Source organism: Mauremys mutica, chromosome 14 (genome assembly GCF_020497125.1).
Source record: "Mauremys mutica isolate MM-2020 ecotype Southern chromosome 14, ASM2049712v1, whole genome shotgun sequence".
In the NCBI taxonomy this organism is placed as follows: Eukaryota; Metazoa; Chordata; order Testudines; family Geoemydidae; genus Mauremys; species Mauremys mutica.
The window spans coordinates 2963010-3084905 of record NC_059085.1 but is presented as its reverse complement, the minus strand read 5'-3'; the positions used below and the strand labels follow the sequence as shown (position 1 = coordinate 3084905).

General features: G+C 54.9%; 3 protein-coding genes across 5 annotated transcripts; 1 reads left to right on the top strand and 2 right to left on the bottom strand.

Annotated features, from left to right (window-relative positions):
• Positions 1–262: 262 nt before the first annotated feature.
• ZNRF1 (zinc and ring finger 1) lies at positions 263–86465 on the top strand. Of its 2 annotated transcripts, none has more exons than XM_044987110.1 (5): positions 263–1206; positions 70535–70630; positions 81621–81726; positions 83350–83440; positions 85361–86465. In XM_044987110.1, exons 1-4 carry the CDS (start codon positions 777–779, stop codon positions 83405–83407), a joined length of 690 nt encoding a protein of 229 aa, XP_044843045.1. In that variant the 5' UTR covers positions 263–776; the 3' UTR covers positions 83408–83440; positions 85361–86465. The 2 variants fall into 2 exon arrangements, with proteins under 2 accessions (XP_044843045.1, XP_044843044.1); XM_044987109.1 differs by having other exon boundaries at positions 267–1206; positions 85218–86465.
• A 6466-nt stretch (positions 86466–92931) lies between these two features.
• On the bottom strand, positions 92932–105030 carry LDHD (lactate dehydrogenase D). 2 transcript variants are annotated; one of them, XM_044987584.1, is made up of 11 exons: positions 104855–105030; positions 102443–102555; positions 101523–101664; positions 98404–98545; positions 97549–97708; positions 97262–97461; positions 97018–97146; positions 96431–96558; positions 95748–95838; positions 94623–94734; positions 92932–93777 (listed from the first exon to the last, which is right to left on the bottom strand). In XM_044987584.1, exons 1-11 carry the CDS (start codon positions 104918–104920, stop codon positions 93612–93614), a joined length of 1449 nt encoding a protein of 482 aa, XP_044843519.1. In that variant the 5' UTR covers positions 104921–105030; the 3' UTR covers positions 92932–93611. The 2 variants fall into 2 exon arrangements, with proteins under 2 accessions (XP_044843519.1, XP_044843518.1); XM_044987583.1 differs by having other exon boundaries at positions 97262–97708.
• Positions 105031–105419: 389 nt separating this feature from the next.
• Positions 105420–111743, bottom strand: LOC123349411 (chymotrypsinogen 2-like). The gene is made up of 7 exons (XM_044987453.1): positions 111686–111743; positions 111129–111232; positions 110159–110238; positions 108014–108092; positions 107522–107702; positions 106894–107027; positions 105420–105628 (listed from the first exon to the last, which is right to left on the bottom strand). Exons 1-7 carry the CDS (start codon positions 111735–111737, stop codon positions 105467–105469), a joined length of 792 nt encoding a protein of 263 aa, XP_044843388.1. The 5' UTR covers positions 111738–111743; the 3' UTR covers positions 105420–105466.
• Between the last annotated feature and the right edge of the window lie 10153 nt (positions 111744–121896).

Genomic DNA, 121896 nt, shown 5'->3' with positions numbered 1-121896 from the left:
TTCGAAGTGTGAGCCCTGGGGGGAGCTTTCAGGTAGGGTCTGGAAGCAGGGGCATTTCCCAGCTGCAGGGGAAGGTAGGGCCTCGCCTTCCTGAGAGCGCATCGCTAATCCCCACCTAACTCCTCGGTCCCCCGCCACCTCTCCTGCCCCCCTGCGCCGAGGGAGCCCAGCCGGCGGTGCGGGGGCTGACAGTGAAGGGGTTAATGCAGACTGCGGGGGCGGAGCAACCGTGGCGCATGCGTCCTGGCAGCCTCTATTGTCTCCGCTGGCCCCAGCAGCGAGGTGCTGCTGGAGAGAACGGCCCGGGGCGGAGGCGAGCGGCCGGGCTGCTAGGCTGAGCGGCGGGAGGCTCCGCTCCATGGACAAGGTCCCCTGCGGGCCTGAGCCGGCCGGAGGCTGAGCCAGCCTCGCCGCGGGCTCCGGCAGCGGCTGCCGCCTCGGCGTGGAGCAGCGGGCGCAGATCGTCTCTGCGGGCTGCTAGCCGAGTCCCGGCCCTGCCGCCAGCCGGGCGGGCGGGCGGCCCTTGCCTGCTGTTCCCCCCGGCCCGCAGCCAGGTGGGCGGACCCTCCCTCGCTCCCCCCGGCTGTGGCTGAGCGGCTGGGGGCCTCTCGGGACCTGGCGGGGGAACATGCCGGAGGCGCGGGTGAATTTTAATTCCTAGTTTGCCGTCCCCGCCTCCTCCCTTTCCGTCAGCCTCCCTTCCCCCGCCGCGGGGGTGTCTGTAGGGGCTCGGTGCTGAGCGCTCTCGTTCGGGCGGCGGCGGGCCGGGCCTGCCCATGGGCGGCAAGCAGAGCACCGCGGCCCGCTCGCGGGGGCCCTTCCCGGGGGTCTCCACCGACGACAGCGCCGTGCCCCCGCCCGGGGGGGCGCCCCACTTCGGTCACTACCGGGCCGGCGGCGGCGGCGCCATGGGGCTGCGCAGCCGCTCCGTCAGCTCGGTGGCTGGCATGGGCATGGACCCGAGCGCGGCCGGCGGGGTCCCCTTCGGCCTCTACGCCGCGGCGGCCCGGGCGGCGGGCGACCCCGAGCGGGCCCCGGGCGGCGGCGGCGGCTCGGGCGCAGACTCCACCTACGCCCATGGCAACGGTTACCAGGAGACGGGAGGCGGTCGCCATGGAGACGGGATGCTGTACCTGGGCCCGCGAGCCTCGCTAGCCGACGCGCTGCCCCTGCACATCGCGCCCCGCTGGTTCAGCGCGCACAGCGGTGAGTCCCGTGGCCGGCGGGGAGAGGCGGGGCGCGGCCGGGCTGGGTTCGGGGATCGGGCTTCCTACGGGCAGGCTCCCCAGTCTCCTCCTGCCTCGGCAATGGAAACCGGAGGGGGGGGGTGTTATCCAGTTGGCTTTCTGGCTTGTGTAAGGAAACGGGGGACCCGCTGGAACTCACTGGGCGTCCGAGGGGCACATGGGAGTTACCTGGAAAGGAGCAGATTGCAGCCACGCTTTTTAATTTGGAGAGATTGGGCCCCAGGGGCTCTCCCCAAGGTAGATGATCGGTGGCTGGGACCTGTCCCCACTGGTTTGCTGGGTTATAGAACTGCACATGGGCCACAACTGACTCAGGGCAATGCCTGCCCTTTACCTCCCTAGAGTGCCTGGTGTAAGAGTTGAGGCTGGCATTAATTCTTGTGGTCTGTCTCATGGAAGGAGAAAGTGGGAGGCTCCCTGGAGAAAGGATATTGATCTGCCTTTTAAAAGTGTCAAGTGGGGGTCTAGCAACTGACAAAAGTGGGCTGAGGCTGCTTTAAACTCACTACAGTTCAAGCCATTGACTTGGAAGGATTGAAACGGGTTTCGGTATTGTATGTGAAAGGGGGTTGGTTACAGTCCTTATTGTCCAGATGTCCTCAGAAAAGAGGAAGGAGAAGAGAGGGTCACAAGGACCTCAGTAAAGGAGAAGTAGGAATTTCTCATGTCTTCTGATAAAAGGCCAGGAAGAGGCCAAAGGGGGTTTCCCATCCAACTATCTGGTATGGTCATGATGCCCTGGAGCAAGTGGAGAGAAAGAGAAAATGGCTTCTTTGGCCTACTTGACTAGGCTAGGGAGCCAGTTGGGTGCTGCTACAGGAAATATGCTAGGCTGAGGGGAGGGAGGAAGCTCCCTTCCCCGTTCCTGACCTCCACTCTTGAACCATTCCGTTGGCTGGGCTGGGTGGAAAGAACCTGGCTCTCCCAGTGGGATTGTCTCTGACCTGGGACGGAGGAAGAGGTGGGAGTCCTCCCTGCTATGATGTCATTTCAGGGATGTTGTCTTGTTTCCTGGAATAGTCTGGGACTTCTCTCTCCCTCCGCCCCCTTCCTGAATATTGTAAATGTTCTTGTTATGTGACATGGTTCTGGAAATCTCTGTACATCTTGGGAAAATGCCTCATTTCAAGAGGGGCTTGAGACTAGGGAGCAAAACGTAGAGGGGAATTGAGTACAAAGCAAGACTCATAGGACTTGCTTCCCACTCCTCCCAATCCATACGGGTTGCTGCAGCCACTCAGATAGATGCTGTCTGGTGTCCTGAGTTAAATCCTAGATTGCAGAGTGCCACAAGCACAGTTACTGCTGTTTACTGCCTGCCTGATTATCTGGGTTAAGTCAAGTAGCTGGAGCACAGGATTGGGAGTTAGGACTCCTGGGGTCTGTTCCTAGCTGCCTTGCCGTGTGACATTGTGCAAGACACATCATCTGTGTCTGCCTCAGTTTCCATCTCTGTTTTTAAAAAGAAGATACTTCTGTAAGGCATTTTGTGATCTCCTGAAAGCTGCTACAGAAGTTCGAAGTATCATTGTTGCAGTAGAAACTCACTGATTTGCACCTCCCAGCAAAGATTTTTATTGCAGAGATGGTACTGTAGGCCTTGTATTCCTAAGGCTTCATTATACAGAATATTCTACAGTATTCTTGATAGCATTCTCTGTATGTGACGACACTAGTTCAGTTAGAGCTAAGTACCATTCTCAGAGTATCTTTCTGAGAGACAGAATCTGAGCTTTTGAAATGTTTTCTCGCTTACTAGCTAATTTGAAAAATGGATTTAAAAAAACCTCCTGGGTCTCCCAGTTGTTAGTGTGAATTAGTGAAAGTTTGTTCTCTTACTTAGACCTTAGTCCATCCTGTGCTTTGCTGCACACTGTGCTTACTCACATTTGCCATCCTTGCCTGTCAACTGCCCTTCTCTCCAAATCTTCGTATTTCATGTTGAGGTGCTTGATGTCATTCAGAACTGCTAGTTTTCATGTTACTTGCGGTCGTCTTCTCTTTCTTCTTGCGTTTTCTGGCTTTCATTCAAGGGCAGTATTTGGTAAGCATTCTTTTTCCATTCTCAGCACGTGTCCCAGCCACTGATGTCGTCATTTGTAGATTTGTGAGAGGGTACCTTTTCCAGTAATTTTTCTGACTTCTTCTCTCATCTTCCTATCTCTATATGTTATTCCCAATATTCTTATCAGACATTTGTGATGAAATGCATCCAGCTTTTGTGTGTCTCTCTTCGTAAGTTGCCATGTCTCACTGCTGTATGTTGTAATGGCAATAACAATTGCTTTGTACACATTCAGTTTTGTCTTGAGGGAGATGTTTTTCAGTCTTCCAAATGCAGCATTTGCCTCCTCACTTCTTCTTTCCTTGGAACTAGTATTGATCTTCGATTATTAGCAGGTAAATATGCCCAGTGGTCTGTGATAGGATGTTAGATGGGGTGGGATCTGAGTTACTACAGAGAATTCTTTCCTGGGTGCTGGTTGGTGAGTCTTGCTCACATGCTCAGGGTTTTACTGATCGCCATATTTGGGGTCGGGAAGGAATTTTTCTCCAGGGCAGTTTTTCGCCGCCTTCTGCAGCATGGGGCACGGGTCACTTGCTGGAGGATTCTCTGCACCTTGAGGTCTTTAAACCATGATTTGAGGACTTCAATAACTCAGACATAGGTTAGGGGTTTGTTACAGGAGTGGGTGGGTGAGATTCTGTGGCCTGCATTGTGCAGGAGGTCAGACTAGATGATCGTAATAGTCCCTTCTGACCTTAAAGTCTATATTACCATCTTGGCTGATAGAACTTCCAAGATATGTAAAATTGTCCACCTTCTCTTCTTCAGTTTTGATTTCAGTCCCTATCCCTATTAACATGACTTTACATTTCTTTGCGTTGTATCTCAAACGTATCTTCTCCATTACTTTTTACTTGGCTTGTATGTTTTTTGTAGTCCGTTGGCATCTTCACTGATAAGAGCGATGTCGTCAGCAAAGTCTAGATCAAATAGCCTTGAATTGTTCCATTTTAGGCCATATGTATCACTGTCGCATTGTTGTTACTATTGTGTTTACTACTGCCCTCTAAAAATTGCATATAAAATGCTTTGCTGTCTGTGTGAAACTCTAGGCACTTGGTTTCTCTGGTGTCTGCTTCAGGGTCCTGTAGGATGTTGTGGGTTTGCTCTAAGAAGTGCATTGCACTGTTTGGCCTAAGTCAATAACCCTTCATGTGGTGGTGCCCCCGTGCCACTGATAAGAGGAGAAAACAGAAGCACAAAAAACTAATAATTCTGGAAACTTGTCTGCTTTTTTTTTTCTTTTTTGGTATTCACCTCCCATGTCTTCCGTGTGCAGGCATGTCTGTGGGGAATTTTGTAGAGGAGCAGTTTGAGGGAGGGGGAAGCAAGCTATGTGTCTACAGTAGCCTTTTGTTGTCCATGGGTAGAATGGTGTGTGTGTGGGGGGGGGAATTCTATACACTACAATAGATCATCCTCTGCAGTCCCTCTTCCTCTGTAGTCCCACTGCTGTCGGGAGTTAAACCACTCCCTATTAGCCACAGTAAAATGCTGAAACAACAAAGCATTGGTAAATGAAGAGAAGCCGTGATATTGGCTTGGATGACTATACCATTCATTTGTTAGGGAAACTTGAGAATGAGAACAGGGAGAGTTGCAGATACATCCAGGGGCGGCTCCAGGCCCCAGCATGCCAAGCGCGTGCTTGGGGCAGCAAGTCGTGGGGGGAGCTCTGCCAGCGCCGCGAGGGTGGCAGGCAGGGTCCACTGGTCCCGCGGCTTTGGTGGACCTCCCGCAGGCAAACCGCCGGAGGCAGCCTGCCTGCCGTGCTTGGGGCGGCAAAATCCCTAGCGCTGCCCCGGATACATCGAACTGCATTCGGAGTCCATACGTTTCGGTCCTAAATGCATTTGGTCCTTTGTTAGAATAGATTTTAATCTCCTTCTGCAAGGAGGAACCTTTAGAGGATGTTCCCTGCTTGCAGAACGCAACTGATTGTCTGAGGATCTTATTTATATTGCAGCAGTGTCAAGAGGCATCAAATGAGATCAGAGTCTCCTTGTGCTAGGCACTCTGCATACTCCTCAGAAGAGACAAGCTATTTTTACTGAACAGCTGCCTCTCTTGTACTGCTATTTCTCGGGTACAGTGACACAGGAACAATACTACCTCTTAGCTTCTAGATCTTCTTAGGAGAGATGTGAAGAGACTGCAGACAGAATGATTCTATAAAACCGCCCTGGTTGGTTAGTGTTTCCTGTCAGACTGCGTGTCCTCTCCTTAGGGAAGGAGTCTCCATTGTTTACTTAAATGAATTTTGCTTACTGAGAGGGTTTCCTTGGGGGGGGGGGTCTAGCTCCCCAGTTAACTGTAGTTGTCCTTTTACTGGAGCTGTGATTGGAAAGTCATGGTCTTATTTGGTGGTCATGGCTTTTCTTATGCTTCATTTGTTGGAGGCCACAAAGTGTCTGATAATGTGTGGATTTGCTTTTAGGATGTTGTCTCTTCATAAGATAGAGAGTAGGGGGATGATTTGTTTGTTTTTTTTTTTGTGGGGGAGAACAAATGGCAGGGATTAACTCCTCTAGGCCTTTTCACAGAAGCCAGTGCTAATATATAATTATGAAGGGCCACAGTAAAATGAGGAACGCATGGCTGGCTGACATATCCCCAGCCTTGTTTAGGCATGCGTACCTCAATCCATGTCATGCTGACCCCACACACAGCTTCATCACAGGAGGTTGTGAAAATTGTACAAGATGTAAATACCCTAAATGTACCTGGAAAGTCCACCAGCAGCAGCCTCAGAGTTCCCAGTCCTTGAAGGTCTGAAGCTCTTTGAAAAGCCAGATCACTTTATATGATAGTCCTCTGCTGATCTCAGGAAATGCCCAGCCATTTGTGTTTTGGTTTGCTGTGTCTTGTAGGAGTATCATAAGTTTTCTGTGCATCAGCTCTGATGGGACACACATTATGTGTGGTTAAACTGTTGTCTTAAATGTTGTCTTAAAAGCAGTTGAGCGATTTAAACCCATTCTTGCTGTAACAGTCTCCATCCTGTATTTGCAAAGTGAACCAATGGGTTCTCTGCAGCTTCTCCCACCCCTGCACAGAGGGGCTACAGATGTGCACTATGCACATCTGAGAGTGGGCGTCTGGAGGCGACAAACCAAGATCAGGGTGGTGGCAGGTTTGGTAGAAAGCCCAACATCCAGGAAGCTGCTGATTCTAGTCGTCTTGCAAAGGAACATGTATATGTTTGTTTTTGGTTGGCTCTTCAGAAGGCAAGCTGAGAGTCCCAGCTTGTGTGTGTCTGTGTTGGAAGAGCATATCCTTCCTCTAGTCCTGCTCCCTCCAGCTAGAGAGGAGGCATAGGATGATGAGCTGTAGTAGTAGAACTTGGATGTGATGGGGCCTGAGGTCCCAGAGCTTTCTCATAGCTGCTGAGTGACCTTATTCCAAGATCATGGTCTGCATTTGAACCCTCTGACTCAAGACCTGAAACCAGCCCAGTCACAGAAAGAGAGCTTCCTTCTGACTTGCCGGTCAGCAAGTTGCTGACAAGCGCAGAATGCAGCTGTTTTGGTTGTCTTGTACAGATCTCCAGTACATAAATACAACCACTCGTCCTCTCCCTCTGCTGGCCCCCTCAGCCTCCACAGCCAAAGTTAGAGAAGAGTGTCTCCAAGTCGGGAGGCAGTCACCACCAGGAATTCATCTTGATTAGTGGAAATGTACGGTGGCCCAGATACAGTCCCCCAGACATTAGCACGGTGCCTGTTAATCTTGCTAGCTATCTGTTGGGGCTTACAGGTCTGATCTCCAACCTGGCCATGGGGACTGTACTTGGGGGTGGGTCAAGACCTTTGATTCTCCCTCTACAACAGCTCTGCCCCACCACAAAACCACGTCCTAGTGCATCCTTTCTCTCAGCTCAGCCCTGCTGGCTGGGCGGCACTGCTTTGTCACTCTCTTGTGTGTGGATCAGGGATGGCACGGTTGTTAGGGTGTCTAACTTGATGCTGACATGGTGTGTGTATTATCTGTGTTGGAGACCGGAATCTTCTCTTTCCAGACTAGCTTACAGCACTGGGAGTGGCAGGGCAGAGCTAGCTTCCTCTGTGTTGCTGGCCAGTAAGTCTTGCTGCTGCCCTGGAGATGGTCCCTTGGCCTTTTTGCTGAGCCCACTGAGGAGGAGGGCACTAACTTCACATGTTGCTGGATTTGATTTGGTTGGTTCATGTTTCTCTCCTAAATTCCATGTTTTCCCTACATACAGAGATTTTCATATTCATCCCACCCCACACACGCTCCAGTCATGCTTACCAGAGATCTGACCAACCCTCTTCCCTGTCCATGAAGTAGATTTATTCCAGGCTTGTTTTGTTTATGTTCCACTGCCTGGAAATGCTGTAAAGGCTTTTCACATATTGCTTATTTATTAATGTGCTGTTAGGGTTTGTGTGTCTCATTCATTGCTCTGTGAGTCAATCTCAAACAAGCATCTTCAGTGAGGAGATGAGACTAAATAATAGGAGGAAATACAGTTACACGGGGAACATGTATTTCAATACTTGAAGAACAGGAGTACTTGGGGCACCATAGAGATTAACAAATGTATTTGAGCATAAGCTTTCGTGGGCTATAGCCCACTTCATCGGATGCATGCAGTGCCCACGAAAGCTTATGCTCAAATAAATTTGTTAGTCTCTAAGGTGCCACAAGTACTCCTGTACTTTTTGTGGATACAGACTAACACGGCTGCTACTCTGAATACTGGAATAAAGTGCCTTTTCCCACAGATCTTGTTTCCTCTGTGCCAAACCAGACAGGCTGTAGAGAGCTCATTTAATGAATACCTCTGAGATGGGGAACAAATCTCTTGACACCATAGTAGCCAAGTGGGCTACCACAAGATAGGGCTAATTAACCCGCCATTAACTTGTGGTAGCCTCCAGATGTGTCCAATAAACAATGTGAGGTCTTTTTTTTCCCCTTTGCTAGAACAAATATGCACCAGTTTTTCTCACTGGATTTGAGCCAACATCTCTGATCAGAGGCTCATGAGTAATGCACAAGAGACTTCAAGCTTAACTCACCTGCTGAAAACCACATGAAAGAAAGGTTAGAGGATCATTGTAAAACAGACAGCCCAAGGACTGGCTTTCCTTAAAATACTGCAGGCAAGATGTCTGCCACTCCACTGGGGTCCATGGGTTTACTCTTGAGTTACCCGGATATAAGCGTTGTCAGAATTAGGCCCCAACTCCCTTTTCTTATTGCTCAGTGCCCTTGTGAGGTAGGTTAGCAGGATTTAACCCTGTCTAACAGATGCGGGAGCTGCAAAGGGAGAGGTGAAATAGGTTGCCCACAATAGCACAGGTAATGGCTGAGCTGAGAGTAGAACCCAGGAGCCCTGACTCAAGTTCCCTGCTCTAACTGCTAATATACTCCTCTTCTTTGAAAGTGACTCTTCAAAAGAGACGAATGCCAGTAAGTGTTGGTGGCAATAGAAGTTGCCCATTTGCTGCGGGGAGACTGGGTCTGGAAGAGTGCAGCACGGAACAGAAGCAGTGGGTCCCTTCTCTGTTGTCAGACTGGAGTGCAATGGGGAGCACAGGAAGCAATACTTTCTTGTACCTTTGCTGTCTTCTTGGGCTGATGTGGCTGCATCATCAAAGAGAAGCCCCAGAATGGGTTGCTGCCGGGTGCTTCTGGGGCTTGCACTAACTCCAGTTTTGTAGGGCCAAAGTAACCCTGGAAGCTTGCTCACTCCCTGGCATGCTGCTGCTGTGCCTGGGAGCCAGTCAGAGCGGTTTGTGTTTGTCAGACCTTGTGCCTGGGAATTTCCAGAGCATGAGTGACCAGGCCCAGTCTCTGGAATGTGCCTGGAGGAGTTTCATGGGCTGTCTGCTCCTTCCTCCTTTGGAGTCTGTGCTTGGGCTGCCTGGAGTGTGCAGTGCTGTGAACCCTGTCCCGTCCCTTGCCTGTAGCTAGTCTGCTCACACTGCCCCCCTCCAAACTCTGCTGACCAACTGGCTTTCTGAAAAGAGGAATGGCTTGAGGGCCAGGCAGGGCTATGGGGAGCAGCTGCAGGAAGTCAGTGGTCATGGTCGCCTGGCCGCTGTACAAACACACTACAGTTGCACACCACTTCCTTTGGGCAAAGCGAGAGAGAGCCTGCATGTTTCCTGTGCTGCTCTGAAGTGTGGGGTGGGAGGGGGCCTAGCAGGCTTCCTGTGGGGTGGAGTGTGGGGGAGTGACACTAAAAGGAAACACCAGTCCTCCCCTCCCCTCCCCTCCCTTGAAACTGGACAGCTTCCCAGTGCTGGTGCCTGCAGTGCAGAGGGCTTGTCCTGGGAGGGGTTGAGCACCCAGATCCTAGCTGTGGATAGCTTCCCAGTGCTGGTGCCTGCAGTGCAGAGGGCTTGTCCTGGGAGGGTTTGAGCACCCAGATCCTAGCTGTGGATAGCTTCCCAGTGCTGGTGCCTGCAGTGCAGAGGGCTTGTCCTGTGAGGGGTTGAGCACCCGGATCCTAGCCGAGAGAGAGGGAGTGCAAGATGCTCGGCATCGTCTGAGCCATAGCTTGTGTCCAAGGCACCAGTGGCAGTGGATGTTGTCAAGAGGAGACTGCTGGGACCTTTGCTTCTTCTGCACTATTTTGAGATAGTAACCATAATCCAAGAGCTCGGGTGACACCTGTGTAGCCAGCATCCACTGGGCACAGACTGGAAGATGCAGGAGTTCAGGTAGCAGCCACCAGGATCTCTGGATGATCCTGGTCAGGAGCCAGTGATTATCTGCTTGTGTTAGTGGCTGTGTAAAGTGCTGCTCACTTTCTCTGGGTACAGAAGCCTCCCAGCCGAGGTATAAATATACGGAGATAGGTACCTATCTCCTAGAACTGGAAGGACCCCCTGTCTTCACTAGCAGGGCCAAGTACTGATTTTGCCCCAGATCCCTAAGTGGCCCCCTCAAGGATTGAGCTCACAATCCTGGGTTTAGCAGGCCAATGCTGAAACCACAAAGCTATCTGTCCCCCCCTAACAGTTAACTAAATCATAGAGTATCAGAGTTGGAAGGGACCTCAGGAGGTCATCTAGTTTGACCCCCTGCTTAGAGCAAGAGCAATCCCCAGACAGATTTCTTTTTCCCCAGATCCCTAAATGGCCCCTTCAAGGATTGAACTCACAGGTACACAGACTCTTACTGACAGGGCTTGAGCTAGCACACTAAAAATAGCTGTGTGGATGTTGTGGCACCAGTGGCATCTTGGGCTAGTTGCCTGAGCATGGATCTACATGCCCAGCTGAGTCTGAGCTCCAGTGCACATGGCTGGCTATACTGCGAGGCTGTCTGCCCAAGCTGAGCAGCTCGAAGTACCCTGTGTGACTTGATTGTGCAGACACTCCTGTGTGACGTGCTTCTGAGGGGAGGCTGGCATATGGGGCTACTCTGAGCAGAGCGCGGTGACTTGTAGGGGATCTGAAAGGAGCTGCAGTGAAAGGGAGGGATTTCCATGTTCGTTAATTAATCCAAGAGGGACCCCAAAGCCTGTTGCAGCTTGCTAAAAACTCTTGTCTCACATAGCAGCCAACCCTTTAAATGCTTGCAGAGGTGCCAACACTCACCTGTGTGCTGGCAAGAGAGCTTGCAGTGATCTGTTGCCAGGCCCAATCCTAGACGCTACCTTGGTTCCTTCCAGCCGAGCACAGGCAGGCATTGCTGAGTGATTTGCATTGTCCCACCCCCAGCACGCTCTTTTGCATCCTGTGTTCAGAGGAGACATTTCGACAGGAGACCAGGCTTGTGAGCACTGAGCTCAGTATGGAACATGGAGGCCTGGTACAGAGGCTGATGCGGAGCTCTGAACTGGAGACTCTGAGTATCCCCTTGTTTCTGCACTTACCTGCTCCCAAGGTGTCTCCTGGGCCACCTCACTTTGGTTTGCTGCTAGTGACCCAGAAGAATGAGCTATGTTCTGCTCTGCTTCATACATCATCACAATTGCTAGGCAAGTTTGCATTCCAGACTCGGACAGCCCCGGTCTCTGCCTTATGATGACATTCTATAGCTACCAGCCTGAGTTAGCCGGGTTGGGAACTGTTTTGAGCATACAGAGAAAGGCTTGCTATGGAAGTTGCTGATAGGGAACAAATAGCAAACCCCACAGTGTGATGATTGGGGTTCCTTTTCTGTCTCTCTACTCTGGCAGATAGTCCCACAGCGCAGCGTGAATTTCGTTAAGCCAGGAGACTGGTTCATAAACAGTTTATCTGCCACCTCTAGAGATCATGACTTGTGGTGAGGCCACAATGACACGTCCTCTAAAAGCTCAGAATAATGATGGAAATCTTTACTCTGTTGCAAGGTTAGTACCAGTAGCAGAAAATGCCAAAGTCTGGATTCTGTATTTCCCCCACTCCAGTGACTCTCAATCTTTCCAGACTATTGTCCCCCTTTCAGGAGTCTGATTTCAGCCCCGGGCCAAAGTCTGAGCCCTGCTGCCTGTGGGGCTGAAGCATGTAATTTAGCTTTTGGGGGCCCCAGTCATTTGCTCTGCTTATAATACATGGAGATATACCTATCTCATAGAGCTGGAAGGGACCCCGAAAGGTCATCTAGTCCAGCCCTCTGCCTTCACTAGCAGGACCAAGTACTGATTTTTGCCCCAGATTCCTAAGTGGCCTCCTCAAGGATTGAACTCTCAACCCTGGGTTCAGCAGGCCAGTGCTCAAACCACTGAGCTATCCCTCCCCCACAAACACCACCCTCTAACACCTGCCCTGCATTTGTGACCCTCTCCAAACCCATCCCATGACCCTGTTGGGGGTTGCAGACTCCAAGTTGTGAAACACTGATATAGTGTATGTAGAGCAGTATGAACAAGTCATTGTCTTATGACATTTTAGTTTGTACTGACTTTGCTAGTGCTTTTTATGAAAGCCTGTTGTAAAACTAGGCAAATATCTAGATGAGTTGATGTACCTAGCTGGAAGACCCCATGTACCGCCCCTGGTTGAGAACCACTACCCCACTCAACACCCATAATTCTTCCTTGTCAGGACTGCTTTGAGTGTGTAATCATAGTTTCATAAGAATATCGGACTTATTTCAATGCTTGTTCTTGAATTTAGTAGGGAATGAAAGAACAGGTGTTGGCACAACCAGGAGAGTAGATGCACATGAAGAATATAATTAAATGCAACTTAACCAGTCTTACCTGGCTTCAGACAGACAGGGCAGGAGCGTGGTGAATGAATGGCCAGCTATTTTTAGAGGCTGTTTGTCTGTGGAGCATGGCAGAGGGAGAAGTGTGGAAAAGCTTTCGTAGCAGCCTGCTTTGTGTAGCCACTCTGTGCTGGCAATAGCCGCAGATGTGCATGCCCAGCTCTGGCTTGCATTCACTCCAGACTGCGGAAGCTGGGAGTACAGTGAAGCTACTGTGCGACACGTGGCATGTTACAAAGAGGTAATGTGGTCCCTTTGTTTCAGCCCTTACAAGTGAGTGGCCTCACGCTCCAGCTTTTTCATCGCTCTCTGGAAGCCCTCCAGGGTCTCTTGCTGCCCTGCCATTTGTTCCTGTATCTGGTAACTCTGCCCTCTCGAGAGGTGTGAAGCTTGAGCTGCCTGTGAATTTTTGTTGAGAGTCTCCAAACAAGGGTATTGACACCAGGTGACGGCTGGGGAGTGGAGAAGGGTACGGTGGGGTGAGGTGAGAGCAGCCTATGTCTGAAACTGGATAATTGTTGTTCAGGGCTAAGGGTGTTTAATGAGCTCTGCAGTGGCATTAAGGATCCGGCACCCCACTGTGGCTGCCTGCTGGTTCTCTCATTCTGTCAGCGGCCACTGACCTGAATGAAAACGAGCCTGCTGGCCTTGTTGGCTCCCTGGCTGGCTGGGGTAGATTAGACTTGGGGTTTCGTAGCGTGGAACAGTTTAACAAAGGAGTGTTCTGGAGGGCCTTCCTTGGGGACCATCCATTCTAAATACCCTTGGGTGCAGAAGGGGAGCAGGGACAGGGCTGGATTGCAGGATGGTGTCCGGTGAGGACTGCAGGATGTTGGTAGAGCTGTGAGGACTCTGTAGTCTGGGGTGCGATAGCAAAGTTCTTCCTGCCCCAGAGCTCTAAGGCTGTTACTTCGTCCCATTTTCTGCAGTACTAAAATACACTAAATGTTCAAACACAAATGCACTGGCCACACTGAATTGGAACAGGGCAGTGACTCCAGTGGGATCTCTTCTGGCTTGTGGACAGTCCAGATGGTGAACCAATGTCCAGGTTGAACAGCTGTTTGTTGGCACCTGTTGTGTTTTGCAGGCTTGTGCCCTTAAGCGTGGCTGCTCTGCAACCTGCTGTCTGATGCCCCCTGTTTCTGGCTACAGTCTCATTGATTCCCATATGCTGTTAATAAAGGAGCTAATCGTTGAATTTCCAGTTTGCCATTATATGTGCAAGAGCCGTGATCAGGGTCAGGGAGGGCTTGCTTTGTACTAGGAGCTTAGGAGGAGAATTTCAGAGACAGATGTAGATGCCTAACTCCCATGGACAGTCAGTGGGAATTAGGCACCTCATGACCATTTGTGCCTGTGAAATTCTCCCCACTTCCCATCAGCGTGGGGTGGGAATTGGTCCTGGTGTGAATGGACAGAAACATCAGCCACATCCCCTGCCTCTTGTGTATGGGACATGTGTACTGGGCTAGCAGTCACTGCCAACTGAGCATTGTTACAGCTTGATGCCAAGACTCTTGGATGTGTGGGGTGTTGCTGATATGTCTTTGGCTAGTGGCTCCCAGTGCTGTACCTATCCTTCTCACTCCAGTGGCACTCTGCTGGAGCCGTGTGGACTCGGTAATGAGAAGGTCACTTCTGCTTTGTGGGAGACTGTGCTGTCTGGAGTGCACTGTCAGTGTTGAAATGTCAAAGCATTTTATTTCCTGCTTTATTCTTGTGGCTCTTGGTATCAAAGACATTTCCATGCCTGTGTGTATCTTGGGCCCTTCTCCTGCACCATAAACAGTAGTAAAGACCTATAGTGAATTTCACTCTTGGCTTTTGCAATGTCTGGGTGTTTCCCTGTTCGTTGCTTGTGTTACTTGCCATCCCCAAAGCAAGACTGCTTTCAAATCTCTGCACTTCAAATTGAGGATTTGTTACTGTCAGCAGAGACCATGGGTCAGTCCTGATATAGCACAATCTCTTGGGTATGCCTCTGGGGAGAGAACAAAGGCAGTTGTTAAAGGCTGGAGGAGGGGCTGAGTCTGTGATTCATGCTGGAGTCTCTCTGTGGGAAGTGATGGAGCTTTTCCTAAGAAGTATGCTGCAGAGGAGCTAGCCCAACCTTTCAAACCATTCATCAAAGTGCCTGCATTTCCCTTAGCCAAGGATGGGAAAGAGGCACGAATACCAAACACACACAGGTGCTCTGGATGCAGAGCCCTTAAATAAATGCTCGCTGGTGGGGAGACAAAGTCGGTGCGAATCAGGACTGGCTTTTGGCCACTCTTTAATATTATAGTTGGCACTTGTGTGGGATCAGGTCAGGCTGAGCACTCTACCCTGCTCTGTAGCTCTTGCCAGTTGCTGGAGGCACTGTCCCCACTAGGAAAAACTGAGCTCCCTGCCACCTTCGTTTTTCATTTGACGGCTGTCCAGTGGCATAATCCCCTTGCTCCTTCGATGAGCATCAGTTCAGCCATGTGTGGTGCATCCTCCCAACCTGCTGCCCTGAAAAACAGGTAATATCCATATTGCTGTGCTATCTGGGCACAGTTTATTTTCTGACTCTAATCTCTCTGCCTCTAAGCTATTGTCCTTTGGTCAATTTGCAATGAGTTACAGCTTTTGTCTGTCTCGTTGTGAATAGTTACTGTTCACCATTTTTTTTTGTAGGTCACTTTTTTGACTAAATTGTATACTTCCTTCTGTGTTTTTTTTTTTTTTTTATATTTTCATACACAATGGTATTTGCTAACCTGGGCACCCAAAAAAAGGAGGGTGCAGATTACCCATAGATGGTACAGCACAATGGTATCCTAAGCCCAACGAAACAAGCTTGGAAGGGGATCTCTGATCCTTGTTCAGCTCCGGCTGCTTCAGCATGTGATTCCTGGCCCTTTGGTTTGGGCTCAGGTAGCACAGAGAAGATGGCCTAGGAGGAAGCCGTGATTGCTGTAGAGCAGGGTTTCTCAAACAGGGGTCGCCGCTTGTGTAGGGAAAGCCCCAGGCGGGTCGGGCTGGTGTGTTTACCTGCCCTGGCCACGGATTGCTGCTCCGGGTCAATGGGGGCTGCTGGAAGTGGTGGCCAGTACGTCCCTTGGCCCGCTCCGCTTCCAGCACCTCCCATTGGCCCGAAGCAGCAATCTGTGGCCAGCTGGACCTGCGGACGGGGCAGGTAAACACACCGGCCCGGCCCACCAGGGGCTTTCCCTACACAAGCGGCGACCCCTGTTTGAGAAACCCTGCTGTAGAGGCAAGATGGGAACAGCAGGGCAGGGCTGTATCTGGAGGATTGGTTCTAATAGTGATTCAGCAGGCAGCTAATAAGCCATCTGACCCAAGCAAGGCTTCTTGCTATCAGGTACTGTTTTGTGGTGAGATCTCTGCCCTCTGGAATAGCAGCATCTGTGATTGTGTTTATTTTGAGCATAGGCTGGTGCTCTGGCAGAAGCATTGCAGTGCACTGAGTTTTGGGGGAGAGACGGCAAGGGATTTCCATTACAGAGAAGGGCAAAGTGATCCTGGTGACAGATGTGCAAAGTGTTGGTTTAGCTGCTGCAAGTGTTGCTTGAACAATAACAGTAACTGTACCCTACAAGTAAGTATTGCGTTGGCTATGTAGCCAGCCAGCTGCTGCTTTTTAACCAAGGCAGCATCTCCCTGCCTTCAGACTGGTGGATCTGTCGCAGGCGGGACCCTGAACAGCTCCTCCACGCCTGCCTGGGAGGAGGAGAAGCGCTTCATACTCCTGAGGCTTCGGTGGCAGTACTGGAACCAGGCTTAGCTAAGCCACCTCCAGCAGCCTTACCCATGCTGAGAGAGCTGGCAGGAAATCAGCTGGCAGTGCTGCTCCAAAGCCAGAGTGTGAATCTGGCCAGTGTGGCTCCATTGGACTGAAGAGGTACAACCACAATACAAATGGTGGAGTGTAGTGGGCAGACTGGGGATTGACAACCCAGGAGAACAGCCATCTGAATGGGGCACCAGCAAGGTGACACGTCTGTGGGGAGTATGTATGTCCCTCATCCCGCCCCTCCATCGGGTGCTATCATATCGTATTGCGTTGCTGTTGCCTGGCGCATGTGGAACATATGCTTTCCCTGCATCCGGAAGAAGCAGGCTTGTATCTATAGTACTGTGGAAGCGCTGGCTGTAGATTGGCATCTCGCTGGTATGTCCAACATCACGTTCATCACTGATGGCCAGGGGACAAGATTTCCTACAAAGCACCTGTGCTGCTTTTTGAGTGGCCAGAGGCTCCATCTCCCATATATGTAAAACCTGCCTCTTTCCTGAAAGTGAGGCAGAAGGAGCTGGAGCCAGACCTAGCATGCAGGCCAGCTCTGTGCATGCTTCCTCCACTTAGCACTGTGCCCCCAGTCCTGATCTGCAGCGCACTTTGCTCCTCCAGTCCTGTGTCCAGCCTGCCCCCTGCCAGTGCACAGCACTCCCTGCTAGCCCAGTGCTGGGCTCCGTGCACAGGCCTGCCGGTGCACCTCAACCCTGACATGCTTCACTGCCCACTACCCTGGTGCTGGGGCTCGGAACTAACTGAAATATCATTGCAGCTGCATGATGTGGATGGACTTCTTGTTTGAACCCAGTTCCCTAGAAATGAAAAGTCACGCAGAAGAGCATGGTGCTACTTCAACCCCGTGACATCCCCTGTGTGGCAGGAGGTGGAGGGGGCTTTTCTGACTTATAAACGTAGTCTTGGAAGAGTGAGCACAACAGTGATAGTCTGGACTGTGCAGCTGGTGTGTGTAACACGTGTGCCTTACACACTTAGCTTCCCTGGGTGCTTCCCTTGCCCTGGCACCCGTAAGGGGGAACCAGCTGAAATGGTATCCACCTTGGGGGAGAAGCCCTCTGCTGCTTGTCATGAACAGCTGTGTAGCATTGTTGTGCTGTATTCCTCCCCGGATGGGGTAGGTGAAGCCGCTGCTGTATGCTGGTTGGTACAGCACTCTGGGGTGAAAGGTGCCATGGAAGCTGTCCCTCTCCCTGCTGTAAATGTAATGGGGGGAAATGCAATCTGAAAGCAACTGGCTGCTGGCCAATACTTTACTCAAACTGTCTGAGGGTGACCCCAGTTCTGTAGTGTCCTTGACCTCGCTGGGAGGGCTGAACCAAGCAACAGGTTTTGTCTTGCAATGTAGGAGGAGGATGGCCCAAGGCAAGGGATGGATAGAAGGATATGTACTTGGCGTGGGACTGGGGGAAGATGAGACTGGAAACTACCGCTGCAGTTTCTCCCACCTAAAGCTATTTTTTAAGATACCTTTCTGGGGAGACCTGCAGTGTCTGTCAGTTTGGACTTAGACACCCCAATGATCCCTAGAGACCATCCAGATTAAACCCAGCACAGTTTATATTCTTCTCTGTGAAATCTGGCTTTTTGTAAAGCCCCTTGTCATGGGGTGGCTGGCTTGTTCAGGGCAGATGGGCTCCTCACAGGTGGACTGGGCCTCAGGTGTGGAAAACAGGTCATGTGACCCAGTCAGGCCCTCTGGGATAAGTAAGGGGGAGGCCTGAGCAGGGGGGGTTTGCTTGCTGATCTCTTGACTTGGCTGGGGCTTGTGGCAGGACCCCGGATAGGAGAGGCCTAGGGGTGTCTGCTTGAGTTATTGCAGGACTTTGAGGGTGGTTTGAATTGTTTTGAACTGTTAATAGACTAGATCCCAAGAAGGCCTGTTGGATTTGTGTAGGTCTCTTGTGATCTGAGGGGAGACTGAGGCAGGACTCCATAGAGCCACCCCAGGCCATGAGGGGTGCTCAGGGGAAGCAGTCACTGACCTATGCCCCTCATCCTGAAGGATCCCAAGTGCAAAGCATGCTTACAACATACAGAAACTAGTTCATCCACCACTGAAGTGGGACCGCCTCCGTAGGGCAGCAGGGTAGCTCTTTGCACCAGCTCAGCCCAGAAAGCAAAGAAAAGTCAATCTCCCCTGCGCCACGGCTGTCGGTACACAGTAAGGACAATACCGATGTGGGGAGAGCTTTCAGGGCTTATACACCTCTACCCCGATATAATGCTGTCTTTGGGAGCCAAAAAATCTTACCGTGTTATATCGAACTTGCTTTGATTCGCTGGAGTGTGCAGCCCCACCCCCCCGGAGCGCTGCTTTACCGCGTTATATCCAAATTTGTGTTATATTGGGGTAGAGGTGTACTAAATATCCACAAATGCTGTCAGTCTATAGGATCTGTATTGTATTGGGTGGCAGTTCACAGGCTGGTGCTTGGGCCAAGGCACAGCAATTACAGAGAGACTCGTAAATAACCTGGCTGCAGAGGGTGCCTTTGGGGGGCGGGGGGGTGGGGTCTGTGGCACTAGAGCACTCCTTTGTGCTTCCTCTGCTTTTGTGAATGCCAGCCTGGCTGATTGGCTTGCTCTGAGTCCTTGCTGCTCTCTCTGCCCAGGGTTGGGTTTTTTAAAGGAGCACAAAACTGCCAGGGCCTCAAATTCGAATCTACTCTAAAAGTGCCCCAACTTTCCCACTTTCCTCCTGATCCTGAAACACCCACACAACCCCACTTGCTCCACCCCCTGAAATGCACGCATGGTATGCCTTCCCTCTGCTCTGTCTGTGGAAGTTCCCCCACCCAGCCTGGTGTGTCTGCCTGTGCCAGTTTAATTGTGGGCCCGGTCACCTTGCTGGTGTCTCCTTGAGTATTCCAGGCAGTTAGATGCTTCTCTCAAATGGTTGCACATTTTAAATGCTCAGGCCTGCAGTGCTGCAGGACTTGTGGGTGCAGGCTGCTGCTGGATGATGGTGTGGTCTGCTGTCTTTGAGTTCTCCTGGGACCCTTGAGATATTTACGTTACAACAGTGATCTGCGTGTTAAACACAACTGCTCAAGGCTGCTAAGAGGGGGAAGGACTGCTAGGGAGGGGCATCTGATTTTGGGCCTGACAGATGTGGCTGCACCCCTCTGGTCTACCGTCAGTCTCTCTGGAACTGTTCAGCAAATCCTAGTCCTCTGAGCATGCTCACGTGCTGTCTCATTGCTTTGGAGAAGCTTTGTGTTGGCTGACCCTTGAGACAATGGGTGGTGGGCCATTACCTTGCAGTTGGGAGCTGTTGATTCCTCGCTATTCCCATACCTGGCAGTAGCCGTGCCCACAGGATGTGCGCTCTGATAACCACGACTTGGTGCTGAAACAAGGAGTGTCTGGTTGGATGGGAACCAGCCCAGGAGGTGTCCAGCTCTCTGCTCTGTGCCTGCCATCGGATTGGTCTGGGAACAGCATTTCCTCCCTTGGGCACTTGTTTTGCATATTGCAGGCTTGATGCTGAGTGGTTCACAGCTGTCAGGAGTTGCCATGGCAACTCTAGCCATAGGCCTTTCACTGCCCACCTGCATGCAGCGTGTGTAGAAGGAGCAGCAGAAACACCTGTCCCAGCCAGCGTGCCCTGTCTGGGGGCGGTAATGTCCATCAATACACCTCCAGGGCAGGGAGGGAGGACGACTGGCTCATGTCTGTATGGCATTAGTCACTAGTCGTGTGTTGGGTAAAGTGTGACACGGCTGGCTAGCTTGCCTAGTGCTGGGACCGAAGAGCATCATCCAGGAGACAGACCCAGGTGGGCAGAAGCCAGTGATGGGGGTCTAGGAACCTGGGGGCATAGTTCCCTGGAATAGCCCAGGGTCGATGCCTGGTGGAGTGATGCTGGAACTGCAAGCTGGGCTTATTCCCTGCTCAAAGCAGAGGATTGGTGTAATCTGGAATGGCACTGGGCTGAATGGGTCGAGAGCCTGAGCCTAGTGTGCAAGTGGCTGCTTAGCATGTGTCTTAGGGTGCAGGTGGGATGGCCATCATTCACGTTTGGTTTGAGACTATACAGTTGCTGCTGCTGCTTTGAATTCTTCCAAACAACCTCCTCTCTCCTGGCCTACGGAGCAGATTTGCCAGACTGCTGCAGGGAGAGGGCACCTGTATCCAACAATTGCTGGCTAGAACCCTGAGCTCCGCTCCCTGTGGCCTGTCGTGTGTCTGGTGAACTGTCACCTTCGTCCTGAGGCACGTCTGCCAAATGGTCAGGGATTAAGGAACTGATCCTGCTCCCGTTGATATCAGTGGCAGATCTCTGTGGCTGAATCAACCGTAGCATTGGGCCCTGAATGAGCAGTGAGTGCCAGCAAAGTAGCAATATCCCATGTGTCACTGTGCAGGGTTCTAATAAATGCACAGCCTGAGACTTAGCTGAGCTTGGAGGCAAAAGTGCCCACTGGACCAGGGCAGGGGACTTCTGCATCTGAGGATTGAGGAGGCACCTTCCTTCGGAATGGGCTTTGTCTCAGCGGGCAGAGTTGCCCATGTGTCCTGGTGGTGGAGGATTCCTGACCCTGATCAAATCTTACCCATTGGAACATTCACACCGTCTGTCTTCTGGTCAGAGGGTTAACTGTTCACACTGGGTTACTGTAACAGGCTGTGAAATGGCTTGGCCTCTAAAACAGGAAGTGCGCACGTAGTCTTTAAAGGATGGCATAGTGAGAAAAGTGACTCATTTTATGGTTCCCTGTGCTGAGGTCTCATCTCAATCTCCTCTAGTCCCCTTCTGCCAAGTTTTCAAAGCCAAAATCTCTGTGTTGGTAGAGCACAGCCCTCCAGTACCTGCCAACCCAGTGTGTTCTTCCACTCTCTAGCAAGAATCCTGCCATCGGAGCTGAGCTGGCAGTTCTGAGCTAGAATAGGGCCCATTTTGCTCTCCCTTAGCCATGATGGGCTCTACCATAGCTTTTGAAGAAGCCAAGATTAAGTATATCACTCCTCCTGCTGAGCCCTGGCCGGCTTCTCCCCTAAGGGCTGGTAGTAAAAACCAAACTCTCTACTCCCTGGAAGTCCACTTAAGGTACTAATGGTGAATCTAGCAAATGATCAAAAGTAGTAGTCCAGGTGTCCGTGCAAATGCATTGGGTGCTGGGCTGAGACGCGGGGAGGCGAAAGTACAACAAAGCCAATTCAAACACACCTGCTTTGTGTGAAATCTCCCATGCGTGGAGTGTAGGTAAGGAAGGCTGTCCTGCTGGCACTGCAAAGTAAGCAGAGATGACCAGCAAGGTGAGAAGGTGCCAGGCTCCCTACAACTGCCCTGCAATATAGATACAGATGTAACCACCTGGCAGGCAGCTGGTCGCCCTGCTGCCGTTCAGCACACCTCTCCCTGTGAGCGCTCTGGGCCTCCTGCCTGCTGGCGGTTTTGACAGCTCTGCAGGGAGAGGGGGAGAATGTCAGGCCAGCATCTCTGGGTGCTGAGGGCCCAGGAAAGAGACGTTGGCTCTGCCCCCTGCACACTCTCATCCTCTTGTGCTCAGCAGGTGTGACTAAAAAAAAGAGTGAGTTCCAGTGACTTGGTTGTTAGGTGCTGCTCAGCCTCCCCCACTTACATGTCCACACCGCCCATCATGCCAGGGTTTCATGGCTCCAGCGAGTCCTGAAACTCAGCTGTGACTCAGAATAGGTGGTGAGACTATCTGGTGTCAATCCAGTCCCTTTCCCGTCACCGGCTGCCCCGCCGCTTAGCCTTGCTGCTCATTGGGATGGTCACATTAGCAGTTGGCTGCTGTGTGCTCCCAGTAACCGTTTGTTGTACAATGCCTGTTTTCCAAGAGCCTCTGGGGGCTTATTAAAGGAGAATCCTAAATGGGACTGAGTGGAAAACTGACACTACCCTCCCTGCAGGAAAGCATGCCCTGTTCCCTCAGTTCAAAGTGCTGCAACGTGCCTTGGAGGTTCTGAGCTGGGGCTGCATGGGACATGAATTCCAGGGCCAAATCCCACCCACTTGCCTGCCAGCTGCTCCCCAGAGTTCCTGTCTGGGAACTGCTAGCTTAGCTTCCTGACTGCACTGTCATCTCCTTGGTGCATGTGGATTAAAATCCCCAGGATCCAGGCTTTGGGGGAACTTGTAGGTGGCAGATTGCACCCATAAACCGGAGGAGGGGGGAGATGTTCAAAGGCAGAGAGGGCAGTTGGACACCTAGCCAACCTTTGAACAAAGCAGAGAGCCTGTGAGAAGGGAGTCTACAAGCAGCACATATTGTATTGCAGAGCTGATAGTTTGGCTCAATCTGCAATAAGGCAGCTGCCACAAAATATCTAAAGTATATCCAAGCTGTCCTAGAAATCTCTCTCCTGTGACGAGAGGAAGGGTGGCCTTGTGGTTAAGGCACAAGACTAGGAGGGGTTTGGTTCCTGGCTCTGCTACAGACTATCTGTGTAACCTTGGGCTAGTCACTTAATCCATCTATGCCTCAACTTCCCTTCCTGTAGCACATGACTAGCCCTTCCCTTTCTTGTGGGAGGAGTCCATTGTTATGCCATGGGGATCAGAAAGCCTCTGAAGAGAAGTTATTAAAGAGGAGTGGCTGCACAAAGAGCTTTACCATTCTGCCCTGCTACAGAACTAGCATGCCCATGTGTGCGCACGCGAGTACATATCGTGAGTCTCCCCTCCCCCAGCCTTCTTGATGTTTCTATTTTTCTCCCCTTAGGAGCAAGCAAAAAAAAAAATACTAAAATAAACTGTAAGCAATAAATAGCAGAGGCCCTTGTGCCTGTGGCGCATGTGATGTCCTGGGAGGGCTGGTTCCCTCTTCTGACACTTGCGTATCACTTGTTCAGTTTGAAGGTTAAAGCTTTAAGGGTGGGGTCCTTTTTGGGGAGAAGGGTTGGCCTGGAAATTGGTTTCAGGGACAGAACTGTCCTGGCCAAGCTCGGTGGAGAGGAGGGCATCCTGGCTGGCGGCATCTTCTCTCCACAGCCTGTGGGTGGTGGGGTGGCATCATGGCGTTAAATTTAAAGCAAATGACCGTAAAGCTGAGACTCCCCACCCCTTTTTCCACATGTTTGTTTGTGTATCCCCACACCACTGAAAGAGTCCTCTCGGTGATCATCTCACCACCTTGTACTCCAAGTGCAAGCCGCCTTTCATCTTCATGGGCCTTCTTGAATGTAAATATAGAGCAATGTATTGTTAACCCCCCAAACCCTACCAAACAAGACACTGCACTGCACATGCCTCTTCCTCTTGGGTGAGGAGGAGAGAACAAACATGGGACAGATGTTGGTCATGTTGCTTGATTCACTGCTGGATAGTGGATACTGTGGTGATGAGCGTGGGATAGTAGCAGGGGCTGGTCCCTGGGGCAGTGAGCGGTGCTCGTCTGGTGGAGTTCTTGGCACTCGACTAACTCTTGCCTGGTAACTCTGGCTCTTTGAGTAGGATACTAACAGTGCAATGCAAATTTCTTTCATGGGTGTCTGGCTGGTGAGTCCTGCCCACATGCTCAGGGTTTAGCTGATTGCCATATTTGGGGTCAAGAAGGAATTTTCCTCCAGGGCAGATTGGCAGAAGCCCGCCCTGGGGGGGTTTCGCTTTCCTCTGCAGTGTGGTCACTTGCTGGAAGGTTCTCTGCACCTTTAAACCATGATTTGAGAACTTCAATGGCTCAGACACAGGTTTGATACAGGAGTGGGTGGGTGAGATTCTGTGGCCTGCGCTGTGCAGGGGGTCAGACTAGATGATCATAGTGGGCCCTTCTGACCTTAAAGTCTATGAATCTGTGTACGGTGAGCCAAGGTGGCACTGGTGTCAGTGGAGTTGCAACTGTCATGGTCCAGAGCTAGCTCCACTTTTGACCCCTCAATCTCTTTTGAGCCCACCCTTCCAGGTGTTGGGCCCCTTGCCTTTCCCTGGCCTGGGGTTGAATCCCTTGATTCTCCCAGTCTCAGACCGGTCCCGTGATGCAGTGTCTGGGCACAAAGTGTTGGCTTAGCAGACCTGGCTGGGTTTGGCAACCTGTGTGTCTTCCCTATGAGAGCTCTGAGCAGCGCCGAGTTAGTGACCCAAACCAGCCTTCTCCAAACAAGGAACACCCAGCTCGTATTAACCCTTCTCATCCTTTGATATCTGAGTGCTGCGCAAAGAGGTCGTGACCATGGGAGCACAATTCTATCCGCACTGCTTCTGTCTGTGGCTTGCTTGGTACAGCCATGTTGTTAGGGTGGAAGATCAGCAAATGAAGAAGTGCATTCACCAAGGGATGTCGCTACCTGGCCGGTGATCACGTGGACACCAGAAGCCTCGCTTGTGCAGGAATATCGCCAATAACTGCCAGGCTGAACAGCCTGCCAGACTGTCATAAGGACCTACCGAGAGACTGGTCCACATGACACTTGATCTGCAAGTGGGTGACCACCCTGGGGTTTGCCTCGCTGAGCAGGAACATAACAGAACCAGAGAAAAGGGCTCTTTGCGTCCCAGTCTTCCCAAAGGCGTAGATAGGCCCAGCTTATCCCAGGCATCTCAGCTCTGGGGCGTGGGGTTCAGCCTGCTCCCCAGCAGTCTGCCTCTCACTCCCCTGTGTTTCAGGGGCTGTGGTTTTTTCCCACCCCAAGGTTTGTTGTTTCTGTCCTGGATTTCCCCTCTGGTGCTAGGACAGGTTGCTGAACTCAGCATGGTCAGAGACGAATGTCAGAGGGAATGAGCTCTGCATTACCCTGCATTACCCTTTAAGTATTGAGTAAATGAGGGGTGGACTGCTTTCCTGTTTGTGCTGGACTTACCCCTGTGCAATCCTGTGGCCAGCTACACACGAACAATCACCAGGCAGATGGAGCAGGTAATAGTCACAAAATGTTAGACTGCTTCTCTGTCCTTCATGGTGATCTCTTACAGGAGGCCTGGGTATGTGCTCATGCCTCTAGACTGACTGCTCCTTCTGCTCTTCCATGTGAAGATGGGATAAGCTGCAGGGCAAGGCTGCAACTTGAGACGGGGAGGTTTAGGTTGGATATTAGGAAAAACTTTTTCACTAGTAGGGTGGTGAAGAACTGGAATGGGTTACCTAGGGAGGTGGTGGAATCTCCTTCCTTAGAGGTTTTTAAGGTCAGGCTTGACAAAGCCCTGGCTGGGATGATTTAGTTGGGTTTGGTCCTGCTTTGAGCAGGGGGTTGGACTAGATGACGACCTGAGGTCCCTTCCAACCCTGAGATTCTATGGATCCTGCAAGGCGCTGAGCCCTCTGGCCCCAAACCAGCCAGGTGCTTAGGCACCTTGCAGGATAAACCTTCGTGCAGCTGCCTGCATCTCCTTACCGCCACAGCTCCAGATGTCTCGCTGCAAAGCAGATCTGGCCTCAGTAGCATGTTTCTAAAAGAATCTCACTTCTCCTCTAGCTAAACTCTCTTCCTCCCAAGTGCTGAGGCTTGCAGACGATTTGCCTGCAGGGTAGAGCACTTCTAATCACCTGTCTGGAGGATCCTGCCCACCCTTTGGCCACTGCTAGAGTGACAGTCCCTCTGCTTTGAAAGGCCAGATGCGACTTCTGTGGGACCATCAGCAGGGCTACTGAAATAGACAAAGGGTTGGGAAGGAAGGTGCTTTCCGCTCTTGCCCTTGCTTCCTTCAAGGGCTGCTTCACCCTGCTCCTCCAGCACTCGCCCTCAGCCAGTGCCTGAGTGACTGGCTTGAGTCTAATTTGGTGCTACTGCTTGCCCAGTCAGACCCCCAACTACCTGACTCTGCTTGTGCTCATGGGCTCCCATTGGGAGGTGAACTGGGGCCCACATGGTGGTATTTATGCACTTGGGCTTCAGCCAGGATAGGAGCCCCCTGTGCCAACTGCAGTACAGCCCATGTCCCAAAGAGCTCAGTCTGGACAGGCCAAGTGTGGGAGGGGAGCAGGGAGCAGAGGTGTGGTGAGAGGAAGTGACCCTCCCACTCGGAGCAGTCAGGACTGGAATGCGGGAGCCGTGTCCTAGGCACTAGACCCCACGTGGCCTCCGTCGTGGGTAGCACAGCTCTGGAGCCGGTTGCTGGGGCTGTAATGCTGGAAGCCACCTGTGTGTTTCTGCTAGTGTCTTTCTTGGTAACTCTCCCTCCGCCTGGCCTGCTTCCTATGCAAAGGCTCCAGCTTGGTTGTGGTGGTGTGAATGCACTGTCTCTCACTGGGAGCCTGCTCTTGGAGAGACTGGCACCTACTGGATCAGCAGAATGCTCCCTTTCCTTGCTGAATGTCCATGGATTCCCTGCACAGTCAAGGAGGCTGACACATGGCGAGTGCTGTTTGCTGCCTCTTTGTGCATGGCTGCCGGCCTTTCAGGTACAACTGGTGATACAGCAGAGGAAGGAGATGCAAAGTTAGGTTAGACTATAATTAAACGTAATTGGCTGAGCTCTCTCCCTCCCCCTTGTGGAATTAGGACTCTAGTGTGACCCGCTTCCCTGTTAGCTAGAGCCAGCTGTACATTGCTTTCTGCAGCCTGGCTGGCTGCGGTAGTGTGTACCTTGCTGCGTGAGGGCAAACTGCTACACCACCGCCCCCATTACATGAGCATTGGGTACACAGCATGGTGCTGAGAAGGTCGGTCTGGGTGGGGTGTATGTGTGCAGTGTGGCTCTGCTCTAACATCCCCCTTTTGTGTAGGTGACAGGGTGCCAGACAGATTTTTCTGCTGCTTTTTTCCCTTTCATTTGTGGCTTCATTACTTCCCCCCCCCCCCCTTCCCCAGTACACTTGGTGCTTTTTTCCCCCAAAAATCTCATAGTTGAAATAGACCAGAAGTTTTTCTGCTAAACAATCCAACTTTGATGGGGGGGGGGGGGGGTTGAGCATCCAGAATGTAGCTGTAAGTGTGAACTGGTGTGGTTTCTGGTATCTCTTAATCCTGTTGAGATGCTGTGCATTCAGGCTGGCTGGCCTCACTCATCTCGTGTAGCCACTTGGCTCATCTGAGAAAACAAGCCAGTTTGTCTGGCTCTGTCAGTATAAAAGCACCTGAGCTTCCCATCTGTGGTGGGACTGACTCTTAGGGCTTGTCTACACTACCAAGTTTTGTTGTCAAAACTTATGTCGACACCCAAAAGTCGACAAAACAAAAATCCAAAGGGTTTTCACACTTGCTCTCTCTGTCAACAGATCATGTTCACAATGGGGACACCATCATTGACAGGGTGAGCAATGCACTGTGGGTATGTATCCCACAGTGCAGTGTTGTGGGAAGGAAGAGCTGATTGCTGCACATCTGGGGATTCTCTCCGAGTTCTCCCACAGCCCCCTCCGCTGCCGAGAGCAGCATTACGAGTAGCTCTGTGAGCTCTCCATGTGGAGGAATGGCAAAGCAGCACAGGGTCTGTCCCCCTCCACCTTGCTGCTGTGTTCCTAGTGCCGGGCAGAACAGGAGCAGTCCAATGATTTGCCCTTTCTTTCCCAAAGGGAGCAGCACACAGATACTTCCCGGAGCTTTGAAAGGGGAGGGCGCATGCCTGCAGGGTAGCAGAGGTCAAAACACTGAGCAGAGCAATCAGGGCAGGTATTGGGGGTATAAAGACAGCTTTTGGCAACCAAACTTGGTAGTGTAGACAAGGCCTTAGATCATAAATCCATCATCTCTGGGCACTTGTGCAACACTAGCCCAGCAGCGTGTTTGTGTGTGCGCCTTAGGGTGAGGATGTGGAGGTGAATTTCAGGTCTCTTGCTCATTCCGAGATGAAGCGGCAGCTGAGTGTGCCTATTGCACGAGCAAAGACAGAGCCTGTCCCAAACACATTGCACTTGAGGTTCCCATCGCTGTCCAACAGAGCCTCGCTGGTTTGGCGCTACTGTGCCACTTCCCCAAATAGCTGGCTTCTACCGAGTGTCGTTTGGTATTTTCAGACCTAGCAATATGTTAGCTACTGGAAAACAAACCCCAGAAAGGAGGCTTACAAGGACGCTGAGTACATATTTTTGAAAATGTTTTTAATAAACCCCTCTTCCTTTTCTTCCTCTATCCACTCCCCAGACTCAAAACTGTCATCTTCCCTTACTGAATTCCCCTCTTCGTTTGCAAGCATATGCTGGTATCTGTTATCATAAGGCTGCCACATGACTATTGAATGTGCATATGATATCTTGGTTTTATTTAGAGCACTGTGAACCATTTAATTCTTCTGGAAATACCACACACAAAGAGTTGGCAGGGCCTCGTCAAACCAATATGTGAACAAAACGGCCACGCTGAGGCCTATACAGAAACTGACAGTAGGAATGGGGCCCTGAAACAGGCAATGAAAATGACTGGAAGTATTGAAAGACTTTCCACATAAAGCAAGATTAATATTAGGGAGGGAGAGGAATTATTTAAGCTTAGTACCAATGTGGACACAAGAACAAATGGGTATAAACTGGACACTAGGAAGTTTAGACTTGAAATTAGACGAAGGTTTCTAACCATTAGAGGAGTGAAGTTCTAGAACAGCCTTCCAAGGGGAGTAGTGGGGGCAAAAGACATATCTGGCTTCAAGACTAAGCTTGATAAGTTTATGGAGGGGATGGTATGATGGGATAGCCTAATTTTGGCAATTAATTTTAGCAATTGATCTTTGATTATCAGCAGGTAAGTATGCCCAGTGGTCTGTGATGGGATGTTAGATGGGTTGGGATCTGAGTTACTACAGGGAATTCTTTCCTGGGTGTCTGGCTGGTGAGTCTTGCCCACATGCTCAGGGTTTAACTGATCGCCATATTTGGGGTTGGGAAGGAATTTTCCTCTGGGGCAGATTGGCAGAGGCCCTGGAGGTTTTTCACCTTCCTCTGCAGCATGGGGCACAGGTCACTTGCTGGAGGATTCTCTGCAGCTTGAGGTCTTCAAACCACAATTTGAGGACTTAAATAACTCAGACATAGGTTAGGGGTTTGTTACAGGAGTGGATGGGTGAGATTCTGTGGCCTGCGTTGTGCAGGAGGTCAGACTAGATGATCATAATGGTCCCTTCTGACCTTAAAGTCTGAGTCTAAGATTTGGACTCTCTTGTTTAGAGAGGAGATGGGTAAGAGGGAAGGTGATTGTGTGCACAATAGCAAGTGATACAGAGGTGGCAAATCCCCTCCCATAATACGGAATAAGGGGATGCTGAAAGGAAACCATTTTAAAAACGAATAAAAGGAAATATCTTTATTTTTACACAGTATACAACTAGCTTGTGGAACTGCACTTTAGGCTTTGAACAAGTGTGAAATCCACAGCTATGTTAGCTAGGATGGATTGCTGTAAGGGATGGAAACCCAGCCGCTTCTGAGCATTACAGCAGACCTGGTACTGGCAGGGGTTAGCAATAGACTGCTTCTGAGTGCTGGAGCGGCCTGCCGGTCTCGGCAGCGGGTTTCTTGAACCTCCCAGTGAGAGATCTGCTGTCTGACAGTGGCCAGTACTAAATATCACCCTGGATGGGGTGCTGATTTGATCCTATCAGGCAGTTCCTATGTTCTGCCTATGCTATGTCACTCTCTTTAAACACTGAAAGGCATCTTGCCATAGGTCCTCAGCTGTGAGCTCCTCAGTATTTTAATCCTACCTTGCCAGACAGTCCCCTAAATGGACCAGCTCAGGCACAGTGTGCTCGCCTTCCCTCTCCCGTGCCCCGAGTGAGGACCACTTCCTTAACGAGGCTGCCTTCAGGCAGTAATGGACTGTTCATTTTCCATGCGCTATCAGGGTGGGATAGAAGATCTCTTCTCTGCAGACATCCTTCCCCCACCCTGCTTCTCCCTACTAGCCCCGCATGGACGCACTGAGCCTTTGGCCTTGTCAGCCAGCTCCCCGTTGCTGTGAATGCAGGTTCCATGTGTGCGGTGTAAATCCGCCATCTTCCTCCTTTCTCCCACCTGTACCCTGAGCTGCAGAAGTATCCGAATAAACCTCCATGCTGGGAGGTTCCCCAGAGGAGGGAAGCACGCTTCCTCTTTGGACATGTTTCCCACCTTCCCTGAAATCTTTAGAGGCAGGGAACTCTGGGTCTGGGATTAGATTCTTCTGGCTGAGTGCGCCCTGGAACGCACTGCTGTCCACGTGGGGCAGGGAATGGGAGGAGAGGCACATTCCCTGGAAATGCCTGGAGAGATGGCAGTGGGGAGGTGGGGTTTCACTCTTGGAGCTTTGCCAGTCTGGGGAATATGGGGAGTATCTGGGGAATATGGAGAGCCACCTTTGTGTGCAGAGCATGAGCAGTGTTGTGGGTCAGGGCTGTAGGACCCTGAGGCATTTGTGCTGGGGGGAGGGATGTGTGTGGCATGGCTTACAGTTGCAAGTGGCTATGAGAATCCTAGAAATGTGGGGCTGGGAGGGACCTCCAGCCAGGACCAACGTGCATAAGGCTGCGGAAATCCCCTCCCTTTTTCTAGTCTGCTGACCCTCGTCACTTCCCGCAGGGGTAAATGTGCTGTGTAGTACAAATCTCTGTATAACTTCTCATGAGTGATGTACCTGAGTATTTGGATTCTAATATCTAAACTGTATTAAATTTATTCACCTACGTTTGTTGTTGCTGATTATGCACTATATTGTATCTTATGACTTTTTTTAAAGCAAACTTTGTATTGTGGATAATCTAAGCACTGTACCGTATGTACAGACACTTTTGTCTTAACCTGTGTAATATATGTTTTTAACATTAATTTTAATAAAAATTTTAAATCTATTCCCTGGGGCAGGGGAAGAACTTGCTCCATCCCCCAGCCCATCCAACTTCTCTCCAGCAACAGCAGGATGTCTGAAAGGTGGCAAAGTCCAGGCCAGGCTTTTAATTAAATTAACACATCTTCCTCTCAGACTGATGGACTGGAGCCTGAATTAAAGATTTCCCCCCCATTTTAAAGCCAATCTGTCTTTCAGCATCCATCCTGCAGCCCCTATTCGTGTGGCAACAGTATAAGAGCTTAGTGAGCAAGATGAGTCTCGTGGTGGGAGGGTGGGAATTGTTACATTTTGACAATGACCTGGCAAACCAAACCACACTTCTGCAGCTGGCCGTCTCCTGCAGGAGGCAGGAGATCCTGTGTCAGGGAGGGGCTGAAATGCCTGCAGGTGTGGCTTCTCTTTGAAATCCTGTCTTTCCTCAGGTAGCTCTAACCCTCTGGCCTCGTCCTCCACTGGTGTCAGTTCAAGTGAAATCAGGGAGCCTGCAGCTGAGGATCTGGCTTGCTGCTCACAGCCGCTTTGGGTGAACATGGGTTAGCTTGCTAGCAGGGGCAAGGCTGGAGTAGGTGGCCTTGCAGTTAAAGCTCCAGGCTGGGATAGAGGAGGACTCTGGTGCCTGGCTCTGCCACAAGACTCCCTCTGTGCCTTAGTTTTCCCCATCTGGACAATGGGGATTATTGGCCTTTGTTTTCAGACTGTGAGCTCTTCGGGCTCTGCATGCAGCATGACCTGGTGGGGCCCAGTCTTCACTGGGACACCCAGGTGCTTCTGGCACCCAAGTGGTCGGTAGTAATAACTAGCTAGTGACCAGGTGTAAAACAGCTCCAGGAAGGGCAGCTCCACTACTCATGTAATGGACTCTTGGTCCCTGTGACCTTGCACCCCATAACGCTTTATAGAAATATGAGTGTAAATATAACATAACTGGAATATGTTTTATGCTAGAGATGCCATGTAATGTATCTTTGCAAAGGATATGATCTACTGAATATATTCATCCTATTTGTATGCATGTATATCATTTTTTATATCTGAAGTTATGAGCGTTGGCTCTGCTTGTATTTAAAGTGTTTGCTGTAGGAAGGACATAAGACAGATTTGGTCAACATAGGCCTTGGCTACACTTGAGAGTTACAGCGCTGTTAGTGGCTTTATAGCGCTGTAACTCACTCCCTGTCCACACTGGCAAGGCACATATAGCACTGTAACTCCGTGGCAACAGCGCTGCTTGTACTCCATCTCCACAAGAGGAATAAAGAGTATAGCGCTGCTGCTGCAGTGCTGGGGTGCCAGTGTAAACAGGGACTAATCTTAGTACTCTGTGACTGACCTCCGGAAGCTTCCCATAATGCTTTTAAGTGAGGATTACTCTTTGTTTTGTTGTGATGTCTCTCTTTGTTTTGTTGTGAACTCCGGGCTCAGGAGCTGCTTATCAAAAAAACCAAATACAGCTCCTGTTTGCTGTGAATGAGCAGAGGCAGGCAGGGGGGCTCCCTTTGGAACGCCCACAGCTAATGTTTGCTTGAGGAGGGGGGAGGAAGGGGGCTTGAGGAGAGAAGCAGGGCGGCGGGCGGGAGTGGGGGGGTCCGTTTCGGAGTGGCTGCTTATCTGGTCTGTGAGGAAAAAACAAACAGCTGTTTGCTTTCAGTGAGTGAGAGAGGGGTAGGGGAGGGGGTCAGAACTTGCAAGGCAGCTGCTGACAGTGTCAGCTCCAAAAATCCACACACTCTCCCCCATGCTCCCTGTCACACTCCACCCCCACCCCTTTTGAAAAGCGTGTTGCAGCCACTTGAATGCTGGGATAGCTGCCCATAATGCACCGCTCCCAATGCCGCTGCAAGTGCCACAAATGTGGCCACGACAGTGCGCTGGTAGCTGTCAGTGTGGACAGACTGCAGCGCTTTCCCTACTCAGCTGTACAAAGACAGGTTTAACTCCCAGCGCTGTACAGCTGCAAGTGTAGCCATACCCTTAGTGTGAAGGGGTTATTCAATTAATTGGGAATACTTATCTAACAATGGACTTTGGGAGATGCCAATCCACATCTAAGCTTTCCTGGGAACATTCAAACTAACATGTAAACAATGGCGTTGGCCTGCAAAAAGCTGAATCATTCATAGACATGTGACTTGCCCAGGTGACTTGCCCAGGTGACTGCAAAACTCTATCTTGTTGAGGGGATTTTACACAGGAGGAGAGGGGTTTCCACCCACAAGAGAGAGATTATATAAGCCCCTGGAAATCCCGCCATTTTGTCTTCAGCTGCCTCAAGAGAGAGCCTCTCCACCCTAAAGAGATGCCTGAAAGAAACTGGAACGAAGGACAGTAATTACGGGGGGGTGAGTGATTGCTGGACCCAGACTAGGAAGGAGTCTAGTCTGTAAAAGAAGCTTATTGGAACATCTCTGAGGGTGATTTACACCTGCATTTAGTTTCCTACTGTATTAGGCTTAGACTTTTGTGTGTTTTGTTTTATTTTGCTTGGTAACTTACTTTTGTTCTGTCTGTTATTACTTGGAACCACTTAAATACTACTTTTTATATTTAATAAAATCACTTTTTGCTTATGAATTGTCCCAGAGTAGGTAATTAATTCCTGAGGGAGCAAACAACTGTGCATCTCTATCAGTGTTATAGAGGGCGAACAATTTCTGAGTTTACCCTGTATAAGCTTTATACAGAGTAAAAACAGATTTATTTGGGGTTTGGACCCCATTGGGAACTGGATATCTGGGTGTAGGAGACAGGAGCACTTCAGCTGTTTTCGGTTAAGCCTGCAGCTTTAGGGGGACATGGTTCTGACCTGGGTCTGTGTTTGTAGCATGTCTGGCACAACCAGGCAGTGTTCTGAAGTCCCAAGCTGCCAGGGAAAATGGGCTTAGAGGTAGTCTCAGCACATCAGGTGGCAGTTCCCAAGGGGGTTTGTGTGACCCAACCTGTCAGTCCCCATTCCTCTTGGGGCTGCCAAGGGGCTCAGGGATAGGTTAGGAGAGAAGGAGGGGTTCTGTGACAGACCCCAGATCAGTGTGGGCACAGAGAGGGACCTGCTTGTTTCAAAGCCTGTTGCGCCATGATAGTGTAAAGCATAGGAGCACTGTCAACTGCTGCTGACCTGCGCAAGCTTTGGGCAGTGCTGGGTTTTGCTAGAAGGATGCAGCAGAGTTCTATGCTGGCAGTAATCCCTTCTGTAAATGCTACCCTCTGCATCGAATTGTTGAGGGGGGAGGTATAGCTCAGTGGTTTGAGCATTGGCCTGCTAAACCCAGGGTTGTGAGTTCAATCCTTGATGGGGCCACTTAAATTGGGGGGGGTCCTGCTTTGAGCAGGGGGTTGGACTAGATACCTCCTGAGGTCCCTTCCAACCCTGAGATTCTATGATTCTAAGGTGTAATATCCTGCACATGCCAACACCGCAGAGCTGGGTAGAGACATCTGGGAGCAGTAGATTCAGAGACTCCAGCAGCTCTTTTAAGAGCAAGAAATACCCCGCTGAAGCTGTGCATAGCTGAGTCCAGCTCTCCCCTAAACTGCTCTGGCAGAGTCTCTTCTCCCAACAGATTCTGGAGAAGGGCCAGGCTCAGGAGGGCAGAGACCCTGGGCACTAACTCCTGGGTTCCAAAAAGGCTTGCACTTGGGCAGGGCTCTTTGCATTGCCCGAGGTATCCAGGAGAGTGGAGGCTGAAGAAAGGTGGGCAAATCTGCTTCTCCTTTCCTACCCACAAGGCTGCATGGTGTCCCGGGGATGCTCATGTACGAGAAGGTCCTGTCTCTGTAATTCGAGGGAGCTGTAGTGCAAAATGACAATCAAATGCAGGTTTCTTTTGGGGGTAGAACTGTCCTGGCTGAAGTGCCCCAAAGTCTGACAGCTGCTCTCCTTGTCACCTCCCTCCCTCACGCTTTGGAGTCGGAGTGGGCAAGAGAGGGACAGAGGCATGGGAAAGAGGAAGGGGTGCATGACTCCCATCTTCTCCCTGTCCCTTTCCTCAGCCTGTGCTGCCATTTACCTCTTTACTGGGCCCTTCTCGTGACCGTCTCTGGAGCCTGGGCTGGGGGAGGAGGAATGGTGCAAGCAGTGGAAAAGCCAGTGCTGTGGACTGACTGGCTCTGGGTGGGCTGGCCAAACCCCTGGTATGGCCTGTGCTGAGGTCCCCTTCTCCTGAGCCTGTGATCAAGCCATGCCAGAGAGTCTCATTGAATGGGGTCAGCCTCCCTTCCCTATCTCTCCAGGGCCACAATTGGCTAAAGGAAGGTACACCCCCCTCGGGTCCCCAAGCCCTCCGCTCACCGTCTTCCCCTTCCTTAAGGGAAGCTGGAGCCCAGGCAGCCAGACTCCATTGATCTGCTGCTGCCTCTGGAATTTCAGAGCACTTGGCAGCCGTAGACGGAAGTGCTTTGCAAAGATGGAGAGGCGTCACTCCCCACAGGTGGGCTGTCCTTCCGGAGTAGAACCCACACTGCCCAGTCCGCTCTGCTCTCCGCTGCGCTTTGATCCCACCATACCCCAAAGCAACCAGGTCTCTGTCAGGAGCAGGCCACGGCATGAAAGTTCTGGGCTCAGTGGAAAAAGCTGGAAACTTCGGGAGCATTTCTTTTTTTACCTGACAGAAGAGATTCTGTGCAGCCTTGAATAGCTCCACAGCTGCGAGGGTTAGCGCAGGTTGTGCTAAATGTTCAGCGGCAATGGGTTGTATGGTGCCTGGGGAGGCTTTTGTTCAACCCAGTGCTAGGTCTCTCACTCTGCTAATCGTGCGTATGATGGCACAGCTGCTCCAGGAGGTGGTAGGGACACTGTGGATGGGAGAGCAGCCAGCAGGTGCACATGCTTTCGATAGCTGTCACAGCACCCTGTGGACTCCTTTGGATACGTGCCTCTTCTAAAGGAATGATCTCTACAAACAGCAAAAGCAGATTGCTTGTAACTGGTGTGTTTAGCACTGGTCTAGTTTGCGGGGAGGGGAAGGAGCTGGCTTGGAATCTTAGGAGTAACTTAGCATGGTATCAGAAAGGGGTGAATTGTTAGTATCCGGCATCGGGTTACACTTAGCCCTTCAGGGCATATGCTTTACTAGCAAATGATTCACAGCGAGTGTGAAGCACCTCTGGCTAATACTAGATCCATCTTCAGCTGCTGTTAGAACCGTCTGCTGCATCTCCTGGGTTGGCCTTGCCCACTGCTGTATCTGGCTGCCATTGGCTGTTGTGCTTAGCTCACCTCGCAGGGATGTCTTCACTGCAGAGTTAGCTCCAGGAGAGTAAGCAGCCACACTGCAAAGCCCTGTCCAAATTGCCGCATCCTCTCTGGTGCCACACTCCCACTAGCGCTGCGGGGGCCATGTCCCAGCAGTCAGCTGGACCGTTTGGATTCTCTCCCACAATTTGCTGGGAAAACTCCTCTTCTCTTGTGGGCACACGGTGGAGGGAGGGAGATAATGGTGGGAAGACATGGGAGGACTATCTGCACTCGAGTGATTTAGCTTGCATCCTTGCTGCAAAGTGGACAAATTCCAGCCTGGGTTGAAAGCATCACCTAACTCAGGAGAGAGGGTTTTGGGCGTGGACAGCAGGGAGGCTTGTGGCAACACCTGGATAAGAGCAGTAACAACATGCCCTGAGAACAACAGCAGTGTCCTTCAGATATGCATGTGCCAGCTGGGGTATTTAGTGCTTACAGTACAGTTGGCAGTCAGCATTTCTTCTTGGGCTCCACTGAAATGCCTTCTGAAGTGACTTGTTGCTTCTCTTTATAGGGCTGAGGAGATCCATTCCTGCAGCAGGTCCGCCTGAAAGGGTGGTCAGGTCAGGCCTATCATCCCTGACCTTAGGTCTGGTGGTATTTCTACTAGTGCCTGGCGATATCTCTTCAACCTTCATTCTCTTGTATTACTGCAATGTATCCCTCTTTGTTTCACGCTATTGCTCTGCTGTTAGATTAGAATGAAGTGCCGAGTTCCACTCTGGATTGAGGTTTGCTGTTGCTGCCATTAGTTGGCTCTAAATTAGAGCCTATTACAGTTATGGCAGCATGTATATTACTATCCTTGCCTCTCTCCTTTCTCAACATGAGCTTGTTTCTCTGGACCCACGTTGCTGTGGAAGGCACTGAATGAAATGGCCTCTTTAGAGGCTTGAAAATGAAATGCCTGAGGATTGTCCCCTGCTTTCTGCTGCCATTAATTCAGAGATTCCAAGGCCAGAAGGGACCATTGTGATCATCTAGTTTGACCTCTTGTATAGCACAGGCCAGAGACCTGGCCCACCATAATGCTTACGGCAGATGTTTTAGAAAAACATCCAGTCTCAATTTAAAAGCCATCCGTGATGGAGAATCCACCAATGACCCTTGGTACATTGTTCCTATGGGCAAATACCCACCTTTGTCCAGTCTGAATTTGTCTTGCTGCAACTTCCAGCCATTGGATCATGTTAGACCTTTGTCTGCTAGATTGATCAGCCTGTTATAGATTTGTTTCCCATGTAGGTATTTTATTGCTCAAGTCACCCCTTAAACTTCTTCATTCATTCAGCTAAATCAATGGAGCTCCTGGAGTCTCTCGCTATGCGGCAGGTTTTCAAAACTTTTAATCATTCTCGTGACTCTTCTCTGGCCCATCTCCAGTTTATCAACATCCTTCTTGAAATGTGGGCACCAGAACTGGACACAAGTTTCCAGCAGCGGTTGCACCCGCATCAAATACAGAGGTGAAATAGCCTCTCTGCTCCTACTCGAGAGTCCTATTCCCAACTTTGCATTAGCTGATTATCCACCACGGCCCCAGATCAGAGTAGCTTCTTCCCAGGATAGAGTCCCCCATCCTGTAACTCTAACTCTCTCTGCTTTCTTAAAGTACATGTTCTGTCTTGAGGAGAAGACCTTGCTGACTCTAGCTAACTTTTTTCTTCTGAGTCATTTCACCAAGGAACATGATGCCTCATATTGTGTGTCCCTTTCCCTGCCTTGCTTGCAGCATGAGGCACTAGTGGAGCAGTAACATCTCTGGTGTGATGGGCAGTAGAATAGAATAAGCTCCATCCTCCACAATTGAGAGAGAGAAGCCATTCAAAGAGCATCTCTCTGCTCAGCAGGGAGGGTGGGAAATGGTGCTCTGTTCATATAGCCGCCCCCAGTTACATATACAGATACAACAGGGACTTCTAAGCACTTCTGGCAAACATGTCAGCCTTCTGTCTTTGGCTCTGATCCTGTTGTCACTGCTGTCTGGTGCCTCGTTCCACTACAGAATGGGTGTCATGTAGGTGACAAGCTGTCAGGTTTCTCCTGTTTGTTCTTTTCTGGGCCTTTCTCTCCATAGGAGCAGATGAGATTTTGCATGTCTTCGTTGTGCAGGCTTGGGTTTGTTGGGTTTTATAAGGCTGGAAATGTTGCTAAAAGTAACTCAGAGCTGCTGGGGAAGGTGAGCTTCGAGAGTATAAAAGAGGTGGTGGGTTAGGGCAATTGCTCAGCTGAGTGCTGGCCAGGTTTCTGAACCAGTTGGGCCGCTGTGTCTGCACTGCTGGTGGTGGAGGGAGTTGAGATTGCAAGCAACTTTTTTGGCTGTGGTTTGTGGGTGGTTTAACACCCCCCACCACCACCTCAGGAAAAAAAAGTCCCTATGCTTACATTGGCTACACTGGAACTCTATTAACGAGGTACGAATTAGGAGGCGAGCTCTTGGGCTGGGTACCATGAAGTAAATAACTACACCAGCAGTATTTGCAGAACCTTATGGCACAGAGTGGGCGTGTCAGATGCCGAACTCCCTTTTGCACTGTGGTGAATGCATGTCAGAACTTGTTCTCTGCAAAGCCTAGTGAATGCACTGCAGACAGCAGCCCTGCCTGGGGAAGGGGGCTGGCACTTCCTTAAAGGACCAGTGTGAAGAGCTACCACGAAGCTATCCAGAGCCAGCAAGTTGGATTTTGTCTCATTGGCTGGCCCACCTCTATGGACCGGTGGGGCACCCATGAGTGGGGTGGAGGGGAGGGGCTGTTGGAGCATCCCAATGAAGCATGTGGCAAGAAGAGATACTATTTAATCCTCCAACCTTCCTAAAAATACTCTGAGGGCAGAGCGCAGCGTGCTCGGTGTTTCTAGACCAGGCCACTGGGGAGATGACATCACAGCAGAGTCAAACCTTTCCAAGAGCAGCAAGCCCTTGGATTTTCAAAGCCTCTTCCACAAGAGGCCTCCTCCTCCTCAAATTCTGCTTAACCACGAGGAGAGCTCTCTGGCTAGAGGAACTGCATGAGAACCTCGCAGCCGTTCTGACCTCTCCACCCAGCTAATAATCAGAACAGAGGGTGCTGTGGGAAATCTATTAGCGGAACTGGGGACTTGAATCTGTGGGCTCTAAGTAATCTCTCTGTAGTTTGACAGTTCCAGTCTTGGAGGGATTTGGCCTTTGAAGCCTGACTTCTATTGGAGGTGGTTAGTGGAGGGGCAGGTCACACCCACCGTCCTCACCCTCGATCACCTCCGGCAGAGGTTTGGTGCTTTTTACAGTAGCTAGCAATACTGTGCCAGACTGGGCCCTGGGCAGGCAGTGTTTGCTGGAGGGAGCAATACAGAGAGGCTGCATGAGCCAGTAGAGATCCCTGCCTGCAGCATAGCTGTATAGCCCCCAGCCCACTGACCAGCTTGGCTCTCCAGCCTAGGTAATGAGATGGCAGCGTGTTGGGTAAAACACAGGTAAGCATGGACGAGGTGAAGGTGTGTGGGGCATAGTGTAGGTGCTGCCAGGCACCATGACAGTTCTTGGCCTTTTGTTCCAGTTGCTTACCATTTACATCTCTGTCTTGGCTTGCACCCCATGCTGGGGCTGCCTGGGATCCTTGGGCGGGGGGGAGGGGTGCAGCAGCAGTAGGAGGGGGAGTAACTCCAGGAATGTCCCTGCAAAATCTGTATGGTGCCCTGGTTTGGAATTGACCGCTCACCTACCACCACCATAGCCCTGAATGTCTGAGGCTAGCAGGTGTTAGCGGGGTGGGGGAGGTTTCCCTGCACCTTTTCCAGGCAGTTCTGGTGTTGGGTGGGGCCAGAGGCTTATTTCCCCTGCTTGCTGAGGCTGCTCATAAAACCAGTTGTGACTAGCATCTTATCCCTACGTGTATGGGGGTGGGGGGATTCTCGAGGGCCCAGCGTTGTGTGGAGAGCCCCTCCTGTGGCTGTCAGTAGTGCTCACAGATGTTCCTGTGGGGAAGGGGAGCTCGGTCTAGTTCCCAAGATGGCCTCTGCCATTGGAGTGGGTGCTGGATCTGCAGAGCCACCTGGGTGAGTGAGGCTCAGCTGGTTCCCATCTCTAGAACTGCGCCCTGCCCGGTCAGGGCTGGGGTGGGGGGCGCTTACCCTGCTGCGTCTCTGCTGCACCTCTTCTGTGGGCAGAGGGCATCAGTCTCCAGGGCAGTCAAACCAGTGACTTTCACCAGCCCTAACAGACTGTCACTGTCCCCTATCAATGCACAGTATGATGCAGAGGGGTGGGTCACACCTGTTCCCTCTGTCCTGGCTGCAGATCAGAGCTGTTGCCTGAACACCACCTACCATGAGTCAGACTGGGCAGAGCAAGTGAGTGGGACGGTGCTGTTACTGGGACAAAGCAGGGACCCCCTCCCCCAAACAAAACAACCCAGTATGCAGGCTCCAGTGTGAGAGTGTCCTGCAGAATGCCCCGGAGCCTGACTTGGCTATCCCTCCCTCTGCGTTGTGAGCCCAAGCTTAGGCTTGCTGAGTTTCTCCATGGGGGTAGTGAGGTGGCTGAGCTGGCTTGTAGTGGTGTGAGCATTGAGCGGGGGCTATGAGATTCTGGGCCTGTTCTTCTGTATCGGCTCTCGATCCAGGCCCTGCTGTTTGGGGGATGTGCATGGCAGGGGTGGTTAACTTTTATAACACAGGTAATTGCTGTCTTAGGGGCTTGGTGTCTCTGCTAATGGAAGCAGTGTAAATATCCCTGGTCTAACAGAACTGGCTTTGCCTGCTTGGAAAGGGTTAATGGGTATGGAGGTGGGGGGGAGGAGGGGGACAGTCCAGGCCACCCATGTGCCAGCTGGTACAGAAGCCTTTGCTTCTCTTAGCTTCCCTGCTGCATCCCTGGTTATAGGTCATCCTTCTGCTCTGGCTGCGCTCTGCATGTCTACAGTGCCTTTCCGCAAGGGAGCTTGAAGCACCTACGGAGCAGTCAGTGCTGTCAACCCCCTCTTACACCTGGAGCACCAAGAAGCGAAGAGACTTGCCTGAGCTAACACTGCAGACTGATGGCAGAGCCAGGATTGGAACCCAGGACTCCTGACTCCCGGGCCTGTGCTCAAACCATCAGGTGACACTTCTTTTCTGACCCATGGCTCGCTGGAGTCCTGCTGTGGCAGCAGCCTGCTTCCCAAAGCCATTGCAATTCCCAAAGCATTCTGGATGCTGCAGCACGTGGAAGGGTTAAGTTGTGCAAGAAGGATGCACAGTGGGAGACTTGGGGGTGAAGAGCAGATGCCCTGGGCTTTTCTGGGCAGCTGATGAATGGAGTGTGAGACCATAGGGGAGCTAGAGGCCTGATGGGGTGAGATAGGTGGGGAGGCCAGTAGCTGGCTCCCATCTTAGGACCTGGGTGTGGGAGGGGCATGGGAAAGGAGGAAACTCTTCCAGGGGAGGCAGACATGATGGGGGGCAGGGCCGGCTTTAGGAAGTGCAGGGCCCAATTCGAACAGTTTCGAGGGGGCCCCTGCAGGGATGACTTAAAAAAAACAAACAAAAAAAACCCCACATGTAAAAAAACATGTTGTCATAGGTCTCACCCCCACTTAGAGCTGTTGGGTTCTAATATGGGGACCTGCACTGGTTTCCCTCTAAACTAAAATCCTAGTTTAGATCTAGTAAAAGCTGCCACCACCCTATCAGATACGTGGATTGGGACACAGTCCTTCCCCAAAATCCTTGGGGACCCCAAGAGCCCCAAATCCATGGAGTTCTTACACCCAGGAGAAATAAACCATTCCCCCCTGCTTCCTCCCCCCTCCCTTTTCCTAGGAGAGACACCGGGATCTAATTATAGAGGGATACCTCCCCCTCCTCTTTCCCTGAGAATCCACCCAAGGAAAGACCAACCAAGTCCTTAATAGAAAAGAATTTATTAAAGAATAAAAAAGAAAGTCACTGTCTCTGTAACCGAGATGGAACAATATACAGGGTCTAAACTTATTAATCTCTGGAGAGAATCCCCCCCTCCTTTCTTTCTCAGTAAAAGCAAAGTAACCGCAAACAGAAATAAAGAATTTCCTTTAGCAAACACACAGTTGCAAATGTAGAAATCAAATTATAAGATTAATCCGCCTTTCTAATTAATACTCACTATTAAATAGATAGGAACTACTCCAGGAGAACTTGGAGACATGACTGGCCTCTCTTAGATCCAAAAAGAGAACACTCTAACAAAGAACACAGACAAAGGCTTCCCTCCACAGAGATTTGAAATTATCTTGTCTCTGATTGGTCCTCTGGTCAGGTGGTCATCAGGTACTGCATGTTAACCCTTTACAGGTAAAAGAGACCTTAACCCTTAACTATCTGTTTATGACACGCCCCCCAAATCGCAGACAGTGGGGATGACTTAAAAAAAACAAACAAAAAAAAAACCCACATGTAAAAAAACATGTGGGGCTTGTACTCACTGGGCGGTGCTCCGAGTCTTCGGCGGTGGGTCCTTCGCTTGCTCCAGGTCTTCGGCAGCACTGAAGGAAATGCCGCCAAAGACCCAGAGCAAGGGAAGGACCCGCCGCCAAAGTGCCGCTGGAGACCCGAAGTGCCTCCAGGTGAGTAAAAATTAAAAAGGTGCCTCTAGCCAGGGAAGAGATTCTCACTGGGCGCGGGGCCTGATTCGGGGGAATTGGGGGAATAGCCTAAAGCCGGCCCTGCAGAAAGTGATTTGATTTGCCAGGTGGTAGCTAGAGAAGTAGGTAACCAGTCAGCAGGGCCGAGGGCCCCTGTAGGGAAGGGGGTTAACCCCCACCTGCTGTGGGTCCAGTTTCTTAGGGTACGTCTACACTACGGGACTATTCCGAATTTGCATAAACCGGTTTTGTAAAACAGATTTTATAAAATCGAGTGTGCGTGGCCACACTAAACACATTAAATCGGTGGTGTGCGTCCATGGTCCGAGGCTAGCGTCGATTTCTGGAGCGTTGCACTGTGGGTAGCTATCCCGTAGCTATCCCATAGTTCCCGCAGCCTCCCCCGCCCCTTGGCATTTCCGGGTTGAGATCCCAGTGCCTGATGGGGCAAAAATCATTTTCGCGGGTGGTTCTGGGTACAGCCTCACCCCTCCCTCCCTCCCTGACAGCGGCAGACAACCGTTTCGCGCCTTTTTTGCTTGGTGAACCGTGCAGACGCCATAGCACAGCAAGCATGGACCCTGCTCAGCTCCATACCGCAATCGTGGATGTTTTAAACACCTCGCGCACTCTCGTGCAGTATATGCTGAACCAGGACCTTCGAACCGAGGCGAGTAAGAGGCGGATACGGCAGCGCGGCGATGACAGTGATGAGGACGTGGACACAGAATTATCTCAAACCGCGGGCCCCGGCGCTTTGGAGATCCTGATGGTAATGGGGCAGATTCTATCCATTGAACGCCGATTTTGGGCCCGGGAAACAAGCACTGACTGGTGGGACCGCATTGTGTTGCAGGTGTGGGACGATTCCCAGTGGCTGCGAAACTTTCGCATGCGTAAGGGCACTTTCATGGAACTTTGTGACTTGCTTGCCCCTGCCCTGAAACGCCATAATACCAAGATGAGAGCAGCCCTCACAGTAGAGAAGCGAGTGGCGATAGCCCTGTGGAAGCTTGCAACGCCAGACAGCTACCGGTCAGTCGGGAATCAATTTGGAGTTGGAAAATCTACTGTGGGGGCTGCTGTGATGCAAGTAGCCAAAGCAATCACTAAGCTGCTGCTACGAAAGGTTGTGACTCTGGGAAACGTGCAGGCCATAGTGGATGGCTTTGCTGCAATGGGATTCCCTAACTGTGGGGGGCGATAGATGGAACCCATATCCCTATCTTGGCACCGCAGCACCAGGGCACCCAGTACGTAAACCGGAAGGGGTACTTTTCAATGGTGCTGCAAGCACTGGTGGATCACAAGGGACGTTTCACAAACATCCACGCGGGATGGCCAGGGAGGGTTCATGACGCTCGCGTATTCAGAAGCACTACTCTGTTTAAACGGCTGCAGCAAGGGACTTACTTCCCAGACCAGAAAATAACAGTTGGGGATGTTGAAATGCCTGTCGTTATCCTGGGGGACCCAGCCTACCCCTTGATGCCATGGCTCATGAAGCCATACACAGGCAGCCTGGACAGTGGTCAGGATCTGTTCAATTACAGGCTGAGCAAGTGCAGAATGGTGGTGGAATGTGCATTTGGCCGTTTAAAGGCGCGCTGGCGCACATTACTGACTCGCTCAGACCTCAGCCAAACCAATGTCCCCTATGTTATTGCTGCTTGCTGTATTCTCCACAATCTCTGTGAGAGTAAGGGGGAGACCTTTATGGCGGGGTGGGAGGCTGAGGCAAATCACCTGGCCGCTGATTACGCGCAGCCAGACACCAGGGAGATTAGAAGAGCACACCAGGAAGCGGTGCGCATCAGAGAAGCTTTGAAAACGAGCTTCATCAATGGCCAGGGTACAGTGTGACTGCTGTGTTTGTTGATGAACACCCAACCCCCTTGATTGACTCAGTCCCTGTAAGCAACTCCCCCTCCCCCGTCGAGTACAGCTTACTTATGCAAATAAAGTCACTCTCATTTTAAAAGCATGAATTCTTTATTGATTCATTATAAAAAGAGGGAGAGAAGTAAGGGTGTGCTTTGGGAGGAGGAAAGGAGGGATGGAGAAGGCCATTAAAAAAATAAAATTCAGAGTAACGACATCCTTCTGGTTGGGCTGTCCACGGGGGTGGAGTGGGCGGGTGCACGGAGCCTCCCCCCACGCGTTCTTACACGTCTGGGTGAGGAGGCTAAGGAACATGGTGAGGGGGGAGGGTGGTTATACAGGGGCTGCAGCGGCACTCTGTGATCTTTCCTGTAATTTGAAACCACGTCCTTCCACTCATTCAGATGAGCTCTTTCATTGCGTGTAACTTCCATAATATCCGAGAACATCTCATCTCGCGTCTTCTTTTTCCTCCGCCTTATCTGTGCTAGCCTTTGGGATGGAGGAGGGACGCTTGAAATATTTGCAGCTGCATGAGGGAGATAAATATTTAGAAAGATACATTTTACAGAACAATGGTTATACTCTTTCACAGTGAAAAGCACTATTCACCTTACATAGCACATGTGATTTCCCTACAAGGTCGCATTTTTCATCTTAATAGTGCCTGCTTGCAACTCTTGGGTTACAGATCTCAGACACAGGTCCAGGCATCAGGATTCAGCTTGCATGCGGCCATGGTAAGCCACTGTCTCAGTGATTTACCCCCCGATTTAAACGCCTAGTGTAGACCAGGCCTTAGTAGCTGGCATGGTCTGTCTAGTGCCTGTGCTCTGCAGGATGACTGCAGCCTGTGGGCAGGGGGGAGGTGCTCCTAATGCCCAGGGGAGGGATGGAAAGCCTGCTCTCTGAACACAGAGACCCAGCTGCCTGACATCTCTGTGGGTTCCCTCTGCCCCCCTCTCCCCCGCAAAGGCTAAACATGTGCACAGGCCAGTCTCCCCCACCCATCCTGGGGCAGTAAGCTGCTGCCAGTTTTCCCCTGTGTGCTATTGTCCACCTCTGGGTGACGGCAGCCCAGGGGCTGGGGCTGGAGTAGGTCCTGTGATAAAATCAAGGAGGGGCATGCAAGGTAACATTTGAGGCCTAGCAGGAGGCTTGTGGGTGGCCGATTATTGAGCTGATCTGTAAGTAGAACCGCAAGATCTGTGGGAGCTGCCAGTGGGAATTGGGAGCCATCCAGCTGTGAGGCTCATTAGACACCTCTGCTGCTGCTTCTATTCTGGGTGTGGAAGCAAAGCCTCCTGTCGTGGGTGCCTGGGGGAGAGCAAGCAGTGCACACTGGCCGGAGGCATGGTCCGGCCCTAGCAGGAGACAGTGAGGTGGGGGGGATCCCAGGTCTGCGTGACCCACTCCCGGTGGGCAGAGGGTCCTGCTTGCCTTGTGCCACTGGCTGTGCAACAAAGGAGGCTGGCAGCGGTCTCCAGCATGCTGAAGGTCACCTGGAAGGTGTAGGGACGCCCCAGCTAATCCCTGTTGAGCAGTAGTGTGCTGAGCTCCAAGGGCAAGGCAGCCTTGGTGAACAACACAATCAGGCTGGGGGCTAGAGCAGCTGGGAGTGAGGCTGGGGGGCTGGACATGCCTCCTCCATCAGCCCGGGGCGGGGCGGCGAAGAGCAGCGGCCCCTCCCTGAGGGTAGGGGCTGGAGCTGGCTGCCCCGGGGCGTTCTAAGTCATGTCCTTGCAGCTGCCAAGTTTCAGCGGAGGAGACAGGGCAGCAGGTGGCTCAGAGTGATGGAGCCTGTGACCCCCGGCTCCCCAGTCTGGGGGAAAGGAGGGTGGCTTTCCAGGCCAGTTGGGAGTGCAACAGGCACACACAGCGTTCATCTGACAGCAGCTGGTCCCTTGGTGACGGGCTGAGCAGAGGTCTGAGGATTGAATGTGCCCTGGAAAGCGAACTCCCCAGAGCTGGTCCCGTTAGGATGGGGGCGCAGCATGCTCCTTGGGCGGGGTGGCAGTGTGCATGCTATTGCCCCTCAGTGCCTGCTCTGAATAAAGAGCGCCTCCATCTCCTGGGCACCTTTCCTCACTTAGAGCTCCTAGCTCCAGCTCCCTCAGGCAGTGTAGGAGTGTCCCTCTCCTGCCAGAGCCCCCAGCAGCAGCAGCACAGCACCTGGAGAGGGGAGGAGCAGCTAGGGGGAGAATGGCAGGCAGTTCTTAGAACCAGCTGGCTCTTCCTGGCGTGTCTCTAGAGGAAGCTGGTAGTGACAGTTGAGGTTACATGAGCATTTCCATTCTAAGTCCCTATCTCCAGTTGCTCACATCCGCTCCCTTTCAGACAGGACAACATCCTGCCTTGGTCTCTGCCCAAAGGTCACCTGTTCTGAAAAGTTGGAACAGAATTGGTGCAGCCACATGGGGGGAGGCAACAAAGGATGGTCCAGTGGTTAGGATACCAGCGTGGGACTTGGGAGACCTGCGTTCGTTTCCCTGCTGGGCCACAGATTGCCTGAGTGAACTTGGGCAAGTCACTTAGCCTCTCTGTGCCTTGGTTTTCCCACCCTGCCAGCTGGAGCTGACAGCAGTGCTGTGTCCCCCAGGGGTGTGGCGAGGATAGAGGTTGAGGTACTGTGGTGATGGGGACCAGATAAGTACCTCCCATGGATGATGCTTTCTGCCCAGCAAAAGCATAGCCAGACAGGCTTTACACAGGGCGAGACCTCCGCTGGGCACGTGCTGCGACTTGGAAGGGAAATGGTCTGTGCTGAGCGTGTCCCTTCAAGGCGGGTGCTCTGCTGGGCGCAGGGGGCGCTGCACGCCTGCCTTCCCTGAGCTCTGCGTGTGGTCTAGGAAGGCCACTCACACGTGCAGGGCTAAGCTAGTTGTGCAGTCAGGCTGGCGTTCAGGCACCTCCCTCCCTCTGGCAGCCCCATAGCATTCTGCTGTGCCCAGGCCAGCTGGGCAGTGGCCGTGGGGTTCCTGGCTTGTTGGCTGTGTCATTTGGGTTGGGAAGGAGTGTATGGTCTTCAGCCAGTGCAACTGGCTGAGTTTTACTATGCGCTGTGCACACTATGTGCCGAGTGAAGCAGTGAGCCTGGCCATCTGCCCTTCCGTCCTCCCTTGGTCCAAGAGTAGCGGGGCTCTGCTCTGGATGGAGGGTGAGCTGCTGGGTCAGTGCTGCTCTGGAGATGAGCACTGGGCTGGCTGAGCGGGGAGGGGCACCCACACAGCAACAGCTGCACCCCACTAGCGATCTGCCTCCCGCCAGGTGGCCCAAAGTCACCCCATAATCCAAGTGCCCCCAAAGGATCGTGGGATATGGTGGGTCACAGTGGGACTCTTTTGGCCAGCCTATCACAGACCAAGCAAATTTGACAGGCAGCGTTCTGCGCTGTACGAGTCTGAGCCTGACTCTCTCTTTTGGTGTCCAGACCTTGGGCTAGAAGTGGGCTCCTCCTCCAGTCCCGAGAGAGGTACTTGGTGGGTGGTTGAAATGCCCAGTAAAGCCTGTCATCTCAGCCCATATTTGGGGAACAGCTGTGTCGTGCTAGCCCCATCTCTTCAGTCTTGTGCCTCTGTCTTAGCTGGGCATGCTCTAATCTGCTCTTCATCTCCACCCAGCGTCCTGCGCTCTCCTCTGCTGCGGCAACTTCCTGCCTCCTCCAGGTGCGTGCCGAGGAGTCTGGTGGGTGGATGGAAATGCTAAGCGAGCAGCGCAAAGGGAAACTGGAATGAATCTATCTGAAGCTGGCTATTTCCAGCGTGACTCAGTTGCGTGTGTCTCGGGGAGACGGTCCCTTGGGTTACATGACAGCCAGCTGGGGAATGTCCTGTTTTGTCACCGCACCTGGTGCAAGGGGTGAGCATGCTTTATTCCTCCTCGTCCTCACTCAGTCTCTGATCCAGGCTGTCTAGCAATCTCCCCCGAACTTTGGGAGGATTCCCTGCAAGTACCAAAGTAGGGCAGAGGGTTCTTGGATGTAGCTAAACACTAAGCAGCTCCAGGGGGAAGGTGTCACTGGGTTCAGCGAGTTGATCCGGGGGTAGCTGTATTCCTGAAGCAGGCTGCGTTGTCACCCCAGGTAACTGACATACCCCCAGCAGGTAGAGCAGGGGTGGAAGGAAATCAGCTCTGCAGGAATTTCCCCTTCTAGTGAGCTGCCGTTTCATCCTTGGACCAGGCTTTTTCCCTTCTCTGTCTACCAAGAGACTCCAATCAGCACTGGCACCAGCACTGTGCCTCCTCCCAACCTCTGTACGAGCTTGGCTTGCCCAGCACATGGCTTCTGGCCAGGGCTCCTGCCTCGCTGTTGGTGAAGTTGACTGACTATATTTTCCGCACTCTTAAGGCGACCTAGTGGCTCATACACTATCCTGGAGTTTGGGAGACCTGGCCTTTCAGCATGCTGGTATCCACTGCCAACGTCACAACTCTGACCTGCTGAAGCCTTTGGCAAGTCGCTTCCCCAACCTGTGCCTCCATTTCCTGATCTGCTTGTTGAGCTGAGGAAAGCGCTTTGGGTCTGTGGCTGAAGCCCCACTGAAGTGCACCTGGTGTCCCTTCCCTGCACCTTTGGCCTTGTCTCTTCATCCCTGGGTCTGCGCTGAGGGACGCCTGTTCTCTCGCGAACTCCTTGTCCATTTCGTGACAGCCGCATTGGTCAGCTGAGATGGTGGGTGAGGTGGGACGACCAAGCATGAGAGGCTTGGCACACAGTGCCTCTCTCGGTGTGGGGGGACCTGGGAGGTGGGGATGTGGCTGAGCACAGCACTGGATCTCACTATTTTCCCCAGCCCCCTGGAGGTGGTGACGTGCCTAACGTCACCCATCAGGTCAGTGGCAGAGTCCCAGTCTGGTGCTCTAGCCACTAGGTCATGTCCTGTGCACCACAAGGCGGGTGCCTGGGGTTTGGACTCTGCCCCAGCCCTTGGGAGCCTGGCCCCTCTGGGACATTCCTTTTCAGTGCTCCCCAGTCAGGCTTCTCCCATGTTGTCTGAGCAGCTGCACTGAGCCCCGTGCCTGCCGTTCTGCCGGCAGAGAATCCATGGGGGGCTGGTGGCCCCTGGATGCCGCGCTCCTCATGTCCTCCTCTGGGTCAGAAAGCAGTGGATGGGATGGGGTTTGCGTGGAGGGCGGAGAGGTGGCAAGGCACTCTGCTGCCTCTCCTGTATCCCAGGGGGCCTGATGGGAATGGGGCGACTTTGGGGTTTACATGGCAGGGCTGAGTGACTGGGGCATAGCCAGCTGCCTCGGTGCTCGTGGTGGGGTGTGGGGAGGAGTTGGGAGCCTGCTGTGGTCCCTGTATCTGAGTTTCCAGGGCTGGAGTGAGGAGGGAGAGTCTCATTCCATACGGCTGGGCAGATCCTTCCTCTCTGGGAAGTCTGTTTAAAGCATGGGGGAGGAGGGCGCGAGGCAGGCAAATTTTCCATAAGCAGTTGTCAGTGTAATCTACAGCATAGCTCGGGCTGGCAGTTTAAACTGACTGGAGATCTCCGGGAGTGTGGAAAATACCCACCATGGCCCAGAGGGCGGGTAGCTGCTCTCTAGGAGTGTGGAAAATACCCACCATGGCCCAGAGGGCGGGTAGCTGCTCTCTAGGAGTGTGGAAAATACCCACCGTGGCCCAGAGGGCGGGTAGCTGCTCTCCGGGAGTGTGGAAAATACCCACCGTGGCCCAGAGGGCGGGTAGCTGCTCTCTGGGAGTGTGGAAAATACCCACCGTGGCCCAGAGGGCGGGTAGCTGCTCTCTAGGAGTGTGGAAAATACCCACCGTGGCCCAGAGGGCGGGTAGCTGCTCTCTAGGAGTGTGGAAAATACCCACCGTGGCCCAGAGGGCGGGTAGCTGCTCTCCGGGAGTGTGGAAAATACCCACCGTGGCCCAGAGGGCGGGTAGCTGCTCTCCGGGAGTGTGGAAAATACCCACCGTGGCCCAGAGGGCGGGTAGCTGCTCTCCAGGAGTGTGGAAAATACCCACCGTGGCCCAGAGGGCGGGTAGCTGCTCTCTAGGAGTGTGGAAAATACCCACTGTGGCCCAGAGGGCGGGTAGCTGCTCTCCGGGAGTGTGCTTGCTGCCTTGGGGGAGCGCAGGGGAGCTGCCTGAGCACCATGCAGTTGGAATGGGCTCAAGGGGATATAGGCATCTGAACTCCTCTGGCTTCAGGAAGAGCTCTAGGCGGGCACCAGCCAGAGTCAGTCCTGCTGGCAAAGGCTGGGCCTGGCCTGCTTGCCGTGCCTGTGATCCAAGATAGGCCGCTGGAGAGCTGAGCCCTGGGGAAGCTTCTGCTGTTTGTCCACCGCAGTAGCCCCCGTGTGCTAGTCTGTTTCCTGCTCCAGTAGCCAGCTCTGGGGTTTGGCTCAGCTGGTTGGAATCCCTAACCCAGTGGTCCCCAACCAGAGTGGGAATAGAGCCTCGGATCAATCGTGTGGTTGCTATCCCTGGGCCATGTGCTAAGCCATATACGGCATGTTCCTCACCCCCTCCCCTGCTGCCTGCCAGAGACTCGGGTGTGCAGTGGGCAGGCAGGAATTCAGGGTGGCTTTCCAGGGCTTGGTACTGTGTAGAAAGGAGGTATGTGGGGGGTAGGGTAGGGACTGAGGTGTCTCCCTAAATGGTCTCTGGCTACCTTGTACTGTTCATTCCCCAGAGAGCTTGATCGATGGTTTTGCCCTGTGACCGAAGTCCCTGCTCTCAGACCCTTCCGGTGAGAGGTGCAGGTCACGCACGCTGACCGGTCCAAGTGCATAGACCCGTCCAGGCGCCCAGACCTCAGGAAATGGTTCTTCCAGCCAAAGCCCTCGAATCACTGCAGAGGGGTGCTGGTGGTTACCCAACTGCTTCCACACATCCAGCCCTGCTAGCACCCCAGCCTGTTGCAGGGACTGTGAGACAGTGGAGGGTGCTCTGCTGGGCAGCTTGGGAGCCCCCCAAGCAGAACAGCGTTTGCAGCCTACCCACCCTGGGCCTTGCAGAAGCTGTGACCTCTGTGGGTTCTGAACAGACATCCTGCTTTAACAGTTCGCAGTCTCATAGCCTCGGTTTAACCCTCTCCTCTCCTCCACATTCAGCAGTATTGCAAGAGGGAGGGAAAGCTTATCTTTATTCTCAAACCTTTCCCCTTCCCTCCAGTTCTAAAGCCCATTGTCTCCAGCCCTGAATACAGGCCATTCTCCTCCTTGTAATCTGGCTAACTCCCTTCCATTCCTGATTGGGGCAGACGGCCCAGTTGCTCTTGCAATGCCAAGTATTTGTGGAGACAGCTGGGCTGCAGAGCTTCTTGTAGTTGTTGGAAGGCTTGTCCATTGCTTGTGTTATATGGTGGCTGCCTGGCTGCTTCATGCCCTGGGCTCGCTGACTCCAGCTCAGGCTGGGGAATTTTGGATGTTGCACTTTCACGAGGTTTTCTCTCTCCTTGTGAAATTGGAAGCCAGGAAAGCCTCAAATGGCATGCTTTGCCTGGCCACTGTCCAGAGCCAGCTCTGAACTGATTTGGAGTTTAATACTCTGTAGCTAAGGTTCACTTCCCCTCTTAATCTCTGCTTTATGTGGGTAATCTAAGCACATTGATGGTAATCGAACATTGTAAATTGTTCTGAACTGTCCCATGGGCTACTAGCCCCAAAAGTTCAGAGCCCTCAAATTTCTGCCCTGATTGGTATCCTCCACGGCCACCCTGCCAAACAAACCTTGAAGCCTTTTTGATTGACTGAGATTAGCAAAATTGTTACAAATTGATGTCAGTGGAGGGGGGAAAACCCACCTCTGCCAGCTGCTGTTAGCTTGGAAGCCTCCTCTGTCAGACATAACTTCCCCACTATGTGTTCCTTGAATGGTTGTAATGTATGTCCATACACATACAGAGTCAAAGTATTTGCAACCTGCACTGTTGAAATGCGGCTGTGTCTGGGGTGGAAGGCTGCAGCATGGCAGTGTAGAACAGAATAAGGAGATGGAGCAGGAGAACCTTTGGCGAAGGACACTAGAGCCATCAAACTGTGTGGAGCTCCACTGATCTACCTCGGGAGGCTGAACTGATAGGTTGGCTGTGGAATCTTTGATATCAAGCAGCCTTTCATGTCTGGCCCCATAAAGCCAACCCGCAAGCCTGTCTGCTGTAGTCAGCCAGCCCCCGAATGCTCCACCCCACACTGGGAGATTCTCCTCCTCCCCCCCCCCCCCCGAGGCACCGCCTTTTCTGCTGCCCAGGGCGGGAGCAGGCAAACCCCAAGTTGGTCTAAGACAGGGCTAAGGGCGGATACCTGCCAGCTCACCAGTCAGGACAGCCTGGCAGAGGATGAGCACTGGTGTCTGTGTGTGTTTGCAGTGTGGCTAGCCAGAGCAGCTTGCCATGTTGGGAGTGCTAGAATAGACCCACTGCAGTTGCCAGCCAGGCCAGGTCTCTACCTGCAGAACTTCTGCCCACCCAGTCCCCTGCCCTCCAAAGATTCTGCTCTGGGGGAAGTGATGGACAGAGACGGGTTTGTGACCTCTCAGTTCTGGGTGCTGGCTGCTGCTGCCAGTCTTCTTCAGCATGTCTTGAACTGCTTAGCCCTGGCATGAGCAGCCATGCAGCGGTTCAGGGCAGTAAATGCCAAGTAACCTGCTCAGCTATAGCCTCTGGGGCTGGTAGATTGGAGTTGGGATTTCCCCTGGACACCAAGGTTAGTGCCCCGGGATCGCTAGCCAGGGCATCCTATGGTTGTCTCCTTAAGCACAGCACTGCCACTGTCTCAGCTCCCTCCAGGACATGGTTCACCACTGCCTGGGAGGGAAGAGTGCCCCCTGCTGGGTCACTAGTACCATGGGGAGTGTTTCCATTGCTGTCCCCACAGGCTAGTTTGAGATCTGGCAGCCAAGCCAGAAGGGCTGGGGTTTGCTCTGGTGGTGGTGGGGAATGTGTCTGCAGAAGCAGGATGTGTTTGGGAGGAAATCTTCATGGATTCTAGGAGCTTTATCCACCTACCTCGACCCCAGCAAAGCACCATGCAGCCAGGCCAGCAGGACTCTCCCCTCTCTGAGATCGCCTCTTGCCTTCGGTACCCAGAGACTGCATGAGTGGTCAGAGCTCTTCCCTCCCGCATGGAGGTACAGTTGGGCATGCGAGCTGCTCGCAGCTGGGCAGGGAGCCAGCTAGCTTGTGGTGTCCAGCAGAGCTCGGCCAGCGCCAGAACAGCATGCAGGGCAGGTGCCTGAGCCAAGTGTTCATTGATTTTTATAAAGCAGGAGCTGAGCCAGGTAACGAACCCCGCTTCAAACAAAGCGGAGGCCAGCCGGTTGTGTGTCCAAGACGAGTGCCCTGTGCCGCCTACACAAGAGTCCCCCTCCCACATCCCGCTTCTCACTGTCTGGGGGTGACCAACTTTGCACCTCAAACTACTTAATGGCACCAGCACATCCCGGTCCCAGGCATGCGGAGGGGTCAGTGGGGCCAGGCCATTGAAAACTGGGCTGCATGGGACAGTTTTTTGGGATGGGGAGGACTGGAAAGCAAGCCTTGAGCGGGGGCATGGTTGGGGAGCTCCCTCCATAATAAACAGCCCCTGGCCCACCTCTGTTAGGGCATCTCACAGCTTGTCCCAGCCAGCACCCCCAGGCCACTGGCCACGGTTCTGGGTCTTGTGGGAGCCTGAGAAAGGAGAACGGTCTGGGGTGTCCTGGGGCTCTGCCAGGGCCAGGTTTTATTACCCGAGGAAGTGCCAACCTGGCTTGCACCAGAGCCATATGGAACGGGTCAGGCACTATCGTCAGTGAGGGGGCTGCGCATGCAGCAGCCGTCTAGCTGCCTGGGACTCCATGGACATAGCCCCAGAGGTCAGCTGGGCTTTTTCTAGCTTGGGGTGACTCTCCTGCTGCAGGGGAGGAATTGCAGTGGGAATGCTGGGGGATTCCATGCAAGCAGCTGGAGGCTGAAGTACTGAACCTTGGGTTACCCCAGGTGAGTTGTTTGAATTGACCCACCCATGTGCAGTGATCCGGTTGGCCTGCCTGGAATTGAGGGGTGGGGCAAGACGAAGGCAGATGGAACTGTTCAGAGCTGGAGGAGGCAGCAGCTTGCACTGCCATGTTTCTGGCAGCTTGTGGCTGGTTGTCTAGAATGCCTGAGTGCCTGAAAGTCCCAGCAGGCCTCGCTGAGCTCAGCAGCAGTCAGAACCTGAGCACCAGCTGAACAGCAGGATCCCAAAATAGCCAGCAAGCAGTTGGCACATCAGTTTTCTTGATCTTCCTCTTTGCTGGCTCCACTGTGTGAAAATAGCCTGTATCTGGGAACTGGCTTCAGGGTGAAATCAACAGAGCTGGGATAACCCAGGAAATCCTGTGCTGGGCTCCCCCAGTCTGATCTGTCTGTCCTTACAGCCCCATGCCATGCATGGCCTTGTGGCTGAGTTGGGTGATTGGGTTCTAGACCCAGCTCTGCCACTTAACCTTGGGCAGGTCTAGCCCCTGCCTCAGTTTCCCCATCTGCAAAATGGGGCTGCTGCTTGCAGGAGGCTGGTAAGTCCCAGCTCCTGAGATAGAAAGCCCTACATAAACACTGATGATTAAATACCATGTCAGTCTCTTCTCCCACGTGGCCACCATGGTGGGTATTTCAGCCAGCAAGCTACATCTGGCTAAGTTCCTAACCATAGATCACCCTCCAGGCCCTGGAAGGGTCAGTGTAGCTGAAGGAAGCATGGGATGCTGACATACCTTGACCTAGATTTCATACAAATCTAAAGAATTGCCTGGGCATGCCAAGACTGTGCCAGCAGCTGGGGACTTAGGTCAGAACAGACCCCCTACCCTGCCCTTTCTGGAACTGGAGCTGTTACTGCACAGAGCTCTGAGACAGGCATGCCTCGTGGGGGCTGGCATGTCTCATTCCCTCCCCCATGGCCCCTCAGCGCTGTCTCACACATGTCGTTCACTAAGCCCTCTTGTGCCTGGGGCTCCAGGGTAAAAACCCTGCTCCTCTGGCCTCTAGTAGCCTCTGCCTGTCTAGTGTCTAGGGATGTATTTCTTCTCCCATTACTCGGTTGCCTGGTATGTTGTCTTAGTTGCTGCCTGCTGGGTGGCCAGCCCTTTGCCGAGGGGTCCTGCGATAGTGCAGGGCTGTGTGAGTGACTGTACATAAAATACAGGCAAGCCGCCTGTTGGAGTCCGTGGGTTCTATTTAACGTGTGTATGGAGCATGTTGATGGAGCGGGATGTGTCCCGTGTAACTTACTGGAGTAAGTCTAAAATAAACCTGCTGGGGTTATGCCCTGGCTTTGAACCTGTGTCATCTGCTCTCTTTAGCTCTGTTTCTCACCAGCTTTGCTTTATTCTGCCCTCTCCCTTCTGAAATCTTTTTTTCCTGCCCCTGGAAATAACAGCTGTTGCAGAACGGGCCAGGTGGATGGCTGCTCCTGCCAGGTGCCCTCAGCATGTCCCAGGCGGTGGCATGGTGCAGGGAAAGGGGCTAGTGACCGGACAGTTGGCAAGGGGTTCTCCTGGCAGGGCAAAGGAGAAGGCGCCTGGGATCTGTTGCTTGCTTAGAAACCCTGTTGTTTGCTACAGGCCTGAGTAGCCCAGTACCCTTGAGGCTTTCTCAACAATCTGACAACTTGAAAATTCCCAACAATAAGCCCTTCCCGGCATCCCTCGCACATCCGGCCAGTGCTGCATGGGCAGCTGCAGGGGGCGCTCTTCAGGTTTAATGTGGCCTAAACAAAATGCGAACTGCCTATAAGGCTGCCGTGTCCCCTCTGCTTCCCTGTTGGTGCTGGCTGCGAGAGGAACCGCTCCTGGTGCAATCAGAAGGCTGCTTGGTGACCTGGATCTGAAGGGAGTTTGACAATTGCAGTCCCGATCCCAGTGAGCTTCCAAAGTTGACGTGTCCTTCCTGGCACTGTCGGCAACATGATTTGTGAGGTGCACTTTGAGCTCTACCCCCTCTCGTGCTCCATGTATATGTAGCGGGGTGCTTGGGGGCTTTCCCTTCACCACCTCCCCTGCTTCTTGTCACGCAGACAAATCAGAAGTCCGAAGTGCGACAATGCAGTGGCTTTGGGGTTAGTTCCAAGCAAACCTATCCAGAGCTCTCCATGCGGCAGAGTCTGTTTCCCTGTGTCCCCCCTCCCAGCTCTGACACCGCAGAGCCTTGCCTGTGTCCCTGTTCCCCATTTCCCCCCTTCCCTCCCTCTTCCTTCTGAGGCCCAAATATACCTGCAGTGCATGCGCCCTGCCCTCATGGGAGGGGTAAGGAGTGAGGTTGTGCTGCGATTCCCCCCCAGCCTCTTTGCCTTCCCGACTGGTTGCCTTGAGATAGGGGTTGAGGCAGTCTTGAAGTGCGCTCTGAGTAACACTTGAACCGCTCTCATCTGCTCCTGTTGTATTAACAAACAGCTGTATATTCTAACGGGGCTGCAGCCTCCTCCAGGGACTCCCCTGCCTTCTCGCTGCGCTGCTGCAGTGTCCCTGTGTCACCAGGCTGTGATCGATAACACTTCGAGGACGAGGCACAGGATTGCTGGCGGCTGGCTTGTGGGGGGGGGGGGGTGTGGAAATTGCTTTGCTGCCGTAATCAGCCCCATGGGAGCATGCCTTATGTAGTTCCACTCCCACCCCCACCCCTGTGATATCAGCATAGACAAGCAGCAAAGAGTCCTGTGGCACCGTATAGACTAACAGACGTATTGGAGCATGAGCTTTCGTGCATTCAACGAAGTGGGTATTCACCCACGAAAGCTCATGCTCCAATACATCTGTTAGTCTATAAGGTGCCACAGGATTTTTTGCTGCTTTTACAGATCCAGACTAACACGGCTACCCCTCTGATACTTGACAGCATGGACAAGTTATGACTATCAGGCGGTGCAGAGCAGCGGCAGAGTACCAATCAGGGCCAAGCCAATGTCCGAGAAGAGAACTACCCTATGGGATTGCCATGCCAGAGAGCCTTGGCACCAGGCTGGGGCTCGTAAGACTTCAGAGAGCTCACAGAAATGCAAGGGATTGTTGCAAAGGGATGAAAGCAGGCAAGCTGAAAACCAAAGGGAATACTGGATCTGACCCAGAACCTGTGGAAATCCATGGAACTTCAAAGGGCTCTGGACCTGGCCCTTTGATCCCAAAGGGCTGCCTGGCTGTGGGATCTGCCTCAGCAGGGCGAACGGGGTGGGATCTCCTAGCCTTTCGGGCCTCTCATGAGCAGTGGCTTCTTTTGACAAGGGAGCTGTGCAGTCCCACTCCTCAGGCACTGGTTTGACTCCAGCCTGCTGTTCTGGAGCATCAAGAGCCAGGGGGCTGGAGGCCGGCTTGTTGGAAAGGAGCTGTTGGGTCCCCCATCACACACCCCTCCAGCATGATGGGTACAGCTGAGTGGAGAGGCCTGGGGTTGGCTGGGCTGTCCCCTAGATGCAGTCCCTGCCAGTCTGAGAGGAGGCACGTTGGCATGTCCGTGTAGGGGAAGGTTGCCCTGCAGCTGCTAGGGCCATCCAAGGACATCACACACCCCTCCAGCATCTTCACCCAAACCAGCAAAATTGCACTAGCTCCACAACAGCTCCTAGAATGGTCCGTCTGTGCCTGTTAGTTAAATTCCTTCCCCATAGCACGTGTGCACTCGCTGTCCTCTTTACTCTGCTATTTTAGCTGTAACAAATCCCCCAGAGAAGGGGCTACTCTCCCTGTGAGCGTGTGGTTGGGACACCAAGAGCCAAGGAGTTGGAATCGCTTTATAGGGTGGGGGTTCATCCCTTTCCTGCCCTTAAGGCAGAGGCTGGAGGGCAGCGAGCCAACCTCCTGCCGTCGTATTCGCTGCCTGGCAGGGACGCAAGGGCTGTGGCTCTGGCAGATCGGAAGCAGAAGATCTCATCTGAGCTTTTCCTCTCGCTGTGCCCCTGTTGCTGCTCTTGAACGATCCCTTCAGGTGATCCCAGAGGGGGGCAGAACTGGAGCAGCTGTTAAAATAGCACATCAGGTGCGGGGCTGGGGCTGTGAAACACTGTTTAGCAACTGCCAAGTTGAGCGAGAAATCAGGTCTTTAAAGGGACACGTACCTGTTCTGGGCTTGGTATGCTAAAAGCCTGTGAGTAGTGGACACGCATTGCAGGGATGGAGAATGCCCATCTGTCAGCCAGTCGTTGTTAGCTCCTGCATGGAGCTGCCTTGTTCTGATGCTGCTTTTAACGATGCACAGGGTCACTTTGTAGGGCACTGACTGGAATGGGCTCAAGGGATTGTCCCTGAGATCTGGCACTCATGCAGCAAACAAAGGATCTTTGCAGAGTTTGCTGGTGCCAGTTGGCCTGGCATGCAGACACCAGTGTGGGCTCCCGGTGGAGGCCTGGACCTGACAGCACCAGCTGCATGCACTGTGATGTACAGGCAGACTAGATAGATACCATCTTCTCTTCCTCTCCCTCCCTGTGATCCAGAGGCCCCGGGGCAACTCTCATGGGTTGCAGAGAGGGGGATTTGCAGTCCCAGCCGTTAGCTGGGAATCTTGCCCTGAACCGGATATGGAAGAGTCGTCCCTGGGCTGTTTCACTTTAAAATGGGAGAAAGGGCTAAAAGGCTGAGAGTGTGCAAGACTGCTCGCTGGAACCAGGCTCCAGCTGCTGCCATCAGCCTCTGCCGATTGCCATAGGGTTCGGGTGGGCCCCAGCCTCGGGGTGGCCAGCCCAGCCAAGCTGCCCCCATCCAGCTCGCTCTGCCTGGGATGTTCCAAAGCACTGATCAGTCAGTGGGAGACCTCCGCTCTGCCGTAGTGGGAGCAGTTAGACCTAGGTGGAGCCACCTTCCTGTATCAGAGAGCTGGGTCTGATGCTGACCCAGGCTGCTGCTCACCTTGCATGGGGAGGGAGGCTGGGCCAGCCTGCACCCAGAGGGGTGCTGCAGCCTCTCCTGGGGCTGCCGTTCTTGCAGATGTCTCGGTGGTTGTGTGGAATCTGGATTGAGATGGCTGGGGGGGCGGGGCCATGCACTCCCAGAATCCCTCATGGGCAGGTGGGGGCCCCCTGATGGGCTGAAGTCACTGCAGGTGCTTACCTCGCGGGGAGTGGGGTGTGCAGAAACAAGGGACATGGAGAATGTGGGTTGTAGGGGACTGCGTGCAGAGGACAGAGATGGAGCGGTGGGGTTGTAGCCTGCTGGAGCTCTTTGTGCTGCTAGCAGAGCTTGCCCAGCTTCGGCAGGGAGTCCTGTGCTCCAAGTGGCTTTTCCTTGTTTGTCCCCACAAGAAAGCAAGAGACTTTGGCATGCAATAAAGAGGGCACTGAAGGCAGGGCAATGTGTGCCTGGTTGCTAGGTAACTGGGAAGGCATGCCCCTTGGTTGCCTGGCAGACAGGCTGTGTCTGTGGTCCAGATTGCTCTTTGTTTGGTCTGGTATTTTCACCCCTCTGAACGCTGGGCTGCTGATTCCTGTTAATGCCTCTTCCAACCGAAGCTTAAACTGCCCTTCCAGGGAAGGGGGGTGCTTCAGACTCTGCCACTTCCATTCAGCCTTTCCTCCTTTTGTGCCTGGGGCCGCCCCCGAGTTCATATCTGAATGGAACAGCACGGAAATGCTGTTTGGAATTGGGTCACTCTCCCTTGCCCCCAGTGTGCTGTGTAATATGTCCCCACTCTTGGATCAGTGCTCCTGGCCCAGGAATGGGAAGGAACACTCATCGCTTACAGCCTCTTACATTATGGGAAGTAACCATAACAGTGCCGTTGTGGGCTTGGTATCTGTCCTCTCTCTGTGAATTCCAGTTTGAAATCTTCCCAGTTTACAACTCATGCTGTTTGTTCTACATGGCAGCTCCTGCCAACCCCACTTGGGATCTGAAAATCAAGCTGGGTTCTTTCTGGCTCATCAACAGTAAAGAGTCTGCAATCAGAGCTTGGCTAACTAGTCTGTTGGCAAAGCATGAGCCTGCAGATTCCAATTCTCTCTCCGGGGGCTCGGCTGGCTGGGCAGGGCTAACAGAAGTGGGAAGCAGTAAAAGCTTATTTTAGTCACTGACGTAAGCATCTCTGAATCTGTCCTGAGTGTCTGGGTAAGAAGGTGCCATTATTTCTGGTCACTTTCCAGGGGATAACCATAGTTGTAAGGTGTATGGCAGTTGGTTCCAGCAGGAGGTGCTGTGTATGTTCCCCTGCTGTGGGACCACTAGCACCTCCCCTGCCAGAAGTAGGAAAGAGGCTGCTGTGTGGAGGAGCTGCAGAGTGCCCCGTTCCTCTTGTCTTCCTGCTGTCATTTCCTGGCGGAACCCCCCCATTGGCAAGACATTCCCCCCAGGGCAGTGGCAGCTTGACAGAGGAAAATGCAGGCAGAGCAAGCCAATGGGTAGAGCCTATGGATCAGGGAGTGCTGGGCCAGGCTTCTCAGGAAAGGGCTCTGGAGAGATCTGTTGCCACCTTTTGTGAAGCCCAGCTTGACAGTGCTCTACACTTGGTAGTAAGCACATCCTGTTGCAGCCAGGGACACACACTCCCAGCAGGGGTGGGCAGGAGAGGTTCACATACACCTTCCCTAAGTATGTCTGGCCCCCAACCTCCTGTATCAGGAGCTCTGGAAATGCACTGGACCTGTGATATACATGTTCTTTACTGGTCTGAGTCAGACCATGCAGGAGCAATCAGAACCAGGATGTGTCTCTGTCCCAATTCAGGACCCCCTCCCGGACAGCATGCCCTCCTCACAGCTTGTAAGGAGCCTAACTGAGTGGGAAATCTTTGGGGCCTGGTGCAGAAGGCCCAGGTGGGTGCTGGCATGTGCCCCACATCAGACTGCCCAATGTACCCCCTCAAGCTGGTGGAGTTTGGTTATGAATGTTCTCAAAGGATAGGCAGTGATTGCTTCAGCATCCCGTGATCATAGAGGGGGCAGACCCATTTCTCTTACCCTTAGCCATTGGGGTGGAGAAGCTTATTGCTTTAGACACAACCCTTGGAAAGGCCTGGTTGGGGGTGCTAGGATGCCATACAAAGGTGATGGGGCTTCTCTCCTCCACGCTGGGATTTCTTACCCAGCAGGTCACTTGCTGGCAGTGATGCAGCTCAGCAAGCCAGCATCAGACCGTAGCGTGAATCATAGAATCTCAAGGTTGGAAGGGACCTCAGGAGGTCATCTAGTCCAACCCCCTGCTCAAAGCAGGACCAAACCCAACTAAATCATCCCAGCCAGGGCTTTGTCAAGCCTGACCTTAAAAACCTCTAAGGAAGGAGATTCCACTACCTCCCTAGGTAACCCATTCCAGTGCCTCACCATTCTCCTAATGAAAAAGTTTTTCCTAATATCCAACCTAAACCTCCCCCACTGCAACTTGAGACCATTACTCCTTGTTCTGTCATCTGCCACCACTGAGAACAGTCTAGATCCATCCTCTTTGGAACCCCCTTTCAGGTAGTTGAAAGCAGCTATCAAATCCCCCCTCATTCTTCTCTTCTGCAGACTAAACAATCCCAGTTCCCTCAGCGCCTTCTCAGAAGTTATGTGCTCCAGCCCCCTAATAATTTTTGTTGCCCTCCGCTGGACTCTTTCCAATTTTTCCACATCCTTCTTGTAGTGTGAGGCCCAAAACTGGACACAGTACTCCAGATGAGGCCTCACCAATGTCGAATAGAGGGGAATGATCACATCCCTCGATCTGCTGGCAATGCCCCTACTTATACAGCCCAAAATGCCATTAGCCTTCTTGGCAATAAGGGCACACTGTTGACTCTTATCCAGCTTCTCATCCACTGTAACCCTTAGATCCTTTTCTGCAGAACTGCTGCCTAGCCACTCAGTCCCTAGTCTGTAGCAGTGCATGGGATTCTTCCGTCCTAAGTGCAGGACTCTGCACTTGTCCTTGTTGAACCTCATCAGGTTTCTTTTGGCCCAATCCTCTAATCTATCTAGGTCCCTCTGTATCCTATTCCTACCCTCCAGCGTATCTACCGTTGTCACGGAGTGTGGGAGAGACAAGGCCCTGCACCCCTGGCTTCCTGCAAGTCACCGTGACTCTCAGCCAGCCAGTAAAACAGAAGGTTTATTTAGACGACAGAAACACAGTCCAAAACAGGTCTTGCCGATACAGACAACAGGACCCCCTTTAGTTAGGTCCATCTGGGGGCCCCAGGGAGTCCACAGCCCTGTTGGTCAGGGCGTCCCTCTTTATTTCCCAGCCAGCTCCAAACTGAAATTCCCTTCAGCCAGCTCCTTTCTGGCCTTCCCCTGGCTCCTCCCCCAGCCTTTGTGTCCTTTGTCCAGTTTCCTGGGCAGAGGTGTTACCTGGCCTCCAACCCCACTCCTGGGTTCTCAGGTTACATGCTCAGGTATCCTCCCTTCCCCAATGCAGCCAGTCACAGCAAAACTCCCCTGCAACCTTCCCAGGTTAATACTCCCCACTCAGCATTCAAATAACACATCAAGAACATTCCCACTTGGTCACAACCACTCATCCCAGTTTAGTGTCATCTGCAAACTTGCTGAGAGTGCAGTTCACACCATCCTCCAGTTCATTAATGAAGATATTGAACAAAATCGGCCCCAGGACCGAACCTTGGGGCACTCCGCTTGTGTGGACAGTGTGCTAGGGAGACTGACCTTCTTCCCCAAGACGTTGGTGGATTTCTCCCTTCATATGCTGACATTATTGCAAGGCCCTTCTCCACCAACTCCCCTGGCTTCCACCTGCAGGGGTCCACAGCCTTTAAAACTCACCTAGGATATGAACTGTCTGCACCCTAGCTCAGCCCTTCCTTGTCCAGGAGCAGCCCTGTCTACATGACTTGTTCTGTGTATCTATCACTGCTCCGTAGCAGCCTCACAACTTCCAGGTCATGTCTAAAGCACGTTGGGGGGAATATCGACACTGCAGTTAAAAACCTGTGGCTGGCTCGTGTCAGCTGACTCGGGGCCGCAGGGCTGTTTAATTGCAGGGTAGGGATCCAGGCTTGGCAAGAGCCCAGGCTCTAGGACCCTACGAGGTGGCAGGGTCCCAGAGCTCAGGCTGCAGCTGGAACCGCTACAGTAAACAGCCCCTTTGCCCAAGCCACACCACCCACAGGGGTCTAGTTGCAGTGTAGATATACCCAGTTCCTGGGGAGGAGGCTACCTTCTGCAGCCAACCTCTAATCCATTCCTAGGCAGAAGATTTGCAAGGCAGCCTTTGCTAAGACTCACCCTCACAGGAAACGTGGCTCAAGGACTGTTACGGATCTCTTCCTGGGCTAGGGGTGCTCCAGTTCTTCTCCCCCCCTCCAGCCCCCGTAGGTGGGTTGTTGCATGTACCTTAGCCTTTGCCATTGTTTCCTTAAAACGGTCTCTTTGTGGTTTCGGTAGGCTTGCAAGTGTTGCTCTGCATCCTGTTTTCATTGTCAGTTGCAGCTTTCGATTTTTTTTCCTACAAAGCTGCAAGCTCCTGCCCTATTTAAAAGGTAGCCCTGGGGCGTTTGGCCCCAGAAGTGGGGGGTGTATTGGGGGCCTCTGTGAAGAAGAGTGGATTACTGCAGGCCTTGCTTACACAGGAAGGCCTAACCAGTCATGCAGGGGTGGGGTTATTCTGGTGTGAGCGGTTTTTCTGGGTTCTGTTTAAGCTCCTTCCTAAGCAGCTTACTTAGGTAAATGGGAAAATGCCACTATTATTCCAAAATAAGTGTCCGTGTGAGGGGCTGTGCCGGTAGGACTCTGTTTAAATTCCCACCTTGCTCATTCCGGGAGAACTGCCCTGTGCAGACTGACCTTCCGTGTGACTGTTGATCTCTGAAGACTACCTAGCCCTCAGGTCACCTCATTGAGAAGAGGTCCCCAATAACTTTCAGTGCACATTTCAGAGTGTCCTGCTGCCTTGCTTGCAGAATCTGAGAACTGGGAGTGGTTGTGGCTTCTGCTGCGGGGCTTGGTGTACTGGTCTACAGGGCTGGTAATTAGGAGTCCTATGGTGCTAATCCAGGGCTGGCCCTGATTTTTTCACTGCCTCTCAGCAAGCCAGTTCATCTCTCCCTGTCTGTAAATGCACACCTAGCTCCCAGGGAGGCTTGATGAGTTACAGAGGTGAAGGATGCTATGTTGATCGCATCCTTGGTAATAGCGATAATCACAAAACTCTCCTCTGTGGGCCCGTCTGGCTGAGGTCTCACTGCCCTGTCCTGGGATTTCTTTGATTTATGTTGTTGGCAGTTTCCTGATGGGGCCCCATGGAAAGCTGCACTAGTGGCCTACGTACATCCCTCGGGTGGCAGCCATGGAGACCCCACGGTGCTGCACGGAGTGCTGAGTCTCCCTTTGTATTCCCCACGGTGCCAGCGTGAGACTCAACACATGGGCCCCCACCCATTTTATGGCTACTGCAGGTTTCCAGGCCTAATGCCAGCTCAGGCAAGTACCCTCTGCCTCCTGCACTGTCCCCCAGAGACAAGATTCTTAGCTTCCTGTCCTGACCAGTGCAGCATTGTGCGCTGTTCAACAGCGCTGTGTGGCACCCCAGAGATGGCCGCATTTCTGGAAGAGTGGTGTGTTTGTTGTAATTCTTTTGGCCTTCTTCATGCTGAAAAGTGCTAAATAACATATATTTTGCATTCCGGTTGAGGCCAGTTTAAGTGTACAATCGTTATTCTGGCTCTGTGCACAGCAAGGGTCTGAACGCTCTCTCTAGTTAAACCAGGGGGTATTTGCATATTGAGACCTGCTTTCAAGAGTGAAAATTACCCAGCTAAAGCCATTTGGTAGCAGAGAAAAATCTGATTCATCCTTAGTCAATTTGTATACGTTCCTTCTCTTGCCTCTATGGGCTATGCAGAAGGCTCTTAACATGGCAGTCAGACCTAATCTAGGGACCTGTCTTCTTAAAGCTATTTATCCTCTCCCTCTCTGCAGGCAGGAATTTCCTGAAGTGTACGAATACTCTGATACAGATCTGCGTCAGTAGCTTGTGAGCGCCGGCTGCACCAGAGAGCGCTCTGCTCTCCTGAGCCCAGGGCGGGCAGACCGGTAACTGACCTGCGCTAGCTCAGCACGCTGCCTTCTGGAGCTGTGTGCTGGAAGAGGTGGCCGGTTGGTAAAGGGTTGGACTGGGCAGTACTGAGCGTGACTGCACGAGGGTGGGGGAGAGACAGTTCCAGCCCGCCCGGCCTAGGGTTAGCGCTTGGCCGTTTAGTGCAGGAGGGCTGGAGTCTGGGGGGGCTGTGAAGGCAAAGTTCTCCATTGGCATGAGTCCCTTGCACTGCCCAACAGCAGTTCACCAGCCCTGGGAGAGCAACGGTTCTGCCACCCCCTTGCCCTCTAGATAGGAGGGGGGTGAGATTGAGACAGTTTGAGACTAAAAGGCTGGGGGAGGGGCCCCAAGGGCAGGTGGGGGAGGAAACCTTTTGGAGCAAGAATAGCTGTTGGGATGTGGCTTTTCCTGCTGGAGGCCTGCACTGGAGGGGAAGGGGAAGCTGCTGTTCCTTGGCCTTCAATCAGCCTTGCCCTTTGCTGCAGCCTGGGTGCCTGGTAGTACACACTGCACACACTGTGGGCTTGTCTACACACAGACTTGTTCCTCGTTAGCTGCAGGTGTGGAGACTTGGCTCTGGAATAAGTGTATCCACACATGGAGTTATCGGGAAGAACTTTGTGTAGATGAGCCCTTAGAGCAGAACATCAGCACCCTCCCTCGCTCCTTTTCTGTCCCTTGCCCTCTCTCCCATGGTTATGTTCATAGAAATGAATCCAAGTCTCTGATGCAGCTGGAGTGCCCAGGGTGGCATGTTGGCATGGTAGCGTGCTCCCAACTGGGGGGTCGTTCCAGAAAAATGGGGGGGGATGCGATGTGGTAAATAACATCTAATGTTCTCTGTGCTGACACATTGTATGCAAAGTCTGCGGGGGGCTGGGGGGACAAAAAGTGGAGCATATAGACCTATGCAAAGCTGCGGGGGGGACAGATAACTTCTCTTTTTGCCCATTAGCAGATAATGCCCCTGCTTCCGACACAGCGCTGGTCCCCACTCCCAGGAGCCGTAGAGTTAGTGCGTGGTGAGCCAGGGTGTGAACATCCAGTGCACTGGCCTGCCGCGGGCTAAGTGGCTGCATGGACCCTGCGTCTGTGTGCTGAAAGTGTGCTTTGATGTCCTGCTCTTAGAAATGGGAGTACATCGAAGTGCACTAGGGAGCTTTTGGGGCATGGCAGCAGGGTGTGCACAGGGCTTTTGGGGTGCGCAGGTGGGCTAAGGCGCTGTATGTTCACACACTCGTTTGCAGCATACTAACTTTCCATGTAGATTGTGAGGTAATATCTTTTATTGGACCAACTTCTGCGTGTGAAAGAGACAAGCTTTCAAGGAAAGGGACAGCTCCTCTGTGTCACAGCTAAATACAAGGCAGGACAGACTCTTAAGTATAAGGAATTAACACATGTTGCAAGAAACACCTTAAAGGAGAGTTATGGGTTACCAGTTGTGCTATTGAGATAAAGCCGGTATCACTGCGAGGTATCATCAAACAATTACAGCCCACGCTTGACGGTGACCATGTCCTGGAAGAAACCTTTCCCAAACCACCTCTTCTGGCATTCAAACAACCTCGCCAAGCTCATCAGAAGCAAGCTCCCCACAGATCACGACACACCAACTAATAGTGGCACCAGACCCTGCCGGAACAACAGATGCAAAACCTGCAGCCACTTCTCCACTGCTATGATGATCAACACCCCCCACAACCAGGGCTGGCTCTAGGCACCAGCCCTCCAAGCATGTGCTGGGGCGGCACTCCGCCCCCCCCTTTTTTTATTTTTATTTTTTATTTTTTTGCTTGGGGCAGCATTGCCGGGAGCCAGCCCTGGCGCAGCCACTTGCCCTGTCAGCACGCGAGCCGGGATCCGCGCCCCCTGCCCAGCCTGGCGGCGCCCTGCACAGCCCACTCCGGGAAACGCCATGCCGCCCTGAGGAGACTCGGAGTGGCAGCGGCAGCAGGACCCCTCCTCCTTCCCTGCATCCCGGGCCCCGCCTCCCTCCCTCCCTGGCTCCTCACACACTCCGGGAGCCCCTCTCACCCGAGCCCGGGCTGCAGCAGCGGTGAGAAGGGCTCCCAGAGTCAGGGCCGCCTGGGAGGAGGAGGCGGCAAGTGGGGAAATTTTCCCCAGGCCCTGGGCCCCGGAGGGGCCCCGACGAGTATGTCGGAGGCTCCCCCCGCCTCAAATTTCCCCCATCCCCCGGTGTCTCAGCTGGTAAGGGGGCGGGGCTGGGCGGGAACTCAGGCCCCGCTGGAGACACCACGCTGCTGCAGCGCTGTCTGGGAGAGGGGGTAAGCAGCATGGTAAGGGGCCAGGGCTCCATATCTGACTTCAGTTCTCCTCCTCAAAGGCTTTGGCTACACTTACACTTCAAAGCGCTGCCGCTTTGAAGCGCTAAGTGTAGTCAAAGCGCCAGCGCTGGGAGAGAGCTCTCCCAGCGCTGTCCGTACTCCACCTCCCTGTGGGGAATAACGGACAGCGCTGGGAGCCGCGCTCCCAGCGCTGGGGCTTTGACTACACTGGCGCTTTGCAGCGCCGCAATTTGCAGCGCTGGAGAGGGTGTGTTTTCACACCCTGCTGCAGCGCTGCAAATTTGTAAGTGTAGCCAAGCCCAAAGGAAACCTTCCCAACACCTTCAGAAGCTGAACCTGAGAGCTGAAATTCCTAACTCTGCTGGATACCAAAAATCATGGTGGTTTGATCTCTCATTACAATGACCTGTAACCCAGTAACTCCTTTATCCTGCAGAGGTGTTAATAGCTCACTTCATTTGGAATGGTCTCTTGCAAGGCACGTTAACTCCTTATGCTTTACAATCTGGTCCGCCTTGTATTTAGCTGTGACATTCTGAGTATCTTCCTCAGACTAGAAGAGAGCTCCAGGGCACTCAAGTTTGTCTCTTTACCAACAGAAGTTGTCCCAGTATAAGATATTACCTCACCCGCCTTGTCTCTTTTATATCCTGGGACCAATGCAGCAACACTGCAAGCAGGTAGATTGTGACAGAGATGGCAGTTTCCTGGGCAAACCTTAAAAGAATTAAGTTTAAGTATTTTAGGAGTTCAGTGTGTTCAAAATGCAAATGGTTATGTATTGTAGTGAGACTGTGTAACATCCCTAGGGGGCAGCCGTGACTAATGTAAACTCTGGGAAGTATTCTGAGCCTCAAAAGACTGTTTGAAACAATGGGTCAGACAAGAGTGAACTTTGAAAGTTTTGTGGTTTCCCAGGAAAGCTCTAGGGGGAAGTGTTATGCAGATGTCTGCAAGCACTCAGCCTGTAGAAGCTTTGCCCCAGGGAGTCTATTGCTCACCTGTTACATGAGGACAAGCTCAGAGCCGAAACTGTGAAGTGGTAACTCACAGCATGGCGCATGGACATGCTTGTTCTGAGCAACAGGTGTTAGGAACTTGCAAAGCTTTGCAAGCCACTGGTTTCATTTGGTGTGGGGCTTGGTAGAGTCTCTGATGCTGGGCTGCTTGACAAGGCTACAGCCTTGGGCGATGGGACCAACTGGCTGATGGAGGGAGGGAGTTACTGTCCCCACACCTCCTGCTTAGCCCCTCTGAAGCAAAAATGGCCTTTGGACTCCTGTTGTGCTAGGAATGGACTGAAACCCACAGGCCCCGAAGACTCCTCCATCAAGGACTCCTCCATCGCTGCTGACCTAGGATGGACTGGCAGGGCAGCCTAGATGTTGAAGACTGTACAGCATCATATCAACTCTCTAAGCCAGCCAGTTCCTCAGCCCTTTGGATTTGTGCTGGGGCCTACCCAGCAACGGGACCCTCATCAGCATCTCAGGCCAGCTGCAGAGCCACTACCACTGAAGGAGAAATGGCCCAGAGAGGCTGGTATTGGACAGGCTTTCCCATCAAAGTGGGGTCACAGATCTCTCTCTCCTCCCCCTCCCACAGAGACTTCCTGTTTCCGTTTGCTGGGGTTAGCTCTCAGTGCATGGGAACGCCTGAGCTATTAAACAATGGTTGATGCCACTTAGTGGGAGAGAAATTCTTCTAGCCGAGATACCTGTGGAGATGACTTCAGTCTGGACATGGGGGAGAGATCAGGAAGGTGGGGGGATGGGAGGGGAGGGTGAATGGTATGTCAGAAGCATGGCCCGTGAGAGCGTGCTACAGTTTGTCACTAAAGAGGGCAGTGGTGAAATTCGTCAATCCCATGGCCAGGAGGGACCATGGTGATCGTGCAGTCTGACCTCCTGCACAGCACAGGTCAGAGAACCCGCCCCATTGTAATTCCTAGAGCAGATCTTCCAGAAACAGCCAGTCTTGATTTTAAAGATTGCCACTGATGGCGAATCCACCTCGACCCTTGCTAAATTGTTCCAGTGGCTAATTACTCTCTGGGTAAACATATTACACCTTAGTTCCCTTCCTTTGGGTCGGTATTGAGGAATCCAAAGTTGAGATCTCTTTCTGAGCCATGGCTAGGAAAGCCAGGAGATATTTGAGGCCATGTTGCGTTCTCTGCTTGTTGGGGGTGAGCTTTGGACAGCATGCATCCAAACTGGCATAATCCAGGGAGGTTCCTAAATGAAGGAGAGGGGGCAGCTTTATGATCCAAAGCAAGGAGCCTTGGTCCTCGATCTGCTCCTTACCCCCAGGAAGGAATAGACTGTGGCTATGAGAAAGGTAGGGAAATGTCGCTGGTGTCTCCCAAGCACCTGAGTTCTGTGGTTATGGAAGGGCTCTTGGGATGTGGGGTATAGGATCCCGGGAAGTGTGTTTGAGGAATTAAGGGATCTCGTGTGTGAGGTGCAGTGGGAGGAGGTCTTACACCCCACCAGCCCTGGCAAGAGCCTTTGCTAACACCTGGGCAGTGTCGGAGCAGGCCGGTTACTGCATGCCAGGGCCTGCCGTCTGGCAGCAGCAAGCCTGCGGCCCAGCTCCCATGTGTGGGGTTGGGGTGCAGGTTGTCTAATCGCGGTTCCCTCTGCTTCTTTCCAGGTTTCAAGTGCCCCATTTGCTCCAAATCTGTGGCTTCCGACGAGATGGAAATGCACTTTATCATGTGTCTGAGCAAGCCCCGCCTCTCCTACAACGGTAAGGGCTCCCTTTGCCTGCAGGAGCTGGCTCGCGAGCCTGAGGGAGGGCCAGTAAACGCCAGAGGGTTCGCTAGGCAGCTCGGCCGAGGCCACGAAGAAAAGCCTCATTGTAGTGAGAGGTGCTGCGTCTCTCCAGGAGAGACCACGGTTCACCTCGCTGCTGTGGGGTGAGAGGGCTCAGCTGTCGGGCTTGGAGGGGTCAGCCTGAGTTGCCTTGCTACGGGGGAGGATTTCCTGGGCTCTGAGTTAGCCCCACCCCTGGCTTACCCAGGGCTCTTGCTTCTTTCCACCCTCTGGATACAGGAGCTGCCCCGTCTTGGCGGTGCCCTTGGCCCCATGGGCCTGACTTCCCCCCACTTTGCTTCCAGCTCAGGGACTTTCTGCCGCACTTGAGTTCTTCAGCTAGGGGCGAGGAACTGGCTGTCAGTCCTGTGTGCCCAGGCCTTTTTCCACCCCCTTGGGGGTTGTAACACCCTTCCCCACACTGCTCCCATCCAGCCCCACTTGGCTCTTCTCAAAGCTGCCCCAGTGGGGTGCGGGGGAGGGAGGGGCAGCCAGCTGGGTCACACGTGTGGGGCTTGGGGCTGAGGATCAACCCTGTTGGCTTGCACTGTGCAGAGCTTTGCCTTGCCAGGTGGGAGTGGGGTGGAGGAGTGTTGGGGAAGAAGCCAGGGGCAGCCCTAGATGTAGGCTGTGCTGGGAGCAGAACCCTGAAGTGTAGTGTCTGGGGAGGGCAGGCCATGTGCTTTTCTCCCAAAGCATTTGTGGGGTGTGGGTGCCCACAGGGCACTCTGGGGTCACTTTGTTTCTCCCAGTGACTTGATCAGTGAGGAATTGAACACTAGGGATTGGAACTAGCTGGGTAATCAAGTTAGGCCAATCAAGATGCCTTGTGGTCCAGGTGACCCACTTCCCACCTGCAGGAGGGCCTGGTGCCATGCCATGTGCATGGCATGTGGGTTTGGTCTGTGCAGTGCCCATGAGGGCAGTCTGGGCCTGGCCTGCTCCCAGGCTGTGACCGCTAAGCACTTGCCCCAAGCCCCTGATTCTGTCCCAGAGGCCAGAGCAATTCCTGCATGTCTGGTATTGGGAAGGGCCCATCCTCTCAATCCCCGAGTGGGCGGCTGTGCCACAGGAAGTGCTCATGCAGCCTAACCTGCCCCCTGGATGGGGCTCCCCCATCTCGTTCCATGGTCCTGTAGGTTGTACTCAAAGGACTTGTTCTCCCACCCCAACCCCCCTTCTCCAGGTGCCTCATGCACATGCCCTTGGGCAGGCAGCTCTGAGAACCTCTGCATGGGGACCCCTTCTCCTTTGTGCTGCTGGTCCTTCAGTCCACATGGAGCCCCTATCTCCCTGTGTGTCATCCCAGCCGTAGGGAGCGCACCGGCTCTGTTGGGGGGAGGGGGTGAGTCATGTGCTCCTGGCATCTGCGCGAAGGGCAGGCACAAGAAGACTAGTGGGCCTGGGACCAAAGGACAGACCTGCCCCTGGATCGGGGTGGGCAGATTGTCTGGTCCCACCCATCCCAATGTGCAGAGGGGTTAGCAGCAGAGAGCTGCCTGCGCAGATTCTCCAGTGCAGCGGATGAACAGGAGCAGTGAGCAGCTGTGGCAGGTGGAGCAAAGTCTGGAGCGTGGAGGGGCTGGGCACGGGTGACAGAGGGGAGAGTCCTGCAGACGGACACAGCACAGCGTTTGTGCTGCAGCCTCTGGTGCGATCGGCCTCCAAGCCATCGCTCTCCAGAGATTGGGCAGTGGGGGAATGATGTTAATACGTGTTCAAGGCGAGCTGAGACGCTGATAGTTTTTTGCACTGAAAAAGCGTTTCAGCTCCCAGCTCAGTCACACAGACTTCACAGCTTCAGGCTGTTATCCTGCAGCCCCCGTATCCTCCTTTGCTTCCCTGCCGAGACCACGTTCATGGGGGTGTGTTTGCCCTGTGATTTTGGAGTCCCCGGGCTGTTCTGTGCTCCCCACACTGGGTTAGGTGTTTGTGATGTCAGCTAGCCAGGGAGCTGCGGGGTGCTGAGCTTGGGGCTCGGCAGATGGGTCAAGGGACCAATGGAAATGTGTTTTAATGTTCAAGTCCCCCTGATAGTCTGATGTGCCGCTTCCTGCAGCCCACCTGTAAATCACTACAGGCCTACAGTAAATCACTGTACGAATGAGGAGCTGGGAGCAGCTCTGTCAGTGCTCCGCCGCCTCCTGCTGTTAGTCCTGCAGCCCTCCGTTTCTTTCCAGCTGCCCCTTTGGCCTCTCACTTGGGCAGGGGCGGCTCCAGGCCCCAGCACGCCAAGCGTGTGCTTGGGGCGGCAAGCCGCTGGGGGTGCTCTGCCGGTCGCCGCGAGGCTTGCCAATTACAGAACCAGTTTCTCCTCCCTTGGTTTTCACACCTCAGCTGCTGGAACAGGGCCCCATCCTCCCTGATTGATCTAACCTCGTTATCTCTAGCTTGCTTCTTGCTTGCTTATATATACACACCTGTCCCTGGAAATTTCCACTGCTTGCATCCGAAGAAGTGGGTATTCACCCACGAAAGCTCATGCTGCAAAACTTCTGTTAGTCTATAAGGTGCCACAGGATTCTTTGCTGCTTCTACAGAGTTTGCTGAAGTGCTAAACCAGCTTTTGACAGCAATAGCCTCTTCTGCAAGTGCAGCAGGAATATGTTCCTCATTTCACTTTATTCAACCTGGTCAGTTCAAGGGCCAGTTCATTCAAAATGGAAAAAACCAATTGGCAGTTGAAAAAGCAGGAAGGTTTGTTTTCCTCTTCCAATCCAGGAATAAAACCTAAGTATGAGAGGATGAGTTCTGCTAGTTCTCAAATCTTGAAGGACCTGGTGACCAGAAACAATCAGTACAATTCCTTAACTACAGATTATCCTGCCTTTGTTTGTAGATCAGTCAGTTTTAAATGCAAGACATATTTTGATAAACTTTCCAAAACATCTTTACTATGTAGCCAGCATTTTTAAGGTGGCCGTAGTTGTTTGTTAATAAAACACCACCAGAACCTTAAAATGCTGGTTTTGTGCATTTTTAACTTTGAATTTCTATCCCGATCGCAAATTAAAAAATTAATCTAGTGAAAAGGAAACACATCATTCAACATTTTCTAACACACTAAATGTAAAAATTAAGAAATGGAATAAATAAATTTTAGGATAAGTTATGTAAGTTGCTTAAATAAATGTCATTACTCCTGGGGGAATTCTGTGCACAGTATTTTAAATTTCTGCAAAACTCTGCATGTTTTGTCAAAATAGCACAATATAATCACACCTGTTTCAATTATTTTTGATCATTTATTTCAAAGTACCTGTCAGCAAGTATGTCTATAACAATACAGACAACAAAAAACATTCGGGAAATTTTTTTTGACAAATAGATTCCGTACTAGGCATAATAATACAGAACTCTGATTAATAAAACTACACCACCAAACCATATTTCCTGCACCCCTCAGAAGCAGTGCAAAGGCTTGGGGGTGTCGGGTAATGGAGGAGCTGAGGGAGAGGGAAGTAATTGCTGGGCAGGAGCCTGGGAGTGAACTTGGAGGATTGTTGTGTATGGGTGGGAAAAATATGGAACAGGTGTTTTGAGGGGGGACAGGGAGGGATTGTTAGGGAGCTTCCCTCATGTAGACCTGGCTGACCCCTAGCCTCACCCTTTCAGGTACATCTGCCCTTGTCCACGTGGGTCCCTCCACCCCCACTCAGACACCCCCTCTCCCTGTCCCCATGTGGCTCTGTGCCCCCACCTAGCCACTCCCCTTTCCCTATGTGGCTCTGCACCCCTCCCCATCACCATATAGCCCTGCACCTCCCTCCCTCTTGTGGCCCTGTGCCTCCACTCCCATTCAGCCCCTGCCCCAGTCTGTCCTCGCCCACTAGCCCTTATGATCCCCCGGCAGCCCCACACTGTCTCCCTATAGCCCATGTCTCCTGACCTGGTGTGACAGGCTCTGAAGAAGGCAGGCTCTTTCTCTTCCTAGCTGGCTGGGAGCTGCTGCTGTGGTCTATTGCCACAGCGCCATCTGGTGGGCAAGAGACAGAACTGCAGCAACATTTTGACACGCTTTTTTCCTGCACAAAAAAATAAAAATATTCAAGGCTCATAAATTATGTATATATGCATGTATGCAATCACACAGAATTCCCCCACAAGTAATTAAATGTGTACAGAGCTAGTGCTACCCTCTGGGTTAGCAAAAAGGAACCTCAAAATCAGTGTAAAGCATATATCTGGCTGCAGATCCATGTTTCAGTGGTCACCAGTGAATGAGACTCAACCTTTCCTTAGAAAAATAATTTAAAAGTAAAAATGTAAGACACAATTAAAATTAATTATTTAAGCCCAGGTTTCCTGCTTGCTGCTTTAAATCATGATTAAAATTGATTATTTAAATTGCTTTGTTTTAAATCTCTCCACCCTGCTGCCAGCCATGGTGGGGAACTCAAGGCAAAATAATGTAGTGCAGAGATTGCTGGAGTGCGCAGAATGGTGTGGAATGAGCTGCCTGGAAACGAAGGTGGTAAGGGGACTGGGGGAATGATCTGGCCATACTTGTGTCCGAGTAATTTGCCTGCTTCTCAGCTGTGATCTTTCTGCTCCTGTAGCTTGTTGGCATGGTGTTGCCCACACACAGTTAATGTGTGTTTGAACTCCTCTCCTTGGGGGAGTTTCTCACTGCAGCGCCGTTGAGTTTGTAACGGTGTTGAAGCAGTTTAGAGTGTGGTGGGTGCTGGAGGAATGGCTGCAGCCCTGGGCTGGGATTTTGGGGGCTCTCACAAGTGTCAGTCCTGTTCTGTACTCACAAGGAGACCTCCAGTGAAGTGAGGCTGGTGAACAAGCAGGGAGCGGGAGTTGAGTGACCCAGCGCCAGAGCATGTTTTGAGGGGCTCGGTGCTGCAGGAGGTACCGCCTTTCCAATCAGCATTGCCCAGTTACCCTGGCCACACTCCAGCTGGAAACCCCTGCAGTTTGTGACATTTGGTAGTCCTCACTTTCTGTCCAGGAATGAACTGATCCATATCTGTGCACTGCTAGGCTGTGCTCCACCCCAGAGGCGGCTGCAGTGCCATGCTGGGTGAGGTTGTGTGTCACGCTAGGAGTTGGAGGGCAATCTATGGGCACTGTTTCCCAGAGGAGCCATTGCAATCAACTTGCCTAATTACCTGGGCATCAATATTTTAACTCTTCAGCCAGGTCCTCTTCCACTTGGATGTGCCTGTGTATCCCCACCCCCACAGGGCACTGGCCACCAGACAACCTGCTTGGGTATGGGAAACCTTCCTCTGGGCACACCGCACAGCTGTGAAATCCTAGCAGAAACTGGCCCCAGCTGCAACCAGACCTGGAGCGAGCAGCCCCTTGTGTATAGCTCACAGGGCAGCCAGCGTGCAGAGGGGCCCAGCTGCACTCCACGCTTCCCAAGGCTCATTCAGGAATTTTGCGGAAGCCTGCAGTGCCTGGCAGGATGCACCCAGGGCGGAGCCTTGTCCAGACTGTTAACAGCTGTGAGTGCACTCGGCTGGCTGAGCAGGAGGGGGGCGACTGGCAGCAAAGCATCTGCGCCAGAACACACCCATTTCTAGCCAGCCCCCGCTCTGCCATGCAAGCAAACTAGCTGGGCTGACTTCCTGCTGCCCAGAGACCCGGAACTTGCTGCTAGCAGAGGTGAGCAGGGCCCCTCCAGACTGGACTCAGCATGGCTCCTAAAGCCCTAGAGGCCAAGTGTGGTGGTTGGCTTGCACCCGTGCTGCAGCACAGGTGGGCCTGGTGCTGTCCAGGCCCTGCCCCCAGGACCCACACCTGCTAGACATGGCCGGGAGAGCAGGGCCATGTCTGCCTTTAATGACCCTTGGCCAACCCTCCCTCTCTGGCGCTTACATAAAGACACCCACTGAGCTGTCTCCCTGTCGTTTGGTCTCGCACAGCCCCCTACCCCACCGTTCAGAGCCTGACTGGGACCTGGCTCTGCAGCCGAGCAGGGAAATGGGATTTGTAACTATTCCCTTTAAATCAGAGGTCCCCAGAGCCCAGTGCAGGAACCCCACTGGGGACTTGCCAGCATCCCGAGTCTCTTGCGTAAACTGCCTAGAGTGCAGCCCTGCTGGCTTCCACAACTGGCACTGCTGCTGTGCGAATGAAGAGGTAAACCCCTGGAGCCAGCCCCCCGCACAGCCCCACCCCAGGAACGCCAGGGATTTGCCAACTGGCAGTAGCCCAACTGGTAAGGGCAGGAGGTGATGCAAAGTGTGGTTACACTGGCCCTTGGCGCACACAAGCTGAGTTAAAGGCAGGTTTTTTTGCTTCGCTCCCCCCTGCTAAGCTGGCACTGCCAAGGTGGGCAGCCTGGAGCCCCGGCTCTGGGCATTGGGCCTGTGCATCTGTTTCATTTTCAGGTCGGTGAACCCTGCCAGTTCAACCGCCCTGCAGCTGTAGTCCTCAGCACAGAGGCCAGGTGGAGCCCGGGGCAGTGGTGCCAGCCCACGCTGCCCTCCCTGGCAGCAGCCACCTATGCTCTGGTACAGCAGGAGCAGGGCCCCCTTAGGCTGGACAGAGTCCAGGGCATCCCTGAGCTGCCCAGGGAAATGGGGGGTTGGCACAGCTGGGTGAGCTACGGAGGCCTGCTTGCCTGTGGTCTGTACTTGGGGTATGGCCAGGGGGCAGCCGCAGCTCCGCACCTGCCCAGCTGTAGCCAGCACCCGGGAGGGTTGCTTGGAGGAGAAGGGAGCGGCTGTGCGGGTTAGATCGCGGTGAAAGTGGGAAGGGGTGAATGCAGGTTCTGGCATGGCTGGACATGTTGGCAGAGCCACGGAAGGCGATAGCAAGTTACTAGGCCGGCTAGCTATGGCGGGCTGGCCTGGGAGCTGCGGGAGGTTCGGGGGTGAGCCGTCACTGGGGCAGGAGCGAGCTGAGCAGTGGGGGGGGTGGGGAACCAGCCAGCCATCAGTCACTGAACAAACAGTGCTGCAGCCCGCAGAGGCCAGTGTGATCTCCTCTGGGGTCACTCCCATGGTAGCAGTGGCCTGGCTTGGCAGTGGCTCTGGCCTGTGGACTGATGCTGTCAGGCTAGGGGGGGATTCATGGGCAGGGCCCAGGCCAGGGGCTACCCTGCTGTCACGGTGACCCCTGTGGATAGAGATGAGCTCCTGGCACCTAGAGTATGAGGAGAGGAGCTGGGCAGTGGGTGCCAGGGCGAGGGTGCGCTCGAGAGGAGCGGGGTGGGGGGTTAGACATGAGGGGCAGAGGTGACAGGAGGCTTGTGCCTCAGGCTGAGAACCAGGGAGTCCTGAGTTCTAATCCTGGCTCAGGCATTTGTATGGCTTTGGGCACCTCACCCAGGATTCATAGGCACTGCAGCAGGAGCCACCCTGGCAAAGGCATCACAGCTCTGTGATGGCTCGGCTCAGCTCCCTCAGGCAGGGCCCACCTGACAGCCCAGGTCAGAGCCCTGCAAGGCCGAATGGCATGGGGCTGGCACTCTCTCTGCTGGGGGTGGCACTTGCCCCTCAGCCAGGATTGGGAAGCTTGGCCCGGTGCTCTGAGTAGAGCAGTCGCTGTGCAGGCCCTGGGAGTGTTCCTGATCTTAGCGGGGTAGCAGTGCCAGGGATCTCCGGGCCAGCGGCCAGGCGTGTCTCAGGGCAGCTGGCAGGTACGAGCATGGGGCTGGCTGCAGGGAGACTGCTTTGGTGCCAGCCCTGCGCTCTCCTTGCTGGTGCTGCCTCCCAGCTCTGGGGGAGGGAACCTGCCATGGGAAATAGGGGCAGCCTTGCCCCCTCTCGGTGATGGAGTGGGCCATAGCTGTGCTCTGGTTAGCCCCCTGCTAGGACTGGGGTGAAATGCCAGGGGAGCACGAGGCTGTTGTCAGGTGCCACCTCCTCCTCTGCACCCTCCCGCCGGGGCCGTGCAATCTGGTCTAGCTGTCCGTGCCAGGACTGTGCTGGCACCACACCTTCCCCGTCACGTGGGAGTCTCTGGCACGCTGTGAGCCGGGGCTGGGTCCCTGGGAGCTGGAAATCAGGTCAGGGGGAGGAGACTGTTTCTGCCTCCCAAGCTGGGTCCCCCTCCTCCCAGGGTGCTGGATTAGAGAGCGCGCTTTCATTGTTGCTGGGCAGCTCCCTGCTCTGGCACATCACCCTGCCTCCCCCCCGGAGTGGCCCCCGCCCCTCGTGTGGCTCTGGGAATCAGCCAAGCAAGCTTGTCCCCTGCCCGTGTTTGCCAGACTTGTTCTAGCAGCCAGCTATTCCCGGCAGTGTTCCTGCTCCGAGAGCCGGGGCTGGACCAGCGGGGTTCGTCTGCCCTGCTCTCTGCAGCACCTCCTGCTGAAGTGGCACAGCCCTGAGCTCCCTCCCCAGCCCAGCCAGCATCACCCCCCTGTGCCTGAGTGGGGATAGCTTCCTGCTGGGGTGGCTGGGAAGGGAGGCCCTGGGAGCCTCTGCAGCCCTTGTTCTGGCAGCAGTCCCTGCAGTGGCTGGGAGCTGACGGCCAGACACCCTGAATGCTCTGGCAGATAGATGGTTAAATTATATCCTTCCCTGCGGTGCCTACTTGGCAGGGGTGGCCTGGAATCCCTCCTGCTAGGGCTAATGCTGGCACGGTGCTGTCAGAGGGCCCCGTTGGGTGACAGGATTTGCTCAGCCCATGGTGAGTGGAATGGGGACAGAGCTGACACAGCTCTTTGGGTGCGGGTGAGAGATGTCGGTGCTGAAATGCAGGGCTGTGCATGGCTCCCGAAGGTGGCAGCAGGCAGGGAGGGCTCTCAGGGCTGGTGTGCAGCCCAGACCCTGGTAAAATGTTTATACCTGCACCCAAAGCCCTCCTCAGGCGCTGCACGGAGCTACTGGCCCCCACCACGATCCGAGAGGGGCTGTTCACCCTGGCACTGAGACCACAGAGGCCCTGGCCTGATCATCTCCTGTGCTCCCTCCCGCTGTGTCACCAGAAACCCCTGTGCAGGGGCGTGGTATGCTCTGGGGTAGGGCTGGCTCTGGCTTCCTGTGTCTCTGCAAAGCCCCAGCCCAGGCCGGCAGGTCTGTGCCCTGCACTCAGAGCTGCTGCCCTCAGTCCATGCCCAGGGGCTCCTTGCGTCTCGGCAGGCTGCCTGTCCACACTCTGGGAGGCAGGACAGCAAGGAGACTGCAGTCCCAGGAGAGGGGGCAGCCGGCTTGCTGCCAGCATACTAACAACTCCATCTGCATCTCCGCCACCCCTGGCCACTCCTCGCAAGGACACGGCGATGCCTGCGCTGGCTCATGGGAGCGCGTGAATTCCCAGGCTGGTTTTGGCCCTTGTGAGCGTGTGGAGCCGATAGCACTGCTTGAGCAGCCTTTGCCATGCTGGGGCTCCCCACACAGCTCTGCCAGCCTCCTGCCGTTCCAGTCCAGACCATGCTTCCCCCCTTGGCATGGGACTGAGCCATGGCCTGAGTTGCCAACTAGCCTGCGATTCCCACGCTCATCTCCTGAATGACTCGGAGACCCAGTTCTAATGGGCAGAGCCCGCCCGGGGGCCCAGCTGACGAGCTCTGGGCATGGAAAAAGCAGCGCAGGTTTGGAAGCGGCCTGAAGCAGGCAGTGTCTGGGCTCTCTCTGGGGGTGGTTTTGCCTCATTCGCCGGCGTTTGGCAGGCGCTGTGCCTAGCTAGCAGTCGGATTCCTGCCTCGTGGCCAGATGGGCTGGGGAATTGAGCACAGAGTGGCTGGTGTGCCATCGCTGGGCACCTTTTGTCTGTGCTGGGGGGCAGAGCGCAGAAATCCTGTGTTCTTCCTGCCAGGCCCTGGGAGCTGCCGGCACAGTCTCAGGGCCAACAGCTTTGCCCTCTTGTCCAAACACTGGGGGCCTCCTCACCCCCCAGCACACTCCTCCCCAAACCCGGTGCCCGGCCGGTGCCCGGCCACTGGACAAAGCAGCCCTTTGGGGACAGGGGGTGCTCATTTCTCCTTCGCCGGTGTGGCTCAGAGCTAGCCAGGGCCCTGCGATGGCAATAGACCCGCTTCCCTGCCTGGTGGGTGTCCAGGTGACGCAAGGCAAGGCTCCAAGCAGCACGCCTGCTTGCAGCCGGATTTGCTTCAGAGACCAGGTGCAGCCTTATTTCCCTGGATCAGCCGCTGGCCTGCCAAATAGAAGGGCCCTTGGGCAGCAGGGCTGGCAGTTGGGGGTGAAGGAGCGGCTGGTGACCTCCGGTTCCTGCTGGGCCCGGCTCTGGCATGGCTGCTAAAGCTGGCTGAGGAGCCTCGTGTTGCGGGTGGCCGTGTCTAATGCTCTGTGCAGGTAGGACGGATGGGCTGGGAGCTGGGGAGTCTGTCTATCTACCTTTGTCCAGTGGGGCCTTGGCCAGGGCACTCTGTGCCTCACTTTGCCCTCTGGTGACCCAGGGACAATGGTTCATTAGCTCGCAAGGGTGCTTTGAGGTTTTCTTTGTGTCTGCCCAGGGCAGTAAAAAGACAGTTACTCAGTAAGCACCCCAGGGGTGCAGGACTCCCCTGGTGCCCCCAGTGATCAGGGCTATGTAGCATTCTGTGGGGACATGGATCGCCACCTGTTCTGTGCAAGGGGCCCAGGAGCTGCATGGCCAGTCCAGAGGGGAATAGGATGGGTTGTGGGGAAAGGGAGAGGCTCCTGGCCCTGCAGCCAGCCTGGCCATCGGGCCAGCTCCAGTTTGGGGGGCCCTGTCAATTTACTGGGGGGTGGGGCTGTTCACATCCATCCTGGGGTCAGAGCTGCATGGAGATGTGACCGATGCGAGCTGTGTGCATCCAGCATCTGGTCCCCCACCCACCCCATGCAGCAGCCTTTGCGGGGCCCTAGCACCCGGAACCCCCCATGCCTGTAGTGATCAGCATGGGGGGTGAGCAGGCAGAGTTGCAGGGTGGCGCAGGGGGCTGGTGCACAGCCTGCAGGAGCTGTTTGCTGGGGATGGCAGTTGCCTGGTGCGCTGTCTGCCTCTCTCCTCATTTCTCCTCTTTCGGCCCCTTTTAGATGATGTGCTGACTAAAGACGCGGGCGAGTGCGTGATCTGCCTGGAGGAACTTCTGCAGGGGGACACGATAGCCAGGCTGCCCTGCCTGTGCATTTATCACAAAAGGTACCTGGCCGGGCACGTGTCGCTTCCTGGGGAGCTGAAGGAGGGGGTAGGGCTGGCTCAGCGCTTCCTCTGCAGAACGGCTGCTATTGGGCAAGCCCTGGGCAAACCCTCCCACATCCCACTTGCCCAGGGCATGTGCCTGCAGCCCCCTTTTCCCCTCTGCCTCATCTCAAACAGAGCTCTGTTCCCAGCACTGCCACTGACTAACTGGGTGGCCTCAGGTCCTTCCCTTCCCCATGCCACTGTGGCCCTCGCTGCCAGTGGTGATGATCCCCGCGCCACGTGTTCATTGCCAGGCTTTGATGGCTGCGAAGTGCTGAGGAGCCCTGGCTGCACCCCCGGGAGCTGGGCAGAGTCCCACGCTGGCTGCGGGGGGCGGCTGCTGCCCCGCGCTGTTGGGGAAGGGACCTGGGGGAAATGGATAGGACAGGCGAGTGGGGTCCATTGCATTCCCAGCGGGAATCGATTTCCCTTCTCATACCTCGTTGCTCAATGCTGAGCTCCTGGCTACGAAGCAAATGTTCCCAAACACACCTGCATGGTGCCCAGTGGTGCCCTGTTTGCTCCTGGCTGTAGCAGTACAGTCAAAGCCTCTCAAAGGGCTTCCTGGTTCGCCAGCTAACGCTAGAGGTATCCCCAGGGGATGAGACCACATGAGCTCAGCCCCTCAGCCGGACATCCTTCCAGTGGCACGGCGCCCCCAGCACCATGCTGGGCTGTTGGCCGAGCCCTGGGCCCCCTCAAGTGACAGCACCCTTGGTTTTCTCACAAAGCCCCAGTCTAGGCAGGCCCTGGCGCTGCTCAGCTCGTGAGCTCTGCTGGCATTGCAGCGCCAGGCAGTGTGCCTGGAAGAGCCCGTCAGAGTCTGGCATTTCCCCCGCGTGGAAGAGGACAGGCTGTGAGCCAGGCCCGGGGGCACCTGGCTCCAAGGACCCGCCTTCGTGGCGATGGCCAAGCCGCGTGTGTGGTGTACGCATAGCTCACTGCCTGTGCCCACAACGCTGAGACAAAGCAGCAGCGCGAACGAATCCGCCAGCAGTGAGCGAAAGGCTGTGGAACGTGGCCTCTTCGGCAGCCTTCTGTCTATCTGAGCCCCATCGCTGGGTTATCTGAGCAATTCCCAGTCTTCAGCGGATCTATCCTGGGGGGCAGGCCAGGCCCCCATTGGGCAGAAAGGGAAACTGAGATGCAGGGTGACTGAGGGACTTGTCCAGACACCCAGGGAGTCTGTGGAAGAGCAGGGAATTGAACCTGCTCTACCGAGTGCCTGGCTAGTGCCCTGACCACAGCCCCACTCTTCCTCTCCTAACACTGGCTACCCTGGGTGCTGAACCAGGACTCCTGGTATGGCCAGAGCAAGCCACCCCCCTGGGCCACCTCACAAACCTATAGCAGAGTCTCCTCTACCCCAGTTTTCTACTTCGGGCGCAATGATGCAGGGTGCCCCCCCACCTGCTCAGCAAGTCCTTCCCTCCTGGCACTCAGCTGACAGCGCTGGGGTGAGAATTCTGGGCATCTCCTCTAGAGAAGCTGCCTTATGAAGCAGTTTGAGCTGAAGGAGGCACCTGGCAGAGCGAGCTCACTGCCTGCTCCAATGACGGTAGTCTCTCTCTCTCTCCCCAGCTGTATAGATTCGTGGTTTGAAGTGAACAGATCTTGCCCAGAGCATCCTTCTGATTGACCTGCTGGGCATGCCTGCTGACTTCTCTCTAAGGTGAGGCTCTTTCTAACATAGGATACCCCACCCTGCCTCTGGGTGTGGCGCCATAGCGATCCGTAGCCTCTGGATTTCTGCTCTGTTGTGCAGCTCTGTGATGGAGAAAAGCGGCTTTGGAGTGATGTATGTCCTATAGGTTTCTTTTACCTTAGTGGTGTCAAGTCTGGATGTTGGAGGATCTCTAGGAGGTCTTGGAGATGGTTAGTAGAAGCTCATACACCTTCACTGAAGAGGCAGGAGTGGAGGATTTTTTAAAAATTACCTTTCTTCCAAGTGTGTGTGAGTCATTGGAATTGAATAGTAAACCAACCCCAAAGCAAGCATTCACCTGTCTCAGGATCTCCCCTCCCTGGGGCCAGATGAAAGCAGCGTTAAATCTCTCCCCCTGGGTGGAAGGCTGATCTCTGGTTGAGCTGAAAAGAAAATGCTTTGGTTTGTAGCGACAGTGTCAGAGCGCTGAGCCGGTGTGATTTGAAATAACCCGGACGTAGTACGAAAAGCAAATTGGGGTCATTTGTTTTTATCAACATTCAAAAGCAAAGTGTTGTCGTTTTAAGTGCAGTTCTGCTGCTCAAAATGACACTAAAAATCACTGTCTCTTCTTTATCTCCCCGGGGGCATCTGTCAGAGCTGCTAACTCCTGTGGCTAAGAGACACAGGTCTGCTGGCTCTGTGTGGCCAGCCCTGCCCTGGGGGAGGGAATGGGGGCTGTTCCTTCCTGTGCATCAGCACCAGAATTGAGCCCTAGGTTTTAATCAGCTGCACCTGTGCAGCGCGCACTCCTGGTGCATGCACTGGGCCCCAGGGCGCAGCATGTGGCCTGCGGAGCCTGCCTTCCAAGAGGGAATGGGGCTGGCAGGGAGGAAGTTGTTCCTTTGGCTTGTCCAGTGAGCCACTTTGCTAGGGAATGGTTGAGTGAGGACAGCCGGAGCTGTCCGCCCCTGTACCCGGGCTAGCACTTGAACCATCTCCTGTGTCACTTGGGATCCAAGCAGCGCTGCCAGCAGGCAGGGCAGGGTCCACCTGGCTTCACGCTGGCCGGACTGGGAGAAGGGCAAATGAGGCTGGACACGTTCAGCGGGAGGTTCCAAAGCTCTGACTAATGCAAGTGAGAGAATGTCCCTCCTGGCTGAGGTGATCCAAGCCAGCTAAGAAATCGGGACTCGGTTTCCCTAGGCAGATTGGAGAATCCCACCTTGTGTTTCAGGGCTTGTCCACACAGCCCAGCAGCAGGGACTACGGGGGCGAATTGCAGCACATGCTGAAGTTTTGCACTGTAACCGCTCCGTGGTGACTCCGCTAGGGTGAACTAAACGGCACCAAGATCACGTTCGCTAGTCCTGTTTGAAACGGGGCTAGCTTAGCACCAGCTGGGTACCCGTTAGTTCACTTGGGCAGTTACGCTTCGGGGCACGCTGCAGCTGGCTGCCGCGATGCGCACTGCGGGGCCGTGTAGACGTAGCCTAAGTCCCACGTTGTCCCTTAATGTCTCCTTGTCCTCCAGGGATCAGAGCGCTCAGCGAGTACGAGTTTAACCTTTTCCTGGTCACTGCACAGCTCCCTGCTTGTGGGAGTGTGTCCCTTCTGCAGCATGGGGCGTGTGCACGTGCTGTGTGGATGTTGCAATGCACTAGGGGCGGCGGGTCTGTCTGAAGGCCCGTCTGCATGCACTGTGGGCACGCAGCCATGGGGTGCTGTCAGTGCATTCCCCCACGGAACTGGCCTGGCCAGGCGAGACGGGTGTGGTGACATTGGGTTGTCTCTCTCTCTACAGGGCACCTTGCTGTACCTGCCATTCATCCTCTCCCCTTCCCACCCGCCCCAGCCAGAGTTTCAGGCTGACTCTTCAACTCCTCAAAAACCAGAAACTTGAATCCACTTGGATGCTGCCAATTTTTTTTTTTTTTTAATTTAAAGGAAAAATCAATACAGGTGAGCCTGTCCCTGCAAGCAGAGCTGCCTTCTCTCCATACTTACACCTCCACCGCCACTGACATGGGGGGAGAAGAACCTGCTAAGCAAGGGAGAGGAAGCAGGAGCAGTGAATTGCGACCCTGAAATGAAATTCCGTCATGCTGTTTGGCTTAAGGGCCTTTTCTTCCAGCCGTGAAAGGAAAGCTGACCCAGGATGGAGCTGTCATGGGCCGACTGGAGCCCGCGTTATTTATTCCTATTGAAACCCAGGTGAATTCCTGTATCCCTAGCGAGCGCCTCCGCGCTGGGCCGGGCCTGGCACCGCGAGCCCCGCTTACTTTTGCACTGACTACGGATTTTTTTTCCCTTTGAGGACACCAAACTGTAATCAGCCGAACATGACAGGAGACGAACAGTCCCCAGCAACGGGGGCAGCTTCTGTTCACCTGCCGGAGGCGTTGTAGGTCTGTCTTTAAAGTGTTTACAAAAAAACAAAACAGTTCAGTGTCGACTGGTGTGTTTGCCTGGTGATGTTTACGGACTGACCGCTCTTGAACTGGGCTATTACCGCTCAGTGACTGAAATAGCCAGATGCCACCCAAAAAGCTTTCATCCCCTCACCGGCCTCCTCCCACTCAGCCTCATGATAGTGGCCAAAAAAGGATTCCTTATTTCTTTTGATGAGTCTCCACTGAACTTTCCCCTCCTTTTGTGTGTGTGTGTGTATAAGGGGGAGGGGGAAGGTTTCATTACAGTTAAAGGTTCTAAGTCACAAGCATCCTGCAGAGATGCTGGATCCTTTTTATTAGATCCACGTGGATTTTTTTTGTTCCAGACAGAAAAAGGAAAGAGATTGGATTTTATTAAAGCAAACACACACACACACCCCACCACCTGCTGTTGAGGAGAGCAGCACATGGGAGGAGCGTTTTAGCCATGGCAAAGTTCCCAAGCGGTGGGCTTGGGCCCTGCCGGAAAGATTTCTGTATTTATATATTAAAAAAAAAAAAATTAAAATAAAAAAAATTGTTCAGAGCTTGGGGTGGGAGGGGAGCTTTCTTCATTAGTCTAGGTGTTTTGATATGGTATTAAAATACTGTTCAATAACCTCCTCGCTGCTTTATTTCAGTGGTATTGGTGAAGCAGTGTGGCGTGGGAACCAGATGCTGCCAGGGCCCCGGCACCAGGGCATCCTTGTTCAGGGCATTGGATTGGACAGTGCTGGTGAGGGGGTGGGGCTAAGGGCCCTAGATCCGCTACTGCTCAGAGAGACACAGCCAAAGGCCAGAACATGCCATCGTGATCCTCTAGTCTGACCTGCAGGCCACAGAACCTCATGTCCTGTGATCGACCCCTAGCCTCTGGCTGAGTCCCTGGAGTCCTCACATGATGGTTTAAAGAGGTCAAGTTACAGGGAATCCACTGTTTACTCCAGTTCAAACCAGCAAGTGACCCGTGACCCATGGGTCTTGGCCAATCTGCCCCTGGGGAAAATTCCTTCCCAACCCCAAATACAGTAATCAGTTAGACCCTGAGTATGTGGGCGAGACCCACCAGCCAGACACCTGGGAAAGAATTCTCTGTAGTAACTCAAAGCCTGCCCCATCTAGTGTCATGTCTGCAGCCATTGAGGATATTTGCTGCTAGCAACCACAGATTGGCTACAATGGCATGCGTCCCATCTCATCACACCATACCCTCCCTAAACTTATCAAGCTCAGTCTTGAAGCCAGTTGGGTTTTTTGCCCCTACTGCTCCCCTTGGGAGGCTGCTCCAGAACTTCATTGCTCTGATGGTTAGAAACCTTCCTCTAATTTCAAGCTTAAACTTGTTGATGGCCAGTTTCTATCCATTTGTTCTTGTGCCAGTATTGGCACTTAACTGAAATAACTCCCTTCCCTCCTTGGTATTTATCCCTCTGATGCATTTGTAGAGAGCCATCATAGCTCCCCTCAGCCTTCATTTGGTGAGGCTAAACCAGCCAGGCTCTTTGACTCTCCTCTCGCAAGGTAGGTTTTCCATTCGACTGATCATCCTAGTAGCCCTTGTCTGCTCCTCTTCCAGTTTGAATTCATCTTTCTGAAGCTGGGAGCCCAGCACTGCACCCAGTGTTCCCGGTGAGGTCTCACCAGTGCCTGGTGTAAAGAGGAGTAACATGTCCCTGGCCCTACTGGGACCTCGTCTGATGCATCCTAGGCTTGACTTACCTTTCTCCAGCACATCCCATTGATCACAGGCTGACTGAGCCATTAGCCCCTCCCCCCCGCCTCAGGCCTTTCTCCTCTCGCTTCCAACTGATACGTCCTCAGCTTCCTGGTGTTAGGCCCAAAGTGCAGGACTTTGCACTATTAAATTTCATCCCATTTCTATTACTCCAGTTTTCAAGGTCCTCCAGCTCTTCGTGTATTATATTCCAGTCATCCTCTGTATTGGCAATGCCTCCCAAATCTGAGTCATCTGCAAATTTTATTCGCACAGTCCCACTTTTTGTGCCAAGGTCACTAATGCAAATATTGACTAAGACTGAGCCCGAGGCCAATCCCTGAGGAACTCCACTAGCCTTTCCCCTTTCAGTAGTCCCCCTTTAACCAGTTGTTTATCCAGTTTTTCCAGTCTTGTGTTAATCCCCATTTTCTCCAATTTAACTAATTTCCCATGCAGACCTGCATGAAATGCCTTAAGGAAATCCAGGTAGATTTGATCTACTGTATTTCCTTTGTCTCTAACAATCCGTTCTCTTCTCAGGTTGGTCTGACACAATCTACCTTTTGTAAAACCATGTTGTATATTATCCTGATTCCTGTTCACCTCTGTCCTTAATGGCTCTTTCAGAATGTGTTCTAAGACCTTGCATACAACTGAGGTCAAACTAATGGGCCTGTAGTTTCCCAGATCACTTTTGTTTCCCCTTAACTATGGGTATATTAGCAATCCTCATTCCCACGAGCCACCCTGCCACTGCCCCCAAGTCCTCTTGACCCTGGGAAAAACTGAGGCCAAATTTGTGTAGGCATTGGGCCGTACCTAGATTATCTTTAATCTCCAGCCCCTCCTCAGTGCTCAGCCCTCCTACTTCTTTCCTTGTTTTTTTTTGTATTGAGAGGGCTGTCGAACCTGTCACTGTTGGTTTTAATGCCCTTTGCACGGTCCGGCTTGGCTCGGCTTGTGGCAGCTCTTTCCCCTGCACTTTCTGGTGCCCACGAGGCAGCTTTCCTTGCTGATACTTCCCTCCCAGCCTCTTGGAAGCAACATTTGCCTGGCTTAAAAGCTAGATGGCAACAGTGCAGACCCTCCCCTGCCCAAGGGGTGCATGCTGGTGGGTGGCACAGTGAGCACCCTCCTGGTTTATGCCACCTGTGCCCCACTAACACAATGAGATGTTAACAGCCCCCTTTCCCCATGGCTGCTTCTGCAGTCAAGGTCCCATAGGCTCTTTCCCTGGCAGCACTGGTGCAGTGATACTGGCAGGGGGATTCCTGGCTTCTAGAGCAGATCAGAGTGGGGGTATGAAGATGACAGGCCCTTCCCTGCCCCCACTCTGCCTTAAATCAGCTTGCCCAGCAATCTGCTCCCACAAGCAGCAGTGCAAAGGGGGGCTCATTATTTTGATGACAGTAGCACCTAGAAGCTGCCAGCACAAGTGGGGCACTGTGGTGCTGGGAGCTGCGCACTGGATCAGAGCCAGACCTTGCCCCAAATGTGGCCCCGATCCTGTCGGTGGCCCTGCAGTGAGACCCAGGGCTGGTGTTTGAGCAAAGCAAGGGCTGTCAGCGCTGCTACAGTTGTCCAGACAGTTTTCCCTGGGCCCACAGGGCTTGGCATAGCACAGGTTGGGGCAGTGGTGCCACTCTCGGGCAGGCAGGAGGGGAATCAATTTCTGACACGAGTTGATCTTATCTCTTTGTAATGGCACCCTGGCAAATCTCTAGGCCACCCCCCATCCCATGGCAGCAGCCAGGACTGCCAGAGAGATTGAAGCCCACTCCCTCCATAGGAGCCCTAGAAAACAGGCATGCTCTGAACAGTGACTGTGCTACAAACGGCCCCTCTGTAATCGATCTGCCCCGCCTCAAGTGGAGTAAGAGCTCCCTGAGGTGCTGGGAGGGGGATTTACTGCTGTGGTGCTCTGAGCTTGGCCAGCCCATCCGTGGGGAAGAGAGCTGGAGCCTGTCCCCGGGGGGCCGGCCTGCCCATGGGGGAGGGAGCTGGCGCCCGTCCCCGTGGGGCCGGCCTGGCCAGCGGGGAGGGAGCTGGCGCCCGTCCCCGTGGGGCCGGCCTGGCCATGGGAGAAGGAGCTGGCGCCCGTCCCCGTGGGGCCGGCCTGGCCCGGGGGGAGGGAGCTGGCGCCCGTCCCCGTGGGGCCGGCCTGGCCCGGGGGGAGGGAGCTGGCGCCCGTCCCCGTGGGGCCGGCCTGGCCATGGGAGAAGGAGCTGGCGCCCGTCCCCGTGGGGCCGGCCTGGCCAGGGGGGAGGGAGCTGGCGCCCGTCCCCGTGGGGCCGGCCTGGCCAGGGGGGAGGGAGCTGGCGCCCGTCCCCGTGGGGCCGGCCTGGCCATGGCAGAAGGAGCTGGCGCCCGTCCCCGTGGGGCCGGCCTGGCCAGGGGGGAGGGAGCTGGCGCCCGTCCCCGTGGGGCCGGCCTGGCCAGGGGGGAGGGAGCTGGCGCCTGTCCCCGTGGGGCCGGCCTGGCCATGGGGGAGGGAGCTGGCGCCTGTCCCCGTGGGGCCTGGCTCCAGGACGAGAGCCACAGGCTGGTCGAACATCATCAGCAGTCTCAGGTATCGTTCAGTTGGTGGCTTGCTCCTGTTGCTGATACATGAGGCAGCACGAACGCGGAGAGGTTCTCAGCTCTCTGGCTTGGCAGTCAGAAACCTCCAGGATTGCAAGGGTGGGCCCCACAGTGGGAGGGGTGGGCCCCAGGGCCATTTGGTTCAGGAAGGCACCTTTCAGAATCGAAGGGCTCAGCCCAGCCTGGGCTGTGCAAGCGAAGACGACGAGGGGTCCTTGCACTGCAGCGTTTGCACTAAGGGCCCAGGTCGCCTAGGGCCCCAGGGGTGTGTATGTGCCGGCCCATAATAGTACTCAGCACACCAAGGACCAGCGGGCTGGGCTCGCCTGCACCCCTAGCCAGGGGGCTGCAAGTGCAGCTGCTGGGGGTGCTAATTTAGGGCTGGAATGGGTGCCGGTTGCCGTGGTTACCCAAGGGGGGGGCTGGATGCAATTAAAGGCCCTGCAGTCACCAACCAGCACCATGCTGCAAGCGCCTATAGTCCCAGGGGGCAGTGGTGGCGGCCCAGGGCTCCCTCTCCCTGTGGAGGGGGGCAGCGGGCTGAGCCGCACAGTGCTCTCCCTGCTGCTGTCCCCATGCTATTCGCTGCTCTGCCTGGGCCCCAGCACTGCCTCCCTGGCACCTGCTCCTGTGTGGCTTCCAGCCTGGGAGCCTGGCTGAGAGCAGAGGCCAGCTGTGGAGGTGAGTGAAGATCCTGCTGCATGATGCTGGTGCCATAGCCTTGGGGGGTGCTGCCCTGTGCCAGCGGGGTTTACGCCTCCTGGCTGTGGGAAGGCCAGGCTGCATGCGAATTCCCATGGGATGGGAGCAAGCCAAGCCTTGCCCTGGGGTGCCCCATGGCTGGCCCTGCGTCCATGCTGCTGTGCCCGCTGGAGAGAGGGTGCTCCAGGCACTGCATGCTGCAGTGAGTTGGTGCCCACAGGAGCACTCTCATGCGAAGGGTTACGCAGGCGGGCAGACGCAGGATGTGCACATGTACAAAGCCATGTGTGTGCACACCCACGGCTCACAGGCACCACACATGGCTGCACACATGCACCTTTGCTTACCACAGCTGGGAGCACTTATGAGCCCCTCCCCCCAGCCCATGTCCTTTCCCACATGCACTGGGGGGCCTTTGCTTTGCCTCCTTGCCCCCAAGCACGTGAAGGATCGTCCTGGGGGTGACGGGCCCTGGCCGTTTGGCCTTGGGGAGGCGTTGGGGCCCCGGGGCTCCCTGGCAGGCACAGGGAGGGGCTACAAGGACAGAGGAATCCATGGGCTGATCCAGGGCCTCCCTCCCTCCCTCCCCAGGTTAGGGCTGAGGCCAGACTGGCCCTTCATTGGGCCAGGCTACTACTCACAGCTGGAGCTCCAACCGTGCAGGATCGGGAGCTCCAGCTTCCCACTGTGGGGAACCCTGGCAGGGCCCCCCCTTGCAGCATGGCATTGGGGAGCAGGGTAGGGGGCCCAGCTGAGCCATGCCATGCTCGTGCCCCAGTGGGCCAGGCACAGGTGGTGGTGAAGGCCATGTGGCACCTGCAGCTCTGCCCGGCCCAGACAGCAGGTGCAGCTGCCAAGGGTGGTGGTGTCCTCTCTGCTGGGCAGTGCTGGAGGCTGGGGCAGGCGGGACGGGCTTTAAAGGTGTATTACAAACAATTCCCACATTTGCTACAAGCTGCAGGCTGAACGGGGGGCTTGGCCCGAGGCTGTGCTCCGAGCAGAGCCCTGGGGTGCCCAGGCTGCAGGGGCCCCCATAGCCTGGAGAGGGGCCAATTTCCATGCCCAGCAGGCCCCATGAACAGCATGTTGCACGTGCCCCCCCAGCATGCCCTGCTCCCTGCCCTTGCCTGGCTGGAGCTTCGCCCTGGGGGAGCTGGGGTGGGCAGGGCTGAGGTGCTACAGGCCCTGCCATGGGAAGCTGGCACAGTGGCTGCCACGCTGGGCCAGGCTGGATGCCAGAGAAGCATAAAGCCATGCTGGGCTCCAGGTGCCATCTGCAGCCCTTGCCACCACCCCGCTGGGCAGCGGGGAGGGTGGCGGTGGGCCCTGGGCACTGCCAGGTTTGGGGACCTGCTTTGCAGAAGGTGAGTTTATTGACTGAGGATTGAGGGAATACCCTTCCCCACCCCAGCCTCTTGCCCCTGCCCCAGGGCAGGAGGTCACTCCACCCACAGCGAGAGCTTTACGCCTGGCTTTGGGTGGGGCCTGGATTTCCCTTAGCCAGAGCCACGGCTCTGCTGTGCAGGGTGCATTTTCCTCTCATGGGAGAGGTGCTGGCAGAATGGGCGGGGGGGGGCTAGCCCAAGGCTGGGCCAAGCAGGGGGCTGTGGGCTGAGGGGTGTCACACAAGCACAGCCCCGGTGCTCTCCCACTCCTCCATCCATCCCTGGGGTGAGCCCTTTGCCTCCACCGCCAGCCCACAGCCTCACCCCGTGAGTTCCCATCACAGAGTAGGAAGTTACCGCACTGTCCAACTGGGTCTGGCCGAGTCCAAGCGGGCCCAGGCCCAGCTCCCTCTTTGTCCTTCCAGCCGACCCTCCTCTACCACCTCCCCAAAGGCCCCTCTTCCGTCCTTTGTCGTTGCTTGAGACACACGCCTCCCCTCAGCCCTCTCCAGTCCTTTGCTCTCCCGCTGGCCGGACCCGGTGGGGTCCACGTTGGGCAGGGCCGTCTGGTCATCAGTGGCCCTGTTACACAGTGTCCAGGCCAGGCTGCTAGGCGGGGTCACACTTGGGCCTCTGCAACACCAACCCCACTTGCCCATCCCCTGGTTAAATAGCTGCACACAAGGGAAACTGAGGCCCACACAGTATTCATACAACCTGTTAAGAAAATTCCCTACATTGTCATAAGGCCACTCGCAAAGCTGGGGTGGGGGTCCTAGGGCTGGGAGAGGCAGCGGGGCTGAGGGAGAGCTGAGGCTGGGAAGCGTGGGGCTGGAAGACATGAAGCGGGGGCAATAGCAGAGCTAGGGGGAGTCACAGGGCTGGGAGAGGTGGTGGGGGGAGCTGGGGCAGAGCTGGGGAGTCGTAGGGTGGAGAGAGGCGGGGGGTGGGTGAGGCAGAGGTGAACGGGAAGCCCAGGGCTGGGAGAGGTGGTGGGGGGAGCTGGGGCAGAGCTGGGGAGTTGTAGGGTGGAGAGAGGCGGGGGGTGGGTGAGGCAGAGGTGAACGGGAAGCCCAGGGCTGGGAGAGGTGAGGGGGGGCAGTAGCAGATCTGGGGGGGGAGCCCAGGGCCAGGAGAGGCAAGGGGGCAAGGAGGGGTTTGCTGACATTAAGCCTGCTGCCTTCTACTGCTTCCAGTCCCTCCTTCCTGTGGCACAAACAATCCACTGGGCTCAAGGGCCGAGACTTGGGGGCTCCCCCTTCGCCTCTGCTCCGAGTCGCTGTCTGCATGGGGAGGGGAGGGGCAGCTGCCGGCCTGGGAGGGAACCTGTCTTCCCAGCGCTGGGTGCTCTGGGCTGGCTGGGCAGGGGTGGGAGATGCCCCTCACAGCACCTTCCCGGGGTTCATGACGTTCTTGGGGTCCAGCATGGCCTTGATCTGCCTCATGATGGTCAGTCCCAGCTCCCCAATCTCCTCCCGCAGCAGATGGCGCTTGCCCAGCCCGATGCCGTGCTCGCCTGTACAGGTGCCGTCCAGGGCCAGGGCCTGTCTGGGAGGAGAGGAGGCAGGAAATGTGTTAGCACTGGGGCTCTCAAACTTTTCTACTGGTGACCCCTTTCACACAGCAAGTGGGGGCAGCACGGTTAAGGGGAGGGTGTGACTGAGGGACCCCAGGATCAGATCCACGCATGTGAATTCACCGCAGGGGGCAGGGGAGGGCTCAGCCGCGTGCCAGCTGCCCGGAGGGGATGCTGAAGGTGTAGCTGCACCGCCAAGCGCATGCCAAGGGGAACGGGTGAGGGGGACATACAGCCCAGGGGGAGGGGGCAAAAGGGCAGGTGGGGCACCCCATGTGCAGCCCCCATCCTTCGCCTCTGGGACAACGACTGCCCTGTCTAGGCCCTGCACAGCCTGGCTGCGCTGCAGGGCCCCGTGTGAGGAGCAAGTGCCCGACTGCTCCCTATGTGCCAGGCGTGTGTCCTGGGAGGGGGGCTGCCTGTGCTCTCAGCAAGGGGCCCAGGACGGGGGGGGCTCCTGGGAACTCTTCTGGTTGCTTCTCCTGCCACCCTGGCCCTGAGCGCTGGGCCCCTCCCTGGTGTGCCCCCCCCCCACCCTTAGGTCTGTGCCCTCCCCCAGCCCCACCCTCAGTTCTGGGCCCAAAGGCCAGTCAGGGTGGGCCCCATTTGCCCCCTGCAGGATCCCATGAGTTACTTCTGACCTTCAACACCAGAGCTGGGCCAGACAGGGTTGAGCTGGGCAGGGCTTGGCCGGGCAGAGCCGGGCGAGGCAAGGCAGGGTGGGAAGTACTGAGCAGAGCAGGGCAGAGCCAAGCTAGGCTGGGCTGGGCAAGGCAGACCCAGGCTGGGCCAGGGATGGGCAGAGCTGGCTTCCTACCTGGCCAGTCGGGTTGCAAACTCCTTGACACGCTGGATCTCGTCCAGGTCGGCCGGGTCGAACACCAAGACGCAGTGAAAGTTCCCGTCACCCACGTGCCCGGCTATCAGGCCTGAGGGGACACAGACCAGCTGCTCGTATGGGGAGCCTTTCCCAGCCAAGCCCCTCGCCCTGCAGAGCCCACACCAGAGTCATTGTCCACCCCTGAAACGCAGCCCCCTCTGGCAGAAGGGGGCTGTGCCCTGGGGCTTGAGGAGGGAGCCCCCTGCCCCACTGAAATGCAGGGGGGGTGTTAGCTCATCAGGGATATCCCCCACATCAGGATCTGGCCAGGGCACAAGGGGCCGCACGTCCCAGTCCCTCGGAAGGATGGCACCTCCAGCAGCGCTGTGCCCCAGCACCAGCTGGCTCAGCCGTTGGCTCCTCCCGTTCATCCTGCCCCCAGCATGGGGGTGAGACTGGATGAGGTCACAGCATGGGGGCACAGGAATGTCCCCCAGAAACCCACAGGGCCCATGGAGCGCGTTCCCTGACAGATGGGGGTCATGGTAGGCCCACGGCTAATTAGTTCCAGCTCTGGGGAGCCAGGCTGGCTTGGTCCCCTTGCAGCCCCACTGAAACACCTGGCAGGTCCCGCTCAGCACAGCCCCAGGGCTCGGCTACCCGGGATCAAGGAGCACTGCCAGAGCTGTGGGTGGAGCATGTCAAGTGCATTTGAAGCGTCTGATGCATGTCTGATGTGTGTGAAGCGTGTTGTGTGTGTGAAGTGTCTGATGAGTGTGACGTGTGTGTGAAGCACGCCTACCTGCCCTATTCTCTGCAATGGCGGCATCGTCAGGTCCCCCCAGACAGGTGCACTGTGGGTGGTTGGCGTTTAGGGGCCGCGTTTGGATTTATTACCAACCCTTGCGGCAATGGGGAGCAGGACCTGTGCCCCCTCTGTCTGCAGCCCCCAGCCCCGTGGCTCCCACACCCAGACAGGACAATGGCAAGCAGGCCTGACAGCAGGGGGATGGGAGCAGCGCCAGCCCTGTCATGTCATCCCTTCTCCTGCTGCCTTGCCCAACCCCACTGAAGTGACCCCCAGCTGCACAGGCCCTGACCCCAGGCTCAGTGGAGACCTACCTGTGAGCCCTGACTCCTGCAGGTCTCTGTGGGTCTCTCCCACGATGTGGGGCAGCCGGGAGATGGGGACGCACACGTCTGTGGAGTAGCCCTGAGGGGGACACGACAGAGGGTTCACTGATCCCCCCGCAGGAGTGACAGGACACATCTGGGCACCCCGATCCCACCTCACTCAAGGGGTGCACACTGGCCTCGCCTGGGCCCCCGGAGGATCCCAGCTCCCCCTGCACCCCACTGGTGGGACCTGGCTTGGCTTGGGAAAACCCTTACTAAGCCCTCCCAGGCGTGGGGCTCGGGACATGCTGTTCAGCGGGGTCCCCCGAAGGCCTGGGGAGCACTGACCCCAGGACACCCACTGGAGAGCAGCTCTCAGCAGTCAGGCTGGGGCAGGACAGTCCTGTGCGTGGGCACTGGCCCCCCGAACTGGGGAAAGCCCAGAGTCTCATGGGGTGAGGGGCTGTTCCTGGCGCACCAAGAGCCCCAATATCACTCCCAGTCCCTTCCCTTGGCACCCTTTACCCACTCCCCAGACACCCCTGTCCCTCCGGGGACTCCTGCCCCTCCCTAAGTGACCCCCTCTTCCCTCAGCCTCCCCCCTGCCCCCCTCCTCAGGCACTCCCCTGCCCCGTCTCCAAGTGACCCCCTTCCCCCCAGCATTCCCCCCTGCTCCAGCGCTAGCCCACCTTGCTCCCAGGGCGCAGGGCCAAGGCCGCATACCAGGCGTTGTGCCGAGCAGCCCACAGCTTGTTCCTCGCCTCCGGCTCCCGGGCCCAGGCAAAGTCCGAGCCACCATTCAGCTGCACGATCTCCCCTGCAGAGGGAGAGACCCCCTCGCTGTCAGCCCCCTGCCCCCCGGAGCGGGGCCTGGCCGCCAGCCGTCTCTGCCGGGCAGGCTGGGGCAGGGCAGAGGCCTGGCTTTCCCCTCGTCGCTGGAGACCTAGGCCAGCAGGGCTGTGGGACCAGGTGAGAGATCCACTCCCTGGCATGGGCCAGGGCAGGACAGAGCCACTCTGCCCCCTACAGAAAAGGGGAAGGGCAGCAACTTCCCACCTCAGCCACGAGCCGGGCAGCCAGCCACCCCCCAGCTCCACCCAACCCCTAGGCGCCATCCAAATACACCCCTGGTGCCACTGGCAGTGCCCACCTGCCCCAGGGCTGCCACTCCCCCGCTGGCCAGCAGGAGGGAGGGCCCCCTGCAAGGCCAGGAGAGCTGGCCAGGCCCCCAGACTGTGCCCCCCCAGGCATCACCCCACTGGCGTCGTGGGCATACCTGCCTGCCGGACCTGCTCCTCCACGCTGCCGGGCGAGCCGTGGAACTCCAGGAAGAGTGTGGGGGACACGGTGTAGCTCAGGCCGCTGAACCGATTACAGGCAGCCATCATAACATCGTCCAGGAACTCTGGGGGAGCAGAGAGGCTGGGGGTCAGAGCCGGGGAGGGCTCCACAGTCCACTCGGGAGCAATGCGCCCTGCTCCCCAAGGCACGTTCTGCAGGGCATGGGGCAGCCAACTCACCAATCCGGGCCACGGGGATACCGGCCTGCAGCACTTGCACCGTGCAGCCCACCGCCGCATGCACGCTGGGGAAGGCGCACACGGCCGCCACCATGGCCTCAGGGCTGCCATGGAGACGCAGCGTAGCCTGGGTGATGAGGCCAAGCGTCCCCTCAGAGCCCACAAACAGCCCGGTCAGGTTGTAGCCAGCAGCGCTCTTCCTGCAGCAGGGCGAGAAGGGGCTGGGATGAGATCTCGGGGCAGGAGTCCCCTGGTGCCCCCCACCCTTGAGCCACAGCCCCCAGTACCTGAAGTGGCGGCCCCGGCCGGCCGTGTGCAGCACCCTGCCATCGGCCAGCACCACCTGCAGGTTGAGCACGTTGTGGCGCATGGTGCCGTAGCGCACGGCATTGGTGCCTGAGGCGCTGGTGGCCGCCATGCCGCACAGGGAGGCATCGGCGCCAGGGTCTACGGAGGGAAAGGGCATGGCCGGCAGTCAGTGGTGGGGGTGGCCAATGGTCACGGGGCATCGCAGAACCAGCACCCTGGGGAACCTTCCCCCCTGCGCCCAGGGCAGAGCTGGGCCCAAGACAGAAATCCGCCCACCCCCGGGTTGCTGTGCCATGGGCGCTCCCAAAGCTGGTGCAGGCAGAGCCTCCGGCAGCTGCCAGCACCCAGCCCAGCGTGTCATGGCCACGGGGACATGGAGGGAGCAGCCAGGTCAGAGCTCAGGCCCCTTCACCCCACATGGCTGCAACACAGACTGTGCCCACAATGCCCTGCCTGGCACCGTCCACCCGTGGCCCAGGCGGGCTGTGGCCTGCATGCTGAGTGGGCCAATGAGGGACCTGTGGCAGGATTGATTTTCATGGCACGTCCACTGGAGTGGGACCCAGCTGCTCTGTTCCCAGCAGCCAGCACCACTGCCCTGGGCTGGATTGGGGCAGAGGACCTGGGGGCGAAGCTCATCAGCCCATTGACAGCCCATTGCCCAGGCATGTCGCCCAGCACAGCTGCCACTCGCCAACCTGTGCCAGCTTCCTGCTCTGACCCCACTGAACCCAGCTGCAGGCCTCGGCATTGGCCGTGTGCTGGGAATGGAGCTGGGACCCCTCGTCCCCCACCACGGGAGGGAGCCCCTCGCCCCATGCACGGCATCATACCGACAGGGAACCAGAGGCCAGTGTCCCGCAGGTAACTGTTGAGCGCTTTGCGGGTCACCCCTGGCTCCACGGCCACAGTGAAGTCCTCAGTGCTGAGCGCTGTGATGCGATCCATTCGGGCCAGGTTAAAGCACACGCCGCCCTGGCCCAGCGAGATGGGAGCAGACATCAGAGCCAGGCCCACGGCACTCCCTGGAAAGGGTCTGAGACCTGCTGGGTAACCCCCTGAGCACACATAGGCAGGCGGAGCAGGGCCAGGACACCGCCAGGCTGGGGTTCCCCTGCTCTGTGCCCCACTGGTATCTCACCACAGCTTCCCTGGCATCGCTGCCCAGCCGGGGAGTCGCTGGAGCTCCAGGTGAAGATGAACCACCCTGCCCTGCCCACGACTGATCCCCCAAGACTGAAGGGCACCACGGCTGCCCTCCTGGCACGAGGGAAAGCGGAGCCTGCCTGTGAGGAACCAACCCAGAACAGTCCCGGCTGGGCCATGTGCCCACCGGCCTCTCCACGCACTGCCCTGCTGGGGACAAGGGGGCAGCAGCCGAGGGCTGGGCCCACTGGCTCTAGTCGAGAGGGGAAAACTCACTGTGCCAGCCCCACCTGCAAAAGGACCAGCACAGGGGTGGCAAGGGTCTGGGTTGGCAGCTCAGCTGGATGAGTGGGCAGAGCGCCAGCTGCACTGGAGCCCCACTGGGTTACGCCAGCTGGGGATGGGATCTGCTCCACCCTATGGGGCAGGGAATGCTCAGTGCACTGCCCCCCCACTCTGTACCCGCACCACTGCCCACCCCACCCTGTACCCTCACCGTGCTGCCCCCCCGCTCAGTACCCAAACTGCGCAGCCCCCCCACCCCGTACCCTCACCGTGCTGCCCCCCCGCTCAGTACCCAAACGGCGCAGCCGCCCTGCTCCGTACCTGCACCACTGCCCACCCCACTCCGTACCCTCACCATGCTGCCCCCCCGCTCCGTACCCTCACCGTGCTGCCCCCCCACTCCGTACCCTCACCGTGCTGCCCCCCCCCCGCTCTGTACCCTCACCGTGCTGCCCCTCCCGCTCTGCACCCTCACCGTGCTGCCCCCCCCGCTCCGTACCCTCACCTTGCTGCCCCCCCGCTCCTTACCCTCACCGTGCTGCCCCCCCGCCCCGTACCCTCACCGTGCTGCCCCCCCGCTCCGTACCTCACCGTGCTGCCCCCCCCCGCTCTGTACCCTCACCGTGCTGCCCCCCCGCCCCGTACCCTCACCGTGCTGCCCCCCTGCTCCGTACCCTCACCGTGCTGCCCCTCCCGCTCCGTACCCTCACCGTGCTGCCCCTCCCGCTCCGTACCCTCACCATGCTGCCCCCCCGTACCCTCACTGTGCTGCCCCTCCCGCTCTGTACCCTCACCGTGCTGCCCCCCCGCTCGTTACCTTCAGAGTGCTGCCCCCCTGCTCCGTACCCTCACCGTGCTGCCCCCCTGCTCCGTACCCTCACCGTGCTGCCCCCCCGCTCTGTACCCTCACCGTGCTGCCCCTCCCGCTCCGTACCCTCACCGTGCTGCCCCCCTGCTCCGTACCCTCACCGTGCTGCCCCCCCCGCTCCGTACCCTCACCGTGCTGCCCCTCCCGCTCCGTACCCTCACCGTGCTGCCCCCTGCTCCGTACCCTCACCGTGCTGCCCCCCCGCTCCGTACCCTCACCGTGCTGCCCCTCCCGCTCCGTACCCTCACCGTGCTGCCCCCCCGCTCCGTACCCTCACCGTGCTGCCCCCCTGCTCCGTACCCTCACCGTGCTGCCCCTCCCGCTCTGTACCCTCACCGTGCTGCCCCCCCGCTCTGTACCTTCACCGTGCTGCCCCCCCCCGCTCCGTACCCTCACCGTGCTGCCCCTCCCGCTCTGTACCCTCACCGTGCTGCCCCCCTGCTCCGTACCCTCACCGTGCTGCCCCCCCGCTCCGTACCCTCACCGTGCTGCCCCTCCCGCTCTGTACCTTCACCGTGCTGCCCCCCCGCTCCGTACCCTCACCGTGCTGCCCCCCCCGCTCTGTACCCTCACCGTGCTGCCCCCCCTGCTCCGTACCCTCACCGTGCTGCCCCCCCGCTCCGTACCCTCACCGTGCTGCCCCTCCCGCTCCGTACCCTCACCGTGCTGCCCACCCGCTCCGTACCCTCACCGTGCTGCCCCTCCCGCTCCGTACCCTCACCGTGCTGCCCCCCCGCTCCGTACCCTCACCGTGCTGCCCCCCCCGCTCCGTACCCTCACCGTGCTGCCCCCCCCGCTCTGTACCCTCACCGTGCTGCCCCCCCGCTCCGTACCCTCACCGTGCTGCCCCCCCCGCTCCGTACCCTCACCGTGCTGCCCCCCTGCTCCGTACCCTCACCGTGCTGCCCCCCCCGCTCTGTACCCTCACCGTGCTGCCCCCCTGCTCCGTACCCTCACCGTGCTGCCCCCCCGCTCCGTACCCTCACCGTGCTGCCCCTCCCGCTCCGTACCCTCACCGTGCTGCCCCCCCGCTCCGTACCCTCACCGTGCTGCCCCTCCCGCTCCGTACCCTCACCGTGCTGCCCCCCCGCTCCGTACCCTCACCGTGCTGCCCCCCCCGCTCCGTACCCTCACCGTGCTGCCCCCCCCGCTCCGTACCCTCACCGTGCTGCCCCCCCTGCTCCGTACCCTCACCGTGCTGCCCCCCCGCTCCGTCCCCTCACCGTGCTGCCCCTCCCGCTCTGTACCCTCACCGTGCTGCCCCCCCGCTCCATACCCTCACCGTGCTGCCCCTCCCGCTCCATACCCTCCCCGTGCTGCCCCCCCCCGCTCAGTACCCTCACCGTGCTGCCCCCCCCGCTCAGTACCCAAACTGCGCAGCCCCCCTGCTCCGTACCCGCACCACTGCCCACCCCACCCCGTACCGTCACCGTGCTGCCCCCCCACTCCGTACCTCACCGCGCGGCCCCCCCACTCAATACCCTCACTGCGCTGCCCCCAGGTCCATACCATCACCGCGCCCCCCCCTCGTATCCTCACTGCGCTATCCCCCCACTCCATACCCACACTGCATTTCCCCCCCACTCCATACCCACACTGCATTTCCCCCCGCCCCGCTCCAGACCCTCACTGCCCCCCCCCCCCACTCCGTACTCTCACTGCCGTGATGCCGCCTTCCAGGCCCGTGCCGGTGCTGAAGGGGATGATGGGGACACCGTGACTGTAGCAGATTCTTGCCAGCTTGCTGACCTGTTCCACGTCCTGCGGCCAGACCACGGCGTCCGGCGGGCTGCACCTGCAGGTGGATGAGAGCCTTGTGTAATGCCAGCTGCCTGGCTGCCTCTGCGCACAGAGTGTGCAGCTCCACCTGGGCCGAGAACACAGCAGGGAGCCAGCCGCATGCCAGGCTGGGCGGGGCACAGGGTGGGCAGACAAGGCCTGGATGAGCCAGGGGGAAGAGAGGCTTTGAGGGCTGAGCAGGGCACTGGCCCCTAGCCCCATGGGCTGGCTCCCACACACTGATCCGGAGGATGCCAAGGGGCTTAGCTCCAGGGACTGTGTGCACCAGCTGGCAGGGCATGGGGGTAGAAACTAGGATTTCAGCAGCGCCTTGGAGGCAACTGTTTGGCACAGCTGCGGGGCAGCCGAGCAGGGCTGCACCTGCTGTGGCTGCACTGGGCACGGGGGGCACTGCTGCAGCAGCAGAGGGACTGCGGCATATGGAGGCGGATTCCCTGTGGGCGTCCGGCCTGAGCCCAGCGAAGGGCTTGCTCTGCCTATGCACCCCAACAGCCACTGGGGTCCAGAGCCCCTGTCCCTGGAGCCCCGTCCTTCCCGTGGTCATGTCACTGCACCTGGGATCGTGCTGGGTGCTGCACACACATCGCCGTCCTGCTGGGGGGATGGGCTCCTCCCAGGGCATGAGGCAGCCAAGCCAGCAGAAGCCCTTCACAGCTCCCCAGGGAGCCCAGTGGCCCGGGTCAATGATGCTCTAAGAGGCTCCCCAGTCCACACTGGCTGTATGAGCCGGCCTCTGGGGAGTGTGTGACGTGTGCTGGGAGCTCCCCAGGTACCTGTGCATGGATTCATCCCTCCCGTGCTGCTCCCGGACAGCCAGGGCTGTGGACACGTTCGGGCTCCCCACCACGGCTCGCAGGGCCTCCACCAGTTCTCCCGGCAGCTGGCCCTAGAGAGAGTTAAAGGGCCAGCGCGTTCCAAGCACCTGCCTTAACACTCCCCTTCTCTGGGTGGTGGCAGAGCATCCGGGCACGAGCTCATAGAGTGCGGGCAAACCCCAAGCCTATGCAGAGAGATGGGCTTTCAACCACAGACACCTGTCTCTCCCCAGGGATGAAGGGCACAGGACATGGTGCCCGTGCTGGGATGGTGGCTTGGCTGCTCCAGGGGAAGGTCTGATACTTTCCATAATGGGCAGCAGGGGTGGAGCTAGGTGGGAAAGTCCCTCCCACCATCTATCATTGCTGTCCCTAAGAGGTCTGTCACAGACACACACATATGTGCTGTGTCTTCAGTATCAAAAGGGCTGGAGATTTCATTTCAATCCCCTCCCGGAGGCACCCTTCAGCGAGGATGGCCCCATCCAAGCTGATCCAGCGCTACGCGTGGATGCCAGGCTCTGGCATGCACAGGGACCTGGAGCACAGGAGCCAAACACCGCTGGACAGCTGCCTGGGTGGAGACCTGCCTTCCCAGAGCTCCCTCCCCCAGAGGCGTTCACCACCACTACAGATTTGTCCGGGTGTGTGAAAGAGAAGGACCCCTGACAAGAGATGGGTTGGCTAATGGGTGCAGTTCAGCTGTTTAGCCAACATTATCGGCACCGGAGATCTCAGATGCCTGGTTTCACCTCATTGGCCCTGCAACACCTCTGGTCAGCACTTCCTGACCCAAATCTAGGGGCGTGGAAAGGAAATCCGAAGGGTTAGTGCAACACTTCCAAATGATCCAAGGAGATTATAGTTGGGTGGGTTGCAACTGGATCGAAATAACTCCTCCTTCTGGAACCAAGGCCTGGCCTTAAGGGAGCTGGAGAAACGCCAGACCTCTAGAAACCATAAGGCCCCGAAGGAAGGCTGCATTAGGGCAGAATAGGGCTGAGGTGGAGAGAGGCTCATACGCCCCTGGCCTGAGGTGCAGGCTGGCTGTGAGCTTCACCAGAGACTCTCAGAAGACACGTAAGACTCTCGTCTTAGCAGCCAGGCTTGCTTCTTGATTTCTGGCCACCTCTCGCTCTGCAGTACTGTGGTGCTGCTCCGTGCAAACAAGCTCTTTCTAAACAAGCATGAATTAAAGTCAGGGGAAGAGCTGCCCAGTGTTCGGCCAGGGCAAAGCGGCAATGGGACAATGGCTCCTCCTGATGCCACAGAGCTAGCGGAGTTTAGCGGCTAAGGGGTTTGCTGTGTTTTACCTTTGGGGCCAGCCCAGCCTCAGGGGAGGGAGGGAGCGTTCAGGACCCACTGCCGCTTCTCGAAGCAGAGCCCCACTTTGCTGGGTCTCTCCCCACTTGGCCCGCACATTCCTGGCCTAGGGAGGCAGGTTTTTGAGCCCCTCAACGCTCCCTGGGTTTCTCCCTCCTGGGGGCTGCCTTTGTCAGTGGTTTGACATTGCTCCCCTACTGACCACGGCCGGGGGTTCATTCACTTGGGGTGTGATTCCTTCCCTTTCCTCTGAAACTCAACAGAGGTTCATTACTAACCTCCCCAAATCCCCCCTTCTGCCCAGTGCCCGCAGTGCTGGGGGTGCAGCAGGAGGGCAGGGTCTGGGGGTGGGTAGGACACAGCCTGTTGCAGTGAGGGTTCCTGTGCCCAGGAGCCATCTTCTCATGCCCTCCCCACCCCAGGCCAGGTGAGCTCTAGGGCTGCTAACAGCCTGTGCGGGTCAAATCCAGCCCGGCCGGCGGTGACAGCCTCTGTGAAATGGGATCGGGTGGCATCACGTCAGGGGTCCTGGTAGTGGGCCCCACAGGGAGCAAACGCTCCCACCCCTAGACGTGGCCCTTGTGGGTCAGGCTGGAGGTGCCCTGGGAAGGTGGTGGGGCGAGCAGGCCCAGCCACTTCCTGGCCCAGGGCAGATGGGGGGCTCCGTGAGCTGCTCTCAAGCCAGTGTGTGGAATTGGCTGTTCACACAAAAGTGCCCGAAGCAGCTGCCGTGGCCAGAACATGGCCGGCGGAGACTCCAGTTCCCCGGTATGGGCGGAGATGGGGTGGTATGGGGGGGGGGGCTATTACCACCCCAAATTGTGTACGTAGATGGGGGGCACAATTTAAAGGGGGCGGAGGAAAGTTCGGGGTCCAGCCCCCAATATAGAAGTCAAACGGCAGCTGGTTCGGGAGGGCGCAGAGGGGCCTGTCTGGCTCCCGCCGCTGGCTCGGGGCTCGGCCCTGCCCTGCGGGGAGCTGGGGCGGAGTCACAGCCGGCCCGAAGCGCGGGTGATGGGCAGGGCCCAGGCGGCCTCCTGCCAGTACCTGCAGGCCGGAGCTCCTCCTGCAGCCGAGCGCCCCGGCGCCCCGGCACAGCCTCTGCAGAGCCATGGGGGCGGGCAGGGGCAGGGGCAGGGGCAGGGGCCGGGCCTGGCTGTTGGGCTCCCGGCTCAGTCTCCCCGTGTCCGCGGGGGAGCCGCCGCTCCACTGGCCCAGCCCCGGCTCGGGGCACCCGGGGAGGCCGCCCATGTTAAGGTGGAACCGACTATTAAGGTGGCGCCGACTGGCAGAACCGGGGCCGCGGGGGCCGGGCAGCGGGGCGGGCAATCTCCTGCCCACAAGGGAAGCGACCGCCACTGCGGTGGGGTTGGCTCGGGGGAAGGCCACTGGTGCCGCCTGCCCATCTGAGCTGCGCTGCGCTGGCATGACAGCCCTACCCTGGCCCGCGCAAGCCCGTCGTGACCCCTCTGCAGCGGCCCTCGGGGCACCCAGCCCGCAGCGTCCCGGAGAACCGCCAGGGACGAGAGCAGGCGAGGCCAGGGGGTCCCCACTGCCCCAGCTTTCTCCCCTCCCATGAGCCCAGGACTGGAGAACACGGGCACGGCCGGTCTCTGATGTTCCTTTATTGACCCCTCACGCTGGGAACGTGGGGCTGAATTAATTGGCCGCGATGATCTGGTCGATCCAGGCCCTGAGCTTGGTGACGCGGGCGTAAACGCCGGGCGTGGAGGGGGAGCAGGTGCTGCTTCCCCAGGAGACGATCCCCACCAGGGTCCAGGCGCCATCCTTCTGGCACACCAGGGGGCCGCCGGAGTCACCCTGCAAGGACAAGCAGCAGGTTGGGGGGGGTGGAAAGCGAGGAGGACCTGCTCATCTACCAGCTGTTCCCCGAATGCAAACGAGTCTGCGCTTGTCTGGATGGGGCCCTACCAGGGGCGGCTCCAGGCCCCAGCACGCCAAGCGCCTGCTTGGGGTGACATGCCGCGGGGGGCGCTCTGCCAGTCGCCGGGAGGGCGGCAGGCAGGGCTCCAGTGGGCCTCCCGCAGGTGTCCCTGCGGAGTGTCTGCTGGTCCCGCGGCTCCACCGAGCGGGAGGCCCACCGGAGCCGCGGGACCGGCGACCAGCAGAGCGCCCAGCCACGGCGTGCCGCCGTGCTTGGGGCAGCGAAATGTCTAGAGCCGCCCCTGGGCCCTACGTATCCACCGCAGGCCCCAGGGCTGGGGAGAGAGATGCAGAGCGGGGATCGTGGGCAGGGAAATGGGAGCCTAGAGGAAGGGAGGGAGAGATGCACAGATCCTTGGTTAGATCAAGGGGGGCTGCCTGGACGGCTGCAGGGATGGGGTGACAGGCAGGCAGGGAGGGAGGGATGGCGAGAGAGCGGAGGTGGCTGAGCAGTGGCTAGGAGTGATGTATGGCCAGTCTGCGCTTGTCTGGACGGGGCCCTACGTATCCACCGCGGGCCCCAGGGCTGGGGAGAGAGATGCGGAGCGGGGATCGCGGGCAAGAAAACAAGGGGTGTTGCGGGGAGACTGGTCCTTTAAGAGGGAGGAGGCCCAGCCCCCTGTGACTGGTCAGCTGCCTCCCACGTGGGCTTAAGAAAAGCGATCTGGGGGGGGCCTGAGTCCCCATCAATGGAGTGTCCGAGAGGACAGCAGCAAACTGACAGCCAGCGAATAAGGGGCTGCCCGTCTCTGGCAGGGAAGTTAGGCTGCCGAACCCTGGCCTGGGAGGCGTGAGAGACGAGCTGGCTGCTGGAAGGAGTCAGGGCTCTCGTCTGGAGGCGAGGCGCAGTCTGAACAGGGGGGTCCCTGCAGCTGGGCAGGGCGCTGGCTCAGTGGGCCTCACGGTGTGACACAGGGGTGCTGAAGGCCAATCTAAGGAGGCGATGAGGCCATGTGCTCTATCCCGGAGGGAGAGGGAGAGGGAGACCCCTTGGGGGTCTGGCACATTGCAAGGGTTCCCCCTAGAGACTGTTCTAAAGTGGGGGCCATAGCACGGCTCCTGGGGATCTGTGCCAGCATCTAGGAGCAATGTGTGGCCAGACAGGTGGGCACAGGGGGCCGCGGTGCTGCAGAGCTGGGTACCATGCAGGAGGAGGCTCCAGCCGCGCCGGCGCAGATCATGACATCAGCGATCCTGAAGCCCCAGTAGGTCTTGCACTGCGTGTTGGTCAGCAGGGGCAGGGCCGCCTGCTGCAGCTGGTCTGGGGTGTTCTGGGCTGGAAAACAAAGGCAGGCAGGAGATGGCGTCAGCCAGGCAGCATGGGGCAGCCCCCGATCCCAGACACTGCAGCCCCTGGGCCTCGCCTGGCACTGGGACCTCAACAGGGAGGGAGGGGCCTGGAGAGCTCCCCCTGGGGCCCCTGTGCAGAGGAAGGGGCCCCTGCTGCACCTGCCCTCCCAGGGCACGCACAGGACAGCTGTGTCCAGTCAGGCGGGACCCCTTGGGGGGCCTCCCTGTCAAATTCTCTGGGTTTGGCCTGGGGCAGGGAGAGAGGCAGGGCCTGGGACTCTAGCCGGAGGGGGCAGAGCTGGGGGTCCTGAGTAGGGCCCCCTTTCCTAGTCCAGTATGTGCCCGGGAGGGGCTGGTGCTGAGGTGAGGGGATGGGGCATAATCAAATCAGTTGGCTAAGCTGAGTTCTCCTCCACGCTCCAGGGCTCTGTCTCCCATGCAGCCAGAGCGGCACAGACACCTGCAGACCCTTGGGATTACCCTTGGGATCAGTCAGGCCCCAGCCTGTGGTCACACAGGTCAGGCCTCCGGGGAAGTCGTCAGTGGCCTCAGGCAGGCACACGGGGGATACGCGGGCTGTCAGCTTGGCTGGGGAGGCCAGCTTCAGCAGGGTGATGTCGTTCTTCACGGTTAACATGCTGAAACTGGGGTTCTTGAAAACCTGCCACAGGAGACAGAGGAGCATGAGACCACGTCGAGCCCCTGTACAAGACCCCACCGAAATCTCGTCCACCCCATAGCAGGACCCACATAGGCCACGTCCACCGCCCTTCAGCAGAACTCCCCGGAGACTGTGTCCACCCTCTGCAGGACCCTGAGGAGCTCTGCCCGTGAGACATGACACAGGCTGACCTGTGAGTGTACCGGGGGTTGAGGTGGGCATGAAGGGTCACTGGGGGACCAGTGTTTCAGGCTCATGGAGGGAGGACATGTGCAGCCCCTGAGGGGACCCCGTGCTGGCCAGCCCCCTACCTGGGCAATCTGCAGGACTTGCACATCCTCGGCCGGAGAGCCTTGGTCAAATTCCCCCAGAACCACACGGTGACTTGTGCTGCGGGGGGAAGAAAAGGAAGCCCCAAGTACAGGGAAAGGTGGGTGTCATAAACAGATAGTTAAGGGTTAAAGTCTCTTTTACCTGTAAAGGGTTAACAAGCTCAGTAACCTGATAAACACCTGACCAGAGGACCAATCAAGGGGCAGAATAATTTCAAATCTCTGTGGAGGGAAGGCTTTGTCTGTGTCCTTTGTTTAAAATTGCCATGCTCTCTTTGGATCTAAGAGAGGCCAGACATGTCTCCAAGTTCTCCTGGAGTATTTCCTACTATCCAATATAGTGAGTATTAGAAAGGCGAATTAATCTTCTAATTAATTTCTGCATTTGCAATTGTGTGGTTGCTGAAGAAATTCTTTATTTCTGTTTGCTGTTAATGATTATTCTGAGGAGGAGGGAGGGGGAAGTCTCTCCAGGTTTATAAGCTAGACCCTGTATATTTTTCCATCCTGGTATTACAGAGATCGTGTACTTTCTTTCTTTCTTTTAATAAAATCTTTTCTTTTTAAAACTTGATTGATTTCTTCCCTTGTTTGAATTTTCAAGGGAAGGGGAGGGGGGAAAGTGAATCCCTCTTTGGTTTGATTCAAGGAATTTGAATCCAAGTATCTCTCCTAAGCACTAGGAGATGGGAGGGGGGAAATGATTTGTTTCCCTTTGTGTTGAGATTCAAGTTTGAATCTGTGTTCCCAGGGAAAGTTTTGGGGGAACAGGGAGTGGGTCAGACACTTAAAAACTGACTGGTGGCAGCGAGAACCAGATCTAAACTAGAATTTTAGTTTAGAGGAGTCCATGCAGGTCCCCATCTTGTGAACGCTAAAGTTCAAAGTGGGGAATAAACCTATAACAGTGGGGCAGGCCTGTCTCCCTGCAGCACCTTCTGTCCCCTCTGCTGGGCACTGCCCAGGCCTGGCACGGGGGGGTCTGTGCCCAGGAGTTGTGGCAGGGCTGGTGGGAGCCCTTGGAGCTGGCTCAGGGTACTGCCAGCCAGGCAGGGGATTGCAGGGCTGAAAGAAGTGGCCAGGGATGTGTGCTCTGAGCAGAGCTTCCATCATCAGGACACTGATGCCCAGGCCCCATCCCCAGCAGTATCTGCCAGGAGGGCTCAGTGCACATGGCACATCCATCCCCTCTGTGTCCCCTTGCCCACCCGTCCCACTCTAGTGCCTGGGCTTTCTAGGGTTGCCAGGCGTCTGGCTCTGGGGGATGTCCCCAGGTGAACACCCAGTCAAAAAGGGACCCTGGTGGCTCCGGTCTGCGCTGCTGACTGGGGCGGTTAAAAGTCTGGTCGGTGGCGCAGCAGGAGTGAGGCAGGCTCCCTGACTGCCCTGGCACCGTGTGGCTCCCGGAAGTGGCGATATGTCCCTTGGCCCCTTGGCACAGGAGCGATCAGGGAAGCTCCGCGTGCTGCCCCTGCCGCCAGTGCTGGCTCTGCAGCTCCCATTGGCCAGGAATCACGGCCAGTGGGAGCTGCGGGGGCAGCACCTGCAGGTGTGCGCAGCATGCCTCAGTCTAGTCCGGCCACTTCCGGGAGCAGCATGGAGCTGCTGCCAGGGCAAGCAGGAACCCTACCTTAGCCCCACTGCACCACCGACTGGGAGCTGCCTAATGTAAGTGCTACTGGGCCAGAGCCTGAACCCTGAACCTCCTCTTGCACCCTGAACCCCCTGCCCCAGGTCAGAACCCCATCCTGCACCCTAATTCCCTCCAGGACCCTATACCCCCCACCCACACCCCAACCACCTGCCCTGAGCCCCCTCCAGGAGCCCACCCCCCCACCTGCATCACAACCCCCTCCCCCAGCCTGGAGCCCCCTCCTGCACCTCAAGCTCCTCTTACCCAGCCCCACCCCAGAGCCCCCAGCCAGAGCCCTCACCCTTCCTGCACCCCAACCGCTTGTCCCAGCCCAGTGAAAGTGAGTTACGGTGGGGGAGAGCGAGTGGGGGGCGGCTGGAGTGAGAAGGGGCAGGGCCTCGGGGAAGGGGCGGGGGTGTTCAGTTTTGTGCAGTTAGAAAGTTGGCAACCCTAGGGCCTTGGGGCCCCGCAGCTCCTGCCCCAGTTCCTACCTGACGCCGCAGTGAGCGGCGGTGACCACCCAGTTCTCGCTGATCAGGGAGCCGCCGCAGAAGTGGAAGCCGGTGTTGTCCTGTGAGGAGGGGGAGATCAGGCGGTGACCGAGCCGGCCCATGACAGCCACGAGCCGGGGACCCCCCACTCTGCCTGGCGGGGGCTGCTGGGAACCAGGGGAGGGGAATTGGGGCCAGACCATCAAACTAAGAGGGAGCAGCTGGCTGAGACCCATCCCTGGGAAGCAGGTGCCCCCTCTGGGCATCCACTGCCCTTTGCCCCATCTGCCAGGCCCTGCCGGGCACAGATTACAGCAGGGGCAGGCCTGTCCCATCCCACAGGGATCTCTGCTGAGCCCGTGTGCTTGGAGGGGAGCCGGGGTCTCCGATGCCGGCAGGGGCTGAGAGCGGCAGGACAGAAGTGGACTCCGGGCAGGGGAAGGATTCCCATCAGAGCCATGTGCTGGAGCTGAGGGCTCTGGGGGCAGGGCCAAGGGAAGGCTCCTGGCAGGTGCGGGAGCTGCCTTTGGAGTGGTACAGAGGCCAGGTCAGTTCATCTCACTGTCTCAGGCAGCGCTGCCCGTCGGCAGATGCTGCCCTGGGGTAACAGGCCCCTGTCCCATAGCAGAGCAGGCACCAATCGGGGGCAGGGAGGCTGGGAATCCACCTACACACTGGAGCCAATCTGAGAAGCCAGGGGCAGCCCAGCCAGTGCTGCTGGGAAATGCACACAGAACATGGAGGCGGGTGCAGCAGGGAGCTGCCGGGGGGCCCAGATACCACGGTGATGGGCGTGTGCAGGACCTGTCAGATGAATCCCCAGTAGCACTGAGATGCTGCCTAGCTGCCCTGGACACCATGAAATCCCCCCCACCCCAGGTTCTCTAAGGGCCAGGCCTTCCTGCCTTTCCCCCCAGCTTTGCTCCCCATGGGGGCCCCAGCCTGGCCGAAGGGGCTCCTGGGCTCTCACCTGTAGGGAGACCTGCCAGGGCCAGGATCCAGGAACCACCGTCTCACCGTTCACGATTCGAGCGTAGCCGCTGATGACAGGCTGGATGGCAGGGAGGCCGCAGCCTGGGGGAGGGAAGGAGAGGAGTTACCCACAGCTCCTGGGGTCCAGCGGGGAGGGAGCACAGCGCTAGGGCCCAGGCTGCTCTGTGGGGCACCGCAGCAGTGGGGCGGCAGCTTGGGGAGCAGTCAGTGGCTGGGGGCCTTCGCTACAGCCATGGGCATACGCTGCCCACTCCAATTCACCTGGGGACATCCCCCAGAGCCAGGGCCAGGGCTGTACAGCCGCCATGGGGGGCAGGATCGGCTGGGTGGGTGGCGAGCGCCGTCGAGCACAGCATGGTGTGGGCTGCATCCGTCTGTGCTATCAGCAGGGTCTCTCCAGCTGGGGGAGTAGAGACAGGGCCAGGGCTGCTGTCACTGGCGTCTCCTCGGGAGCTCCCTGTGGCAGAGAGACCCTTCCCTGGCTCTGGGCCCTCCAGCCCCTGCTGCCAGTGGAAGGAGGCCAGTGGTACTTACCACGGGCAGCGCCCAGGAAGGCGAGGCAGGGCAGGAGCCAGAGGAAAGCCATTCTGCTTCTTACGTGGGTCCTGGAGACCGAGCGGGGCCAGCAGCCCTTTATATACCCCAGCCAGGAGGTGGCTGAGAAAGAGACAGGAGCCAATTTTCCACCCTGCTGTCCTTGGGGAGATAAGCTGGCAGCCCCAAGGGGTCGTGGGCAGAGCTCCAGAGGGCAGGGCTTGGGACCGCAGCAGCTGCTCCCTGGAGTAGTGTGGGGAGCCACATGGGAGCCAGAGAGCCGTTGGGCAGAGGCCTGGAGCTGGGAGCCCACGGGAGTCAGTGACCCTCTGCCCCTCCCCCCTCTGGGGTATTAGTTACGAGCAAATTGCTCTGTCCTACAGTTGGCACTGCCTAATCCTCCCAGCACCCTCCCGTAGCCCCCACCCCAGCCAGGTGGGCCACTGCAGAGCAGGGACTAGCCCCAGGGTCCTCTAGTCTAGTGTGCAGGGCCGGCTCCAGGCACCAGTGCAGCAAGCAGGTGCTTGGGGTGGCCAATGGAAAGGGGCGGCACGTCCGGCTCTTCAGCGGCGGGTCCCCCAGTCCCTCTCAGAGGGAAAGACCTGCCGCTCAATTGCTGCCAAAGAATGAAGCGGTGCAGAAGTGCTGCCGATCTCGGGGTTTTTCTATATATATATATTTGCTGCTTGGGGTGGCCCTGCTAGTGTGTCTGTGATATAGCTGCATGGAGAACCCAGGAGTGCTGAGCCCCCGTCCTGCAGTCGGACCCCCCAGTTCCATGCATATTGTCATGATGTGGTGGCAATAACAGCTCCATTTATACCCATTATTCCCTCTCTCCTTGTGCTGAGCGTGGTGTGGTTTCCTCCAGAGCACCTTTGCTTTGCCACCCCTCCCCCCCCCCCCCGGACCTCCTCCCTTGCACTGGCTGGTTGCGCTGTCCCAGGGCAGGGGCTGGGATGCAGCCGAAGGCTTCCATCTGATAGCCCGTCTCAGGGTTTCTTTGCTCTGGGTCCCCCAGAGAACTGTTTTTTGTGTTGAGCTGCTGACCCTGTGTGACGTTATTGATATAAATTGGGACCATATAGAACATGGGTTGCAACCAAGGTCCTGTAGTGGCACCAAATCTTAGATAAAGGGGGTCATATAAGGTGTCTAAGACCAGATTATGGGTTGCTGGTTATAATTATGCTGTCTGTATGTCTGTATCATTTTTAGTTGAAGTTATGAATGTTGGCTCTATGCTGTCTGTATTTCAAGTTGGTGCTGTGCTTCTGGGGGAAGCATCCCAGACAAGCTGGTGTTAGCTCTGCCTAGCCTGTTTGATGGCCCATTAAGGACCATCAGCTACACCCATTGAGAGAAGGCAGACACGCCTTGTGACTCAGCAAGGTATGCAGTGACTTGTCCATGTGACTGCAGACTCCATTTTGCGGTGATTTTCCACAGTAAGAACAAAGAGGTTCTTACACCTGGAAAAGCCTATATAAGGCTGATGCATCATCTCCATCTTGTCTTCAATCCTGCTTCTGACCTCTGGAAGGACTTTGCTACAACCTGAAGCTCTGCACAAAGGACTGAACGACCCATCCCAGTGGGGGATGTTCCAGAGACTTGATTTGAACCTGCAGTTTACTCCATCACTGCTGCAAGCCTGAACTAAGAACTTTGCCATTACTGTATGTAATTGATTCCATTTAACCAATTCTAACTCTCATTTCTACCTTTTTCCCTTTGTAAATAAACCTTTAGATTTTAGATTCTAAAGGATTGGCAACAGCGTGATTTGTGGGTAAGATCTGATGTGTATATTGACCTGGGTCTGGGGCTTGGTCCTTTGGGATCGAGAGAACCTTTTTCTTTTATTGGGGTGTTGGTTTTCATAACCATTCATCCCCAGGACGAGTGCACTGGTGGTGATACTGGGAGACTGGAGTGTCTAAGGAAATTGCTTGTGTGACTTGCGGTTAGCCAGTGGGGTGAAACCGAAGTCCTTTTTGTCTGGCTGGTTTGGTTTGCCTTAGAGGTGGAAAAACCCCAGCCTAGGGCTGTGACTGCCCTGTTTGAGCAATTGGTCCTGAATTGGCACTCTCAGTTGGGTCCCGCCAGAACCGCACCGTCACACCCTGGAGGGGGATTGCCCAGCCTAATCCTGCAGGAATGTGCACTTTGGGCTGGAGGATGGGCTTTGGGGTCACAGGGCTGCCGCTGCCCGGAAAGCGGCTGCCTGCTGTGCCATCAGCTTGTGCCCTAGGCTAAGCAGAGCTGGTATCAGCAGGTGGTATGGTTAGCCTGACACCAGCCTAGCCTTGGCTTTAACCCCTTGGGAGTTTCTAGCGTCCATCACGCCACGTAGGGCTGAGCCACGTAGGGCCACGTAGGGCTGAGCCCTTGGTGTGGCAGATGCCAACCTAGCAAGCGCTGAGACAGGCTCATTCCCCTACTGGGCACCGAAGGCAGCCCTGGTTTCCACAGCATGGGAGATTGCCAAGGGGCAGAGGAGAGGTCACCCCCGTGTGAGGAGAGGGCCCCAGGAAGGCTGTGTCGCTTCCAGAGGAGAAGAACTGGAGGGGATTTGGCCGAGTGGCTCAGAGTTGACAAAAAACAACGAGGAGTTCAGTAGCACCTTAAAGACTAACATTTATTTGGGCATAAGCTTTCATGGGTAAAAAACCCACTTCTTCAGATGCAGGGAGTGAAAGCTACAGAAACAGGCATAAATACATATTGGCACATGAAGAGAAGGGCACCTTACAAATGGAGAACCAATGTTGAAGGCCAATTTAGTTAGGGTGGTTGTGGTCCACTCCCAATAATTGATGAGGAGATATCAATACCAAGAGAGGGGAAATTTCTTTTGTAGTGAGCCAGCCACTCCCAGTCCCTATTCAAGCCCAAATTGACGGTGTTAAGTTTGCAAATGAATTGTAGCTCAGCAGTTTATCTTTGAAGTCTGTTTTTGAAGTTGTTTTTGTTGAAGAATGGCTACTTTTAAATATGTTACTGAGTGTCCAGGGAGATTAAAGTGTTCTCCCACTGGCTTTTGTATGTTACCATTCCTGATGTCTGATTTGTGTCCATTTATTCTTTTACCTAGAGACTGTCCAGTTTGGCCAATGTACATGGCAGAGGGGCATTGCTGGCACATGATGGCATATATCACATTGGTAGATGTGCAGGTGAATGAGCCTCTGATGGTGTGGCTGATGTGGTTGGGTCTCTGATGGTGTCGCTAGAATAGATATGGGGACAGAGAAGGCAATGGGATTTGTTACAGGGATTGGTTCCTGAGTTAGTGTTTCTGTGGTGTGGTGTGTATTTGCTTCAGGTTGGGGGGCTGTCTGTAAGCGAGGATTGGCCTGCCTCCCAAGGCCTGTGAGAGTGAGGGATTGTTTTCCAGGATAGGTTGTAGATCGTTGATGATGTGCTGGAGAGGTTTTAACTGGGGGCTGTATGTAATGGCCAGTGGTGTTCTGTTATTTTCCTTGTTGGGCCTGTCCTGTAGTAGGTGACTTCTGAGTATCCGTCTCACTTTGTCAATCTCTTTCCTCTCTTCCCCAAGTGGGTAATGTAGTTTTAAGAGTGGTTGACAGAGATCTTCTAGGTGTTTGTCTCTGTCTGAGAGATTGGAGCAAATGCAGTTGTATCTTAGAGCTTGGCTGTAGACAATGGATTGTGTGATGTGTCCTGGATGGAAGCTGGAGGCATGTAGGTAAGTATAGCAGTCAGTAGGTTTCTGGTATAGGGTGGTGTTTATGTGACCATCACTTATTTGCACTGTAATGTCCAGGAAGTGGATCTCTGGTCCAGGCTGAGGTTGATGGTGGGGTGGAAATTGTTGAAATCCAGGTGAAATTCTTCAAGGGCCTCCATCCCATGGGTCCATATGATGAAGACATCATCAGTGTTGCGTAAATAGAGGAGGGGCGCTAGGGGACGAGAGCTGAGGAAGTGTTTTCCTAAGTTAGCCATAAAAATGTTGGCATGCTGTTGGCCGCTGACTTGAAGGTATAAGTTGTCCCCAAATCTGAAATGGTTGTGGGTGAGGACATAGTCACAAAGCTCAGCCACCAAGTGTGCTGTGGCCTCATCAGGGATACTGTTCCTGACAGCTTGTAGTCCATCCTCATGTGGAATATTGGTGTAAAGAGCTTCTACATCTATGGTGTCCAGGATGGTGTTTTCAGGAAGATCACCAATGCATTGTAGTTTCCTCAGGAAGTCAGTGGTGTCTCAAAGATAGCTAGGCGTACTGGTAGCGTAGGGTCTGAGGAGAGTCCAAATAGCCAGACAATCCTGCTGTCAGAGTGCCAGTGCCTGAGATGATGGGGCATCTAGGGTTTCCAGGTTTATGGATCTTGAGTAGCAGATAGAATACCCCTGGTAGGAGTTCTAGGGGTGTGTCTGTGCAGATTTGTTCATGTGCTATAGCAGGGAGTTTCTTGAGCAGACGGTGTAGTTTCTTTTGGTAACCCTCAGTGGGATTGGAGGATAGTGGCCTGTAGAATGTGGTGTTGGAGAGCTCACTACAAAAGCAATTTTCCTTCTCTTGGTATTGACACCTCCTCATCAGTTATTGAGAGTTGTCGGAGAAAAACTCAGTTCTCGCTTTTTCTTTGGGTGCAGCAAAATCAAATACTTTATTCTTTCTCTAGTAATTACAATAGAGGGAGAGAGAGCTCTAGGACACAGGGTCGCCCCAGTCCCGGACAGGTCTCTCAACTGGTAAACAATTACAGCAAGCATTTATACCTTTGTTACAGACAATAACAAGCAATAATACAGACAATAATGAGCAACAACTACATTTTGTTTATACATAAGCCATCCTGCTATCTTATTTTTCTCACTTCTAGGAGACGCCAGTCTACATATTTGGTTATCAGTTGCAAGGTCGTAATAACTTCTTACACAGTTCTTTTCTGCTTGCCTCACACAATCCTCACTTCTACAAGTCTCACGTCATTAGGGTTACAGTGTGGCCTAACTCTTGCTAACTACTAGCCTGACTCTTGCTAACTGACTGACATGCATTAAGATCCCCTTCAAATCCTTGTTAATTCTTTCCCTACTTCCACACTCCCCGCTTTTGTACTTCTAGTACAACAGATATTTTCAAATCTCTATTTGCATTAAACCATGGATTTCAGATTCTACAGCAGATATTTCAACCTTAGGGGTTTTCATTGGATGTAATGACAATGCATGATTAGCATGGACATGAAAGGTATTACTTTTAGTACATCCTTTACAACAACAACATAATTCTAAGCTAACTAATATCAATACAAGCAATAACAATTCCATAGCAATAATATGATGGGGTTATTATACAGTTTTGGTCACAAAGCACAATACATCACACTTAGTACATAAAGTGGTGGTTTTAACATACACACAGCTATCATTAACTTGAAAAAAAAGTAGGTGTTCTGTCAGGATAGTTCCTTGTTCTCTACCCTTCCAGCAAACGTTATCATGAACAGTGACAACTTCCCCTGGCTTCAGTTTATAGATACACTGAAGCTATAGGGGTTCTAACAGCCAAAATGTCCATTGACTCCCTATTCCTATCCAAAATGTCAGGTGTTATTCTAAGGGCACTGACTATAAATCAGTTAGGTATACCAGGTGGTCTAATTTCCCAGATGTCTCGGTAAATAATTCAGTCCCACATTCATCCTCCCCATGGACCCGGCAGGATTCAGTACGTGGGAGCCCACACCCCCCTAACCGGTCCAAATGCTTGGAAGGAGCACTGTGAATGTCCACACTTCCACCCAGAAAGTGTCCAAGTATGTCTCCCTGACCACAGATCAGATGGTTCCTGATGTGTCTGTAAGGGCAGTGGGCCAAGTCTGGTGCTCAAGATCAATTCAAACATACTAGATCCCACTGCAATGCCTTCCCAGCCTCAGTGATATTCAATACCATCTCTGTCAGTAACTTCTGGGTCATAGAACTAAGGGTGGAAATGACATGTAATTCACCAACTCCAGCCTGTACTTGGGTTAGCTGAGCTCCAGAAATAAGGCTAGTGGCCTTTTCTAGTTGGCCCAATTTCTCATCATGTTCTTGGCTTTTAAGAATATTCCAAATGGCTGCTGCACTATTGGCCCCAGCCCACAGGGATCTGGTCAGGTCCCTCTTCTTCCAGAGGAAATAACCCAGGCTCTCTGTTGTGCTAATCTAATGGCAGCCCCTTGTGAGCAATCTGGGTATGTATAAGTGATCTGGAAACTGGATAAGGGCAATGTCATTTAAAATCCAATTAGGGAGGGCAATACATGCTGAAGGATTTATCCAGAACACAGGGCGCAGCCTGTAGAATAAACCCCAAAATCCAATCAATATCACATTCCCAAGCAGGGGTCCCACAAATTTCTTCCTGCCAGTGTATAATTCTTTGTTTCTTCACCAGGGTCAGTTCTTAATGTCCTTTTTGGTCAGGAATTCCTGGACTTTGGCAATGTCAGTGGAGTGAGTGTTTCTTCTTCTTTCCCGAAACAGTCGTGGTTCAGCATCCTACAGAGGAGAGGTTACCAGCACATCACCCTGTAATGGTTTTTGATTCTTCTAGAAAAGTTCAAAGGCACAGTAGGTCTGTCAGTGGACAAGGGAGAGGTTAACTAGCACTTCACCTTGTCCTTTTTTTCCCCCCTGCTGTCCAGAAGGCACAGTAGGGTTAGAAGAAGGAATAGGCTAATCATCAGTAGGAGAGTCCTCCTGATGTGGAGGGGTCTTTTTGCAGTGAGAATCATGGGTCCAGGCAGTCAGTCTTTGGCACTTCACAGCGGTGTTGGTAGTCAGCAGGACTTAATAAGGGCCTTTCCAGCATGGAGCCAAAGCAGTCTTTCGTTGGTGGACCTTTACATAGATCCAGTCTCCTGGTTCCAAGGAGTGGCAAGGTTGCACAGGATCCTTCGGTAGTGCTTCCTTCACCTGTGTATAAAAAGACTTAACACATTTCATTAGTGCCTGACTTAAGCATTATGTCATCCATCAAATGAATGTCCATCTGAGCTAGGGTTAGTGGGGGTGCAGCTGGTAGTCGCATTGGGCGTCCTGTCAAAAATTCATGAGGGCTGAGTCCAGTTTTTCGATTGGGAATGGCTCTCATACTCATCAGTGCCAAAGGAAGGGCATCTGGCCACTTTAAGTTTGTCTCAGCACAAATCTTGGCCAGTTTATTTTTTAAAATCCCGTTCTAGTGTTCCACTGTCCCAGCAGACTGTGGGTGGTGAGGGCAGTGAAGGTTGTGCTGGATCTGCAAAGCTGCACGTAACTCCTTTACAATCTGTCCAGTAAAATGAGTTCCACGATCACTATTGATACTCACAGGAATGCCAAAACGTGGTACAAAATCTTTAAGCAGAAGTTTCACAACAGTCCTGGCATCTGCTTTCCTGCAGGGAAAAGCTTCAACCCAATTGGTAAATACATCAACTAAAACTAATACATATTCATAACCACAACATTTAGACATTTGAATAAAATCAATCTGAATATTTACAAAAGGTCCCCAAGGAGGAGGGTGGGCTGCCCACTTAGCTTTAAGAGCTTTACCAATGTTGTGCTGTTGACAAATCACACAGTGTTGACAGTAGAAATGTGCTACAGAAGGGAAACTGGGTGCACACCAATCTCGGTTAACTGCAGCAACCATCCCCCCCTTTTCCTTGGTTGTCAGCCAAGTCTTAGCTGTGAGCGGTGTCCTTGACTGGGGCCAGTGTCTTGTCTTTAGCCTGAGCTTGTTAGCTATTTTTTTTCATTCTGTTCTTTTTCCTTCTCCCCTTCTTGGCTTCTTTTAACCTACAAAGGAAACTTCCACTCTTTACTCATACACCTTTTTCCATACCATGAACACATAAACATTGCCGTTATACAGTACATTAGTCTTATTATTCAATGTATGCCACATATACCCTTCCACTAAAATAACTTTATTACAGAGCTTTGGAGCAACAAGCCAGGACAAGCACACCCACTTTGAGGAGTTCACTCAATATAACCTCTAGTCCAATAGCTTCCCACCATCCCCAGCCCTCTGGCTAGAAATCTGAGGTAGCCAGAAGATCCCATGTACAATATGGGGAGTGGGTTAACTTTTCATGTCCTTGCTTCCAAAGACTGTTGGTATGCAAATTTTAACAACAATTTTCAATTAACAATCTGGCCAATGAAGTTTCTTTTTCTTACTTAAGGAAATGTATTAGACTTTAGTATATCACATTTTTCCTGATTTATCCAAACACTTTGTATTCCAAGTTGAATAAAACAAGTATCTGCATTTTAATTCTTCTGTTTGATTTTTTAAACTAGACCATCCTATGAAAATATTAAACACAACAATTCTGGCCACGAGACAAACACCACAAGACAGGACATAGAACACAGAACATAATTCCTATTGTGCCAGTACATGTATGGTATGTTAAATGCTGTTCAGCTGGCCTCAGTTTTCTCTGATTATCTGAAAGACAAAAAACAGAGGTCTACCCCTTCTGGGCAGTCAATCATTGCTTAAAATATACAAATACCCTTGTTGATTTCAGGCAAAACAGAGGAATTACCCCATATTTTCTTGTATTTGTTTCATAGACAGCCCAGGTTTCAGTGGCTTCTACCTTATCAGTTAGATAATTTGCATTAATACAGTTGCTTTCTGGCTTGCTTCTGGATCCAAAGCTATTCACAGCTTAAAGATTCTTACCTTAAAAGGGACATAATTAACTTTACCAGAATTTTGATGGCTTTTTTTTTTACTTCTAACTCCTGCTTTCAAACACTGAAAGAAAAGCACTTCTTATAGTGCCCCTTAGAGCCTAATAGGATTTCAATGACCTAGCACTGTGTACATTTCTTTAGCTAATTCGACTAAATTGTTCATAGCCAAATAATTGCAATCTAATAATTTCTTTGCCTGAATTTATTTACAAACATTTCAAAGACACCAAGAACTTTCCTCTTTAGCATTTTTACAAAGTTCAACTGCGGTTCCCTCTAGCAACTACAGAGTTAACTTCTCACTTCTTCCTTAAATCACTTGCTTGTCTCCCAACAGCCACTTTTATCAACTCAAATCACCATTTCAAATATTCTCCTGGGTATTTGAAATCCCCATGCTTACACTTACTTATTTCTTCCTTCCACTACACCCACAAAATTTTCCAACCTGTTTTCCAATCTCTCTACCTGTTGCCTGCCCGCCTGGGCCCGATCCTGCTTTTCTTGCTGAACCGTCCCTTCCATGGGCACCGGCTTGTTCCACTACCAGTTTAGCTAGGAGGGTGGGCTTCTCAACTAGCCCCCACCCTTCCTGGTCTCTTCTCCTAAACATTCTTACTCACAAGGCTACCCGAGTCCTCCCTCATGAGGCTTGCCACCTGGGCAAAAACGCATGGCCCATTGGCGTTTATTCAATTTCCTCTTGTAGCAAACACACTGCTGTTACAGCATATGCTGAGCACAAATGGTTAAATTTTAACAAGTCCCTGAAGGACTGGTACTTGCTTAGCCAGGGCTTCCTTTTTTAACTGCAAGTCCTGTCTCAAGGCCTGCAACTTGCCCTGGAAACAGGTTTGAGTTGCTGCCTGCTTCGTGATCTATGCTCTTAATTGCTCAATTCTAGTTATCAAGTACACGTCTCTTCCCTTTTCTCCAACTACTCTATTGCCCAGTCCTGCTACGACTGGGGGTAGATCCACCTGCCACCCTTCCCGGTCAACCAGGGTGGAGAGAGGAATGCTAAACCCCTCTCCAGTTCTCAGAGAGTGGGCACACCTTTAATCATGCAATCCTCAACATATAACACCAACTGTACCAAGCAAAGCAAACATAAAATAACAAGGGTAAAACAAATAGATGGTGTAAATTCTGCAGGGCTCCCCCATTCTCAATTGCTCACCAAACTGTGACAAATTTCTGTTACCAATCTATCCCTCATGTCAGGTGATCAGGCTGACACTGCAGGACGTTGAGGGAAGATAAAGAAAACACACCATATAACCGAATTTTAAAGCTTCATTAAAAATAATAAAACAACAATGGAGAGTGTTGGGAACGCTCCCACATCACTCAGGAAAAACAGGAATGCCCCAAGCCCTAAGCTACTTTAATACTCAAACATGTCCAGACTGGCCACGTCTGTGTATAACGTTCAGAGAAAGGGAATAGGTGAATGGGAGATTATCCTGTATACAGCTTGTCCA

Excerpts from the sequence above, each read along its gene's own strand:
- ZNRF1 (XM_044987110.1), top strand. The coding sequence starts at position 777 with ATGGGCGGCAAGCAGAGCACCGCGGCCCGCTCGCGGGGGCCCTTCCCG. Across the intron at positions 1,207-70,534 it reads CTGGTTCAGCGCGCACAGCG|GTTTCAAGTGCCCCATTTGC; the intron begins GTGAGTCCCGTG and ends GCTTCTTTCCAG. Across the intron at positions 81,727-83,349 it reads CTGTGCATTTATCACAAAAG|CTGTATAGATTCGTGGTTTG; the intron begins GTACCTGGCCGG and ends CTCTCTCCCCAG.
- LDHD (XM_044987583.1), bottom strand. The coding sequence starts at position 104,920 with ATGGCTCTGCAGAGGCTGTGCCGGGGCGCCGGGGCGCTCGGCTGCAGG. Across the intron at positions 98,546-101,522 it reads GCGGCATCACGGCAGTGAGA|GGCGGCGTGTGCTTTAACCT; the intron begins GTACGGAGTGGG and ends TCGCTGGGCCAG. Across the intron at positions 95,839-96,430 it reads CCCTGCGCCCTGGGAGCAAG|GGCTACTCCACAGACGTGTG; the intron begins GTGGGCTAGCGC and ends TGTCCCCCTCAG.
- LOC123349411 (XM_044987453.1), bottom strand. The coding sequence starts at position 111,737 with ATGGCTTTCCTCTGGCTCCTGCCCTGCCTCGCCTTCCTGGGCGCTGCC. Across the intron at positions 107,703-108,013 it reads AAGTCCTGCAGATTGCCCAG|GTTTTCAAGAACCCCAGTTT; the intron begins GTAGGGGGCTGG and ends CTCCTGTGGCAG. Across the intron at positions 105,629-106,893 it reads CTGGAGCCTCCTCCTGCATG|GGTGACTCCGGCGGCCCCCT; the intron begins GTACCCAGCTCT and ends TTGTCCTTGCAG.